Genomic DNA, 107,598 nt, shown 5'->3' with positions numbered 1-107,598 from the left:
TGACTGCTGTGACCTTAGGGAATCCCCATGTTTGATGGGGAACGAGCCAGGTGCAGTGGCTCATGCCTGGCTCATGCCTTGGGAGGCCGAGGCGGGTGGATCACCTGAGGTTGGGAGTTCGAGACCAGCCTGACCAACATGGAGAAAACCTGTCTCTAGTAAAAATCCAATTCTTTTTAAACCATCACTCTTAGCCTCACATGCAACACTTCTAGTCTCTATGGTGCTTGTGTAAATTAGAAAAGAGTGCCCTTTTCTGTGAGTATATGTGTCCCTTGCCAGGACACTTATCTTGGTGAGCCAAATGTAGACTGCGTTTCATTCTCTTCCCTTACCCCTTTGGCTAATGAATAATCTGAACAATAATGCCTGGCTGCCTTGGCAACAAGCAGGAGAGGTTTTTCTTTTGTGTTGATTATGGGTGTGTCCTCCCCAACATGGGCCATCTTTTCCTCTCTAGATTGTGAGCCACAGGCACATTCTGGGGTGAAATGTTATTAAACAGTAGTTGTTACTCTCTAAATAGATGCTAGGCACTTAAAATCCTCCAGGTTCCTATTTCTTTAAAAACTGAGCAAATAAAGGGCAGTAAGATAGTTCATTCTCATATGTTTTATGATTAGGAAGCAGAGAGTCAGGGAACCTGGTTAACAACCCAATTCTGCCCCACTTAGTACATGTGTGAGTTTAAGTAATTAACTTCAATTTCCAAATACTTCATTTGCAAAATGACCCAGTAAGAGTTATAATCATTCCTAGTTATAGAACTATAGTGAGAATGCTGAGGTAACGCAATAAGAGATCAAGGCAGAGTGAGCTAATTACCAAGCAGAACATAGAACTTAGTCATTAGCATTAGGGTTGGCATTATCATTGTGTATGTGTGTGTTTGTGTGTGTGTGTGTGTGAGACAGAGAGAGAGATAGAGAGAGAGAGATCCAGGCCCTCAGTGGATGGGTCAGAGGAAGATGCCCATCAACCATTAGGTGACACGTGTTTTCCTATGTGAGCTCCCCTTTTGTCAAATTTTGGCATTTCTGGGAGGAGCAGCCCACCTTGCCATGGTCTTGAGCCTCTGGGAATAGGAGCAGCTTGATGAGGGCTTCAGTCCAGCATAATCTAGAGGTTCTCCTTGAGGCCCTTCAGGTCAGAGGGCTCTGGACACACCTGAGCATTTTGCTGAAAAGCCTCTTGGGCAGGCTGGCTGCTAAGGCCCTGGGCAGGTCAACCTGGTTTCCTGGTCAACCCCATGTGTAGCACTAGGATTAACATGATTTCGTGACCAGGAATGCAGTTAACAAAAATAGGAACCTCTTAGTAGTGAATCTCTCTCACCAATATCCTATTCCTCAAATACTGCCCTACAGGGCATTTATTTTTATTTTTAATTAACTAATTCATCAATTTATTTATTTTATTGAGACATAATAGTTATATATATATTGGGGTGCAACAATATAAAACATATGTGCCCCAAAATGTGTCCTCCCTCCCTAAAATATGCCTTAGGCAGACTTTCCAGATTAAGTTGGACTGAGGCCCACATCAAGCTTCCTCTATTCTCAGAGGCCCAAGATCACGGACGGGTTGGGCTGCTCCTCTCCAGCAGTGCCAAAAATGGACAAAAGGGCAGCTCACTTGAGAAAACCCCTGGCACCTGCTGGCTGATGGGCATCCTCCTTTCCTCCATTCACTGAAATAACTGATATTTTGATACATTTATACAGTGTGTAATCATCAAATCAGGGTAATTGGGATGTCCATCATCTCAATAATTTATTTTTTCTTTGTGTTGAGAGCATTCCAATTCTTCTAGCTATTTTGAAATATGCAATAACTTATAGCCACCCTACTGTACTATCGAACACTAGAAATTATTCCTTCTATTTAATGACATTTTTGTGCCCATTAACAAACCCCTCTTTATCTTCCCTCCCCTCTACCCTTCCCAGCCTTTGGTAACCAACATTCCACTCTCTATGTCCATGAGGTCCACTTTGTTCTTAGTTCCCACATATGATTGAGAATGTGCAATATTTGTCTTTCTGTGCCTAGCTTATTTCACTTAACATAATGACCTCCAGTTCTATCCATGTTGTTGCAAATGACAGGATTTCATTCTTTTTTATAGTTGAATAATATTCCACTGTGTATATAAGCTACATTTTCTTTATTCATCCACTGATGGACACTTAGTTTGTTTTTATATCTTGGCTATTGTGAATGGTACTCCAATGAACATGAGAATACAGATATCGCTTTGATAACTTGATGTCAATTTTTAAAAATATATATCCAGCAGTGGATCACATAATAAATCCATTTTCAGTTTTGGGGGGAAACGTCATACTGTTTTCCATAGTGGCTGTACTAATTTACATTCCCACCAACAGTATATGAGGTTCCCCATTCTCTGCATCCTCACCAGCATTCATTATTTTTGTTTTTTTGATAGTAGCCATTCTAACCAGGATGAGATGCTATCTCACTGTGGTTTTGATTCTGCAGGGCACTTAATGGCCTTCCTGGGACTGTGGCTTAGGCGGCCAGATTATCTTCTCACCACATGGAGGAGCTAATAGAAAGTGGTCTCTGTCCTTCCTGCAGACCTCTTCGCAGCAGGCAGTTACAGGTATTTAAATGGTGGAAAACGCATCTGAGAATAGGGTCCTCTGTTTTTTTTCTCAGTTCTCCTTCTCCTGACACTATATCAGATGAAAAGATTCTAGCAAGTCAGTCAGTATAATGTTGAGAAGAAAATACTTTCTGCAACTTACCAGCACAAAACCAAACAGGAAAAGAGGAATGTGTACCTTTTGAATAAGATATACCTTAATTTTGGTTAGGTTTTATATTTCCTAACATCTGTTGAAAAGATAAATCTTATTTTAATGGTTATCATCACAACAAAACCCCAAGCATTGATGCTTTCAAATAAAAATTGAACATAGCTACCTTTAAAATTCTTTTATTTTACTACCTACCTTTGAGGGATCCATCTTAGCCTGAATAGATTAAAACTCACTCCTCCCATCATCCTGTCTCATTCAGCTCCTCTCAAACCTCAGGTCAGTTTTGTCTGGTTTGCAATTCTATGAACATCGCTTGTGATGTTTTCATTCGGTTAGAATTATGACACAAATGCAATGACTTTTACTGTTAACACAACTTTATTTTCTTTCTGGGTCTGTGTCTGTTAACTTAATAAGAAAGCATAATAGAAGAGTTAGAAAGTTTGCCTTTCTTAGGAGGAGTCTGCAGGGAAATTTGCATTCTAGAAAAATACAGGAATTTAAAAATATGCTAGAAACAAAAGTCCAGGAGCACCAAGAGGTTGACCTCATAGTTTCCTGAGAGACACAGTTGCTACATAGTGCTTGGTTCCAGCTGAGAGGCTCCTCAGGTTTGTCCTGTGTCCTCTGGTGCTTCTTAGGCAAGTGAGGGGTTTAGATTCAGGGAGGATTTCCTGGTGATCTTGTTTCCCATGTAAATAGCACTGCTATGGTATAATACGAAATATCTCCTTAGCCTTTGTCCCTGGTTCCTGTCACAGAGCTTCTAAATTCCTTGGAATTTCCAACAGTGATAGGAAGCATGTTTTCTTATTCATAACAGACCCCTTTCAACCATGCCTGAGTTTATGTTAATGAAGTCACACTACTGGGGGCCCCTAGATAGTTCATTATGGGGGCTGGTTGCCAAAAAGACCAAGGCATGATTAGAGGGTTGGAACTTTCAGCCCCATCCCTCAACCTCTGGGGAGGGAAGAAGGGCTAGAAAGTGAGTTCAGTCACCAGTGGCCAATGATTCAATCAGTCATCAAAATCTTACCTATATATTGTGAACCTCCATAAAAACCCCTCAAGCAGCAATCCCCAACCTTTTTGGCACCAGGGACTGGTTTTGTGGAAGTCAGTTTTTCCACAGACTGGGCAGGGATGGTTTCAGGATGATTCAAGCACATTACATTTATTGTGCACTTTATTTCTATTATTATTACATTGTAATATAAACGAAATAATTATACAACTCACTATAATGTAGAATCAGTGGGAGCCCTGAGCTTGTTTTCCTGCAACTAGACGGTCCCATCTGGGGGTGATGGGAGACAGTGGCAGATCAGCAGGCATTAGATTCTCATAAGGAATGTGCAACCTAGGTTCATCGGATGCAGAGTTCACAATAGGGTTCGTGCTCTTTTGAGAATCTAATGCCTCTGTTGATCTGACAGGAGGCGGAACTCAGACAGTAATGCGAGTGATGGGGAATGGCTGTTAATACAGAGGAAGCTGTGATTGCTCGCCTGCTGCTCACCTCCTGCTGTATAGCCCAGTTCCTAACAGGCCTCGGACCACTACCAGTCTGTAGCCCAGGGATTGGGGACACCTGCTTTAAAGGATGGGGTTCTGAGAGGTTTTGAGTTGGTGAACACATTGAGGTGCTGGAAGAGTAGCATCCCAAGCAAAAACATGGAAGCTCCATGCCCACCCTTCCTCCCCCCTACTCACCCCATACCTTGCCCTATGCAACTCTTCCATTTGGTTGTTCCTTAGTTGTGTTACAGGAAAGGGGTCCCAATACAGACTCAAAAAGGGGGTTCTTGGAGCTCACACAAGAAAGAAATCAGGGCAAGTCCACAGAGTAAAGTGAAAGCAAGTTTATTAAGAAAGTAAAGGAATAAAAGAAAGCCTACTCCATAGGCAGAGCAGCAGCATGGGCTTTTCAACTGTGTATACTTAAAGTTATTTCTTGATTATATGCTAAACAGGGGATGGATTATTCATGAGTATTCTGGGGAAAAGGCAAGCAATTCCCAGAATTGAGGTTTCCTCCCACTTTTAGACCATATAGGTTAACTTCTGAATGTTGCCATGGCATTTATAAACTGCCATGGCGCTGATGGGAGTGTCTTTTAGCATGCTAATGCTAAATTATAATGCTAAATTTAGCATTATAATTAGCATATAATGAGCAGTGAGGATGACCAGAGGTCATTTTCATCACCATCTTGGTTTTGGCTGGCTTCTTTACCGCATCCTGTTTCATCAGCTGGGCCTTTTTGACCTGTATCTTGTCCTGACCTCCTATGTCATCCTATGACTAAGAATGCCTAAGCTCTTGGGAGTGCAGCCCAGTAGGTCTCAGCCTTATTTCACCCAGCCCCTATTCAAGATGGAGTTTCTCTGGTTCAAATGTCTCTAATAGTTGTATCCTTTATAATTTCAACGGAAGAATAACAAACTTCATAAATTTTGAAAGGAGAGCTTTATTTCTCATAAGGGGATTGCAGCCTTCGGGCTGAAACCATCTTTGCAAAAATTGTATCAGTGAGAAAATTATGACAGGGAATGAGATCTGAGCTAACTCACCAACCCCCATCTTGCCTTTCCCATAATTATTTCTGGGCTATTGGGTTGAGCTAACTTTGGAAGACATTTAGATTATAGTTTAAATGGTAATAGGCTGTCCCCCAAACTCAACCACTTTTGTAAAGCTAATGAGAGTCCCTCAGGCTGTGGGGAGGAGCGGAGACTGAATCCTACTAGGGGGCAGACATAAAAGTTTGATAGCCGTTATTCCTGAGGTTAAACAATTCACAACTTCCCCAATTACTCCTGCAAATAACAACACTATTGTAGGACCCTAAAATTGGCCTTTTGACACATCTTTTCAGGTTTTTTGCATGTCTGATACCCATGGCTCCACCTGGACCCACCTGAATCCACCAATCCTCCTCCTGTGGCCCCATCCAGAAGCAATTCAGCATGCAGGAGGACAGCTTCAACTGCCTATGATTTTGTCTTTGCCCAACCAGTCAGCAGCAAGCCTAGCCACCTCCACACTTTGAAAACCTTCTAACATACACCGGGCATGGTGGTGCACACCTGTAATCCCAGCACTTTGGGAGGCCGAGGCGGGTGGATCACAAGGTCAGGAGTTCAAGACCAGCCTGGCCCAGATGGTGAAACCCCATGTCTACTAAAAATACAAAAATTAGCAGGGCGTGGTGGTGGGTGCCTGTAATTCCAGCTACTCGGGAGGCTGAAGCAGTAGAATTGCTTGAACCTGAGAGGCAGAGGTTGCATTGAGCCGAGATTGCACCACTGCACTCCAACTTGGGCGACACAGTCAGACTCTGTCTCAGAAAAAACAAAAACAAGAACAAAACTTCTAACTTATGAGCTTTGAAGGAGAATGACTTGAATACGAACTCCATCTCCTACATGGCATGACTAGTCTTGTGTCTGTCAATGAAAAGAGTCAAACTCTAAAATATTTGAAGAGATTTATTCTGAGCCAAATATGAGTGACCAATGGCCCATGACATTGCCCTTAGGAGATCCTGAGGACATGTGCCCAAGGTAGGGCACAGCTTGGTTTTATACATTTTAGGAAGACATGAGACATCAATCAATACATGTAAGATGTACGTTGATTTGGTTCAGAAAGGTGGCACAACTCAAAGTGGGAGCTTCCAGGTGATAGGCGGATAAGAGACAAAAGGTCGCATTCTTTTGGATCTTTGATCAGCCTTTCACTGAATACACAATTTATATATGGTGGTGGGGTAGAGGAATAGTCATTTGGTTAGCAGCAGCAAATCCATACAGTTCTGCAGCAACCTTAATTCTTGCCTCCTTAGAAGAAAGAATTCGACTGCGGGGAAAAGGCAAAGAGAGAGATTGAGGCAAGTTTCAGAGCAGGAGAGAAAGTTTATTAAAAAGTTTTAGAGCAGGAATAAGGGGAAGTGAAGTACTTGAATGCACTTTATATTCTTTTTTTTTTTTTTTTTTTTGAGACGGAGTCTCATTCTGTCACCCAGGCTAGAGTGCAGTGGCGTGATCTCAGCTCACTGCAAGCTCTGCCTCCCTGGTTCACAACATTCTCCTGCCTCAGCCTCCCCAGCAGCTGGGACTACAGGTGCACGCCGCCACACCCAGCTAATTTTTTTGTGTTTTTAGTAGAGACGGGTTTTCACCATGTTAGCCAGGATGGTCTCGATCTTCTGACCTCGTGATCTGCCCGCCTCGGCCTCCCAGTGTGCTTTATATTCTTGACCTTGAAAGAGGGCCAAGTGGGTAACTTAAGAGATTCAAGTGCATGGTTTAACCTTTGACTTGGGGATTGCAAGTTGGCATGCTTCTGGGGTCTTTCGTTACTTCCTTCACAATTTGCCCACAAGGAAATTCTGGGGTCTTTCGTTATTTCATTTAACCTTTGACTTGGGGTTTGCAAGTTGGCATGCTTCTGGGGTCTTTCGTTATTTCTCCCCTGTTTCTTCCCTTGGGTTGGGCTGTCTACATGTGCAGGGATCTGCCAGCACTTGGGAGGGGCTGGGGCTGCATGCTCAGTGTGTTTACTGAAATTGTGCACATGCTCACTTGAGGCACTGTTTCCCTACCAGTCAAGTGTTCCTAGAAGAAGTTCATATACCAGTTAAACTCTACCATTTTGCCTCTTAGTGCACATGCTTGAGCCCACTTGTCCAACTCCTGAGATCTTACTTGGAAGGTGCTGATTACCAATTTCAGGTATTTCTATTGGGAGATGGCCCTTCCCCGGCATTGGCTTCAACCAATTATCATTTTAGGGACGGTTTAACAACTGCCTGACCATCACCTGATGGTTGCCTGGTAGGAGAGGAGGCCCTCTCCTGCCCTGTTCATGTCTAACTACCTACTCTAACAATTTATGCCTTAGTCTGTCTCAGTGAATCGGCAGTTTTACATGAACGATAGGGCAGAGGAAGCAACCAGATAGGCATTTGTCTCAGGCGAGCAGAGTTATGACTTTCTGTCCTGTACTGGTGAAGACAAGCTATCAGTTTATGTTGCTAGGGTAAAATTCAACAGAACTGTTTTTAGGGTAAAGATATTGAGGCCCACAAGGAATTTCCTTGTGGACAAATTGTGAAGGAAGTATGTAGCTTTTTTTTTTTTTTTTTTTTTATCTTTGTAGTTATCTCATTTAGGAATAAAATGGGAGCAGGTTTGCCTGATGCAGTTCCCAGCCTGACTTTTCCCTTTGGCTTAGTGACTTGGGGGTCCCAAGATTTATTTTCCTTCCATGTGTCTATTAAAATTTTCTCTACCACAATGGCATGGTCTTTGTGCAGAGGGCAGGAAAAAACCCTTGGGCAGTTACAAAGCTAGCCATTCTGACAGGCTGGAAAGCATAGCCTCCAACCAGAAGCCACAGGCACTTTGTGGGAGGGAAGACTAAGACAAAAATTGTTGCTGAATGAGGTGTCCAAATACACATATTCGATAAGCTATAGGAGGAGTCATGAATATTCATGAAAGGGAAAATATGCACATGTGCAATTGAGCCTCGTGCCTTTCCATGAATCATATGTACAAAAAATGGTGGTGTTAGCGTGATCCATGGGTGGAGTTTTTGGCCTTCTTGTGTCAAAAGGTGAGGTAGAGGACATGAAAACCCGCACTGCCCTTCCTCTGTGATTGGGCCAAAACTGGACTGGAGATAGAGGTCAATTTTTAGAAAGGGTTGCCTTGTGAAACTGGCGAGCTGTCACATTGAAACTGCAAAGAAGGAGGGGGAGTCGAGCAGTGGCTTCAGATGATTGGCTAAAGGCAATAAAGGAATGTGTCCTCTATTTCTTGTTTTCCAGAGCTGGTTTCTGCTTACTCCTTAGGAAAGAATTCTGGTTAAAGATTAATAAGGAAGGGGTGTGTCTGACTTTACGTTCCATCATGGCCGGGCACTCAGTTTTTAAGGTTTCCCTGGGGTCCCCGTGGCCAAGAGGGGGTATATTATGTTCAGTTGCTTGTGGGGCTTAGGATTTTATTTTTATTTCTCAGACGTTGTCTCCAGATGGAGACACACTGAGTTTGAAAAATCAATTTTTAGTTGCTAGAGAGCCCTTGTGATGTCAGATGTCTGAATCTTTAAGGCTGATGATGTTCCAGGGTGATGCGTGTATTTTTTGAGTGGGTCAATTAAGACTCTAAGCCTGACAAAATAAAAAGGGCCTGGGAAAGCATTTCTTGTCCCTTGGACTTGGACCATGGCTCTCTGACTCTAAAGTATCTTGGTTTTGTTGCTGCAGGAAGAAAAGAAGCTGTCTCCTTTGAAATCCAGAATTCACGTATTCTAATTGCCTGTTCTGACTCTAAACTGAAACCTGTGGCTGCCTGTTGTTAGGTGGTTTCAGCCTTAGTTTGTGTTGTGCTGAACTGAAAGCAGACATAGGCTCCGTGGACAGAACTCAGATTCTGGGATCCTTGCAAATCACTGCTCTGCGGAGCCCTAATTTATAAAATCGTCATGGATACTTTTTGGGCTTTTCTGGACTATTTGGATTTTTCTCTGATTAGGCCATCTGAAATCCAGTTGCTGATTACATATTTATGATTGTAGGAGAGGAAAAAAACCATTCTGTGCATTAAAGATTTTTACTGAGACAGGGTTTCTGCTCTGTTGCCCAGGCTGGAGTGCAGTGGCATGATTACAGCTGACTGTAGCCTCAACCTCCTGGGCTCAAGCCATCTTCCTACCTCAGCCTCCTGAGTAGCTGGGACTACAGGCATGTGCCACCACACCTCGCTGATTTTTGTATTTTTTATAGAGACATGGTTTTGTCATGTTGCCCAGGCTGATCTCAAACTCCTGGGCTCAAGTGATCCGCCCACTTCAGCCTCCCAAAGTTCTGGGATTACAGGCGTGAGCCACTGCGCCTGGCTCAGCAAACATTATTTCCTCTTCCCGTCTTAGGTTCATAGGCTGGGGCCCTACTGAAACAGAAATTAAAAGAAATGAAAGAGTGTGTAAGCAAAAACTCAGTTGTATGTAAGAAAACCCAACTCCCCCTGAGAAAGAGAAAGAACTGGAGTCCTTTAAAAAATTAACTGCCTGTTTTTCTGTGGCTAGTAAGCCTTATCTCTCCTCCCTTCCCAGGCATTGTGAAGACTCTGTTTCCCTAGCTATGCAACTGCAAGGTCACTAGACAGATAAACTCAAGTCGCAAAACATGCTTTTCCTTAAAAAGTAAGAAATGATGTAATGCATGTCTCAATTGAATAACTGCCTTTGTTTCTCTCTTCTGTAGTATGCTTCCCCCTGCACAGATCTCCCCCCAACCCCCTGCAAGAAATGCTTAAAAGGTAACTTCAGGCCAGGCACGGTGGCTCACACCTATAATCCCAGCAATTTGGGAGGCTGAGGTGGGCGGATCACGAGGTCTGGAGTTCGAGACCATCCTGGGCAACATGGTGAAACCCCTTCTCTACTAAAAATACAAAAAATGAGCTGGACCTGGTGGCATGCGCCTGTAGTCCCAGCTACTCGGGAGGCTGAGGCAGGAGAATCGCTTGAACCTGGGAGGCGGAGCTTGCAGTGAGCCGAGATTGCGCCATTGCCCTCCAGCCTGGCCACAGAGCAAGACTCTGTCTTAAAAAAAAAGGTAACTTCACTCTTTGTTCAGGGCTCAGTCCTTTAGATGTTAATCCGACTGGGCCGGTGCACCTAAACAATTAATAAATATCATATCCTCCTGAACCCCATCAGTCTCTTCACACCAGAGAACTCAGTGATGAGCAAGTGAAAGAAGTGGCTAGAACTTGAGACTTATTGAGCATCTTAACAAAAGAACAATACATTTGTAGAGAAGTGGCCAGACAAAAAAGAAAGAGCTTTGAACTTTGAGGGGTGTCAAATTGTGCAAAGACAAATATTTGGGGAAACTAATGGTAGATGAGGGCTAGTTACTAAGATTTGTTTGTGTAGACTTTGTCCAGTGATAAGGTTGTTATCCCCTTTCTTGAATGGAAGTAGGGGTTGGGGATACCATCCCAAGAGACATTTATATTCTGCTTTCAGGCAGACAGAAGTAGGGCAGACAGCTCATCCTGCGTCTGCTTTTTTTCAATTCCCTTTAACTCAAAATAATTCTTATGTCAAAATGGCATGTTTTGGGGTGGCACAGTCTGAGCCCCTTCATGATACAGAGGCTAATTGCATTACTGATTTATAATCCCTGTTGAAAGCTGTAAGTTGGAGGAGGACACATCACAGGGAGTGTGACCCCTCCAACCACTCCTGACAGACTGGACTCTCCCCGTCTTGAGACTATCTCATTGCTGTTGACTTGCTCTTTTCAACTTTCCCAATTAGTTTCAATCTGTGAAAATGGTCTGACAGCCTGAATCTACATCCCTCACTTTTGTCCTAACACACACACACACCTTAGTAAGGTAGGGGGAGGACACATTTTCCCTATATCTTTTGAGGGCTTGATAATTGAATCTATGAAATAAACTGAAAACTGGCAGATTAACAGAACAAAAGGTATACAAACTTATTACGTGCATGGGGCATCATATGAAAGGAAAGTTAACGCCCCAAACCCAGTGAGATCAAGAAGCTTATATACCCTCTTTTTAAAGGAGAGGGGAGGGGAGATGTAGGCAACTTACTTAGGGGGAGTAAATTGTTTTGATGAAAAATGAATGGGCCCTCAGAAGAATATGTGACAGCCTGTGACGAAGTCTGTCTGGACACGGGGTCAACCTCCAGTGTTCTCTCCAGTGAACCAAGTTTAATCTTCCTGGTTGATAAGATTCCCTGGGAAGGGATTCATGACATCTGAGTTCCTTTTGGAGGGTCTATCTTTATGCAGATAAAGGGAGCTCAGAGAAAATCCTGTCTTGCATTTGCTATTTCTCAAGTGCCTTCATTTTGAAGTCCAAAGTGATATATTTTGGAGTGGCATTTCCTGACCTTAGAAGTTTGATTATTAAATGCAATTGACCCCAGAAAAGGATTACTAATTTCTAGGCTCACTGTATAATTTGGATGAAAGAGGTGGGAGTTTATGTTAGCCAATTTTGAAAGTTTTTGAAAATTCAGGATTTCATTCTGGACATAAGATGGAGCAGGGACTCCTTCTTAGTGGCCTGCCAGGACCCCCACGCAGGCATGGAAATAAAGGAAAATCTCAAGTTCCTTCAAGGGAAATTCCAGGCACTACCGGGCCCTGAGAAGTAAGTTTGCAAGCTGATAAGCAAGAAGGTAATAATAGCTTAAAACAACAGCCAAGGAAGTTAGAGTCAGGTGATGTTTGGTTCTCTATAGAAACCAAAAATAGGGTCTTAAGCGTGAGCTGCGGGATTCTCCTTGCATGGCAACCCGCAAACAAATGCCCTCCTTTCTCTTGTTGCAAAACCCCACTGTGGATGTTTGGCTTTACTGGGCTGGGCAAGTGGACCCCAGTTTTGTTCAGTAGCAGACAATGTGAGCATGATACCTCTTTATGCTTAAATTGCATGAAAATGTTTTTTTGGTGAAAGTCCTTTTGTCCTTTTTGTATACACTTTTTCCAGTTGAAAGATCTGCGTGAGAATGGGATATAACTGAACAAAAATATATGATTGCTGAATAGGACTCTCTGACTTTGTCGCAATGAAAAAAAATAGAAACTCAGCCCCCAGGGAGGCATAAAGGAGAGGAAGTCATTAACAATCTTTTTGTTTTTCAGAACTGTTCCTGGAAGATTTCCCTTCTGTCTGACGGAAATCTTCCCACGCTGTCTTTCCAAACTCCTACTTAATGCTTTGAATTCAGACTGCTGAGCCTCTGAGCACAACAGACAGCACTGGGGTTGGAGGTGGGGATCCACTCTGGAACTTTCCATCCAGAAAACCTCAGATGTCTTCCTCACTCCTGTGTTTGGAACTGATAGCTTGAAGGCAGTTCCTCTGAAAGCAAGGACTTCAGTGTATTTTTTGGACTGGAATGGAAACCTTACGGTGGTAGGCCCCACCGTGGAAGGCCACATGGTGGGGGTTGTAAACCTGTACTGCCTAAGGCATGTCCCGCTTGGGCTGCCGTGCATGTCCTCTGGGATTGTGCTTTGTGTCTGTGTGTACCTGACTATCATGACACTGTCTCAGCCCAGGAAGGTGATCAGGTCCACTTTACTTTCCTGGCCTGAGCTGTGATGTGCCACCAGGTTAAAAGTTTAATATAGACATGTACGGAGGAAGCTCTCTGGACTTCTAAGATAGACCTTTATAATTAATCAGATTTGTTTAAGCTGGCTAAATTCAGGATCCTTAAAAGAGGATAAATACTGAGTGTATTGGAAAAAACTGGGATCAATACTGACAGAGATCCTAGAAATAATAATTTTACTATAAAGTTGCCTTGCTAAGGACTAAGGGGATGGACCATGCAGAGTTAGCATGGCAAGTTTGAGACTGTTATCTTTAGAAAGACTTGCTTGCAAGGTTGGCCCTTGGCTAACATCAGGGAACTTGGATTTTTAAGTTTTCTAGCTATTCTATAAATGATATGGGTGGCTTACTATGCTAAGACTGTTTATGCAAATGATGGAGTTTATGCTAACACTTGCTTTCCTTCTCAAAGTCTGGAATTTTGGTACATGCTAGGCAGAGGGTGCATACATGATCAGTCCCCAGTAAAACCCTTGGGCACACAGTCTAACTGGCTTCACATGTGTTGTCACAATTTGATGCTGGAGGAATTAAGCACAACCTGATGCCTCTACCGGCCCTCTTGGAAACCTATACCTGATTTTCTTTGGACTTGGCCCCATGCACTTTTTGTCTGTGCTAATTTTGCTCTGTATACTTTTGTTATAATAAGGCTTAGCTGTGAGTATGACCATATGTTGAATCCTGCTCATCTTTCCAGTGAATCATCAAATCTAGGGGTAGTCTTGGAGACCCTGATGTCAATTTCCTAGAATTCTCTTTAGAAAAAAACAATGCAGCAGGCTATTAGAAGATAACAGCTCCCTCTGGGAGACCAAAGGAGAGAAAAGACAGGCTAAGCCTGACTGAGTGTGGCTCTTTCTCCAACCTACGCAATTTCCTATGAGGATTTCCCTTTGTAAGACTTTCTTTCCACACAATAGCTGTCCCCAGATTCCTCAGCCATCATGCGCATGGCTGGGGATGTTGCATCATTCTTGGGCATACCTAGGACACCTGTCCATCCCCTGGTGGATCTTGGTTCAGGATTTTGTTGCTGGTATGTTCCACATAAATCAGAAGAAAAGAAGGTGCAGGGTCACCAAAAACTTTTCTGTTTATTGCGTCAGACTGGAGTCAATGTCTTTCCCTTTATAATCAAGAGGGAGCTCAGGAGGGTTGTGAAATGATATTTGGCAGGAAATCAAGGGAAGTGAATATTCTAACAGGAACCACCCTGACCTTTATGCTTTATGAGATATTCATATAAAGGGACAATGGCAAAGAGAAAATCATTTTATTCATCAAACTCTAGTTGAGCAGAGCTTGTGTTGCAGGGTGAATTATGACACTGTGAACAAAGGTCATTTTGGGGAAGATCCCAGGTTGGATGTTGAACTAGAAAAAGAATATTAGTGGGACAACTGGTAAAATTTGAACAAGACTTGTAGATTAGTTGATTATATGTTGTCACTGTTAGTTTCCCGTCTTAAAGATTATTCTATGTTTATGTAAGGTGTTAACATGATGGGAAGCTGTGTAAAGGGTATATGGGAATTCTGGGCACCATTTTTACAATTTTAAGTCTAAAATCATTTCAAATAAAAAGGGATAAAAAGTCAAATTATAGGCTGACAATTATTTTCTCTTGGCATTTTGAAACTATTTCCCACTGTGTTTTGGTTGCTATTGAGAAGTCTGAGCTTAACCTAATACCAATTCCTTCACAGATATTTCTTCTGTTTTTTGTCGTTTTAAAAATCTTTCTGCCACAAAGGCACTTAAAAGATACTACTATGTTTTTAGGTGACATCTGCTTGGGTGATCTTTTATGGAATTCATGTATTTGAGGATTAGCATTTTTCATTAATTCCGAAAATTTCGGTCATTGTCTCTTCAACTATTGCCTTTCCTCCATTCCCTTTTATTTGTTCTTCTGCAACTCTGATCACATGCATTTTAACTTCCTCACTTTGTTCTCCATGTCCCTGAATAGCTCTGTTGATTTTCCATCTCATTGTTTTTCTGTGCTGCATTCTGAGTAGTTTCTTCAAATCTGTCTTCTAAATCAATAAATGCTTTTCCCTGTGTATAAATTACTTTTCAACAAATCCTTTGAGTTTCTAATTTCTATTATTTTAGTTTTTATATTTCTAAGTTTTGTTTGGTTCTTGTGCAAATATGCCTAATCAAATTTAATACACTATTGTTCCTTTATTTATTTATTATTTATTTATTTTTTGAGATGGAGTCTCGACCTGTCACCCAGGCTAGAGTGTAGTGGCATGATCTCAGCTCACTGCAACCTCTGTCTCTTGGGTTCAAGAGATTCTCCTGCCTCAGCCTCCCGAGTAGCTGAGATTACAGGCACCCATCACCACACCTGGCTAATTTTTGTATTTTTAGTGGAGATGGGTTTTCACCATGTTGGCCAGGCTGGTCTTGAACTCCTGACCTCAGGCAATCTGCTCACCTCAGCCTTCCAAAGTGCTGGGATTACAGGCATGAGGCACCGCGCCCGGCCTATTCCTTTGTTAAAACTTAATTTTTTCTTTCTTTATCTTGAAATTTACTAAATACACTAATACATTCTTTTTTTTTTTTTATTGAGACAGAGTTACTCTGTTGCCCAGGCTGGAGTGCAGTGGTGCAATCTTGGCTCACTGCAACCTCTACCTCCCAGGTTGAAGCCATTCTCCTGCCTTAGACTCCCAAGTGGCTGGGATTACAGATGCCCGCCACCATGCCTGGCTAATTTTTGTATTTTTAGTAGAAACCGGGTTCTACCATGTTGGCCAGGCTGGTCTCTAACTCCTGTCCTCAGTGATACACCTGCCTCGGCCTCCCAAAGTGTACTAAATACATTCTTTTTTATTCTCTATTCAATTACAATATCTGCAGTTTTGTTGCTCTGGCTTATCATTTATTATCTGGCAACTTTTGCACATTGTGGCTTATTTATTTGTGTGTATTCTTTGATTTTGTATTATGACCTGATATTCCTTGGAACTTTATCAAACTTGGAAATTCTTTGAGAACTATGTAAAAAGTATTTCCTTTTGAGGGGTGTTTTTATTTGCTTTTGTTAGGTGCATGGGAGCACTACCAAGCCAGAATTGCTTAAAATGAAATTTTCTACTTGAGGTTTTTTTTTTTTCTTGCCACATGGATAGTGAGAATTTCAGCCCGAAACAATCATGCTTCTCCACTTAAGATTAGAAATTATCAATGACTTTTTTTCCTCCCTGCTTTACTTAGGGCCAAAGCCAAAAACAGGCATGTGTAGCCCCATCATTTAGGTCTGCAAGGAGTTTGTTCTCCAGTTTAACCTCTGAGTGGGTCCTGGTTTTATGTGAGTTCTATGATACAATGTACCACGTGCAGGCCCCAGACTTTGTCTTCCATCTCCTTCATAATGTAATGTAGTCCATGAGAAAGTGATGTAGATCACCAACACAAATGAACACATGCTTATTCTGGTGGATTTTCACTTTCCTGTCATTTCTGGACTTCAGGGAATTCCTTACTCTCTTTTAAATGCAGCTGTGCATTTAAAAAATATGTTTTGCAGATTATATAGCATTTTTCATTGTGATACACAGGCTTTTTGTTCTGTGTATATCTGGTCTACCATAATGCTTGTAAGGAAACACATTTAATCTTCTGTGAGGTATAATTTATTATTCCCAGGTTTTATGTAGGAATATCTTAGGGTCACAGAGGTTAGGCGATTTTTCCCAACACTGTAGAGATACTAAGTGGTGGAGGTGAGGTTGAAATAGGTCTAAACCCAAAGTCAAGGCACTTTCAAAAGATTAATAAAGTTTGTCGAATGATACTTGGACTAACTCCTGCCTGAATTAAGCTAGAAATTAATATAAGTTCTTTAATTCAGTTAGGAAGATCCCAAATCAGAAACAAATCATAATAAAAATTGAGATCAGGAAGCTTCCTGAGTGTAGCTCCTCATATCACTGTCCCACACATAAGTACTGCCCCATATGGCAATCGGGAGGCCCCAGGAATGCTTGCTAGGGTCAGGCCCTGCTCCCCTAAGTTAGTTGAAAGCTCCCTCCCTACTCAGTGACTGCTCTCATACTTCTTCATTGTAGCTGTTGGCTCTCAGAACATGATGCCCAAAGTATAGCGCCTCGGTGTGCTGAGTACTTTGAACTGAAAGACATTGGAAGGGCCTCTGAAGAAAGATCTCTTTGACCTTCTCCTGCCCTCTTGTCTTTCATGCTTCTTTCTCCCCTGGAGTGAACCATGGAAACTAGAATTCCTCTTCCGCAAGACAATGATAGAAACTAGAAGCCCTTTCCCCAAAGCAAGCCATAAAACTTAGGAAGGTCACTCTCTCCCTTCTCCCTTCTCATTTGAAGACCCTTAATCCAGAGGAATCCTGCCCCATACTTGCAAAGAAGAAATGCTACACAGAGAGTCCAAGAAGAATTTGAACCCAGTCTATTAGCATTAGATCATACTCTTGTCCAAACACATCTCTACAGAGCTGCCCATTCTTCATGGAACCTAAGCACAAAAACAGTTTTCCCTGGATCTTTGGGTCTTCATTTCTGAAGGCTCTCATATCACATAAAACTTTGATTAAGTAAATTTGTTATGCTTTTCTCTTGTTAACTTGTCTTTTGTTATAGGAGTGTCAGCCATGACTCTTACAATGAGTAAGGAGAGGTATTACCTACCTCCTTTTACCCCTACATGCTCTTGGAGCTGATTATCACAGTTTGTAATTTTTCCACCTTCCATTCCTGCTTCTGTGTATTTTGGTAAATTTTTGCAGGTCAGTAGACTTCCCATGGCAGAATATTTCCTGCTTCTCACCAGCCCTTAAGCCAATCCAAGGAAAACAAAAGAACATCATAGTGCTTTGTCATATGACAAGATTACAAAAGCAGCATCCAGTGGCAGAATGCCCAACTGCTCCGGGACACAGCCAATAGCTGACTTCAGTGCTCCCCATCCCTGCTTGTCAGTGATTAGTCTAAATTGTTATCACAAGCCCAGTCTGACCAATGAGTGTGAGTGAGGGGCCATTTTGATTGTCAGCTCCTGATTCTGCAGAAAACACGAAACTGAGCTGTACCAAGATGCTGATGAGGGGCTGCAGCATGCAATTCACTTCACCAGCAGTCAATAAGGTCTGATCTCTTTTCTAACCATACCTGGAAGATGGAATGCTGGACCCAGGGTATGCATAGAAAATAGGAGTTATTAGAAAAGCAGCTTTGCTTGCTTTAACCCAGGAATTGTATTTCTGGTATGTTGTTTCCTTTTAGACAATTGCCCTAAAGCTTCTCTTGTTTAAGGAGCAGGAGGATGGGGGAGATTATTTCTGCTCTCAGCAAAAGTCTTAGAACCAGGGCCTCCTCGTTTGTAAGGAAGCAAGTAGGTCCCTGGACCTGGGCTGGGATATGATTTGTGATCAGCCAGGCAAGAGTTAAGAGTGGAAGTCTGTGCTCTCTGCCCATCTTATAATATCTTAAGGGTGATCATCTGTGGTATTCTTGAGTGGTATGTCCCATTCCATCTAGCATTTCATTAGAATTATTGTATAAAGGATGACAGGCAGAGGACACTTGACATGGGAATGCTGGACCTATTGGATGTTTATTGATTAGCTGCAGTTACCCCCCATTAGCCTTTTTTAACAAAAAGTAAAAATTTAGTTGACATGTAAAAATTGTATATATTTATGGTGTATAGCGTGTTTTAATATATGTATACATTGTGGAACGGCTAAATCAAATTATTTAACATATGCATTACCTCAGCTACTTACCTTTCTTTTTGTAGTGAGAACACAAAATCTACTCTCTCAGCAATTTTCACGTATGCAACATATCATTATTAACTATAGTCACCATGATGTACTATGTTAGCCTCTTAATATGGTATAATGCCTTGGCAAAACCCCAAATCCCTAGCAGGTCTGGATCTTTGAGTTTGGAAATGGTCCAAGGTGCATATACTATGTCTGTGAATACCAGAGGGCAACTGTCTATGGGTTCCTGGTGTAGGGTCTATATTCTAAATTCTCAGATGAACTCCTTTAGGGCCACAGTCTTTCTGCCACTTATGAACCTACAAGCAAGTTTCCAGGTGTTAAATCAGCTAGGGAATCATTTCAGAATTTATTTCAAATATTACATTAATTCCTAGGGGATAAGGAATTTAAAAGGAAAGTGTTCAAATGATCATCTTATACATTTATATACTTTTACCTTTCTGTTTACACCTTTGTGACTAGATATTACATTCATGAGTGAATTAAAAATGAACTGCAGAAGTTAATCTCAAGAGTCCATGGAGACTATTCCCCATGTGTTTAAGAGACCTTTGCTGTCCAGGTCTGACTTTAACCTGAACAAAATGGAGCTCACCATGTCAGATGCTGGCAGTTTGAAAGGGACTGCTGTAGACCTGGATGGATCTCTGCCCTTTTGACCAGCCTCACACTGGTGTCCCTCACACTCTGTCAGGGAGGCATTTGCCCAGATATTCCTGGGCTTACAGCAACCCTGTCAACAGCAGCAGCTGCTAACTGGGTATGGGGCTTAGTTGGGGCTCCTAGGCTGGAAAGACAGTCATAGTTCCTATAATGTAAGGATAGGCTGCCTTCAGGGGGAGGGTGTTCATTCTAAGGGAGGGGCTCAAATGAACATCTCAAGAATAGTATGGTATGGCTTAGCAATTACCCACTGTTCCTAGTAGGAGAAATTTTGGGAATTAATATTACTGTTATAGTCCCATACACAAACCACACAATTACCTCTATTCTAACAGAGTTGAAATGTTTGGATTTATTGTAGCATTACTATCAGGAATACACATTGATTATGGTATTGCTATCAAGAATACATATAAATACATGGCTGAAGCTATAAGTGAGATAAGAGATATTCCAGGGTTAGTCAAAAGTTCATCTTTGAGTTCCAGAAGTCTGGATGAAAATGAGATGAGACTGCAAATTTTGTTGTTAGGCAGTCACCTTTTATGACCCTTGGCAGGAAGGGCAGGAATGGTGGTTATATTGTGAACTGAATGAAAACTGAGAACTAATCAGCATCATGTGGGCCTGAAGCATTTATTGCTACCAGTGATTAGTTGTAAGACCTTCGGACTATGTAACTGTAATGAACTATAATGAACATGAGAAAACAACTTTTTTTTTTTTTTTTTTTTTTTTGAGATGGAGTCTTGCTGTGTTGCCCAGGCTGGAGTGCAGTGGCGCAATCTTGGCTCACTGCAACCTCTTCCTTCCAGGTTCACGCCATTCTCCTGCCTCAGCCTCCCAAGTAGCTAGGACTACAGGTGCCCGCCACCACGCCTGGCTAATTTTTTGTATTTTTAGTAGAGACGGGATTTCACTGTGTTAGCCAGGATGGTCTCAAACTCCAGACCTCGTGATCCGCCCACCTCAGCCTCCCAAAGTGCTGGGATTACAGGCATGAGCCACTGCACCCAGCCAAAAAACAACTCTTTAAAAATGTACCTTAGAGCAACATGCAAAGCTTCCCTGCTCAGCAATCCCAGGTTGGGGCCCCCTGTCTTCCTATCCTCCTACCCGTCACAACCACCACTGCAGGCTTCTGATGCTCTGTTTTCCTCCTCTGTCTCAGTTCAGTTGCTCTGAGTTAGAGAGGAGCTCTCTGGGACTGGAGCTGACTGCGCCCTGGCCCATTTCCTCACTACCATCCTCAAGCTCAGATGCTGACAGGAAAATACTGCCTATGCCTGAAGGGGCATCCCTTAGCAGGCGGCCCAGTTCCTTCTCATAACATTTGGCTGCTTGCAGCAGATCTCCATTCTGCTTATGAATTAATCCTTGAAGATACCAATAATTCGGTGCATTTTGTGGAAGCAGATTTTCAGATACATTCTGTGGTTGGTCTTTGATCTCTTCCTTGTCAGTTGATTTTTTGCTTATGGACAAACCCTCTAAACCATGTTGCACAGCAGTGTCTTCAGACTTCCCATTATATTTCTGAAGGTTGCAGTAGCGCTGATGGGATTGTTGCTTTTCAGCATCAGGGACTTCCTTATTGAATGGTGTCTGATAACATTCCGTCTCCAGGAACTCAGCGCAATCGGAGTATGCATTCAGAGGATTCAGTCCCTTCTCAAGAGCTTTATTCGAATAGTCCATAGCATATTGCTTTAGTGCTTCAATCATCTCTTTATTTCCACTAGCTTCAGATTCTCCTGTATTCTGCATTTGTCTTACTTTTGCCTTGTAGCAGCACCCAATCTGGTGATAGAGGTAGCCATTGTTTGGTGTGGATTCCAACACCCGTTGGAACAGTTCAATAGCTTTGTCTAGGTCACCTTTTCTTCTGTAAAATTTGGCTGCACTGCGGAGGACATCTGTTTGGCAAGGAGCCTTTTCCAAGGCTTCTTCAACAAACTGCTCTCCTTCAGCTTCTTTATTCATCTTCTGCAGTTTCAGGCCCAAGAGAACCTTGACGTATTGGTTATCAGGACTCAGCTCAATGGCCTGCTTCAAAACATCAGTAGAGAACTGTTTCTCTGGGTTATTATCCAGATGGTACATCGCAATTGCCAGTCCAGAGGAGAATTCTGGGTTGTTGGGCTTTTCTTCCAGAGCCTTCTCAAAACACACCTTCGCCCTTTCATTTCTTCCACACTTCAGTTGTGTCCACCCTTCCTCACAGTCAAGTTCAGAATACTCAATACTGTATGGATTTGAAAATTTCTTGCAGGTTTGTTTCACCTTATCTACATAAATCTGAGCATCTGAGAGTCTGCCCAAGTGATAGTAGACCCAGGCGTAGTTTCCCCAAGTGACTAGACTTCTGATTTCTGCTTGGTCAGCATGTTCTTGCTGGATTAACTCTTCAGCTTGCCGTAAGCATTCCAGGGCTGCCTCGTTGTTACCATCTAGGTGTTTTATGTAGGCCAACAAGTTGTACATTGTAGCTTTGAACTCAGTGTTTAAAAATTCAATCTGGTTACACACTCTATCTTCTAGATCCCTTGAGACACTTTCTTCCTTGAATAAGTTCCAGGTGAAATGGCATTTCAGCTGTGGAAGGATTTTCTCCAGGGAATTCTTGGTGACCTCACTGTGGAGAAAATAAACATGGTCACTGTGATGTACACTGCCAAGCACTGCACCCTGTGATCATTAATTTTATATGTCAATTGAACTGGGCCACAGGATGCCCAGATATTTGGTCCAACATTATTTCTGGGTGTGTATGTGAGGTTGTTTCTGGAAGACATGAACATGTGAATTGGTGGACTGAGTAGAGCAGATTGCTCTCCCCAGTATGGGTGGGCGTTATCTGTTCTGCTGAGGGCCTTAATAGAACAAAAAGGCAGAGGAAGGGAGAATTCTCCCTCTGCCCGACTGCTTGAGCTAGGACATTGGTCTTTTTCTGCCCTTAGACTAGACTTGGACTAGAACTTTCACCATTGGCTTACCTGGTTCTCAGACTTTTAGACTTGGACTGGGACTACACCATCAACTTTCCTTGGTCTCCAGCTTGCAGACAACAGATTATGGGACTTACCAGTCTCCATAATCAGGTGAGCCAATTCCTCATAATAAATCTCTTTATATATAGATGTTCCTTGACTTATGATGGGGTTATATCCTGATAAACCCATCATAAATTGAAAACATTGTAAATAAAAAGATGCATTTAATACATCTAACCTACCATAGCTTAGCCTAGCTTAAATGTGCTCAGAACCCTTACATTAGCCTACAGTGGGGCAAAGTCACCTAACACAAAGCCTATTTTATACTAAAGTGTTGAGTATCTCATGTAACTTATTGAATACTGTATTGTAAGTGAAAAACAAGAATGGAATTATCACTTTTGTACCATCACAAGGTTGGAAAAATTGTAAGTTGCTTCCTACATTCACTTTTCTTTAGCTACAGTCTGTGCAGACACCCACAAAGCACATCCCTTACACCGTGTAAGCAGATATGCAGGAGGTGAGGTAAGATGGGTAAGAGGAGGCAGCTTCAGTGACAGGAAATGAGATCTCTCTCATGCTGCTCAATTACCAAGTCAGGCCAGGAATGGTGACTCATGCCTGTAGTCCTAGCACTTTGGGAGGCCAAGGCAGGTGGATCACTTGAGCCCAGGATTCAAGACCAGCCTGGGCAACATGGCGAAAGCCTGCCTCTACTAAAAATACAAAAATTAGCCAGGGATGGTAGTACATGCCTGTAGTCCTCGCCATTCGGGAGGCTGAGACAGGAGGATCACTTGAGCCCAGGAGGCAAAAGTTGTAGTGAGCTGAGATCACACCATTACACTCCAGCCAGGGTGATAGAGTGGGACCCTGCCTCAAAAAAAATAAAAGTAAGAATAAAAATTAAAAAATAATAAGTCAGTTCTCATTCCTTGTACATTCTGGGTAAGGTTTGTTTAGCTATCCAATGACTCTTTATTGGGCTATCTCTTTTTGTCACTTTATTAGATATTATGGATACTAAGAAAAATAGAGATTATCCCAACTTTCTCTGCCCCCTAGGTGCTTTCAGTTTTGTCAGGAGACATGTAAAGAAATAAAAGCCCAGATATGTCTGCCAACATGTTATGTGATTTACGTATTTTTCCCTTCATCTTTTCCACCACTTACAAACAGACCCACGGAGGCTCAGCTTGAGTCTGATTGAAGTAGTCTCCCCACCACACAGGCCAGATTCCCAGACAGAATGAATTTGTTGCAACAAACAAACAAAATGGACACATTTTTGTTTTGTAGTTGGAAGATACTAAAGGAGATCACTTGCCTTATTTAGCTGGATAAATTGTAAGAGTTCTCTAAGTGTGTTCCCATTATCTACATTTGCCTGGGGCTTGGGCTGTATGTCCCTCACTCTTGAGTTTGTGCTTCTTCCTTCTTACCAGTAGAGTCACGGCACCATAAGATTGGAAAGAACCTCCAGAAATCATTAAACCAAGTGTCCTTATTTTTGGATTTCACAGACAAGCACAATTTCAGAAAAAAGTTATGAACCAAATAGGGCTGCTAATGTATCTGAAAAGATACCAACCATCTATTCTGACCAATATTTTATTTTAAAAGATAGAAAAGAAATAATTTTCCTTGCCACTGAAAAAGTAATCTCAGAATAAACAAAATTCTTTAAATTGAATGCATTTTGTTCTACAAGGAGCCATTGACTTTATTTGCAATTTACCATGGACCAGCACTGGCCCTCACACCGCTACTGCAAGTGTACTGATCTATATACTTCCTGTCTGTCTCTCCAGTAATGCTGATCTAAACCATTTTTGGCCCAATATGATTGCACATGAAATGCTTTATAGTGAGAGATGCAGAATCAACTCAAGGGCAATGGGAGTGAGGAGGGAAGTTGCCATCTACATCCGGCTAGCCTCTTTATGTGTGTGCTTTGATTTGGGGACAGTCCTTTTCCTTTTCTTGGTCCCTGTCTAGGGTTCCAGTGTCAATATCTTCCCTGTCTATTATAGGGTCCTTCCTTCCTTCCTTCCTTCCTTCCTTCCTTCTTTCCCTCCCTCCCTCTCTTCCTCCCTATTTTCCTTCTTTCCTCCCTTCCTTCCTTCCTTCCCTCCCTCCCTTCCTCCCTCCCTATTTTCCTTCTTTCCTCCCTTCCTTCCTTTTTTTGCAGAGACAGGGTCTCACTATATTGCCCAGAGTGGTCTCAAACTCCTGGTCTCAAGCAATCCTTCTGCCTCGACATACCAAAGTGTTGGGATTACAGGTGCGAGCCACCACACCTGGCCCTAGGGATTTTCAATTTGGCTTTACCTGGGGATTCTAACTACCCTGTATGAAGGACTACAAGTCAAAAGTAAAGTTAGCAATTATTTAAAAAATGAATACCAAAAGTAAGTTATAACGATGATAATTGAACAACTCTGCTTATATCTGTTATGCCACTAAATCATAATAAAGTCATGGAAACATGAGTTAACTTTGCTGATGGGTGAATTAGGAAGGTTAAAAGGAGAAAGTGTGAGTCTCAGATCAATAGAATGTATCTGCAGATTTGTAGGTACATATGGGTGCCTGAAAAAAATAGCTGAACACTCTAGTAATTAATAGAGAGTATCCAGTGGACCTGCAGGATGACAGGTGACGTTGGATGTATTGTTGGATGTATTTGCCTCAACGAAACCAGAAACCACCTTGCAAGTCTGATGACACTATCTCTCTCTCTCTTTCTTTTTTTTTTTTTGGAGGGCAGAAGGCTTTGACATATCAATGCACCAGGGATCTTACCAAACTAAATTTTAAGCACTTATAGCTAAAGATTCTCCCTCTGAGATGAAACATACTTCCACCCTGTCATGTATCAGCTTCAGAAGATATCAATTGCTCAAGAAAGTGTTGGACAAGCAGAAAAGCACACTGAACATTTCTGGACTTGTGAAAGAGCTCTGAATATGGATCTCTCAGGGATATTCCATCCCCACCAATGCTTTACCAATGCCAGAGCTGGCCAGGCTGAGACATTTAATGATAACATGGAACAATTTATTCAGGAAGATAGTCAACTACTCATGTGGCTTTATGATTATAAAACCCACTGAAAATTGGGTCCCTTGATTCTCTTGATTTTTCCTAAGCCTTACTGCCTAAAGTCTCCAATTTGATGAGGTATTTGACACTTGATCTCTCCTTGAAGTAAAATTTGGAGCAAAATATATTGGACTGGAAGGCCTGAGACCTCGATAAGAAGAAACATGAACCCCAGAGCCAGAGGTCAGGAGTTTTCATTATAATACTATTGCCCTCTTAAAACAAATACTCCAATTGCCAAGGTTTCCTCACTTAATAATTTATCTCATATGCGTTTTTGAAAGTTACTCTGAATACTTCTTATATGTATAAATAAGTTAGTTAACAGTAATTAATGCAGATATTTAAAGAAATACAAGCAGGCAGGTGGGATGATGACTACAGTCACTTGATAAAGAACAGCTAGGTGGCCGGGCGCGGTGGCTCACACCTGTAATCCCAGCATTTTGGGAGGCTGAGGCGGGTGGATCATGAGGTCAAGAGTTCGAGACTAGCCTGGCCAACATGATGAAACCTCGTCTGTACTAAAAATACAAAAATTAGCCGGGCGTGGTGGCAGGCGCCTGTAATCCCAGCTACTCGGGAAGCCGAGGCAGGAGAATTGCTTGAAACCGGAAGGCGGAGGTTGCAGTGAGCCAAGATCGGGCCACTACACTCCAGCCTGGGCGAAAGAGCAAAACTCCGTCTCAAAAAAAAAAAAAAAAAAAGAATAAAAGAAAAAGAAGAAAAAAAAGAATAGCTAGGTTCAGGTGAAATGTGGGGAGTAGAATGCCAGTCCTACCTGGATCTGCATCTAGTAGAAGACCTTAGGGAGATAGGATTCCCTCAGGTCCAGAAAGAGATTTCCCATGACCTCAGATTGCAGACATAAGATTTCGCTTACTAAAGCAGTTAAAGCTAGTGCTGCTAGTCCTTAGGAAATCCCCAGAATCAACATAGTTATAGTCTCTCACCTAACCCAGATCATGACCACCTGTCTTGCCCACAGACTCCAGGGTAGATACCACATCTCCTTCCCAGTCAAAGCTATTACTAGAGTAGAATCTTGAAATTTTCAGAAAGTGGCCTTCTTGAAGTGGTAAGAGTGGGGATTTCCCCACTCTTGTCTGCACATGTGCAGCTTGTCCCCAACATGTGCTGGTTATGCTCCAACTGACTACGTGAAGGAACTGGCAGACCTGTGCTCAGTTGGTTGGTCAGAACAGGCCCAAACCAAGGAGTCCATCACTTCAGAAAGCAAGTTAAGGAACTCTCCAGAGCTGGACTTCTCAACCTTTAATGTACATATGGACACAAACATCTGGAGATCTTTTTAAAATGCAGATCTGGATTCAGATAAGCTGGGATGTTACCTTTCTTACAACCTCCCGGGGGATCTCTGCTTCAGACCACACTGTGAGCAGCAAGGCTCTGGGAAGACTTCCCTTTTTGGCAGTGATTTCCAATCAACAGTTTCTCATACTTAAATTACCCTTTAAACAGTCAAACTTTGCTTTATTTTTATTTTATTTTTGTTTTTTTGTAGGTCTCACTTTGTTGCCAATTCTGGTCTGGAGCCCCTGGGCTCAAGCAATCCTCCTGCCTCAGCCTCCCGAAGTGCTGGGATTACAGGCTTAGCCACTGTGCCCAGAAACAAGCTTTGCTTTATTTCAACATTCTTCCCACCCCTCCCCCCTCCTGCCTCTTGGGGTTTCCTCCTTCACGTTTACACACATACAATGCAGGAAGCCTTGTATGCATTTAAGGAAGAGAGGATTTGGAGATGGACATTTCTTCTGTAAGCCATTCAGTATGCCTATGAAGTACTTGTGGTCCTCTTTAAATACATATTTGTTTCTGGACCTTATTTCTGTTTTACTCAATCAGGATTTCAGAATGCAGGACCTAGAAATTTGCATTCTATTAGAAGACTCAGGTTGATATGATTCAGGCCACTCGCAGAACACAGTTTGAGAGACTGCAAGCAACACCTTCTCCCTGTTCATTGATCACGTGGGAGGCTTAGCAGGTCACTAGACCTGCTAGAGGACAACTCAAGTAGACATATCCCCCAATTATGAAAAAGTGCATTTCAAGGTAAAAGTGACCTCAACATAAATTGGAATTTTGCAGTGCTGAATTAATTATTGACACATTTGCTGAGAAGCAAGCATGGTTTAAAAATAACCACAGTCACAACAAAACCACAAACCTCTGACTTAGGCTTTCTAAATATAAGAAACAAAAGACGAACCAGGACCTCCAGTAACTTCCCTCCAGGCCCCAGCTTTCACTGGCCCGATTTTACCTGAAAGGATCTGAGCATGGGCTCTCTAGGATCTCTCAATATGCCCCGTCCCTTCCCAGCTCCCAGCTCCCATTTCCCTGTGTCCTTTGGCTGCCTAACTCTATACATCACAAAGAGCTACAGAAATAAAAATGCATGAATTGGTAAGGCAGATTTATGCTTGAATTAGATAAATGCATATTTCATCTCTAAGCAAACACTGAAATAGCATAAGTCAGGAAGTTGTACATAAGAAATTCTGTTTCCTATCAGAGAAGCAGGGACTATTTACCTCATGATGGCTGTTTCCCTGCAGTTCTGAAAAGCTGGGGTCCCGGTTGATTTTGTTTTTAGCTTACTGATTCCAAGCAAATGCTGAAGAGGTTTCCACCCAGGGTGCTGTTAGGTCTGTGCTTTTATGAAAGGGGAAAGGAAAGTGAAACTGATGGAACCCTATCAAGATCCCTCTTGAGGGGAAACTGAAACAGAATCTGTGAGAACTGAGCTCACTCACGCCAGGAACATGTTCCAGACAGATTTGGAAAACTGTGGTTTGAAAGTTGTAAAAAGGCACTGTAAAAAGAAAATAAAATTTTAGAAGCTTCCAAATGTGTTATGTCAAGAGGCAAAGTTAAGCCCTGAAAACTGACTCACATAACGTGACTGTTTTTTTTCTCAGGTGCGTGACTGTTGCTCTTTGACCTGTGTGGTGAGGGGTTACATGTTAACCAGACTCCCTAGTCTCACTGCAATTTCTGCCTCTCGGGTTCAAGTGATTCTCCTGCCTCAGCCTCCTGAGTAGCTGGGATTATAGGCGTGCATCACCATGCCTGGATAATTTTTGTATTTTTAGTAGAGGCGGGGTTTCACCATGTTGGTCAGGCTGGTCTCGAACTCCTGACCTCATGATCTGCCCGCCTTGGCCTCCCAAAGTGCTGGGATTATAGCCGTGCACCACCGTGCCCGGCCTCAGACAACCTAGTCTTTATTAAAACGTAGACCTCATGTTATGGAAATAGAGACCCTTTTGATTGTTGCTTTTTTTTTTTGTTTTTTGAGACAGGATCTCACTCTGTCATCCAGGCTGGAGTGCAGTAGCACGATCTCAGCTTACTGCAACCTCTGCCTCCCAGGCTCAAGCGATCCTCCCATCTCAGCCTCTCCAGTCGATGAGACTATAGGCACATGCCACCACGCCTGGCTGATTTTTGTATTTTTAGTACAGACGGGGTCTCACTATGTTGCCCAGGCTGGTCTCCAACTCCTGAGCTCAAGCATCTGCCCTCCTCGGCCTCCCAAAGTGTTGGGCTTATGGGTGTGAGCCACTGCAGCCAGCCATGTTACCTCTTTACAAAAGAATATTAAGCAATTCCCTTGGACTGTAATCAATAGTAGCCAATCAAATTGTATATCTGTATGTTAGCCTCTGTATGGAAAATGTTGGCCAGGCACGGTGGCTCACGCCTGTAATCTCAGCACTTTGGGAGGCCAAGGTGGGTGCATCACTTAAGGTCAGGAGTTCAAGACCAACCTGACCAACATGGCAAAACCCCATTGCTACTAAAATACAAAAAAATTAACCAGGCATAGTGGCGTGCTCCTATAGTCCCAGCTACTTGGGAGGCTGGGTGGGAGAATCCCTTGAGCCCAGGAGTCTGAGGCTGCAGTGAGCCATGATCGGGCCACTGCACTCCAGCCTGGGTGACAGAGTGAGATTCTGTCTCAAAAACAACAACAGCAACAACAAAAACAAAAACAACAAGAGAAGCTGTCATTCTATTGAACACCTCTGTCTTTGCCTATGTAAACAGTCCTCATTTTTCTCTACACTGGAAGTACTGTTCACCATTCTTGGGTGCAGCTCTACTCCTGGGACTGCTGCCCTCAACTTTTTGCTTGAATAAACTCTTTTAACTGGATCCTGAGCCTTCTGATTATTGTATATTGACAGTACTGACTATGCAGTCCTACTCCCAGAGATTCTGGTGCAGTGAATCTGATGTGAGCTTAGAAACCTGTGTTTTCACAAGTGCCTTGGAAATTCAGTGCAGGAGTTCCTGTACCACATTTTGAGAAGTGCTGTCATAGAGGTATTTTAAAAAGCAGTTTTCCCCTTTATTTGTGGAGCTAATGTGGTGAATTAAGCAGCATTATCAGGCAATCTTGAGTGAAGGGAAGAAAACCACAGGACACCTGGATTTCAGTGACCTCTTTGCTTAGTTCTGGGATATTTCTTGAGTCATATCACTGAGCCTCATTCCCTTATCCTTAAAATGCCCTGGGATGAATTTCCTTTTCCCTTCATCCAAATGATAGAAAATTATGCCCTGGGGAGAACCACTTTCACCCTTCTCCAAGATCTGGGTTCAGTTCTTGTGGCTTTGGCCACTCTAAGGCGTGGGTAACCATCAAAGGCTGGCCCTTACTCTCCAGATAGGAAGCCCATCCCTGGCCCCCTCTCTAAAGTGAGCATAGTTGAAAGCATTAACATCTTTCACGTTTTGGCCATTGGGCATAGAGTCAGATGATCAGCAGTAGAGTTTGGTGCCTCCATTAATGACTCTGCTCTGATACCTGCTCTCTATCTGATGTCTTGGGCAAGTAATTTGCCCTTCTAAGCCCCATTTTGGTCATCTAGAAAATGAGGCTAATAATAGAAATAATAGCTCTTACTTCCTAGGGCTGTTGGAAGGGTGATATGAGGTCATGCGTAAAACGTGTTTAACACAGTGCCCACTTGTCAGGCCTCTGAGCCCAAGCTAAGCCATCAAATCCTGTGACCTGCACGTACACATCCAGATGGCCAGTTCCTGCCTTAACTGATGACATTCCACCACAAAAGAAGTGAAAATGGCCTGTTCCTGCCTTAACCGATGACATTATCTTGTGAAATTCCTTCTCCTGGCTCATCCTGGCTCAAAAGCTCCCCTACTGAGCACCTTGTGACCCCCACACCTGCCCACCAGAGAACAACCCCCCTTTGACAGTAATTTTCCTTTACCTACCCAAATCTTATAAAACGGCCCCACCCCTATCTCCCTTCCCTGACTTTCTTTTCGGACTCAGCCCGCCTGCACCCAGGTGAAATAAACAGCCTTGTTGCTCACACAAAGCCTGTTTGGTGGTCTCTTCACACGGACGTGCATGAAACCACTAACTACAGATCACAAAGAAATGTTACCACCATGATTGCTGGTACTAATATATTTGTGTTATAATTTTAAGTGAATTTGTGAGTGTGTAAAGGGAGCAACAGAGTTCCTCAGTGGATGGGGCAGAGGAGGATGCCCATCAGCTGGCACGTGCCAGTGAGTTCTCCAGGTGATTTTCCCATTTGGAAATTTTTAGCACAACTGGGGAGGAGCAGCCCAATCTCTTCCTGTTCCTATAGCCTCTGGAAATAGGAGCACCTTGATGTGAACCTGAGTCCAGCATAGTTCAGAGAGCCCCCCTCAGACCTCCTCAGGTCAGTGGCTATAGACACACCAAAAGACAGGACCCTATAAAACCTTTCCTGCAAGCTGGCTACTAAGATGCTGGGTAGTGCCTTGCTTTCTGGTCAATCCCACTCACACAGACACAATTAACATCACTCTTGACCAGGAACTTATTCTATATAAAAGGGTTAGCCTGAGGTATTTGGCAGTGAATTCCTCTTACCCATCTCATCCCCAAACATGACATTGCAGAGCATCTTCAAGTCCTTGGGGAAGAGTAAGGTAGGGAATCCAGTTTTCCTTTTCTGCCCCCCTGAATGGTCGATGGGGTCTTCCCTCCCTGGCAATCACCTCCTCACTCCTTCCCTAGAGATGCTTGGTGGGAAAGGCATCCTTTTCTCTTAGTTCTCCCTGACATGCTATCCCCTGAAGAACTCCAGGAGGTCAATATATAAATTTAAAAATCAAGTTTACTGAGATTATGCTTTATATACAATAAGGTGCACCCATTTTCAGTGTATAGTCTGATGAGTTTTGGTAAATGTTTATGCTTATGTAGCCACCATCACTACCTCCCTATAGATTATTCCTGTGATTCTAAAAAGATTCTTTTGGGAGCCTTCCTACTCAATCCCCACCATCTCCAGGCAACCACTGATCTGCTTCCCACCATTAGAGATTAGACTAGTTTTAGATAATAGATTAGGTCATTACACTTTTGAGGAGAAATTCTTTTTTGCTGCTGACCAGCATTCACTACATCAATAAAAATAAATGCTAAGCTTTGGGTTTGTTTTTATATAAGAAATGACAAAAATGCCCATTTGTAAGAATTGTGTCTTCCACTTCCCACCTTAAAGTAATGCAACATTTCAGGGCAAAATTGCCCTCTTCATGAGTGGGTTTGCAGTACTGATTGTATCTTTCACAATATCTGTTGAAAATAAATTCCTCCTTTTAAAATTACAAGAAAAAAAGCCTGTGACTTAATCTTTTCCAACAAAATGACAATAACAGAAAAGCCCAAAAGAGTAATTCCCTTAGGTCTACCCTTGAATCAGCCAAGTTTGTGGCTGAGTGAAATACACTGCTCCTGCCAAGCCTTCCTCTCATTGCAGGAAATAGCTGCACACAGGGAGGAAACATGAGCTGATGCATTCCCCACCCTGCCTCCCCGCTATGTAGTTCCGTAGGGAACCATTCCAGAAACTTAAGAAGCCTGTGTGTACACCAAAAAAAGCCACAGGGAAAAACCCCTCAAACATCTTATAAATGCTCAGACTGGTAAAGACATACTGAATCTATAAACATCAGGACAATTCAGGAACCTGCCTGCACAGTAAGAAACTCAACTTACAATTTGCACTCAAAAACAAGCATGATTATGCATTCTTATTTCACTGACCTCATGACTGCCCTCTGTGTCTCTGCTGTTCCGAAAAGCTGGTGACCAGGCTGATTTGTTCTTCAGAAGTCTTCCTGTCTGCCTCAAGTAAATACTGAAGGAACTATATAAAGGGGTGGGAGAGTAGGGCACGCATCAGCTGATGTTTTCTCCGTTTTTGAGTAATTGCTTTGAGGGGAAGGAAAAGGAAACTGGAAAGTGAAACTAATTTAAAATCGTTGGGAGGAGGAAAATGAAACCTAACGGCTTGAGACCTGCAATGGCTGAGCCAGAGTACGTTATTCAAAACTGTGACTAAAATTTGTTTGAGAGAATGTGGAAGCATTCCTAATGTAAACCAAAAAATTAAATTCTAAGGCCATGCTCACCAACCATGTGACTGGACCCCTGCTTTTGGCCAAGGGCATTCCACAGTTAACCTGAAAACTGATGTGAAGGGGAAGCTGGATATGCCTCATTACATCCTTTTTCCTTTTGGAATTACTAATAGAACACACTCTTTTTTTTTTTTTTTTTTTTTTTTGAGACAGAGTCTTACTCTGTTGCCCAGGCTGCAATGCAGTGGCATGATCGCGGCTCACTGCCACCTCTGCCTCCTGGGTTCAAGTGATTCTCTTGCCTCAGCCTCCCGAGTAGCTGGGATTACAGGCACCCACCACCATGCCCGGCTAATATTTGTATTTTTAGTAGAGACGAGGTTTCGCCATGTTGGTCAGGCTGGTCTTGAACTCCTGATAGCAGGTGATCCAACCACCTTGGCCTCCCAAAGTGCTGGGATTACAGGCATGAGCCACTGCACCCAGCCAGAACATGCTCTTTTTAAGTGTATTAAGAAACATTTACAACCTATTCTCTCTGAAGCCTGCTACTTGGAGGCTTCATCTGCATAATAAAACCTTGGTCTCCACAACCCAGACATTCCTTTCTATTGATTGTCTACTGAATTTCTATTGAATGTCGCCAAACATTCCTTTCTATTGATAATAACTCTTTCAACAAATTGTCAATCAGAAAATCTTTGAATCTGCCTATGACTTGGAAGCTGCCCCGCTTCCCTGTTTCCAATTGTCCCACCTTTCTGGACCTAGCCAATGTACATCTTACATGTATTGATTGATGCCTTATGTCTCCCTAAAATGTATAAAACCAAGTTGTGGCCTGGCACATGTTCTCAGGATCTCCTGAGGGCTGTGTCACAGGCCATAGGTCATTCATATTTGGCTTAGAATAAATCTCTTCAAATGTTTTACAGAGTTTGACTTTTTTTTGTCAACATTAGGTATCTGACCATCAGTCTAGGGTGGGGCCCAGGAAACAGCATTTTTTAAGCCAATTCTTACTTTTAAAAATTGTTTGTGGACACATAGTAGATATATATATTTATGGGGTACATGAAATATTTGATGCGAGCATACAATGAGTAATAATCACATCAGGGTAAATGACTTCAAGCATTTATTCTTTGTATTACAAACAATCCAATTATACTCTTTTAGTTATTTTGAAATGCGTAATAAACTATTGTTGACTATAGTCATCCTCTTGTTCTAACAAACACTATATCTTATTAATTCTATCTAAGTATATTTTTGTACCCATTAACCATCCCCACTTCCCCCGCTACTACTCTTCCCAGCCTCTAGTAATCATCATTCTAATCTCTATCTCCATAAGTTCAATTGTCTTAATACTTTTAGCTTCCACAAACAAGTGAGAATATGTAAAATTTGTCTTTCTGTGCCTGGCTTAATTCACTTATAATGACCTCCACTTCTATCCATGTTGTTGCAAATGACAGGATCTCATTCTTTTTATGGCTAAAGAGCACTCCATTGTGTAAATGTACCACATTTTCTTTATCCATTCTTCTGCTGATGAACACTTAGGTTGCTTCCAAATCTTGGCTATTGTGAATAGTGCTGCAATAAACATGGGAGTGCAGATATCTCTTTGATGTACTGATTTCCTTTCTTTTTGATATATTCCTGGCAGTGGGATTACTGGATCATATGGTAGTTCTATTTTTAGTTTTTTGAGGAACCTCCAAACTGTTATCCATAGTAGTTATAATAGTTTACATTCCCACCAACAGTGTACAAGAGTTTCCTTTTTTCCACATCCTTGCCAGCATTTGTTATTGCCTGTCTTTTGGATAAAAGCAGTTTTAACTAGGGTAAGATCATATCTCATTGTAGGTTTTTTTTTTAACTTATATTTTATGTTCAGGTATACACGTACAGGTTTGTTATTTAGGTAAATTGCATGTCATGAGGCTTTAGTGTACAGATTATTTAGTCACCCCACTCATAAACATAGTACATGATAGGTAGTTTTTCAGTCCTCTCTCTTCACCCATTCTTTACCCTCAAGTAGGCCCCAGTGTCTGTTGTTCCCCTCTTTGTGTCCATAATGTTCAGTTCCCACTTATAAGTGAGAACATGCAGTATTTGGTTTTCTCTTCCTGCATTAGTTTACTTAGGATAATGGCCTCCAGTTCCATTCACATTACTGCAAAGGACATGATATTCTTTTTTTTGTGGCCGCATAGTAGTCCATGGTGTATATGTACCACATTTTCCTTATCCTGTCTTCTGTTGATGGGCATTTAGGTTGAGTCCATGTCTTTGCTATTGTGAATAGTGCTATGATGAACATACTTGAACATGTGTCTTTATGGCAGAATGATTTATATTCCTTTGGGTATGTACCCAATAATAGGATTGCTGGGTTGAATGGTACTTCTATTTTAAGTTCTTTGAGAAATTACCACATTGCTTTCCATAGTGACTGAACGAATTTACATTCTCACCAGCAGTTTATAAGTGTTCCCTTTTCTCTGTAACCTCACCAGCATCTGTTATTTTTGTTGACTTTTTAATAATAGTCATTCTGACTGGTATGACATGATATCTCATTGTGGTTTTGATTTGCATTTTTCTAATGATTAGTGATATTGAGTATTTTTTCATATTCTTTTTTTAGGGTATCTGAAGGCAGAAATTTATTTTCTTTTTTATTATTATACTTTAATTTCTTGGGTACATGTGCACAATGTGCAGGTTTGTTACATAGGTATACATGTGCCATGTTGGTTCGTATGTTTATTGCGGCACTATTTGCAATAGCAAAGACTTGGAACCAACCCAATAGACTGGGTAAAGAAAATGTGGCACATATACACCATGGAATACAATGCATCCATAAAAAAGGATGAGTTGTGTCCTTTGCAGGGACATGGATGAAGCTGGAAACCATCATTTTCAGCAAAATATCACAAAGGACAGAAAACCAAACACCACATATTTTTTCATATTCTTACTGGCCGCATGCATGTCTTCTTTTAAAAAGTGTCTATTCATGTCCTTTGCCCACTTTTTAATGGAGCTGTTTGCTTTTTTGCTTGTTAATTTGCTTAAGTTTCTTATAGATTCTCAATATTAGACCTTTGGTTATGCATAGTTTGCAGATATTTTCTCCCATCTGTCAGTTGCTTGTTTACTCTGTTGATAGTTTCTTTTGCTATCAGAAGCTCTTTAGTTTAATTAGGTCCCGTTTGTCAATTTTTGGTTTTGTCGTAGTTGCTTTTGGTGTCTTCATCATGAAATCTTTGCTGGTTTCTATGTTGAGAATCATATTTCCTAGGTTATCTTCCAGGGTTTTAATATTTTTAGGTTTTACATTTCATCCATCTTGAGTTGATTTCCACATATGATGTAAGGAAGGGGTCCAATTTCAGTCTTCTATATATGGCTAGCCAGTTATCCCAGCACCCTTTGTTGAACAGGGAATCATTTCCCCATTGCTTGTTCTTGTCAGCTTTGTTGAAGATCAGATGGTTGTAGGTGTGTGCTCTTATGTTTGGGCTCTCTATTCTGTTCCATTGGTCTATGTGTCTGTTTTTGTACCAGTACCATGCATTTTGGTTACTGTAGCCTTGTAGTATAGTTCAAAGTCAGGTAACATGGGCTCTCTATTCTGTTCCATTGGTCTATGTGTCTGTTTTTGTACCAGTACCATGCTATTTTGGTTACTGTAGCCTTATAATATAGTTCAAAGTCAGGTAACATGATGCCTCCAGCTTTGTTCTTTTTGCTTAGGATTGCTTTGGGTATTTGAGCACTTTTTGTTCTATAGGAATTTTAAAATAGGTTTTTCTAATTCTATGAAGACTGTCATTGGTAGCTTGTTAGGAATAGCATTGAATTTGTAAATTGCTTTGGGTAGTATGGCTTTTAGCAATATTGATTCTTCCTCTCCATGAGCATTTCCATTTGTTTGTGTCATCTCTGATTTCTTTGAACAATGTTTTGTAATTCTCATTGTAGAGATCTTTCACCTCCTGCGTTAGCTGTATTTCTAGGTATTTTATTCTTTTTGTGGCTATTGTGAATGGGATTGCCTTCCTGATTTGGCTCTCGGCTTGGATTTTGTTAGTGTATAGGAATGCTACTCATTTTTGTATGTTGATTTTGTATCCTGGAACTTTGCTGAAGCTGTTTATTAGACCTACGAGCTTTTGGGTAGAGATGTGGGGGTTTTCTAGGTATGCAATCAAATTGTCTGCAAAGATAGATAGTTTGACTTCCTCTCTTCCTATCTAGGTGCCTTTTATTTCATTCTCTTGCCTGCTTGTTCATGCTAGCAGTACTCTGTTGAATAGGAGTGCTAAGAGTGGGCATCCCTGTATTTTTCCAGTTCTCAAGGGGAAATCTTTCAGCTTTCACCCATTCAGTATGATGTTGACCTTGGGTTTATCATAGATGGCTCTTATTATCTGGAGGTATGTTCCTTCAATATCTAGTTTGTTGAGGATTTTTAACATTAATGGATGTTGAATTTTATCAAAAGCCTTTTCTGTATCTATTGAGATGATCACGTGGTTTCAGTTTTAAGTTCTGCTTATGTGGTGAATCACATTTATTGATTTGTGTATGTTGAACCAACAGAAACAAGAATTTTATAAAGGAATGGGAAATGAGAATTTGGCTGTGGGACATAAATTGGAAGCTCTAGCAGGCATGGCTTGCCTGGCTACAAGAGGCCAGGGTAGGTGGGGTTGCCTACCTTGCCTGAATGTTTCCCAGGACAACAGGAGGCTGTGCTCTCTGGCTGAATTCAGACAGAAGTGGAACCACTGGGATGGAAGCTCTAGCAAGTGTTGCCTGCCTGGCAACCAGTGGCAGGGGTAGGTGTAGTCACCTGTCTTGCCCTCCAGGTGCTTCCTGGGAGAACAGGAGGCTATGGTCACTGGCTGAGTTCAGACAGAGAAGTAGGACCAGTAGGCTGGAAGCTGGCACCAAGCCGCATCCAGAAAGGGTTTGAGATGGGGCAATCTTACCGCTCCTAGGCACTGGGACTGCAGCCTTTATTGGGCTATAGCACCAGTGCTGGTCTTCTTGGGGGCACAAGGCTTGCAGAAGTCTCCTTGGACTAGAGAGTTGCCCTCCAAAATGTCTGGGGGGCTCTCTGCCTCAGTCTAGAAGCATAGTGGTGGGGTCGGGGGTGGGCAGGGGTTTCAGGGGCATTCTCCCATTTCCAGTCTTGCACAGGTCCCTGTCGAGAGTGTGAATCCCCTAGGGGGTTCTCACTCACTCACCCTTTCCAGTGTTGGAGAAATTCTCCTGGATCCACGCTGAGCCCAGACAGGCTGGTATCTAGCTTCACCCCTTTCTGCTCTCTGTAATCCCCTTACATCTTGAAGGATCCCGAATCCCTGACATGATTTCTCAGATGATTGGCCTGCAGGGTCAATGCTCACTAGCCCTTTTGTTTCCTTTCCGTGATAGCCTGGCACATGAGTTGCTTCTAGTTTACCATCTTAACCCCAAGCTCGAAACTGCATTTTTTTAAATTTTACTTTAAGTTCTAGGATACATGTGCACAACACGCAGGTTTGTTACATATGTATACATGTGCCATGTTGGTGTGCTGCACCCATTAACTCATCATTTACATTAGGTATATCTCCTAATGCTAACCCTCCTCCCTCCCCCTACCCCATGACAGGCCCCAGTGTGTGATGCTCCCCATCCTGTGTCCAGTTGTTCTTATTGCTCAGTTCTGACTTATGAGTGAGAACATGCAGTGTTTGGTTTTCTGTCCTTGTGATAGTTTGCTCAGAATGATGGTTTCCAGCTTCATCCATGTCCCTACAAAGGACATGAACTCATCCTTTTTTATGGCTGCATGGTATTCCATGGTGTATATGTGCCACATTTTCTTAATCAAGTCTATCATTGATGGACATTTGGGTTGGTTTCAAGTCTTTGCTATTGTGAATAGTGCTGCAATAAACATACATGTACATTTGTCTTTATAGCAGCATGATTTATAATCCTTTGGGTATATACCCAGTAATGGGATGGCTGGGTCAAATGGTATTTCTAGTTCTAGATCCTTGAGGAATCACCACACTGTCTTCCACAATGGTTGAACTAGTTTACAGTCCTACCAACAGTGTAAAAGTGTTCCTATTTCTCCACATCCTCTCTAGCACCTGTTGTTACTGACTTTTTAATGATGGCCATTCTAACGGGTGTGAGATGGCATCTCATTGTGGTTTTGATTTGCATTTCTCTGATGGCCAGTGATAATGAGCTCTTTTTCATGTGTCTGTTGACTGCATAAATGTCTTCTTTTGAGAAGTGTCCATTCATAGCCTTTGCCCACTTTTTGATGGGGTTGTTTGATTTTTTTCTTGTAAATTTGTTTAAGTTTTTTGTAGATTCTGGATATTAGTCCTTTGTCAGATGGGTAGATTGTAAAAATTTTCTCCCACTCTGTAGGTTGCCTGTTCACTCTGATGGTAGTTTCTTTTGCTGTGCAGAAGCTCTTTAGTTTAATTAGATCCCATTTGTCAATTTTGGCTTTTGTTGCCATTGTTTTAGTCATGAAGTCCTTGCCCATGCCTATGTCCTGAATGGTATTGCCTAGGTTTTCTTCTAGGGTTTTTATGTTTTTAGGTCTAACATTTAAATCTTTAATCCATCTTGAATTAATTTTTGTATGAGGTGTAAGGAAGGGATCCAGTTTCAGCTTTCTACATATGGCTAGCCAGTTTTCCCAGCACCATTTATTAAATAGGGAATCCTTTCCCCATTTCTTGTTTTTGTCAGGTTTGTCAAAGATCAGATGGTTGTAGATGTGTGGTATTATTTCTGAGGGCTCTGTTCCGTTCCATTGGTGTATATCTCTGTTTTGGTACAAGTACCATGCTGTTTTGGTTACTGTAGCCTTGTAGTATAGTTTGAAGTCAGGTAGTGTGATGGCTCCAGCTTTGTTCTTTTGGCTTAGGATTGTCTTGGCAATGCAGGCTCTATTTTGGTTCCATATGAACTTTAAAGTAGTTTCTTCCAATTCTGTGAAGAAAGTCATTGGTAGTTTGATGGGGATGGCATGAATCTATAAATTACCTTGGGCAGTATGGCCATTTTCATGATATTGATTCTTCTTATCCATGAGCATGGAATGTTCTTCCATTTGTTTGTGTCCTCTTTTATTTCATTGAGCAGTGGTTTGTAGTTCTGCTTGAAGAGGTCCTTCACATCCCTTGTAAGTTGGATTCCTGGGTATTTTATTCTCTTTGAAGCAATTGTGAATGGGAGTTCACTCATGATTTGGCTCTCTGTTTGTCTGTTATTGGTGTATAGGAATGCTTGTGATTTTTGCACATTGATTTTGTATCCTGAGACTTTGCTGAAGTTGCTTATCAGCTTAAGGAGCTTTTGGGCTGAGACTATGGGGTTTTCTAAATATACAATCATGTCATCTGCACACAGGGACAATTTGACTTCCTATTTTCCTAATTGAATACCCTTTATTTCTTTCTCCTGCCTGATTGCCCTGGCCAGAACTTCCAACACTGTTTCGAATAGGAGTGGTGAGAGAGGGCATCCCTGTCTTGTGCCAGTTTTCAAAGGGAATACTTCCAGTTTTTGCCCATTCAGTATGATATTGGCTGTGGGTTTGTCATAAATAGCTCTTATTATTTTGAGATATGTCCCATCAATACCTAGTGTATTGAGAGTTTTTAGCATGAAGGGCTATTGAATTTTGTCAAAGGCCTTTTCTGCATCTATTGAGATAATCATGTGGTTTTTGTCTTTGGTTCTGTTTTTATGCTGGATTACATTTATTAATTTGCATATGTTGAACCAGCCTTGCATCCCAGTGATGAAGCTAACTTGATCATGGTGGATAAGCTTTTTGATGTGCTGCTGGATTCAGTTTGCCAGTATTTTATTAAGGATATTTGCATTGCATCGATGTTCATCAGGGGTATTGGCCTGAAATTCTCTTTTTTTGTTGTGTCTCTGCCAGGCTTTGGTATCAGGATGATGCTGGCCTCATAAAATGAGTTAGGGAGGATTCCCTCTTTTTCTATTGATTGGAATAGTTTCAGAAGGAATGGTACCAGCTTGTCTTTGTACCTCTGGTAGAATTCAGCTGTGAATCCATCTGGTCATGGACTTTTTTTGGTTGGTAGGCCATTAATTATTGCCTCAATTTCAGACCCTGTTATTGGTCTATTCAGGAATTCAACTTCTTCCTGGTTTAGTCTTGGGAGGGTGTATGTGTCCATGAATTTATCCATTTCTTCTAGATTTTCTAGTTTATTTGCGTCGAGATGTTTATAGTATTCTCTGATGGTAGTTTGTATTTCTGTGTGATTGGTGGTGATATCCCCTTTATCATTTTTTATTGTGTCTATTTGATTCTTCTCTCTTTTCTTCTTTATTAGTCTTGCTAGTGGTCTATCAATAATGTTGATCCTTTCAAAAAATCAGTTCCTGGATTCATTGATTTTTTGAAGGGTTTTTTGTCTCTATCTCCTTCAGTTCTGCTCTGATCTTAGTTATTTCTTGCCTTCTGCTAGCTTTTGAATGTGTTTGCTCTTGCTTCTCTAGTTCTTTTAATTGTGATATTAGGTGTCAATTTTAGATCTTTCCTGCTTTCTCTTGTGGGCGTTTAGTGCTATAAATTTCCCTCTATACACTGCTTTAAATATGTCCCGGAGATTCTGGTGTGTTGTATCTTTGTTGTCATTGGTTTCAAAGAACATCTTTATTTCTGCCTTCATTTTGTTATGTACCCAGTAGTCATTCAGGAGCACGTTGTTCAGTTTCCATGTAGTTGAGCAGTTTTGAGTGAGTTTCTTAATCCTGAGTTCTAGTTTGATTGCACTGTGGTCTGAGAGACAGTTTGTTATAATTTCTGTTCTTTTACATTTGCTGAGGAGTGCTTTACTTCCAACTATGTGGTCAGTTTTGGAATAAGTGCAATGTGGTGCTGAGAAGAATGTATATTCAGTTGATTTGGGGTGGAGAGTTCTGTAGATGTCTATTAGGTCTGCTTGGTGCAGAGCTGAGTTCAACTCCTGGATATCCTTGTTAACTTTCTGTCTCATTGATCTGTCTAATGTTGACAGTGGGGTGTTAAAGTCTCCCGTTATTATTGTTTAGGAGTCTACACCTTTTGTAGGTCTCTAAGGACTTGCTTTATGAACCTGGGTGCTCCTGTTTTGGGTGCATATATATTTAGGATAGTTAGCTCTTCTTGTTGAATTGATCCCTTTACCATTATGTAATGGCCTTCTTTGTCTCTTTTGATCTTTGTTGGTTAAAGTCTGTTTTATCAGAGACTAGGATTGCAACTCTGCTTTTTTTATTTTCCATTTGCTTGGTAGATCTTCCTCTATCCCTTTATTTTTAGCCTATGTGTGTCTCTGCACATGAGATGGCTCTCCTGAATACAGCACACTGATGGTTCTTGACTCTTTAGCCAATTTGCCAGTCTGTGTCTTTTAATTGGGGCATTTAGCCCCTTTACATTTAAGGTTAATATTGTTATGTGTGAATATGATCCTGTCCTTATCATGTTAGCTGGTTATTTTGCTCGTTAGCTGATGCCGTTTCTTCCTAGCACCAATGGTCTTTACACTTTGGCATGTTTTGCAGTGGCTGGTATCGGTTGTTCCTTTCCATGTTTAGTGCTTCCTTCAGGAGCTCTTGTAAGGCAGGCCTGGTGGTGACAAAATCTCTCAGCCTTTGCTTGTCTGTAAAGGATTTTATTTCTCCTTCACTTATGAAGCTTAGTTTGGCTGGATATGAAATTCTGGGTTGAAAATTCTTTTCTTTAAGAATGTTGAATATTGGCCTCCACTCTCTTCTGGCTTGTAGAGTTTCTGCCGAGACATCTGCTGTTAGTCTGATGGGCTTCCCTTTGTGGGTAACCTGATCCTTCTCTCTGGCTGCCCTTAACATTTTTTCCTTCATTTCAACTTTGGTGAATCTGATAATTATGTGTCTTGGAATTGCTCTTCTCGAGGAATATCTTTGTGGCGTTCTCCATATTTCCTGAATTTGAATGTTAGCCTGCCTTGCTAGGTTGGGGAAGTTCTCCTGCATAATATCCTGCAGAGTGTTTTCCAACTTGGTTCCATTCTCCATGTCACTTTCAGGTACACCAGTCAGATGTATTTTGGTCTTTTCACATAGTCCCATATTTCTTGGAGGCTTTGTTCATTTCTTTTTACTCTTTTTTCTCTAAACTTCTCTTCTCACTTCATTTCATTCATTTGATCTTCAATCACTAATACCCTTTCTTCCAGTTGATGAATTGGCTACTGAAGGTTGTGCATGCGTCATATAGTTCTCATGCCATGGTTTTCAGCTCCATCACGTCATTTAAGGTCTTCTCTACACTCTTTATTCTAGTTAGCCATTCGTCTAATCTTTTTTCAAGGTTATTAGCATCTTTGCCATGGGTTCAAACATCCTCCCTTAGCTCCAAGAAATTTGTTATTACCGATCGTCTGCAGCCGTCTTCCCTCAACTCATCAAAGTCATTCTCCGTCCAGCTTTGTTCCATTGCTGGCAAGCAGCTGCATTCCTTTGGAGGAGAAGAGGCACTCTGATTTTTTAGAATTTTCAGCTTTTCTGCTCTGGTTTCTCCCCATCTTTGTGATTTTATCTACCTTTGGTCTTTGATGATGGTGACATACAGATGGGGTTTTGGTGTGGATGTCCTTTCTGTTTTTTAGTTTTCCTTCTAACAGTCAGGACCCTCAGCTGCAGGTCTGTTGGAGTTTGCTGGAAGTCCACTCCAGACCCTGTTTGCCTGGGTATCACCAGTGGAGGCTGCAGAAAGGCAAATGTTGCTGCCTGATCCTTCCTCTGGAAGCTTCATCGCAGAGGTGCACTCTGCCATATGAGGTGTCAGTCAGCCCCTACTGGGAGGTGCCTCCCAGTTAGGCTACTCAGGGAGGAGTAACAGACTAACTCCCACTTGAGGAGGCAGTCTGTCCATTCTCGGATCTCAAACTCCGTGCTGGGAGAACCACTACTCTCTTCAAAGCTGTCAGACAAGGATGTTTAAGTCTACAGAAGTTTCTGCTGCCTTTTGTTCAGCTATACCCTGCCCCAGAGGTGGAGTCTATAGAGGCAGGCAGGCCTCCTTGAGCTGTGGTGGGCTCCACCCAGTTTGAGCTTCCTAGCCACTTTGTTTACCTACTCAAGCCTCAGCAATGGTGGGCGCCCCTCCCCCAGCCTCACTGCCTCCTAGCAGTTCCATCTCAGACTGCTGTGCCAGCAATGAGCAAGGCTCCCTGGGCATGGGACCCTCTGAGCCAGGAGCGGGATATAATCTCCTGGTGTTCTGTTTGCTAAGACCATTGGAAAAGCGCAGTATTAGGGTGGGAGTGTCCCAATATTCCAAGTACCATCTGTCATGGCTTCCCTTGGCTAGGAAAGGGAATTCCCTGACTCCTTGCACTTCCCGGGTGAGGTGATGCCCCGCCCTGCTTTGGCCCACACTCTGTGGGCTGCACCCACTATCTGACAAGCCCCAGTGAGATGAACCCAGTACCTCAGTTGGAAATGCAGAAACTACCATCTTCTGCGTCACTCACACTGGGAGCTATAGACTGGAGCTGTTCCTATTTGGCCATCTTGGAACCTCCTCTGAAACTGCATTTTTAATAATGTCTCTAGGAGATTCTGATGTAGGGGTTTCTGGGAGCCGGTTATATGAAAGATTTCCAAAATGTTTTGTAAAAAAAATAGTAGTTTTGTCCAGTAAATTGTCCCCCAGAAGTAAATTTAGACCTAGAGACCTAGATTTAATTATCTCTGTTTACTTTACTAGTTCTCGAATTTTCCAGGGGCCATATCATTGAGCCAGAATTTCCTTTTTGCCTCACACTAAACATACGAAGCCAGGCCCTGGAGGGATCTGTGAGCTGTTTATCTCTCCAAGCTCTGGATAATAATTTAGTTTACCCAGCTGTAAAATGGGCAAAAGTAATACACATATTATTGTTTAATGGATGGATTATATATTTATGCTTTGAGCTCTGAAGGAGTTGACACTACCCTGAGAGGTTTTTTTTTCTTTTCATTTTTATAATACTTCCCAACCATGATGTAAATATTCATAAAAACCTAGGGAGTATAGTTGTCATGACTAACTTGATGATGAAGGAATTGTTAGCTAGAAGCGTTTCCTCCATCCTGTAGCTGCACAAAGCAGAGACTCTTGTGTAGCAAAATTAACATGACATATGGTGTTTCCAACAACAGAGTCTCATGAGATACTTCAAGTTCAGAGGTTGTTATAGTCTAAGAAAGTAACCTGCAACTTGGAGAAGTCTAATTCTGATTGGTTGTTTAACTTAACAATTTGTTATCTTGGTGATAATAATGTGACATATCTTTATAAAAGGTACATATATTTGTGATATCATAAATGGTATAAATACCATCCTTATACCCAGTTAGAAGGTGCCTTTGGCCCCATGCTTTAGAGGGTCCCATATATCACAGATACAAACATGTAAAATTTTAAAAGAACAAATAGCACCTCTGTTACTCAGAATCCAGTGCATAATTCTGGTAGAATTGGACTTGAAACCCTAAACATCCAGCCCAGGGAAAGGTTGCCTATCTTCCCTTCTTTGCTCACAATGAATGGAGATTATATCATGCATGTTTGTGCATTGTGAGGGAGCTGATTATATTAGAGACAGATTCTGCTTTGGAGTTCAGAGAGGATTGTAGCAATAAAGATCAGAGAAAAGGCAAATTCAGCAAACTGCTCAAAGACTGTCTTTCACCAGAATGCAATAGATTCTTATGTAATGAATAATTATTTTTCCAGTACAGTAGGACCTATTGTCCATTTTCTTGCTTTTCTTTTTGTTCTAATTCCTGGCTCAAAAAGTACTCATGAATTAGCAGTATTTGCAACAGTTGCACATGGTGACTGAATAACATTCTGCATCATTAAGAAATTCATACTATTCTTTTTTTTCTTTTTGACAGAGTCTCGCTCTGTAGCCAGGCTGGAGTGCAGTGGCACAATCTTGGCTCACTGCAACATTCACCTCCTGGGTTCAAGAAATTCACCTGCCTCAGCCTCCCGAATAGTTGGGACTGCAGGCACCCACCACCATACCCACCTAATTTTTGTATTTTTAGTAGAGATGGGGTTTCACCATGTTGGCCAGGATGGTCTCGATCTCTAAACCTCGTGATCCGCCCGCCTTGGCCTCCCAAAGTGTTGGGATTAGAGGCGTAAGCCACTGCGCTCGGGCATAAATTCACATTATTCTTAAACTTGTACACATGCAGATTTGAACTTACATATGGAGTCAAATTCTCTTCTGTATTTGGACTCTTTCTTTGTGCCAATTTGCCAATCAGTAAGGTTCCTGCGTATGAGTATTTAAATATAAAATCAGATGGGACCAGATTTTCATAGCACACCCAACTCAGAAAATAGAATACATAACTTATCTAACATATCTACCGAATGTGAAAGCAATGACAGTATTCAAAATGCTACTAATAAGGATACAACACAATGAAAACAAACTTAGAAGTAAAAATAGATAACAAAAGAAAAATTTTCTTTATTATATTTGGAATAAGAGTGCCCATTTTTAACAGCTATAATAAAATATAATTCACATATCATATAATCCACCCATTTAAAGTATACAATTCAATAGCTTTCATTATATTCACAGTTATACAACCAGCACCACAATCAATTATAGAACATTCTCAAGCTGTCATCTCCCATCGTCACAACCCCCTCCCCTAGCCTTAGGCAATTGCTAATCTATTTTCTGTGTCTATAAATTTGCCTTCGTTCCACATTTCATATAAACAGAATCATACAATATGTGACTTTTTAAATTGCCTTTTGTCACTTTGCATGTTTTCAAGGTTCATCTGTGTTGTATCATGTATCAGTAAGTACTTCACTTATTTTTGTTTCCATATAATATTCCATTATGTGGCTCTACCATATTTAATTTATCAATTCATCAGTTGATGGGTCCACTTTTTGGCCATCATGAATAATACAGCTATGAACATTCATGCACAAGTTTTGTGTGAACATATGTTTTCATGTTTTCCTTTTTCTTACATATGTATCTAGGAATGGAATTGCTGGGTCATATGGTAACTATGTTTAACCATTTGAAGAACTGTCCAACTATTTTCCAAAGTGGCTGCACCATTTTACATTAAACATACTTATTTTTGAGGTAATACAGATTTTCTTATCTGAGATCTCAAGAGATGAGTTACTGAAAGAGAGAGAAGGCTGTAGGAAGGAAAATGTGCTGGTATGATCTTCATTTCTGACTAAAGGATAAACTGAAAAATGGAACCAGATTGAATTGGTTGCAGTTCAGTCTATACCTCTGCTATTCAAGGTGTAGTTTACAGACTACTGGCCTTGATTTGACCTGAGAGCTTGTGAGAAATACAGAGTCTCAGGCTCCACCCAGATCTACTGAATCATAGTCTACATTTTAACAAGATCCTCAGGTGATTGTGCACATGAAAGTAGGCACTGCACATTAAAGTTTGAGAAATACTGGTCTAGTTAGAACTCTAGATATTCTACAGGTAATAACATGTAAGACAGTGCTGGACTACACACAAAAGTGTGTGCTCGTGTGATTGAAAGCTAGAGTGTATTCTAGGTATGCAAGCCATGTCCTCTGCCAGTCATTTTCTCCCTCCTCCCATGTCTCCTTCTTGGATAATTTGCACTCATTCCTGCAGAAAGTATGCACTCTAAGCCCCTGCTTTCTCTGGCATATGATCTCATTCTCTTGGTCAACTGGATTATTATTATTATTATTATTATTTTTTTTTTTGAGAGGGAGTCTTGCTGTGTCACCCAGCCTGGAGAGCAGTGGTGCAATCTCGGCTCACTGCAAGCTCCGCCTCCCAGGTTCATGCCATTCTCCTGCCTCAGCCTCCCGAGTAGCTGGGACTACAGGTGCCCGCCACCATGCCTGTCTAATTTTTTGTATTTTTTAGTAGAGATGGGGTTTCACCGTGTTAGCCAGGAGGGTCTCGATCTCCTGACCTGGTGATCCGCCCGCCTCAGTCAACTGGATTCTATTGGTAATGGATATTGACTTGAAATGAGACAAACAGATATTTCTTTGGAATTTTGATCAGAAGAAAGTGATTCTAGAAAGTCTTTATTGAATTATTATTATTATTTATTTTTTGAGACAGGGTCTCATCTCACTGTGTTGCCCAGGCTGTAGTGCAGTGGCACGATCTCAGCTCACTGAAGCCCCCACCTCCTGGGCTCAAGTGTTCCTCCTACCTCAGCATCCCAAGTAGATGGGACTACAGGTGCATGCCACCAAGCCCAGCTAAGTTTTGTATTTTTTGTAGAGATAGGGTTTCACCATGCTGTCCAGGCTGGTCTCAAACTCCTGGGCTCAAACAATCCGCTCACCTCAGCCTCCCAAAGTGTGGCGATTACAGGTGTGAGCCACCGCACCTGGCCTTTGTTGAATTATTAGGAGAAGAGATAAGTAACCTGGTAGGGATGTTTTCCACTTCATGCACAGAGACACAAAGTCATCTCTAGAAAGAGAAACTTGAAGGAAGAAGACATAAAGGGAAGATTAAAGTGAGAAAGAAGGAGAGAAAAAGGAAGAGAGAGGTGGTGGGGAGAGACAGAGAGAGAGGAGAGAAAACTGGCATTCTGGGTGTGGAGAGGATTTCCGTCATACAGATTCCACACTTGAACATTTTATTTATCTGTGATCTATATGCCAGTGCCTTTTTTGGAAATATATGCATGCACTCATCAGATTGACAAAAATTAAAGACTGGTAATATTCAGTATTGGTGAAGATGCTGAAAACAGTATTTCTCATACATTGCTAGTGGAAATAATAATTTCCTTTTTAACACCTAGACAAATCAACTCTTTTCCATAACCTAAAAGCCTTAATCATTATTTAAAATGTTTCTATTTAAATATTCTAGTAAACTCTAGTTTTCCTTAATCAACACTTAGAAGATATATTACAAAGTTTTATACGTATGTTTTAAAGCTCCACCTTATGTAGGTTTTTCACTAAATGCAAAAAACGTACAAGTAGGTTTGAGGGTTTTTTTTTTTTTTTTTGAGACAGGGTCTACCTCTGTCACCCAGGCTGGAGTGCAGTGGTACCATCTCACTGCAACTACCACCTCCCAGGTTCATGAGATTCTCCTGCCTCAACCTCCTGAGTAGCTGGGATTACAGGCACACACCGCCATGCCTGGTTAATTTTTTTTTGTATTTTTTTTGGTAGAGATGGGGTTTCACCATATTGGTCAGGCTGGTCTGGAACTCCTGACCTCAGGTGATCCACCCTCCTCGGCCTCCCAAAGTGCTGGGATTTTAGGCTTGAGCCACCACGCCCAGCCAGGTTTGAGTTTTTAAATGTAGTGCTTGATGACAAATTAGTAAGTTTAATTTAAAAATGAGAAAGGAAAATGTGTGCTCAGTGGTTTTATATCACAGTGCCTTTGCTCTGTAATATCTGTAAATCAAAAGCAGAACATAAATAGGCTCATTTACTTGGGATATCCAGGATTCTGGAAAGGTAAAGAAAGACTTTTCAAATATTTTAATTAGATTATATCTGTATAAACACACTGGGGCCAATTTCCAGGTCTCTGGAAGGGTTTCAGGAATTTCTAGGTTCAGGGCAGAATTTACTACATATTTTTACATTTTACTCAATTCAGAAATAACACAAACTATGACTCATTATGTTTCCAAAACAAGTGAGACATAAACCAAGGCTCTGGGGTCTATTTGTATCGTTTACCTGTTTGGTAGCCTCCTTTTCAACAGCAGCCTACAGAGAACCAGAGGAGAAGCAGAACTGTTTGGGATTTGTTTCCACAGGCTTCCAACAAATCCTGCCTCTGGTCTCTTCTCTAGTCTTAAGTCCTGTATGTAAAGCAGCTGAAGGGAGGCCCCATGTAGAGCTGAGAATGCCTCTCTTACAAGTGCATGCACCTAGGTACATCTAAGGATTTTAGTGGGTTTCCCTCTTTGCAGCCTCCCTAGAAGGTGTAGATAATCAGCAATGAGGTAGCTGCACTATTAATCATGGGTAAAATTTCTTACATATTAGTCTAAGTTAGTCCCTTTTCCAAAAAGGGCAATAGGGCAAATGTAGGTTGCAAACTGCAACCCTCAGATTGGCATCCAAGGTTGATTGCACGTATGGTAGGGATCCTAACACAAGGCCTATCTGTGTTGTAATCAGAATTCTAATGCTTCCAGTCTTCCAGTTGCACTGGATCCAGTTGTATTGGATATGTCAATTGACATAGGGTATGAAGGAAGGTGAAAGTGCAGCATGACTCAAGGTCAGCTGTCCCCAGGGACTGTGTCTGAGCTCTATGGAGAAAGACAAGCAGAAGTGATGAATCTTTTTCACTGAGGACTCTGAGGCAGAGAAATAAATAAGAACTACTTGGAACCAACACAGAGATAAGAGGAATTCTTCTCACTCTTTCACTGGCACTAACACACTTGAAAACATTGTTGGCAGAGATATTAGTACTCTCAAGGTGGCAATCAAATACAGAGAATGTGAAATGTATTGAAGGCAGTTTTAGGGGCAATGGTCATTGATGGATATGGGTGCTGAAGCTACATAAGTAGCAGATGTGGTCCGATAACTCTGATAAACGGGTTCATGAGCACATAGGAGACATCTACTAGGGGCTTGCCGTGTTGGATGAATATATGAAGGGAGTCAAATGTCCTGCCCGGGGAAATGTGGTTAAAAGGCTGGGAATTACAAGTCAAGCCCAATTAATGTGACTTCATTTGTTATTCCTGGATAGTGAAATTTCAGGAAACTGGAGCTATGTACATAATTTTCATTGTTTTCCAATCATTTGTTAACTTTAAGCCCTCATATTAAGTGTAATATGTTATGTTTCCCTTTTCTACCCTTCTTGCTGTTTTCCCACTAAGGGTCCTGTTCCAGCAAGGGACTGGAGGCATGACATGCAAGGACAAGATTACATACATCCATCTTTAGCACACACAGGTACCAAGGGTCCTCTCTCAAGGTCGGCATACCTGTCCATTTTAACCTTCCACTCAGAATACGTGTGGTGTTCCTTCCCAGGCACCAGATGTAGTCCTAATTTACTCAGATCAAGGTGAGCTAGATCTTCCCCTGAAACATACACTTGTCCATTTTGATCCAATGAAATGAGTTTACCTTTGCAGTTGGTGTGATTTGTGTTTTCCATTAGAGGCCTCTTGAAAAATAATAGAGATTTTGGGCCTTCTTGTCTCTTCCTATTCTTTACTTAATAGGGAAGACTCTCTAACATGCATTTGGATTGCGTCCAGGATGGGGCATAAAATGGAATCAGTGACTTTTATTTCTCATAACAGAGGTCAGAATAGAGAAAATGTGATGAAAGCACAAAATTTAACAAAGAAAAGGGGAGCAGCCCACCCACCATCAAGGTGGAGACAGAATGTCTGTGTTCGTGTAGGTCAATGGTAGCAGGTGGCAGATGGCAGCTGTTATCCGAAGCCCTGGACTCTTAAAGCTGAGGAAAAAGTTTTGTTCTGTTCAGGTGATTATGATAGTAGACCAGTCGAGGTTATTTGGATTTGGTTCACACCTGTGTAACGTTTCATTTATCAGTAGCTGAGTCTGAAAGATTTAAAGTACAGCAAAATTCCAGGTGAACCAGAACACTGCTTTATGTTTTATCATATTTAGGTTATTTATTAATGAAAATATATGACATTTTCAGGAATACAAATTTTGCACCCTGATGACCTCAAATGCATGCAACAAGATTTTTAATACAGAAAATAACACAAAAACTGTTGTTACAGTGGTTAGAATTTTTAAGTTTAAAAAACCATGAATTTTTATTGTTCTAATTGCACAATAAAATAATGTTGATATATACTTAAGCTTAAATTAATTCCAACAGGCAAACATTTTCCAACCCAGAGTGTGGCTGATGCTGGGTCAGCTGACTCTATTTTGGTTCACACCAACTTTGATGTCTGGGCTATTCAGCATCTACCTAGAAAATCTCAATCGTTCCAAGCATACCATGAATTTTGTGATTTCTCAGAAGATTTTCGGAGTTAAAAGAAGTGTTTATATCACTTAATATCCAACATTTCTAAAGGGGGGAAAACCCCACCATCTATTATCAATGACATTTCCCAAGTCCTTGCACCAGGCCCTTAGTCACCAGGTTCCCACATTTTGTTGCTTTCCTACCATCTCAAACCAGGTTCATGAAAGCATTTGAACAGAGTTCAGTCTTCATTTTACAAAAAAAAAAAATTCCTAATAGTGGCTAAAATACTGCAAATTTCTCCATTCGATTACAATCTACAAAGATAAACCAGCATTCCTTTCTCTTTCTCTCTTTTGGTTACTTTTCCCCTATCCCTACTGGTGGAACATTTATTTTTTCACACAGGTTTTAAAGAAATACATTATGTTGGTTTGTAGTGTATTGTACAGAATCCATTCTCATTCTTTACTTGCTACATTATGACTATGAGGAGGGCAGAGTAGAGGTGAACTCTCTGTATACTTGCTGAAAGTCTTCTTGTACACATTGCTTTTTGTACCCATCGCTTCTAGCTATGTATCTTCCTGTTCTCTGCTTTCGTCTCAAACTATGTTGCCACCTCAATTAATCAGGCACTTGAATTCACATTGTGTAGAATACTCAAGGTTGATGATAGACTGGGAAGGAGGAGGAAGGAGGCAGAGGTAAGCGATGGGGGATACTGAGCCCTATTTAGACTTTGGTCCCCCAGCTTTTGGATGAACTTAGCACATTACTGGCTATGCAGGACTAACCTCTATGGGATGCAAAATGACTCCAAGTATGGAACAACATTGCAAAAATGGACTTCAATATTACATGAAGGATTTGGCTGCTTTATATAAATATAGAAACAAGCCCAGTGGATTACTCCACTAAAGGTGACTAAGCAAATGTTACAGTTCAAATTGCACTCAAGAAGTCAATTGAGAAATAATTCTATCACCAAGCCCTTGGACCTACCCCCCAATCTGGTCCCTCTCCCAGAACTCCTTGGGCTTTCTCAAGACCCAGCAATTCAGGTGTTAACATAACCCTGTCCAGTGGTATGGCCAGTGTCTTAGTCCAATCTTTTGCCATACCAGTCATTACATATTTTGAATACCAACTTGGTGGAGGAATTTCAGCTCCCTTTCAGCAGTAGCCTAGTGGGCACCACATCTCTATTCTTCATTCCCCATTCCAGCTTGATGCTGAAGGGATGAGGCTTCCAGACTCCAAACCCCTCTCAGAGTCTTCATCTGCTTGTTGCATTTTTTCATTCAGCTCCTGAAGGAATGCCAAGACATGCAAAGCCTCAGAATCTGCTCCATTTTTAGAAAGTCGCATTTTGGCAATTTTTTGCAGTTTGTCTTTCATCTTTTCTTTCTCCCTTGATTTCTGGTTTATTTTTACACCCTCTATAAAGTGGTGGATGGCCTTGTCTTCACACTTCATTTGGTACAGCTGAAAGTTGCCATACCGCAGATGGAGCAGTTGTTTCGCTACAGGAGTAAGCTCTTTACTGAATTCCTTTTGGAAGTAATACTCTGCTTCTTCATACTGATCTGCTAGAGCATGGAGGCTGGCAAGAATGGAACAGACACGGAAGAGATTATCATTGGCCTCATCAGCTTTCTTCAGATGAGCCACAGCGTGCCCTATTAGTTCCAGTAACTTTCTTTTCCCATACATTCCATTCTCTCTTAGATTCATTACTTGGAGGACTTTTGCCCTATAGCAGCACCCAATTTGGCAATGCAGGTAGGCATTGTTTGGTATGTATTCTAAAGCCTTTTTAAGCAGTTCAATCGCTTTGTCTGGCTCATCTTTTCTTCGATAAAACTTGGCTGCACTGCGAAGTACATCTGTTACACCTGGGGCTTTCTCCAAGGCTTCTTCAACTAACTTCTCTCCTTCACCTTCCTCTTCACCTTCTTCACGCATCTTATGAAGCTTCAGAGCCAGGAGGACTTTAAGGTACTGGTTGTCAGGATTCAGCCGAATGGCTTGCCTCAGAGGGTCAATGGCGTTCTGAGATGGCGGCCAGTTGTCCAGACGGTAGCTTGCTATTGCCAGTCCAGAGGTGAATTCTGGGTTCTTTGGCTTCTTTTCCAGAGCCTTCTCAAAGCACACCTTCGCTCTTTCATTTTGGTTTCCTCCACACTTTAACCGTGTCCACCCTTCCTCACAGTCAAGCTCTGGACTCTCAATTCTATAGGGACTGGAAAACTTCTCACAGACATGTTTCACCTTGTCTACATAAATCTGAGCGTCTGAGAGTCGGCCCATGTGATAGTAGACCCAGGCATAGTTTCCCCAGGTGACCAGACTTCTGATTTCTGCTTGGTCAGCATGCTCTTGCTGGATTAACTCTTCAGCTTTACATAAGCATTCCAGGGCTGCCTCGTTTTGCCCTTTGAGGTGCTTTAGATAGGCCAGTAGGTTGCACATTGTGGCTTTGAATTCACGATTCTGAAACTCAGTCCGGTAAAATACTTTGTCTTCAAAATCATCCAAGGAGTTTTCTCCCTCCATCAAGTTCCAGGTGAAATGGCATTTTAGTTGCCGTAGGCTGCTCTCCAAGGAATTCTTATTGTTCTCACTGTAGGGAAAAACACAAAGATGGACTTTGAGACACAGATTTATATGTCAAGAAATGGGAGCATGGCAAATAAAATTCTCCTCCTCCTAAAGGCTGTTAACACAAATCAAAGAAACTCCCCTTCTTTTCTTTCTATAATATGTTTTTCCTTATTGTTAATTCCTGCATGTGGTAGCAGGAGTTTAGGGACTGTGGGCAGCAGAAGAATTAGGGCGAGGGCAGTGGGTTGTTCTCTGAGTCTGTGGCTAGGTTTTCATGAATAAGACAGTTTTTGTTAAATAGCTCTGCCCTCTCTGCTTTCGAGGGCCTCTGTGGAGGCTTGGTTTTATTTATGTAGTTTTAAAGAAGTAAGTCTTTTTCATTGCTGTTTCTGTTCTTCATTCTTCCCTAGCTTTACTTTTGTACTTTGAAAATTTCAGCTTTATAATTTTTTATTCTTTTAATGTTTTGCCATGGTGATTTTAATTTCTCATCCCTCTGAAATGCAGCTTCATTTTATCTTTGATATTCTTAATTCCTTAGTTCTCCTTCATTTGCCTTTAAAGAAATCTTGATCACTTTCGATTTTCTATTTCAGCTTTTAATATATCCTTCATTTATTTTGTCTATTCAAACTTTCTGAGCTTTTATCAGATTGGTTTTATTTTGTATTGGTTTATTACTTTAACATGCTACATTCTCATTTTTTTCTGTGAATTTTTCCATTTTAACCATTTGAATCTTATTTTCAACCATTCTTAATTTTTACTCATTTTATCTGCTTTTGTATTATTCTCTCATTTAATTTCAAGTATTATTTATGTTAGCAATGTCTTAAACATTTATTTTGGAATAAAATGTAACTTTTTTTCCTCCCCCCGCCCCCATACCTCTACTTCTTAAACTGGTGATTTCTGTTCTTAACACATCTCATTGAGTTGCTCTATTAATAATTTTGTACTTTATTGTTTTATTTTTTTTTTTGAAATTTTATTTTTCTCTTCTGGGTTTTGCTTTTATAATAAGGGGCAAGAAGTGCAGCTACAGGGAAGGCTCACAAGGCCACTAGCTCCTTTTCTTATAGAAAGAGCTCTTTTTTCTTTAGGGTACCCTTATGACTCTCCTGGAAAGATTTTCCATTCCCTTTAGTGTTGGTCCTCAAAATAAATAAATAAACCAAAATCAACCAAACCAAAAAACCAAACAAAACAACGACAAAAAACCCCCGAAAAAACCCAGAGAACAGACAAGTGAGCAAAAGCCTGTATTTCGAATTACTTTGGAGATAAATAGTATTCTATGCCCCAAATTATTTCTCAACACTGTCTGTGTATTGGAGTCTCTGTAATGTTGCCTTTTCTTACTTAAATTTTTTTTTCGTGGTATCTATACAGCAACCCTTGTATCAGGAGCTGTATTTCTAAATAGTATGGCTTCTTATACAACCAATAGATATCTGGAATGTCATGCAATGTGGCAGGATCACTTTTGAAACATATGTCTAGATAGAAGATTATGTGACCCCTCTTTCTAACTGCCCCTCTCTCTCCCACTTTTTATACCACTGCTTCCCACTCCCATTTTGATTGGGAATCTTCCTGTAACCTCACTAAGAATAAAAACAGATCTGTTTGGACATGAGCTTTTCAACGGGAATGCAGCTGCCAGTAGGATGCCTGATACCAAGCCAAGCACTCTCCGGGGCTCCCGCGCCTGGGGTTAGTTACATCAAGAGACTTAGACAACCTGGCTCTTTGCTAAGACCTATTTGGAGCTTTGAATGGAAGGTGGGTCCTTCCTATAAACTCCTGCCTATTTTCCATCCTATTTTTGTTTGTTTGTTTGTTTATTCTGCTTGGGATAGTTAAGTCTCCATTTGTTCCAAGAAACAGAGGTGAGCAGGAACTGATTTAAAGTTACTAGAGTGCTTCACAGGACCACGGGTAGGACCGTAGTGACCCCAGGAGGATCAGAACAGGACACTGGGGAGCTTGGAGGGCTCAGACCCTGTGTTTTCTCCATGTGCATCTCAGTCACACTCTCTACTGCATTCATTACAGAATATGGTGAGTCCTACAGAATATGACCACTCTCAGACCCCAAGCATGTGCAGCACGCATCCTAACACCTGAAGACTCACTATAGCTTCCTTGCTCCCTCTCAATTCCATTTCCAACTTCCAGTTGAGTTTGGGAGCTCATTCCGTTAACACATAAACTCCTTAGCTCCTTTCTCATTTTACAAAAGAAACAGAGAGAGTAAATAGAATTGAGGTTATCTCCACCATATAAAACATAAAGTCTGTTGTGCATTTGCAGGATAGAGATATTTAATATACACACTTAGGTAAAAGCTCTTTGAGCAGCCATTTAAAAGGCATCCAACTTCACTGCTTGATTTTGGGTTTTTATTTCCACTGGTAAGTTAGAGAAGCCGATGCCAGACACTTGCTTCCTGGGCTCTGGCTTGTGAGGACCTATTCTCCCGATTCCTATAGAAGTTCCAGTTGTATACACAACAACAACAATTTCTTCCTTTGCCTCTTATCTGGATGAAAGCCACAGTGACATTATCAACCAGGCTCAGAACTAATGCTACCACCGCAGTCTCAGAATCACTGAGGAGCCTTTTAGAAACACACATCCTCAGACTCCAACCCAGACCCACTTAATGAGAATCTCTGGGGAGTCAACCCTAGGACTCTGTCCTTAATAAGCTGTCCAGGCAATTTTTATGCATGCTCAATTTTGAGAACCACTGTCTTAGGGCACAAGGGCAATGCCCAGTGAAAGTCACAATTGATAAAGAATTAAGGAAAGCAAGGACAGATGGGTCTGTATTGTAATGGGAAAAATTCTAAGATAAGACCATGCTAAAATTCTAAGAAATAAGAAAAGGGTTCTATAGATTCTGGGTGACTACAAAAAAAGAAATCTGTAAATATCTCAAATCTTTTTTTTTTTTTTTGAAATCAGGCAGAACATTTAGACTAGCAGGAAATAATATCGTTTCAAGAAGAGAAATCAGGAACCTCACAGACAGAGGGCAAGGTGTCTCATAGGAAGTAAGCACAGGGGTTGGTAACACGGGATTCCAGAGCTCCCAGGATGAGGGTTAGGCAACCAGGTCCGGGCACCCCACCTTCAGACTGGAGAAAATATTTCCCTTCCTACTCAATGAGCTAACACTTCCTCTCCAGGGCAATCTCATGTTTTGGGGATAGAAGGGAATGTTAGAGGTGAGAACAGAACTATTTTCTCCAAGCACTCCATCTCTAATTCATACTCAGGAGGCATTTTGGGGTGAAAATATTTAAGTTTACCATCCCTTGTGCAAATCTGAGATGAAGAACTACATTAAAAGTAAAATTCACCTTTGCAGGAAGTGGGGTTTGCTATTCTGTGTATATCTTTAACAGTATCTGCTGAAAAGAACCCTTTTGTTAAATAATTGTATTACAAGTCCCCAACTTAATCCTTTCAAATAGGAAATAAGACAGGGTCAGTGCACAAGAGCAATGCCCCCAGACCCATCTTTAAGTGAAGCACCAGGCCGATGAAACATCATCCCTCTCTGCTGCCTTCTTTCTCTGATCGCAACTCAACTCCCCAGGCGTGCAGTTCTGGAGATGAATTTAGGAAGCTTGCCAGTGTGAAGGAGAAAATTGTTCAGGAGGGAACAAACCACCATTGGTAAGACAGATTTACAACCAACAGAGGTAGAGGCATAGTAAGGCTATAAACAAACACTAAAATGGAGCTGGCCCTCTTTGGGAACATAGCTTCTCAGGATTTGCATTGGACAAGATGACTCAACAGCACTACCGAATACGAAGGGAAAATATTTACCTCATGGCTGCAGTGCAATTCTCAGCTGTTCGGCAGGGCTGCGGTTCAGGCAGCTGCACTCTTCAGAAATCTTCCTCTTCTGCCACCAATAAATGCTGAAGAGACCTATATATACAAGTGGCCTCTGGTTCCTTTTTGTTTGTTTCCCTTCAGCTGACGTTACAAAAGGGAAAGTGAAACTAGAAAGTGAAATTGGCAGGACTCTTTTTCTTTTTTTCTTTTTATTATACTTTAGAGGACTCTTTTTCCTCCGGAGCTGAGTTGTGATCAGAGAAAGAAGGCAGCAGAGAGGGATGTTTCATCGGCCTGGTGCTTCACTTAAAGATGGGTCTGGGGACATTGCTCTTGTGCACTGTCCCTCTCTTATTTCATATTCGAAAAGATTAAGTTGGGGACTTGTAATACAATTATTTAACAAAAGGGTTCTTTTCAGCAGATACTGTTAAAGATATACACAGAATAGCAAACCCCACTTCCTGCTAAGGTGAATTTTACTTTTAATGTAGTTCTTCATCTCAGATTTGCACAAGGGCTGGTAAGCTTGGATATTTTCACCCCAAAATGCTCTTGAGTAAGAGCCAAGCCCAGCTGCGTAGTGAGTTAGAAGAACTTCCTCTTTGTGGAATGTACTGATGGCATCAAGGGAGCACAACTCCTAGGAGGACACATTTACAAAGCGCCCTGCCTTGTGATTACCATATTAACCCATCTTTGCTCTGCCTTATACCAATATGATCCACAGGCCACTGTAAGGAGCAGTTATTTAGCCTCGACAGGGCAGGGGATTTTAGTCTGAATCATTGCTGAATCTCCAGTCCCTGCAAAACAACCTGCACATTGCATGGTATGGCAAGCATTCCAAAAGTAGTTGTTGAATAAATGAATACATGATTAGAAGCATGGGCAGTGATGTCTGTCTATCTGGATTTGAAATCAGCCTCCACTTTTATGCTATGAAACTCTGGGGAAAATTATTGAATGTCTCTGCTTCGGTTTTGTAAATTGGGAATAACACCACTACTGGTTTATTGTGGTGTTGGGAGGATGAAATAGAGAGTACGTGAAATGTCCTTAGAATAATGCCTGGCAGTAATAAGTAAATGCTAGTTTCTATTATAATTATTAACTAAAATCGTTAACCAAAGTGATCAGAGGGGAAACTCTTTTTTTCAGGCTGGAGTGCAGTGGAAAGATCCCGGCTTACTGCAACCTACACCTCCCTGGTTCAAGTGATTCGCCTCAGCCTCTCGAGTAGCTGGGATTACAGGCACGCACCACCATGCCTGGCTAATTTTTGTATTTTTAGTAGAGATGGGGTTCCACCATGTTGGCCAGGCTGGTCTCGAACTCCTGATCTCAGGTAATCTGCCCGCCTTGGCCTGCCAAAGTTCTGGGATTACAGGCATGAGCCACCACGCCCGGCCAGGGGAAATTTCAATGTTTGCTTTTTCCAGAACTTTATCTCCTCTGACATTCAACAATCCATCACAATTACTGACCTAAGCCAAACAATTCCTAACATCTCCTTATGTTCTTGGCTTCCCCAAGCCCCACAATATTTTCCCCCTTTTTATTGATGTATAATAATTTACATATTTATGAGTTGCATGTGAGTGTTTGTTACGTGCAAAGAATGTTTAATGATCAAGTCAGGGTAATTGGGGTATGTATCACCTTCAGTGTTTATCATTTTTATGTGTTGGTATCATTTGAAGTCCTCTCTTCTAGTTACTTTAAAATATACATAATATTGTTGCTAAGTATAGTCACCCTAGTCGGCTATCAAACATTAGAACTTATTTTTTTTATTTAACGGTATGTTTGTACCCATAACCTAACTCTCATCTTCCCACCACCCCCCTTCCCAGTCTCTGGTGTCTATTATTCTATTCTCAATGTCCATGAGATAAAGTTTTTTAGCTCCCACATTTCAGTAAGAACATGCAGTATTTGTCATTCTGTGCCTGGCTTATTGCATTTAACATAATGGTCTCCAGTTCCAACTACATTGCTGCAAATTACATGATTTCATTCCTCTTTAATGGCTGAATAATATCCCATTGTGTATATATACAATATTTTCTTTATCCATTTGTTCACTGATGAGCACCTGTGTTGATTTCATATCTTTGCTATTATGAATAGTGGTGTGATGAACATGTGAGTGCAGGTATCCTTTTGATTTACTGATTTATTTTCCTTTGGATAGACACCCAGTAGTGTGATTGCTGGGTCTTATGAAAATTCTATTTTTAGTTTTTTGAGAGCTTTCCATACTGTTTTCCATAATGACTGTACTAATTTACATTCCTACCAACAGTGTATAAGAGTTCCCTTTCCCCTGCATCCTTGCCAGCATTTGTTATTTTTTTTTTTTAATAATAGCCATACTAACTGGGGTGAGATGATATCTCATTGTGATTTTTATTTGCATTTCCTTGGGGTTGAGTGATGTTGAGTATTTTTTCATATGCCTGTTGGTCACATATACCAGAGCTCCTTTATAGGTGATGAGATGCTTTTCCTTTGCTGTCTTTAAAATTTTCTTTTTGTCACTGACTTTAGATAGTTTGACTATAGTGCTCCATGGAGAAGAACGTTTTGCACTGTATCTGATTGGGGATTGCTGGGCCTCCTGTATCTGGATGTCTAAATCTCTTACTAGACTTGGGAAGTTCTCATCTATTATTTCATTACATAGGTTTTCAAACCCTTTCAGTTTCCCTTCGCCTTTGGGGATACTGATAATTCATATATTTGGTCACCTTATGGTGTCCCATAGATCATGAAGACTTTGTTCATACTTTTTAATTCTTTTTTTTTCTTTATTTTTGTCTTATTGGATTATTTCAAAAGACCTGTCTTCAAGTTCTGATGTTTTCTCTTCTGCTTGGTCTAGTCTACTGTTGAAGCTTTTTGTATATTTTGTATTTCATTCAAGGAATTCTTCAGTTCCAGAATTTCAGTTTGGTTATTTTTATGATACCTATTTCTTTGGCAAATTTCTCATTCATATCCTGAATTGTTTCTCCGATTTCTGTGTATTGTTTGAATTGTATTGGATTTGGAAATCTCTTGTATCTTGCTGAGCTTCTTTAGTATTTTTTATATATACATATATATTTTTTTATTTTTTATTTTTTTGAGATGGAGTCTCACTCTGTTGCCTAGGCTGGAGTGCAGTGGTGCGATCTCTGCTCACTGCAACCTCTGCCTCCCTGGTTCAAGTGATTCTCCTTCCTCAGCCTCTCGAGCTGGGATTACAGGCATGTACCACCATGCCTGGCTAAGTTTTGTATTTTTAGTAGAGATGGGTTTTCACTATGTTGGCCAGGCTGGTCTGGAACTCCTGACCTCAGGTGATCCACCCTCCTCGTCCTCCCTAAGTGCTGGGATTACAGGTGTGAGGCACTGTGCTTAGTATAATTTTGAATAGTTTTTCCTGGATTTCTTTTTGATTGGGATCTGTTGCTGGGGAATTGTATTCCTTTGAAGGTATCATATTTCCTTGCTTTTACATGCTTCCTGTGTCCTTTCACTGATATCTGAGCATCTAATATAATAGTCACTTCTTTCAATTTTTGAATTTGCTTTTGTAGGGGAGGACTTTTTCCTGAAGATATATCAACAATATTGGTTGAGTAAGGCACTTCAACTTTGATTCTGAGTGTGCATGGTAGTGTAGCCTCTGTACAATTTATTTGGCTGTGATCAGTGATATATATGATTTCCTTGATGGTTTAGGGTGGGGTTATTTTTGGAGGCTATCGTGACATTTTACTGGGAACAGGGTTGCCATGTGGGCCAGTCTTCAGGCCCCAGTGGTGGCAGCAGTGGGTTGAGGATGGCTGATCTTCGGCCCCAGAACAACATACACTGGCACTGGTGTTAGTGGGACCAGGTAGGCTAATTCCTGGGCCCCCAGATAGCTTTCTCAGATGCTGATAGTGGCAGCAGTGGGCCAGGTGGGTGAGTGGGTTCTCAAGTCCCTGGGCAGCTGATGTGATCTGGGCAATGGCAGTAGCCAACGGTGGGACAAACCCTTGGGTTCTGATAAGTGCACACTGATGTTGGCAGTGGCTGTGGTGCAGGGTTGCCACCTATACCACAGACACACAGCTCTCAGGCTCTTTCATTCTCTGTAATAGCAACCCCGCAGCACTGGGCAGAGAGAGGAGAGACGCTGTTCTTTAGGTGTGAGCCTAGGCACAGAGGCCATGCGTCCAGTGGGGGTGCAGTCACCACTCACAGCACCAGACAGGCGGCCATCTGGTTTCCCTGCCCCAACCTCTGGTAGTAGCATCAGTGGCTGTGCCTGCAGCAGTGTGTAGAGGACAAGAAGGGGCTCTGCTCTCTACACGTAAGCCCAAGCACACAGCCTGCTTCACTAGTGGAAGAGTATCTCACTATCCACTTGTGAGGCCGAGTACAGAGTTTGTGGTGCTGCTAAGGGTAGGGTCACTTCTCACAGCCCCAAACAGGGGGCTCTGGAAAGGACATGTTTTAGTTTCCTTTGTATCAGGGGCTGTCTTTTTGGCACATTGCACCATTCTTTCCCTGGGGAGTAGTACTCCCTGTGGGCTGGGGTGCTGCAGACACTGTATTACCTTTGGGTCTAGCCAGTGCTGTGTCACTGTAGCCCACTGGGTGGATACTGGGAAATATCACTGGGGGCTCCTGGGAAATGGAGATATGGGAGCTACGGTTCCCAGGATAGGATGTAATTCCATGACTATAGTCTCACAATGGTGCCGCTTAGGTCTTGGGGGAGCTGAGAGACCCAGCATGAGTTCCCTGTCTCATGAAATACCTTTGTGGGGTCTCCAAATCACCACCCATACTGGTGTCAGAGTTTGTATGGGTAGAGAAACTCTCTCATGTTTCAGATTGCAGCAGTTTGCAGGAGGGATGTGGACTGCTGAAGTTCTCTCATTTGCCCTTTCCCTGAAATGCCAAGGCCCTCTGTTATCCTGGCCAATCTCAGCCAAGCTGGCCACTTGATACCTTCTTCTTCTGCGCCTTGGGTGTTTCCCATGACTTCTCTGTTGAATTCTAGTGTTGTCTCCTAGATGTTCTATTCGAGGTATAATTATCTATTCATAATTTTGGTTCTTCTTTCTAGAGAGGGTGGGTGTCTGATGTCTCTAGTCAGCCATCCTGAACCAGAATCTCCACCATATTTTAAATCCCTGCTTGTTGCCCTGGTATTTGACATCCCCAAATCACAATGTACAGCCATAGTATTTTGTAATGATAGAAGAAATGTATTTTCCTTATTCATACCCTTAGTCACAAAGGGGGTAATCATGTGTATAGGCCCAAAAGAAAATAATAGTACCTCAAAGATTGAGGTCAGAAAATTACGCAAAGCACAGATAGAACACATTCTCCAGCAAAACTGAGGTTGTTAAGGTAGGTTATTCAGTCTTGGGAAAAGTTATTTACCATAATTTTTTTTCTGCCTAGGGCAGGGAGGAAAAAGAAACTATCCTTCCTAAAAAGTCTCCACCCTTTGATTAGGATGCACAGCTAAGCCTGTCCCAGTTGGAAACCCTTACTTTTGTGTCTTACGCAAGAGTTTCAAGTTCCTTTTCTGTTTACAAGTTCTTCTTCTTCTTCTTCTTCTTCTTTTTTTTTTTTTTTTTTGAGACAGTCTCGCTCTGTTGCCAAAGCTAGACTACAGTGGTGAGATCTTGGCTCTCTGCAACCTCTGCCTACCGGGCTCAAGCAGTTCTCGTGCCTCACCCTCCCAAGTAGCTGGCTACTTGGCCCAGCTACCAGGCCCAGCTGATTTTTGTATTTTTAGTAGAGATGGGGTATTGCCATGTTGGCCAGTCTGGTCATGAACTCCTGGCCTTAAGGGATCTGCCCGCCTTGGGAAGCACTCCCAAAGTGCTAGGATTACAGGCATGAGCCACAGTGCCTGGCTTCTATTTACAAGTTCTATTAGGTACTTACAGAAATGTATGTTAGGTTTTTAAGAAACGCTGAAATAGGAAAGTGGAAATGCTGTGGGTTTGGTTTGATTTATTTTTTGAACTCAGTATTCAAGAAAACTATTGGATAGGAATTTTAAAATCTTATGAATAAAGGTACTGGTTGGGGAGAAGCATAGAGAAAGGTTTTGCCATGGTCACTGTGCTTGGAAATGGTTGAGATACTGATTTACACTTCAGAAATTTGTATGGCTAGTGCCTGTATATAATGTTACCACAGCAGGTATGCATCAGCTGATTTAGTAGCTGGGTTAGTGTGAGACTATGCATGCAATGTGATTGCAAAATAGCAACTGAAAAGGAAAACCAACTTTCTCCTGGTGTTATTTCTATTTTGAGAAAATGAAACTTATTAGAAAGAGTTCTGATTACCCTCATTGCTACAAATATATATGTGTCTTTTTCCTGGAATATAGGCCCTGTTCATATTTCCTAGAACAATAGATTTCATTTATATAGAATATAGATTTGCTTCCTGTTCCTGGAATGGGTTACATCAACTACAGATGGTATAATGCAATAATTCTCATATTGCTACCTGCCACCAGCAATATCAGCATCACCTGGAAGTGCAAATTCTTAGGCCCCATTCTAGACTGATAGAATCAGAAATTCCAGTGTGGGACCCAGAAATCTAGGTGTTGATAAGCCTTCCAGATAATTATAATGGATGCTAAAGTCTGAGAACCAAATAATATATTGAATGTAAGCAAAAATACTTTTACTTCTATAAAATGAAACTCTATGCTTTTTCCTTGAGATTTTTTAAAAAATTTGACCCTCTTTTTTGTTTTGAGTCTATTTTTAACTGAAGTTTTGTCCACCTAGAAGAGCTGGTGACTGTTCAATAGTATTCGCACTTGTTAGAGGAATACTTAGGTAGCCCAGTGGGTTCTTTTGATCCCCACAGTGGGCTGTAATTTGGAAACAATGTGTTCCCACCTATACCACATTCCCTTCTGTACTCATTCACAAATACACATTTAAAATGGTCTTCCACATGAACTTCAAAAATATTGATATAGTTAATAAAATAGCTCCCCATTCTTTTTTCCTTTCCATTCCTTTCCTTTCCTTTCCTTTCCTTTCTTCCTTTTTTCTTTTTTCTTTTCAGACAGAGTCTTGCTCTGTCACCCAGGCTGGAGTGCAGTGGCACAATCAGAGCTCACTGTCGCCTTGACCTCCCTCCCAGGCTCAAGTGATCTTCCCACCTCAGTCTCCTGAGTAGCTGGGATCACAGATGAGTGCCACTACACCCAGCTAATTTTTTATTTCTTGTAGAGAGAGGGTCTCACTATGTTTCCCAGGCTGCTCTCAAACTCCTGGGATCAACTGATCTTCCTGCTTCAGCATCCCAAAGTGCTGGGATTACAGGCATAAGCCACAGCACTTGGCCAGCTCCCCATTCTTATTCTTTTTTCAAAAATTAATTAAACACCATTTCTTCTTGCTGTGGTTTGAATATGTCCTCCAAAGTTCATGTGTTGGAAACTTGATCCCCAATGTGGCAGTGTTGGGAGGTGGGACCTAATGGGAGGTATTTGGGTTATGGGGGCATTGTCCTCTTGAATAGATTAATGCCATTATTGAGGGACGGAGTTCCATATAAAAGGATGACTTCAACCTTCTCTTGCTCACCCTCACCCCCTATTTACCCTTCCATCATGGGATGACCCAGTAAGAAGGCCCTGGCCAGATGTGGCCCCTTGATCTTGGACTTTCCAGCCTCCAGAACCATGTGTCCATAAATGTCTGTTCATTATAAATTACCCAATCTCCCAATCTGCCAATCTGTGGTATTCTGTTATAGCAGAACAAAATGGACTAAGACATTTTTCAGCATTAATTTTTTAGACTGCAGTTGGGCAGTCTTTGAGTGGAAACTTGATGTGGGTAAATAACTTTATCTTTCCATAGTCCTATTCAGAAATAAGGCCGTGCTAAATAAACTTCTGCTGGGACAATTTGTACCCTTATCCCTGTTAGAACACTAGGAGTATTTGTTTCATTCATTCATTCACCATTCATTCATCAAATCAATACTTACTGAGAATCTACTATGTGCCAGGCACCATTCTAGGCTCTTAAGATACATCAGTACACAAAGATCTCTGTCTTCATGGAGCTTATATTCTATCAGGAAGAGATGGCAATAAACAACTGCTTTGGACTGAATTGAGTTCCCAACTCCTTTCCCAAAATTCATCATTGAAGCCCTAACCCTCAACGTAACTTTGTTTGGAGATAGGGCCTGTGAGGAGGTATTTAAGGTTAAATGAGGTCTTAAGGGTGGGGCCCCTAATCTGGTAACACTGACGTCTTCATACAAACAAGAAGAAAAAGAAGAGACCTCAGATCTCTCTCTCTCTCTCTCTCTCTCTCTCTCTCTCATCTCACACAGAGGAAAGGCCATGTGAAGATAGAGAAAAGGCTGCCATCTCCAGGTCAGGAAGAGAGGCCTCACCAGAAACCAACTTGGACTTCTAGCATCTAGAACTGTGAGAAAATAGATTTCTGTTGCTTAAGCCACCTAGTCTGTGATTTTTCATTATGGCAGCCAATGTAGACTAATACAATAATAAATAAATTAGACAATATGGGACAAGTACTTGGGAAAAAAAAAGAGTAAGTGGAGACCGTAAGAGGAATTACATATGGGTGGAGAAAAGGGGGCCGGGATCTGACTGCTGCTGTTAAGTAATAGAGATGGAAACTGTGTTAGTCTGTTCTCATACTCTAGAAAGATACTACCTGAGACTGGGAAAGAGGTTTAACTGAATCACAGTTCCATGGGGAGGGCTCAGGAAACTTGCAATCATGGCAGAAGGCAAAGGGGAAGCAAGGCACCTTCTTCACAAGGCGGAAGGAGGGAGTGAATGTAAGCAGAGGAAATGTCAGATGCTTATAAAACCATCAGCTCTCATGAGAACTCACTCATTATCATGAGAATAATATGGGGGAAACCACCCCCATGATCCAATCCTCCCATCAGGTCCTGCCCTTGACACATGAGGATTATGGGGATTATAATTTGAGATGAGATTTGGGTGGGGACACAAAGCCAAACCATATTAGAAACCTTTCTGTGCCTCAATTTCTTCATTTTTAAAATGAGAATTGTGCCCAGGTACAGTGGCTCATGTCTGTAATCTCAGCACTTTGAGGGGCAGAGGCAGGAGAATTGCTTGAGGCCAGGAGTTTGAAACAAGTCTGGGCAACATAGCAAGACCCTATCTCTACAATTAAAAAAAAAAAAAAATAGCCAGGCATGGTGGCATGAGCCTGTCCTCCTAGCTACCCAGGAGGATTGCTTTAGCCCAGGAGTTTGAGGCTGCAGTGAACCAAGATTGCACCATTGTACTCCAGCCTGTGTGACAGAACGTGACTAGGTCTCTAAAAAAAGAAAAAGGAATTATGTTAGTATTTACCACATAGGGTTTTGTGGAGATTGAGTGGACTACTATGTATAAAGCTCTGAGAACAGTGCTTGGCACATGGTAAATGCCCAATAAGGGTTAGTTATTACTACCTTCTACTGCCACCCATACCATTTACCATCTTTGAATACCACTTACTTCTAGGGCCAGGGGCCACTCACCTGAAAGTGGTCTGTTCTCTAATGTGGAGCTTTGACTATAGTATTATCAGGTATTGGTGGCTGCCGCTGGGTTGCTATTTCAGATCCTTTTTTTCTTTTTATTCTCTTTGTTGGCCACAGTGAGAAACTGGGATGCTACTCCAGAAGAAGAAAAATCAGTGCCTCTGTACAAAGGGATCTTTGTGCTGCCAAAAGAGTAGAAAAGTTTATCCCAGAACCAAAATATTTCAGAATTGTGGAAAATCAAGTTTTGGAAATCTACTCAAAAGAAGAAGAAATATTGCTATCACAGAATCCCTGAATTAGTATACACCTAGCTGCTGTAACAAAGACGCTCAAAAACATAAATGACACTGTAAAAGAAGTTTATTTCTTGTTCACATAACTGTCCAAGGCTGGTGTTCCTGGGCAACTTCCAGTTCTCTTCCATGCAATGATTCAAGGACACAGAGTTCTTCCATCCTGTGACTCTACCATCCCCTAGAGCCTGGAAATTGAGAGTAAAGAGGGTACACCTGATTCCTAACCATCTTTACTTGGAAATGACATACATCACATTCACTCACATTCTATTAGGAAGCACTAGTTCATGGCCCACCTGGGGAGAAGTGAAGGTTGGTTCATGTAGCTGCAGAGTAGGAAGCCCCCTTCCTGGTGACTGTAGGGGTGGGTTGCCCCTACACACCTGTGGGTGTTTCTCGTAAGGTGGAACGAGAGACTTGGGAAAGAAAAAGACACAGAGACAAAGTATAGAGAAAGAAATAAGGGGACCCGGGGAACCAGCGTTCAGCAGATGGAGGATCCCATATGGAGGATCCCGTATGGAGGATCCCGCCAGCCTCTGAGTTCCCTTAGTATTTATTGATCATTCGTGGGTGTTTCTCAAAGAGGGGGATGTGTCAGGGTCACAAGACAATTGTGGGGAGAGGGTCAGCAGACAAACACGTGAACAAAGGTCTTTGCATCATAGACAATGTAAAGGATTAAGTGCTGTGCTTTTAGATGTGCATACACATAAACATCTCAATGCTTTACAAAGCAGTATTGCTGCCCGCAGGTCCCACCTCCGGCCCTAAGGCGGTTTTTCCCTATCTCAGTAGATGGAGCATACAATCGGGTTTTATACCGAGACATTCCATTGCCCAGGGACAGGCAGGAGACAGATGCCTTCCTCTTGTCTCAACTGCAAGAGGCATTCCTTCCTCTTTTACTAATCCTCCTCAGCACAGACCCTTTACAGGTGTCGGGCTGGGGGACGGTCAGGTCTTTCCCTTCCCACGAGGCCATATTTCAGACTATCACATGGGGAGAAACCTTGGACAATACCTGGCTTTCCTAGGCAGAGGTCCCTGCGGCCTTCTGCAGTTTTTGTGTCCCTGGGTACTTGAGATTAGGGAGTGGTGATGACTCTTAAGGAGCATGCTGCATTCAAGCATTTGTTTAACGAAGCACATCTTGCACCACCCTTAATCCATTTAACTCTGAGTTGACACAGCACATGTTTCAGAGAGCACGGGGTTGGGGGTAAGGTTATAGATTAACAGAATCTCAAGGCAGAAGAATTTTTCTTAGTACAGAACAAAATGGAGTCTCCTATGTCTACTTCTTTCTACATAGACACAGTAACAATCTGATCTCTCTTGCTTTTCCCCACAGGTGACGACTTCATATTATGAAGGGGAAACACTAATTTGGAAGGATCATGAGTTGTTTCCACAACAGTATCCTGCTCTGGCCCTAAATAACCATGTATACACTTCTTCCCAAACATAGAACATAATGGGACCTTTCCCAGGGGAGCCAACCCACAGTCAAGGAATCATTGCACTCAGCTCATGGTCAGGGATTTCTGAGTAAAGCACTGTCCTGCCTAAAGGTCAGTATGTGACTCCTTGTGGTCTCATGCTTAAAAGAAAAAAAAATCAAAAGGCTAGTTAAGACTATATAACTCATGTGTATCATGGTATCATGTATTGTGGTAGGTTAACTATAATAAATACTTTAAACTGAAAAAAGACAGCATGGAAGAATCTCAGGGTGTGGCAACAAATCACAAAATAGGCACCAAAAGAGTTATATGTGGTTACCTCTGGAGACTGGGAAATAGGGTGGAATGGGGAAGGGGGTTGCTATGTCTCCTACCTTGTAGATCACGTTGACTATTTAAATGATGTGAATGTATACATTTAATTAAGCTAAAAAGGAAGGAATCTGGAAGGCAGGGAGGAATGGAAAAAATGAGGAAGAAGAGAATGGAGGGAAGGAACAAAGGAAGGAAGTAAGAGGAAGGATTGGAGAGAAGGAAGGAAAAAAGGAATGAAGGAGGAAAGGAAGGAAGGATGGAAGAAAGGAAATGAAAAAAAGAACAAAGAAAGGAGACCGAGAAGTCATCCTACATCCTACATCCATATTTTGTAATATTATTATGAAGCTCTCAATACCCATGTCATTGAAAAATTGTAATAATATCAGAAAACACTCACAATATAATGTTAAGTGAAAGGATAAGATGAAACCAACTGTAACATACACCCTTAACTTTGAAATATTTTCCAAAGAAATCTATTTTATATAGTTTCACTCTTTTCCATGTGAAGAGACCACCAAACAGGCTTTGTGTGAGCAATAAAGCTTTTTAATCACCTGGGTGCAGGCAGGCTGAGTCTGAAAAGAGAGTCAGTGAAGGGAGATAGGGCCGGGGCCGTTTTATAAGATTTGGGTAGATAGTGGAAAATTACGTCAAAGGGGGTTGTTCTCTGGCTGGCAGAGGCGGGGGTCACCAGGTGCTCAGTGCGGGAGCTTTTGAGCTAGGATGAGCCAGGAAAAGGAATTTCACAAGGTAATGTCATCAGTTAAGGCAGGGACAGGACGTTTTCACTTTTTTTGTGATTCTTCAGTTACTTCAGGCCATCTGGATTTATATGTGCAGGTCACAGGGGATATGTTGGCTTAGCTTGGGCTCAGAGGCCTGACATTCCTGTCTTCTTATATTAATAAGAAAAATAGCATAAAATAGTATTGAAGTGTTGGCAGCAAAAATTTTGGGGGTGGCATGGAGAGATAATGGGCGATGTTTCTCAGGGCTGCTTCTAGAGTGGGAGAGATTAAGCTGAAGAAAGATTTTGTGGTAAGGGGTGATACTGTGGGGTTGTTAGAAGGAGCATTTTTTGTATAGGATGATTGGTGATGGCCTGGATACGGTTTTGGATGAATTGAGAAACTAAATGGAAGACATAAGGTCCAAATAAGAGAAGGAGAAAAACAGATAATAAAGGACTAAGAATTGGGAGGACCCAGGACATCTAATTAGAGAGTGTCCAAGGGGGTCCAAGAGGGTTTAGTGTAATTACTTGCTTGGTTGGCAAGTTTTTAGGCTCTATCTTTGAGTTTTTTTTATTGCTGTCATATACCAGGCCAGATTGATTTAGGTAAAAACAGCACTCTTCATGTGAAAATATACAGAGTCCCCCCGCCCTTTTTTTTTTAGCAGTGAGTAAGTCAAGGCCTCAGCGATTTTGTAGGAAAGAGAAATGCAAAGCCAGCAATTGTTTGTTAAAGAAGGATTAGAAATGGCTAGGAGAGAGTGACTGAGATTGATAGTGTGGTGGAGATAGCTGGGGAGAGGTAGAGGGTGGCGTAAGAATGGGAACAAGAATAAGAGTAAGTGTAAAAGTAAAGAATAGGACTTCATCGGGGTGAAAGTATTAGAGTATACTTTGTCACCAAAGATCTTCTATCGGTTCAAAGAGAGACTTAAGGGTGGCAGTTTGAGGTAAAACCAGGCGCCACTGAATACCAAGAGCCTGAGAAACTGCTTGGGTGATTTGACTAATAAAGGCTGGTTCGTTATTAGACTGTATAGAGGTGGAAAGGCCAAACAGAAGAATTTTGTCTTACAGAAGGGAAGAAATGACCATGGTGGCCTTTTCAGACCCTGTGGGAAAGGCCTCTACCCATCCAGTGAAAGTGTCTACCCAGACCAAAAGGGATTTTAGTTTCCTGACTTGAAGCATGTGAGTAAAGTCAATTTGCCAGCCCTGGGAAAAGGCAAATCCCCGAGCTTAGTGTGTAAGGAAGGGAGCGGGCCTGAACATTCCCTGAGGAGCAATAGAATAGCAGATGGAACACTGAGAAGTGATTTCCTTAAGGATAGATTTCCATGATGGAAAGGAAATGAGAGGTTCTAAGAGGTGGGCTAGTGGCTTGTAACCTACATGGAAGAGGTTATGAAATGACGATAGAATAGAATGGGCCCGTGAGGCTGGAAGGAGATATTTTCCTTGGTCCAAGAACCATTTGCCTTGTGTGGGAAGAGATTGATAGGTGGAAGTTTCAGTGGGACAGTAGGTGGAAATGACCATTGAGAAGGAGAAAAACTGGCCATGAGGGACAGAAGTTGGAATGCTAGCTGCTTCTTTAGCTAGCTTATCAGCATAAGCATTGCCCTGAGCAATGGGATCTGATGCCTTTTGATAGCCCTTGCAGTGAATTACTCCAACTTCCTTTGGAAGTAAAGCAGCCTTGAGAAGAGTTTTTATTAAAGAGGAATTAATGATGGAGGACCCTTGCGTAGTGAGGAAACCTCTTTTTGCCCATGTAACAGCATGGTGGTGCAGGATATGGAAGGCATATTTAGAGTCAGTATAAATATTGATGTGTAGTACTTTTGCAAGAGTGAGGGCCCGAGTTAAGGCAATGAGTTTGGCTTGCTGAGAGATAATGGAGGGGGCAGAGCGGTAGCCTCAATGATAGGTGTGGAAGATACTATAGTATAGCCTGCCTTTGCTGGTGAGTGGCGATTAGGCCTGGTGGAACTGCCATCAATAAACCAAGTGTGATCAGGGTGAGGAACAGGAAAGAAGGAAATATGGGGAAATGGAGTGAATGTCAGGTAGATCAGAGAGATACAGTCATGGGGGTGGGGGCCAGCCTAAAACAATAAGGTCAAGTTGTTTGGACAGAAAGGCTACAGGATGCAGTCCTGGCTCTTGTGTAAGAATTTTGACTGCACAGCCCTGTACTTTCGCTGTGTGTAATGAAAAGGGTTGGGATGAGTTAGGGAGAGCTAGCATGGGGGCAGCTTCTAGGGCTGTTTTTAAGGAATGGAAAGAGGAGTGGCAAAAGGATTTAGGATCTATGGGGTCAGCTAGGTTTGCTTTTGTCAGTTTACATAATGGTTTAGTCAGGGTGGTAAAACTAGGTATCCAAAGGTGGAAATACCTAACCATGCCTAGGAAGGAAAGCAGTTGTTGTTTTGTAGAAGGAGTTGGGGTTTGGGAGATTAGTCAGACATGATCAGCAGGGAGAGTACATGTGTTTTCATGGAGAATTATGCCAAGATATGTAACAGATGAAGAAGAAATGTGGACTTGACTGAAGTAATGGGGGCTGTCCGCAAAGCCTTGCAGCAGTACAGCCCAGGTAATTTGCTGAGCCTGATGGGTGTCGGGGTCAGTCCAAGTGAAAGTGAAAACAGGCTGGGATGAAGGGTTTAAAGGAATAGCAAAGAAAGCATGTTTGAGATCCAGAACAGAATACTGGGTTGTGGAGAGGTTGTGGAGGGAGGTATTGAGGACAAAAGAGTGTACGGGTTGGGCACTACAGGGTGGATAGGCAAAACAATTTGGTTGATAAGGTGCGGATCTTGAACTAACCTGTAAGACTTGTCTGGTTTTTGGACAGGTAAAATGTGGGAATTGTAAGGAGAGTTTATAGGCTTTAAAAGGCCATGCTGTAATAGGCGAGTGATAACAAGCTTTAATCCTTTTTAAAGCATGCTGTGGGATGGGATATTGGCATTTAGTGGTGTAAGGGTGATTAGGTTTTAATGGGATGGTAAGGGGTGCATGATTGGTCACCAAGGAGGGTGTAGAGGTATCTTATACTTGTGGGTTAAGGTGGGGGGATATGAAAGGAAGACATGAAGGAGGCTTTGGGTTGGGAAGAAGGGTGGCAATGAGATGTGGCTGTAGTTCAGGAATAGTCAGGGAAGCAGATAATTTGGTTAAAATGTCTCAGCCTAATAAGGGAACTGGGCAGGTGGGGATAACTAAAAAAGAGTGCATAAAAGAATGTTGTCCAAGTTGGCATCAGAGTTGGGGAGTTTTAAGAGGTTTAGAAGCCTGGCTGTCAATGCCCACAACAGTTATGGAGACAAGGGAAACAGGACCTTGAAAAGAAGGTAATGTGGAGTGGGTAGCCTCTGTATTGATTAAGAAGGGGATGGACTTACCCTCTACTGTAATAGTTACCTAAAGCATCTGTGATGGTCCAGGGGCCTTCTGAGGTGATCAGGCAGTGTCAGTCTTCAGCCACTAAGCCCAGAAGATCTGGGAAGAAGTCAGTCAGAGAGCCTTGGGCCAGAGTTCCAGGAGCTCTGGGAGTGGCTGCCAGGTGAGCTGACAGTCTGATTTTCAGTGAGATCCCACACAGATGGGACACAGCTTAGGAGGAATCCCGGGCTGTGGGCATTCCTTGCCCCAGTGGCCAGATTTCTGGCACTTGAAGCAAGATCCTGATGGAGAAGTTCCTCTAGGAATGCTTGACTGCTGCGGCTTAGGCATTTTGAAGTTCCTGTGTGCTGGAGATGTGGCTGGGGTTTCTCTCACAGTGGAGGCAAGGAATTGCAACTCAGAAATACATTGTTACTTGGCTGACTCTATTCTATTATTGTACACCGTGAAGGCGAGGTTAATTAAATCCTATTGTGGGGTTTGAGGGCCGGAATTTAATTTTTGGAGTTTTATTTAATGTTGGGAGCAGATTGGGTAATAAAACGTATATTGAGAATAAGACGGCCTTTTGACCTTTTAGGGTCTAGGGCTGTAAAGCGTCTCAGGGTTGATGCCAAACAAGCCATGAACTGGGCTGGGTTTTATATTTGATGAAAAAGAGCCTAAATGCTAACTGATTTGGGAGAGGTTGGATAAAGAAAAAGGAGCATTAACCTTGACTATGCCTTTAGCTCCAGCCACCTTTTTAAGAGGAAATTGCTGGGCAGGTCCGGGAGGGCTAGTCGCGGAATGAAACTGGAAGCTGGACTGGGTGTGAGGAGGGGAGGTGATAGAAGGATTATAGGGTGGGGGAGCGGAGGCTAAAGGAGAATTTGAACCGGCTCGGCCTGGCTAGGAGCAGCCTGGGGAGGAGGGGAGAGGTCAGATGGGTCCGTAGAAAAGGAAGATTGGAAAGACTTAGTGACACTTGCGGTTGGGACTGAGGGGACAGGCAGGAGGGAAAGAAGGAAGATTTGGGATGAGTTGCATTGGGAACAGAGATTAGGGAGGGACGAGGGACTGATGTGTAAAAGAATGCCTGGACATCAGGCACCTCAGACCATTTGCCCATTTTTCGACAAAAATTATCTAGGTGTTGTAGGATGGAGAAATCAAAAGTGCCATTTTATGGCTCTTTGGAACCACTGTCGAGTTTGTATTGGGGTTAAGTGGCATTGCAGAAGAAAATAAGGCATTTGGGTTTTAAGTCAGGTGTGAGTTGAAGAGGTTTTAAGTTCTTGAGAACACAGGCTAAGGGAGAAGAAGGAGGAATGGAGGGTGGAAGTTTGCCTATAGTGAAGAAGGCAAGTCCAGAGAAAAGAGAGGGTAGAGACACAGAGAGAAGGGGTGGGGGGTTCTTGCCCCCCAGGAACATGGGGAAGGGGTGGGGTGTTTGTCCCCCAGGGAAGTGGAGAGAAAAGAGAGGGTAGAGACACGGAGAGAAGGAGTGGAGGGTGCTTGCCCCCCAGGAAAGTGGAGAAGGGGTAGGGGGTCCTTGCCCCCCAGGAAAGTGGAGAGAAAAGAGAGGGTAGAGACATGGAGAGAAGGGGTTGGGTGAGCAGCCCTGGGCTGCAAATGTGGGTGAGCAGCCAAAGCAGGTGTCCCCACAATTGCCTTGCCACTAAGGGAATGTGGGTGAATGACCAAGGCAGGCATCCCCACGGTGATCAGACACCAATGAAATGTGGGTGAATAATCAGGCAGGCGTCTCCGCAGTGATTAAACACCTAGGGAAGACTGTCTTCCCGAATCTGTGACCAGCACTGGAGTTTTGAGTCCACAGATAAAACACATCTCCTGTATCTCTACCAAAAAAGGAAAGGAATTGAAATTAAGAGAAGGGAAAGATTGAAGTGTGGCGCCGAGATTGAAAGGAGAAAGAGGTTGAGGGATAGTGAGAGAGATTGGAGAAGAGAGTAAAGAGAGGCCACTTACCCGATTTAAAATTGGTGAGATGTTCCTTGGGCTGGTTGGTCTGAGGAGCAGAGGTCGTAGGTGGATCTTTCTCATGGAACAAAGAGCAGGAGGACAGGGGATTGATCTCCCAAGGGAGGTTCCCCGATCTGAGTCACAGCACCAAATGTCACTCGCGTCCATGTGAAGAGACCACCAAACAGGCTTTGTGTGAGCAATAAAGCTTTTTAATCACCTGGGTGCAGGTGGGCTGAGTCCGAAAAGACAGTCAGCGAAGGGAGATGGGGTGGGCTGTTTTATAAGATTTGGGTAGATAGTGGAAAATTACAGTCAAAGGCGGATGTTCTCTGGCTGGCAGGGGTGGGGGGCACAAGGTGCTCAGTGGGGGAGCTTTTGAGCCAGGAAGAGCCAGGAGAAGGAATTTCACAAGGTAATGTCATCAGTTAAGGCAGGGACAGGCCATTTTCACTTCTTTTGTGATTCTTCAGTTACTTCAGGTCATCCGGATTTATACGTGCAGGTCACAGGGGATATGATGGCTTAGCTTGGGCTCAGAGGCCTGACATATAGTGTATATAGGTGTACACAGAAGCATAATGTTTAAATATTTTAATTTCAGTGGGCGATATAAGGGGCAGTATGATTTTTTTTCGCTTATACTTGCTGGCATTTTTCCAAAGTTTCTTTAGTGTGCCTATAGTATTCATATCCTGAGAAAAATCTTTCATGATTCTAATCTTTTTATTATTATTATTTTTTAAAGATCACTGAGAACTAAGAGCAAAACGCAAAGGGAGATCTTTTTGAGGTCTGATCAAGCCCAGCTTCACTGGAGGCTTTTAGGGGCCTCAGAGGTGTGGATGCTGGTTTAGTGCCTGACTGTGGCTCCTTAGAAAAGAACCAGCTAAATGCAGCCTGTCCTTTGCTACAGCTGCCAATGCTGAGCTCTGACACAGAGAAACCCTGCCTCTATGATGAATATAGCCTCATGCTCCTGACTTTCAAATGAAAAACAGAAACACACATGCTTGTTAAGAACGTTTCAGCCTGGTTTGCATCATTAACTGATGAAAATGTGCCTGCAAGGACAGAATGAAATAGATTTGCCCCTCCCCCTCCAGCAACCCCTCCTACGAGGGACGTTCGTCTCTGGCTCCAGGCTCTGGCCACTTCCTGGTTAGGATTGCTAAAGGCTTCCATCAGGGAATGTTGATATGAGTCTGGAAGTGCCACAAATTTTAAAATGGCTGAATTAACAAGAAACAAGTATTCTCTAAGATATGTTAAATATTTAAGCAGATGCCCAAATCCAGCACCTAAGAAAATCTACCTTGAGGTTTTCAAAGGCACACGACATAATTTCAAGGGATAAATGCAAGAAAAAATCCTTTACCTCATGGTCGCAGGCTGGGCGCTGCACTGGTGTCCTGCAGTGTTCTGGCAAAGGCTGATTTGCTGCTTAGAAATCTGCCTGAGCTGACGGCAGATTCGGAGGAAAGGAAGCACTGTGCTGTTGATGAAGGATACCTTTATGTGTACTTGCAAATATGAAATGGAAGTGTATCCTTGCAAGTACAAACAACATAACTACACTGGTTTCCTGCTGGAGGGAAAGGAGATTTCAGCAGGGAGAGCTTTAATCTTTCTGGCTGGGCACTCAACTGGAACAATGTTTAGGGGGAATAGTGTGTAAGGAAGTTCAAGGTAGATGAAAATTTACTAGAAGGAGGATTAGCAATGTAGTGGTCAGAGAACCAGAAATCTAAAAATGACCACAGGACTAGGGTGGATTCCAGAGAACTGTTATCATCACTAGCTAATATTAATAGTAACATCAGTAGCTAATGTTAAAAGAAAAACCTTAGACAAATTAAATTTAGTAGAGTTTAATTGAGCAAAGAATTATTCACCAATCAGGCAGACTTCCGAGCCAGAGTGGCCTCAGAGAGACTCCGGTGCAGCTGCCTGGTAGAAGATTTATGGACAGAAAAAGGAAAATGACCTATAAAAAACAGAAGTGAGGTACAGAAATGGAAGTGTTGGTTACAGCCCAGCATTTGCCTTATTTTAACATGGTTTGAATGGTTGGCCACCTTTGATTGGCCAAAACTGTGAGTGGCACAGGAGTAGGTTACAGTCTGTTTACACATCCAGTTAGGTTATAGTTTACTATGTACAGAGAAACTGTCAGGGTGAACTTAAAATATGCAAGGAGGCAGCTTTAAGTGAAACTTAACACTAATATTGATTGAGAATTTTTGCTCAGGGCTTTATAGGACTTACCTAATTTACTCCATTTTACACTTATGTGAAATATGGCCATTTAACAGATGAGTAAGAGAAGATTCAGAGAACTTAAGTGATATGCCCAAGGAGAGAAGTCCAGGTCTGCCCAATTCTAGAACTTCCCTTGTTCAGTGTGTTCCTTAAGTGCAGCAACTCTCTGGATCTAAACTATATAGTTTCTGATTTCAACTCTGAAATGCACTGCTTGTGTGAACTTGCATCAGTTCTTCATCTGTAAAGAGTGGTAGCACCTATTTCATAGGCTTGTTGTGAAGCTCTTAGAATAGTGCCTGGCACATAATGGATTCGATGAAAGTATCTGTTTTCTTTCTTTCTTTTTTTTATTTTTTTGAGACGGAGTTTCGCTCTTGTTACCCAGGCTGGAGTGCAATGGCGCGATCTCGGCTCACCGCAACCTCTGCCTCCTGGGTTCAAGCGATTCTCCTGCCTCAGCCTCCTGAGTAGCTGGGATTATAGGCATGCACCACCATGCCCGGCTAATTTTTTTGTATTTTTAGTAGAGACGGGGTTTCTCCATGTTGGTCAGGCTGGTCTCAAACTCCCAATCTCAGGTAATCTGCCCGCCTCAGCCTCCCAAAGTGCTGAGATTACAGGCATGAGCCACCATGCCCGGCCAAAAGTATCTGTTTTCATTTGCTGTTCAGAATGAGTTTTGGCCTCAGCTGTATTTCCTACTTCTGTCACCAACTGTTTGTGATATTAGATAAATCATAAAACAGGTCTCAGTTTTATGCTCAGAGAAATAAAAATCGTTGGTTTGGATGATCCTTCCAGGACCTTTCTCAGTATGAAATATGATGACTAACATTTCATGAATCCATATCCTGGAATCAAGTTCAAGGTGCAAACCAGTCTAGGTCTGAGGTTCTGGGAAAGTCACAGTAGTTCTGTGCCTTGGTTTCCATCTCTGTGGAATGAGAAGAGTAAAGTTGATTAACTCTTGCCTCATCAACAGCAACAATGTAGACCCTGCATGTGAATGCACATGGAACACTAAAGGGAAAACTCTAGTAGTACCATAACTGTTTATTCTGATGGAGAACCAAGAGCCAGGGTTGAATATCTCAGCCAGGAACACTAAGTAGGGATAGTATGTATAGTTCTCAGTAGCTGGCCCTATGATGTTCATGCCAGAGGACTGGATTTCATACCCCAATAGTGTGGCTTATTGCCAAATACCATCATCATACATCCTGCCTAATACTTTCCCTAAAACTGGCATTTATGACCTAAACTGGTTCCAAACTGAGATGTTTTCACAAACTATTGAGCTGAGAAAGTCAGACAAAAAGTGCAGTAGCGAAGTGTTTGTTTGGTTTCTGGAATATCAATGCTTGAGTTCAAATCTGTTCCTACCACTTACCAGTGGTTTGACCTTGGATAATTACTTGATCTATTGGAGCCTTAGTTTCCACATCTGTAAAGTATTAAGTATTGATAGCAACCTTGTGGAGTTAAAGATAAATTTTGCAGTGGGCACCTGTTAAAATGGCAAGGGAGATTTTATTTTTTTTCAAGACTATTACAATGAGAGAGACAGACTATTGCAATATGGGAGAAAGACTAAACTCAACACTGAATACAACAAGTGTGGATTTGTAGTCAACAGGCAGGATGAAGGATCGGATGGAAAATTACTAAAAGGAACTTGCTTAGATATCAAGGCCTGGGAAAGAAGTACTTAATTGTATATCAGGGTGGGGGGGCATTCTTGATAAAGTGGCTCAGCAGGATTCTTTGCTAAAACTGGTCTCTGAAGGAGAAGGATGAGAGCCATGTTGAGGCCTAGTCAAGAAAGAGGGCTCTGACTAAAAAGGAACCTGCCTAAAGTTTGGTCAAGGAGGGAATCCTTCTCAAGAGTTGCAAATACTTAACAGACAAATATTTGCCTTCTTTTTAAAATCATAAATAGCCACTGTTTTTAAAACCAAATTTATTTATTATTTCCTCTGTGGCATGACCATAGTTGGAAATATATTAATGTGCTTTTCCTTTTTGTACTTCTTTGTTTAAGACTTTTCACCTATAATATCTGAGGCAAGAGTTTCTTTAGGGTAAATTGGGATTATAATAGCTGGAATGCAAAGAGGTAAATAGAATTAATATTCAGCCATGAATTCCAAAATTGGCCATTGAAACCAACTTCAGAAATGATACCATTAAAAAACACTGGAGCAGCTTAGTCAGAAATTTCTACTCTGGAATAATAACGAGGAAGAAGGGATCAGATAAAACATCCTCACACATTCTATCTTTAGTGAAACCAGATGGTGAAGAAAACTTCAGAATTCCAACCGACACATAAATATGGGCTACGGTCAAAAGTAGCAGAAATCAGCAGAACCAACATGAGAAACTCTGACTGGAGATGAATGGGTGAAGCTGGGACCAACTTAGAATGGGGACAGTGTTTGGAGATGGCAGATCACAAAATTAGAATTGAGGGTCCCCTCCTAGGAGAGACCATCACTCTGAGTGCAAACTTCTGAAAGCAGAAATGTAATCCAGCTGTGTTTAACGCCAGGCGAGGCAGTGGGAGGCAAAGGGAGAATGTACCCAGGAGACCCCTCCCCTGCCTTCTAGTGTCTCAAGGAACCTCTTCCTGCTTCATTTCCTGTTTGCCTGAGAGCACGTTCACTTTTTACCTGACTATGGAGGGAGATTCTTCCTTTTGTTTTTTTCTTTGCTACACATTGATACCCTTAAATTTTTTGCATATGTTTTCTAATTATAAAAATAAAAATCTATATATTATAAATTAATCAGTATAAACAAAATAAAAGTCTGAAGTTAAACTTGGATCATAATATACTTTAATCACTCCCCATCCATGTTGTTTTTTAGCTGTGGTTTTCAATTCAATGATAAATCTTGGGTATCTCTCCATGTCAGTACTTATAATCTTGCTATTTTTTTTCAAGGACAACATTTAATAGGCATATTTTAATGTTTAATTAATGTATTTTTGCTGGACATTTAAGTCATTTTCAGATTATCACTATTACAAACAATGTTGAAGTGAATATCACTGTATGTCCGTCTTTGTACAATTGTGTGGGTTTTTCAATACGATGCATTCCAGAAATTAGAATTTCCAGGTCAAAGAAATTGACCAGGTGCTTCACACCATGTCTTAAATCCTGGCCCCATTTTTTGTCCAAAATGGTGTTGAGTTGCTATTTAATTCACACTTGGCTACCATTTCCCACTTCCTTACCTAAGTACAGTGTGTATAGGCCAGATTTAGGCTGGAAAATCCCTCCTTCCACTGTCAATTCTGTTACCCCTCTGGGAGCATGGGAAGGTCACTTTTTGTTTGTGGGTTTATATTTTCCTATTACTTTCTCAGGAAATGAATGAATTTTTCTATCAATTGTTCTCTATCATCCCTTGTGGTTTGGCTCGAAGCCCTGGTCTCCAATCAAGGGTCATGACAGGAACTTGGCTCCTGCCAATACATTTAGAAATCTGGAATCCTTCCATAAATGCAAACCCCTTACACTCCCATCTTTCCCTATATTCTGCCACCTGGTAGAAAGCAAATCCCTGAATGCTTCTCCAAAACTCTCTTCCAACCCTAGGACCACCCAAGGCCTCCCTCACACTCTTCATTTATCTGCTAATTCATTCTCTCTCTCCTTTTCTAGAAAATAGTCCTCTTTGGCTTAACTGGTTGGAAATTACACTCTCAGTAAGCTAAGAGGGAAGGAATAAGAGGATATACCATACTATGGGCAGGGAGGGTGGTGAAAGGCCAGGGTTCATTTCAGCTTTAAAGCACTGGAGCTCCAAATGGACACAAATCATCACATAGAAACTCATGATCAGTGCACTTTAGAATGCTTCTCATCTCCCTTTGGGGGTTATTCTATTTCTATTAATGTAGTCAAGAATGGTGGCTATTTTTCTGGGCCAGATTATTTTGGTACTAACTGGTCTTTCACAGAAGCCATTTTCTCAAGTATGTTCTACATTAGCTACAAGCAATTGTTGGTAAAAACCTGTTACCATTCTGTATGTTTCCATTATATATATGTCTCTGTGTGTGTGTGCATATGAAAGAAGACTATATATTATTTTTATCAAAATATATTTAGGCCATGTACATTCTTTTAATTATACTATATATAAAAGTAATTTTATATTATATATTTTAAAATATAAACATATGTAAATAATATTACTATAACACATATGTAAGTAATATATATTTTGTGTTCTTCCATAATTACTTTTTTTAACCTAGACTGAAGATTTTACATTTTTCACAATTCAATTATATTTTGAGACTTCTTACTTTTCCAAAGCATGAAGAACTATTTGGAGCCTGTCTTTGTAATTTTATATTTTTGGTTAATATTCCAAACTAAGATAACATTGCCAGGTCTTCCAGGTCTGAAGCAAAATAGAGCAGCATTTTAGTTGTGTGGCCCTGGGGAACTTGCTTAAACTCTCTTTCCCTCTGCTTCCTATCACAGATGTTTATTGTAAGGATTAAATCAGCTAAACCAAGAAAAGCCTCAGGGATGGTGCCTGGCAAACTGCACGCTGTTAATACATGTTAGTGGACCGTTCTCCACACCTTCCTGCTACACTAAAGCAGAGAGAATTACCTCCTGAATCATGTTTGCAGAACTTCTGGGCACAGTGACTCAACTCCCAGCTATTCTTGTCATGGATTTTTTCTCTTGGAGCCAATCCAGCCATGGAGATCACTGGTCTTGTGACTTATTTTTTCTCTTTCAGTATGAAATCATTAGAACTGAGAAAATGAAAACATTCCTGTTATTACTTCCTGAGAGAAAGAAACTTAGTAACATGCTTTGGTAGGAATTGTTCTTCTTTCTCCTGCTGTGTCCCTCTTGCTGGTCCCACCAGGGCTCTTGGTCCTGAGCCTGATTTACACCAGGAGCATAATCTGATCAAAAAGAGGGAAACTAAAGAAAAAAGGCAGGATTGTATGAGGGGTTCTCACAATGGCAGTACATAATCCCTTATACCTCGTATTAAGTAGCCCCCTGTGTTTCCAAGTTACCTTTGTAATTTAGGTAAGTGAGCACGAAACACTTAAAAAAACACAAATGAAAACAAGAGAAAGGAAAGAGTGGGGAGGGGTTTGTTTATTTTTGAAAACAACAACGACAACAACATAGAGTAAAAGTTACCAGGTAAGTTCAAATATAGTAGTACTTTGTTTTCTTGGAAGATGAATGAAAGAAGTCACCTTACTGCCTCCAATCCAGTCATATCCCTGAACCCAATCATGACCAGCAGAGGTTGTTCTAAATTGTTTCCTCCAATATAGAGATAATTGCCAATAATTTTTCAGTGGTTGTTCTCTGTATTCTCTGTATTTTTTAGGGAAGCTGAACTCAGAAAACATACTTTGTCCATCTAGCCATCCATTTATCTTTATGGATCCATCTTTATTCATTCATTAATTCACTCAGTCAATATATATTGAATTTCAACCATGTGTCAGACACTGTTCCATGCCTCTAATGTTCTGCGTATAATGCAAGTAAAACTAAAGATAGCTAACATTTATTGATCCCTACCGATGTGCCAGTAACCCTCTTAGGTGTTTTACTTAAAATATGTGTTTAACCTCTGAAACAGCTTTATGATATATATTGTGATTATCTCCTTTTTAAATACGAGAAAGCAGACTCAAAAGGATTACATAACTTGTATAAGATTGCACACTTGTAAGTAAAAATGCAGTAATGCAGAAATGCAGTAACGCTATTTCCTCTCGTATTGCAGCCACTCCACTCCCAGCGAACCTTCCTACTGCATGCAGGCTTTATTCTTCCATCACTTTCCTCCTCTGTTTCTAAATGACATTTTCACCCCCATTTCCTGGATACTTCCTTGTTTTAATACACAGTAAGTTTATGTGACTGGTTTTGGCATTCATCTAATAAAAACAGCCATTAGGTATATATTCAATAAACATTTAGTGAAGCCAACTGATGAGCTCTGGGATGAGTACTAGGGATTCAGCAGTGAATGAGACGGAGGGTCGAGACAGGGCTCTGGGGGCTAGGCTGCCTTCGTTCGACCTCAGACCTGCCACTCGCTAGCTCCTCTAGCCATTATTTAGTATTTCTGTTGCAGTTTCCTCATCTATCAAATGGGAATAATAATGGTAATTATTAATTAATTGATAATCTAATTTTCAATTAAAAATCTAATGGAGTTGTCAGGATTAAATGACTTTATACATGCAAACCACTTAGAATAACACTTTGCAGCCACTAAATATTAAATAACTGGCATATGTTATTATTATTAGATGGATCCTACCCTCAAATGCCTTACAGTTTGGTAGACAGAAAAATAAGTCTCTTCCAACGATACTGTTAAACTAATCAGAAACTTGGTTAAGGTCATTTGATCATCTAAGGCTCTACAACAGTACAGTTTTACAGCTCTTATTTTAAAATGTTCCTCTCTAATCCATAAAGATATCTCAAGATAGGGCAATGCCATTACTTGGCGTATTATAGTTAACCAATACTGTATGTGGAACATAATGTGGTGTGATGCTTTTGAATTTGTGTCTATCTGCTGTTAAAGAGCCTGGCTGCTAATTGAGTTTCTGGAAAAAGTTGAGAAATGTCTTAGCTCAGGCTGGTATAACAAAATAACAGAGGCTGTAACTACAATCACACTTGCAAGTAGAAGATCTTTGCTTCAAACCTAGCAGTCTGGCTCTAGAAATCAGGACTTGGATGAGAGTGAAGTGAGTGAGGGCCTAGGGCATAAAATTTAAGGAGATACTTACTCTGCAGGTAATGCAAGTGCTGACCACACATTTGCAAGACATGAGAGTGAGTGTCTTCTTAATGTGCATTAAGTGCCTTGCTTACCTTACCTATCTAGTCCCAGCCCTATCCAGAGCCTACCTTTTACAACTCTACCTTTTAAAGCTTAACATCCTCTACAAAATTATACTATGGAGTAGAAAGGTCATACTGTGAACTGAGCTGGCATGGTTCTCACACAAGCTATGTACTTGAGCATCAAAGATAGTATTAAAATAGATGCAATCATAACATAATCTCCATACACTGCACTTAGAAAGTTATTTATGAAGCATCTGGTATATCTGGACATACAATCATCAAGTCACCTGATAGCCCTAGAGCTGGAATGAAATTTAAGAGGATCATTTGGTAAAAGGCATATACTTTAAAAAAACTGAGGCTTAAAAAAGTAAAATAATTTTCACAAAACGACAGAGCCAGAATTGGCAGAAATGAAAGTCGATCACTGGTTTTCTAATCCCAGTTTCACTCGATATCTCTGACTGTGTATTAGTCAGGATCCAGCAACAGAAGCAGAGCCACTGGAAGGGATATACACATGTTTCTTTTGGGTATTTGATCTTATGCAATTGTGGAAGCTGGCCAAGCAGGTTCTGTAAGGCTCTTGATTTCATGTCTGGTACTGAAGCTTCAAGTACATGAGGCAGGTGGCAAAAATGGGAAGATGGATGAATGTCCAGTGGGCAGGACAAGGACAGGCTGGAACCACAATCACGAGCTGCAGTTCCACAAATACGGACTAGAACCCAAGTCAGCTCTCACTGCCTCTAACCCCTCCTGCAGGAGAAGCAGGAGCCCTTCATCATGGAGCTAACTACACACCTGGCCCAGGATTCAGAGATGCTGAAGGAGGATTCAGGGGAAGTTGGAGTAGTTGCAGGTCTGGTACACCAAGGAGTTAACCCAGGAGATGGGCCATAGTATTCTGTGGTTCACAAACACACCTGCTTGAACGTTCCAAGCATAAAAAGGCTAAATAGTTGCTTCTTTTCCACCCTCTAAATCACATGCAAAAATGTCTACTGACTCATCCTGACTGGAAACACAAGGAAATTCTGGGAAACACAGTTCAGCCTAGCTGAGTTGAGACATGATTTATTATAAAGCCCCGACAGTTTCAACTCTACTTCTTTGCCTAGCTCAGACACTGTCATGTGAGCCTTTTGGCAGTGTCTCTTAAGATAGAATGCCTTTTCATTTTAAGAAAACATTAAAGAATAAAATGCATTCTTGACTTCTCCAATGATGGCAGAAGTCATAGCACCAGAAGCCTCTTCTAATAATGCAGCAGCACCAACAAATTAATTCATTCTGCATCTTTGTGTGTTCTAGGAGGAAGAAAACTCCAATAAAGTCTGTCTCAACAGAGGTCACCTCCCACCCATAAGACACGGAAATTCCAGTTCCTGCTGGGAGTTCTGGTGGCCATCCTTATCCCTAGTCTCTTGTCATTGTTCAAGGATTAGGGAAAATACCTCTCAACCTGCTAGATTTAAGCAGCAATAAATGGGATTGTTTATAGGGTCAGTGGGCCCAGGATACTAAGGGACAGACATCAGTCAAAAGCATTTTCCAAAAAAATCCTTTATATTTTAATCAAGTCACTATAAAGACATGATGTGTCCTAGTTTCTCAGATGTTCAACCCAACAGTCTCTTTCTTTAACTTCTGGGCTGCCTTTCAGAACTGATCAGAGTAGAGATTTGAAGATCCCCTGTTGGAGTATCCAACACAAAAGACTGTCTGGACTCAGGCACCGTACACATACCCTGTCACTGCTCCTCTCCATTGAGGTAATCTGTTTTTTCTCTAATCATCTCCAAATGATTGATAATGTTGATACCCCATATAAGTTTTTCTTTATCATTTGGACATTAAAAGGTGAGTTTCCTGTGTTCTCTAAAAGAGACAATAGAAAGCAATCCTTTGCTCTACTTTAGACCTTTATTATTACTTAATTAAATTATATCTCACAGGAAATGTTAAATCATTTCAAATAAACAAAAAATCCCCCAGTGAGCTTCTGTGCTTTTGTCCAAGTGTCACTGGCACACAAACTCCAGTAGTTCCTACAGTTTTATGTGTCTCATGGATCCCAGGAATGTGACTTATGTCTATAATGCTGTTCTATAGTGGGAGTGGCAAACTTTTTCTGTTAAGAGCTAAATAGTAAATATTTTCTTCGGCTTTGTGGGCAGTATGGTCTATGTATCAACTACTCAACCGTGCTGTAATAGTAGTGTAAAAGCAGTCATAGACAATACAAATTCCAATAAAACTTTATTTACAAAAACAGGTGGCAGACTGGTTTCAGCCCATGAGCTGTAGTGTGTTAACCTTTGCTCTCTGGCCCTGTGAATTCTTCATGTTCACACAGCATCTTGAAGAAATGAGGCCCAATAAAATATCTGGTTTTATTTCAAATCCGCCTTCTTGCTGTAAATGACCTACAGCTCAGGAATATCTCAATGAATACCCACACATGCTATCTGTCTTTACATTGGCTAAATCCTTTGACTAGATTATGAGTACTGTCCTGTCAGTTGTGACTCTTCTTTCCCTAGCAGGCTCCTCACAGCTCCCCAATTCACAATATTTTTCTCAGCACAACACTTTCCAGGGTGTCAAAATGTTCTTAACCATCAGCTCTGTTTTCTCAGAGCCTTTGTTGATGCTTTACAGAAGCCTAGGTAAATTGGGTTCCAGTGCTCCTGGTCTCCTGAGCTCCTGCTACATTGACACTGTGTTTATGCCGCTTGTGTTGATCCAGATGTGATATTAACTTCCCAGTACCCCCAAAACAGTCACACATAGTGCCACAAATGCTTCCTCTGTCTCATCCAGCAACCCCTACCTCAGAGGACACTCAGCTCCTCCTCTCATCTTCCTCCTATAATGAGGGACAATATGTTCTACTCTGACTCTAGAAAACGTATCAAGTTAATTTCTTTTATAAAAAAAAAAAAGAGAAAAATAGAAAGGAATTCCTTATGCTTCCCTCCCCTCCACCAAAAGAGGAATTCTGATGTTAACTGTTTAGTCTTCATTTCTATGACAGGGAACAAGGTTGTAGCTAGTGTTTATAACTTCTTTCTTTTACCTATCTTCAGAGTGACCAGACAACCTACAGAATGGGAGAAACTTTTTGCAATCTATGCAGCTGACAAAGGTCTAATATCCAGCATCTGTAAGGAACAAATTTATAAGAAAAAAACAACTCCATTAAAAAGTGGGCAAAGGACATGAACAAACACTTCTCAAAAGAAGACATACATGCAGACAACAATCAAGTGCAAAAAGCTCAACATTACTGTTCATTAGAGAAATGCAAATTAAAACCACAGTGAAATATCATCTCACGCCAGTCATAATGGCTGTTAATAAAACGTCCAAAAATAATAGATGCTGGCGAGGTTGTAGAGAGAAAGGAACACTTTTACACTGTTGGTGGGCGTGTAAATTAGTTCAGCCATTGTGGAAGACAGTGTGGTGATTCCCCAAAGACCTAGAGGCAGAAATACCATTCAACCCAATAATCCCATTACCGGGTATGTACCCAGAGGAGTATAAATCATTCTATTATAAAGACACATGCACGTATATGTTCATTGCAGCACTATTCACAATAGAAAAGACATGGAATCAACCTAAATGCCCCTATGATAGATTAGATAAAGAAAATGTTGTACACATACACTATGGAATACTACGCAGCAATAAAAAGGAATGTGATCATGTCTTTTGCAGGGACAAGGATGGAGCTGGAGGCCATTATCCTTAGCAAACTAACACAGGAACAGAAAACCAAATACCGCATGTTCTCACTTATAAGAGGGAGCTAAATGATGAGAACACATGGACACATAGAGGGGAACAATGCACATTGGAGCTTACTGGAGGGCAGGGGGTGGGAGGAGGGAGAGGATCAGGAGAAATAACTAATGGGTACTAGGCTTAATACCTGGATGGTGAAAGAATCTGTACAATCAACCCCCATAACACACATTTACCTGTGTAACAAACCTGAACATTGTGCACATGTGCCCCTGAACTTAACAAAAGTTTTTTTTTAAAAAATTTTTTTTAAGACAGAGTCTCACTCTGTGTGCCCAGGCTGGAGTGCAGTGGTGCAATCTTGGCTCACTGCAGCCTCAGCCTACCAGGCACAAGTGATCCTCCCACTCCAGCCTCCTGAGTAGCTGAGACTACAGGTGCATGACGATGTATCTGGTTAGTTTTTGTGGGTTTTTTTTTTGTAGAGATGGGGCTTTGATATGTTGTCCAGGCTGGTCTCAAACCCTTGAGGCTCAAATGATCTGCTGGCTTTGGCCTCCCAAACTGTTGGGATTACACGCGTAAGCCACTGAGCCCAGCCTATGACTTCCTTCTTTTACCACCTGTTCCATATTACACTTGCCCTTGGCAAACACCGGTTCTTGTCATGACTCCTTATCTGGTGAGCTGTCCCATACCTTCATTATTAAAGGGTCACTACCATTAGCAGTCCTCACTGCATTGAATTGTTTTCATTTTAATATTGATTTCAGGATATGGAAATACAAAGAGGCACCCCAGAAGACCTCCTGCAAGCCACCATACTCCTTCTTACCCACACTGTGTGGTAGCAACCCCATTTTCCCTTCATAGCCAGGATAAACCACCCATCAGAACAATAATCACATTTTTTAAGCCTGCTGGTTAATTGGCATAAGGAGTACAAAGTGGCTGGGGACAGTTTTACTTTCCAGGTTAATGGAGCTACAAATCAATGTAAATCCATCACTCTGGTCATCTCTCCTTCTAGGAACAATGAACATCCAGGTGAACCGTTCAAAGCTCTTTCCACTGGGGGAATGTCCCATAACCACTGTCCTTCAGAATCATCCCTAAATGTGACAGGAGTACTGCACTGGCCATTTTTGGGTGATGCCAGTGTATCGTGCAGAACCATCTATAAAGTAGACCAAATAGTCTCTTCCTCAGTCAACTGGTCACATGGAACTCCCCATGAGAAGACAGATGAGAGAGAAGGGGCAATGTAGTATGAGTAGGGGTCACAGGAATCTTGCTCATGTGACTTGTGCCTTCAGGACCTACATAAGTCTAATTTCATTTACCACTTCCATGTGATGGAATACTGCTGTGCACACTCAACTTTAAGGTTTGATGGGTCAGATAACATCCAATTCATAGCTCAGGTCTTGGGCCATCGTTAAACATTCAGTCTCTACTAGAGCCCCAAAGTAAGCCAGCCACTGTTCATCAAAAGAATAGTTATCTGCAGGGGATGACATAGCTGTGCTCCAAGATCCTAAGGGTATCTTCTGTGATTTACCTGCTAAAGGTGCCATAGAGCCTCCCTATCTGTCACAGACACTTTGAGCACCATCAGATCTGTTGGGTCGTATAACATGAGTAGCAGAGCAGCTTGCCTTTAGCTTAGAGCTGTTGCATTCTCTTGTTCTGGGCCCTACTCAAAGCTGGCAGCCTTTACGGTTATTCAGGAAGTGGGCTAGAGAAGCAGGCCCAAATGAGGTATATGTTGACCTCCAAAGAGGTCCACTAAGATCAGTTCCTCTTTTTCAGTGGTAGAAGAAAACAGATACAGAAATGTATCCTTCATATTGGAAAGGATATATCAACATGCTCCAGAAAATGGACTTCTGGAAATTGCAATAAGGTGGCAGTCCTCTGAATTTATAAGGGGTTTATTTCCCACCCACTTGTGTCTTGCTAAGGTGTCTAGAATGCTTGCTATTTCCTGCTTACTTGGTCTAAATCAGCAAATACTCTCAGTATCACATTGGACCACATGATGTATTGTGAAATGGAGAAGTGACAAGTTTTGGCAGGTAAAAATCTTTGCAGTTCTGGAGAATTACATATCCCTAAAATAGGACAATGAAGGTGGATTTCTGGCCCTGACTGGTAGAAGCAAACTGCTTCAGCTGATCTTTACCAACACAAATAGACAATATAACATTTGTCAAATATATTGTGGCACACCACATGCTAGGGAATGTGTCAACTTTCTCCAAGAAAAAGACATTTAGAATAGTAGCTAATTTGGAGTGACCACCTGGTTAAGTTGATAATAATCCACAGCTATTCACCAAGATTCATCTGCACTTTGCACAGACATAATTGAGCAATCCTTCAAAGAGGAAGAAATTGGAGTAAAGGTCACACAACTTATGTCTGACCAGAATTCAAAGCTGTGTGTCTCCAAAGTCTAGGCCCACATACCCACAACTGAAGACCTTAGTGGCTCTGTAAACTCATCAGGTTGCTACCTACAAATCTGTACCTGCAGATTCATTACTAAAAATTAGTCTCACATTTTAGTAAAGAATAAAGTTTTAAAAAACCTCATCCTCCCCCAAATTTTAAATACAGCAAAGTATGGAGGGTCAGTTATAGGACATTAACCTTTGGTAAGGAAATTAATATTTTTGAAGCTACAATTGCATTGCTGTATTGCCAACGCATCGCTTTAAATTTCCCCAAAAGAGGAACATATAAGCTTCAGAAACTCCAGTCTCTCATGTACAAACTTTCATGTCATCTTAAAGTATTATATGGTTGACTTCAGAGAAAATTAATGATTATGTCATCAAAGTTTTATTTGTCGAATATGTTGAAGCCTTTGCACAATGTTGAAGAGAAGAATAAAATATTAATTACAGCAAAAAAAAATCCTTAAAGATATACCTACATTAGACCTAAAAGTTTTGTTTCTAGGACATGATCCTAGTGAAATTACCATGGATATTGAGCTTATCCTGGCTTAAAAAATAGAAATAAACTAAACTTCTTAAAGTATTATTATTATTTTTTTGACTCTGTCACCAGGCTGGAGTGCAGTGGTGAGATCTTGGCTCACTGCAACCTCTGCCTCCTGGGTTCAAGTGATTCTCCTGCCTCAGCCTCCCGAGTAGCTGGGACTACAGGCATGCGCCACCACGCCCAGCTAATTTTTTTTGTATTTTTTAGTAGAGACGGGGTTTCACTGTGTTGGCCATGATGGTCTCGATCTTTTGACCTCAGGTGGTCCACCTGCCTCAGCCTCCCAAAGTGCTGGGATTAGAGGTGTGAGCCACCGTGCCTGGCCCTAAGTATTTTTAAATAAAGTAAATCATTTAAAGTATTTTTATACTTTTTTTTTTTTTTTTTTTTTTGAGACAGAGTCTGTCTCTGTCGCCCAGACTGGAGTGCAGTGGTGCTATCTTGGCTCACTGCAAGCTCCGCCTCCCAGGTTCACACCATTCTCCTGCCTCAGCCTCCCGAGTAGCTGGGACTACAGGTGCCCGTCACCATGCCCGGCTAACTTTTTGTATTTTTAGTAGAGACAGGGTTTCACCGTGTTAGTCAGGATGGTCTCAATCTCCTGGCCTCGTGATCCACCCGCCTCGGCATCCCAAAGTGCTGGGAAGCATTTTAAAATAAAGTACATCATTCAAATGATTTAAAGTAAATCATTGTAACTCCAAATGACAAAATAATACATGCAACCATTAAAAATGATTTCAAAAAATACTGAATGACATATTTAGATTTCTACTATTGAGTGGGAATAAAAGTAGATAACTAAATAATATATATAGCTTGAGCCTATATTTGTGAAATTATGTATCAGAGGAAAATAAGTTTGAAAGTACATACCAAAATGGTAACTATATTGAACCTACATAGTAACTAGAATCCATTAATAATCAGCAAATAAATTGGATTTATAAAAAAATTACTGTCAGGAAAAATATTTAAAAAACACAATCAACTAACATCTATTAAGTGAAAGGCACTATTCTAAGGACTTAACACATATTATCTTATCCATACTTTGAGATGTCACTAGACAATATTAATTCTATTTTACAGAAGAGAACTCTAACTCAAGAAGAAGTTAAAAATCTTACACTAGTTTGCACAGCCAGCAAATTGTAGATTTTGCCTTGAATGTGGGCAGCCTGACCCCTGAGTCTGCACTCCTAACTACAATCCTGGACCTTCTATTTTCCTCTTCCAAAGGAGAGTGGATAAAGATCATATGAAGGATATCTCCCATGTAGTATTGAGTATTGGGGCACACATTACATGAACAGGAGGGTTCATGTAAGATAATTTAAAAATAGATAATTTGTGGGAGTAAACTTGATGTTCATAAACAAAGATATTTTAAGTTTCATACTCATAGCCACCCACAGCTTATTCCCCATTCCTTAACTCCCCTGAGTTCCACTTTCCATCATTCTCCACCCTGCCCTGTAAAGTGGGAGGTTTACAGCAGAGACTATACTTGCCAGTTCCAGTGTCCTCCGGCTACTGGTTGGGTTTTGTTGACAGGCGGCACCTGCAGGAGATTGAAAGGATGGAGAAAGTGATGGTAGAGTAATTATTTCTTTGGTTCTCTCCCTGCTGGGACTGCCTGGAGCAGGCTGTGTCAGTCTACTAAGGAATAATTTTCCTTTCAGGGAAGCTTCTGTGAGACTTTCTCCTTCCATTTTCCAGTAACAATCTCATCTCTCTGAGCCTAAGGGTGGTTAACAGCTGAACTGCTACTACCTGGGGCTACTGCACTATCTTATGCTTCCCCTGCCCAACAACTGTTAAATAGTCTGTTTGCAAATCAGCTCTCTTTGAATCATTCCATTTTGAATGCCCTTGTTAGGATCCTGACATACAAGTTGTGATTCCTGTGTTCACAAAGCTGACACTGAGTATTTTGGAAACACATCACATGAACAGGAGGGTTGAAGATAATATAAAAATAGAGAATGTGTGGGAGTAAACTTGATGGTTATAAACAAAGATATTTTATTTGACATTCATAGCCACCCACACCTTATTCCCCAGTCCTTATTTCTCTGTCCTGGATAGACTAGATCCACTTCAGGAATATTTGTAAAGCATGTTGCATGGTAATCTTGATGCACTCTGCAGTTTTACAGATGCTGCTATCTCAGAATAATTACACAAAAGCAATTCTCTCTGCAGTTCTCAGGGCAATGTACAGAGCTTCTGGCAAACACAGACATTAAGTCACAGAGCACTTTATAGACCACTCTTGCTCTGGAACAGATTTATGAGGTTACTTGGTAAACCCTCTTTAATTAGAAACTGGGAAATGGAAAATAGTCAGACATGAGTAAAACATTTTTTTATAAAGCCCCCTTATTTTCCACTCAAGATAACACAAAGTACAGACTGAGTATCCCTTATCCAAAATGCTTGGGACTAGAAGTGTTTCAGATTTTGGAATATTTGCATATACATAATATTTCAGGCACTGGATCCAAGTCTAAACATGAAATTAATATGTGTTTCATATACATCTTATACACATAGCCCGAAGGTAATTTTATATAATATTTTAGATAATTTTGTGCATAAAATAATGTTTGTGTACACTGAACCATCATCAGAAAGTAAAGGTGTCACTATCTCAGCCACACATGTGGACAGTCTGTGGTTGTTTGGCATTACCATCATTCTTGACTCTGAATTTATATGCTACCAATACACAGTCATTTTCTTACATTAATTCACACATAAGAATTTTACAGTAAAAAAAGACATATCATTAATACAGTAAGAAAGAATGTGTTTAGTGTAACTAAACAGCACCGTAGCATCACTGGAATATCTGCGTCAGCTGTTAAATGACAGCAACAACAAACAACAGCAGGCTTTCAGTCTCCACCTACGATGCTGTGTTTTGATTAAAAAGTTACTGTACAAGGTATTTTTTATGTGAGAATCTGAGGATAGAAAACATATATCATATGTAGAAAACATATATCATATGTAGAAAACATATATCACAGCTGAAGGGGGCTGGGAGGTTCTTTCTTAGGGACGCTGAATAAACTGTGTGTTGTACACATGCATTTTGATTGCAACTTGTCACATGAGGTCAGAATGGAATTTTTCATGTTGGCCCAAAAATGCTTTGAATCCCGGAGCATTTTGGATTTCGGATTTTTGGATAATGGATGCTCCACCTGTAATAATAACATAGCATCTTCTTTGGTTTTTAGTTCTCTAATGTTGAGGTCTCTCTCATTAACTAGTGAGCTATTTTACAAGTCTGAACACGGCAAAGATTGGAGAACTTGCAATTTAGGAGGAGCCAATGGAAAATGTTTGTCTATAGTCAAGCACCATGGACAACATCTTTTATGAGTTTCCAATCTTTCCCAGTGTTAGAAACTAGACTGCATATTATCAATACTCACTAGATATTAATTGACCCTATGAACAACGTTTTAAAAATGTAAAAGGAAAGTAAAATAATTCCAATTCAAGTCCCAAAGAACAAAAGCATCTTTTCTGTATCACTTGGTTTATGTAGTTGAAAGCTACTTATACACTGTTCAAAAATGATTTTCCACAAAAGGATATGTTTACTGATTCCGATGGCAGCAGCGGCCCATCTGGAGTGGCCTCTGTGAAGACGCCAGCTGCACCAGGGGAGGTGTGACCAGGACTGTGTACTCCATGGAGATGGTGGGAGCCCTGTCCCCTTCCGAGTTGGCAGGTCAGGAGCCCCACCCTCCCAGGCACAGTTACAGCTGCCCAGCTGTAGCTGCAGACCTAGGCATCCCTGCAGTTTGGGGGCCCAGGACCCCATGGCCCCCACTCCCCAACCCCCTGCACCCCACTCCTTTCCCCTCACCCCTGCAAGCTCAGAAGTGCCTGCTCCTACTGCCTGGCCTCTCCCTGCTCCTGGCACCCACTCCAGAACAAAGTTGTGGCCAAGCCTAGGTGCTGCTGTGACCTGGTTAGGTGTGGATGTGCTCAGGGTGGCACCAACATGCCAGCCCCCTGCTGCCTGGGCCTCCTCCAGACTTTGGGGGCCAATGAGCATGGGAGGGAGGCTGAAGAGGATGGTGCTGAGGGTTGCTTAGCATGGGCCTGCGGGTTCCCCTCAGCACAAACAGCCCAGGGGCCGTGGATGACATGCAGATGGCAGCAGGAAGCAGATAGGCCCCTGGGCAGAAAGGGGCAGTCCCAGTGAAGCACCACCTTGAAGCCAGGGAGGGCCTGAAGCCTGGGGGCCAACCTGTCAGTTCCAGGTGGTGTCCACAGCCCAGAGTGAGAACTTATGGTGCTTTTTCTGGGCCCACCCATGGCCACCCATGGACCAATCAGCATGCACTTCCTCCCTTATGAGCCCATAAAAACCCAGGACTCAGCCAGACTGGGACAGATGTCAGGATGACCTGCCTACGGATAGGAGCTACCCACTCTGGGTGTCCTCTCTGCTGAGGGCTGCACACTTGTCAGGACAACCTGCCTGTGAATAGAAGCTACCCACTCCAGGTTTCCTCCCTGCTGGGGGCTGCACACTTGGGATTACCTGCTTGTGGATAGGAGCTACCCACTCCAGGTCTGCTCTCCACTGAGCTGCACACTCATTGGGACAAAAGCTACCCACTGGGGGTCTCCTCTCCACTGAGAGCTGATCACTTGTTGGGACAACCTGCCTGTGGAAAGGAGCTACCCACTTTGGGTCTCCTGAGAGCTGTACTGTTGCTCAATAAAGGACTTCTTCACCTTGCTCACCCTCCAGTTGTCTGCATATTTCATTCTTCCTGGATGTGGGACAAGAACTCAGGACCCCCTGAATGGTGGGACTGAAAGAGCTGTAACACAAATAGGGCTGAAACATGCCCCCACCACCCCGCCTGCTTGCCATGTTGCCAGCAATGAGAAGGAGAGAAGGGCGCCAGAGAAGAGCAGAGGCCCTTCCAGGAGCCCAAACCTAGAGGCTCCCCAAGCCAGGGCTGTGCCACCCTCTTTGGGGCACTGTGGTTTCTGGCATCTCCAAGTTTCTGGATGCCAGCACATTCCCCTTATCCAGACTTGGGTGCCCATAGGAGAAGCTGCCTGTGGTGCATCTGATCCAGCAGTAGGCTTGCATAGAACTGGCATCTGTACTGGTGCCTGCAGCTGCCCACCCCACCAGAGCAGCTGGCTTGCTGACTCTCCACAGTGGCTGGACCCCACACTCACTTGCTCATGCACCTCTCACCACTCTACACCTGGCTTGCCCTTGGAGGCGTGGGATCTGGTTGGTTAGCATGAGCCAAGCACAGCCTGCCAGGCCAAGTGGGCAAAACAAGCCCAGCAGGCCTGAGTAAAGCTCAGGCAAAGGTGCCAACAGCCACACAGGCTTCTGGCTGGAAAAGTGACACCCTAAGGATCTTATGACAGTTCCATATGCTATCAGTACTTCTTTGAACTAAATCTATGCTTCTCAAGCAACTTTTGATTAATCATAACTTTCTGTGTAGGTTTTGTATTGCTTTTGCATGATATGTTTGGTAGGGTTAGAGGACAGGAGAGTTTTTACCATGGCAAATAGAAAGGATCACAGAGATGAAGTTGTTTTCCTGAACATAAAACCAACCAAAGATGCAAGCATGTTAAAAGTGACATTTGTAGTTTTTGGTAGCAATCCACCAAAAGGTCTCTGGTAATTTCCCACAAAATGGAGCACTTAGTAAGTAAAGTCCAATACCACTAACACAACCTTCTCTTGTTTTTATAATCTTTCTAAAGTCAGAATAAGGTCACCATCCCTGCAGCAAAACCAAACCTGTTGTCATCCAGCAGAAATTCAGGATCTATTCATGGACCAATAGGCTTGCAGTTCATTTAAGAAAGTTCACTGAGGGAGTCTTGGAGGTGGTGAAGGGCAATTAGGAGGAAGAGAAGTGAAAGTCAAAGCCAAATTGGCCCTGATAGCCTGATATCTATTTTGTATGTGAAGAGAAGTTCTAGGAAGAAAGAGGTAAGGAATTCACGAAGACTTGATGGAATCTCTAGTTGCCTCTCCCCTTTGTTCTGCCTCAGCTGCCAACAGCAACATGTTAGTATGTTTTAAAGTAACTCCAACAACTGCACATGTAATTGGGCTTGGCAGTTTTTACTGTTCCCTTCACAAAAAGTGATTGTCAACTGAGAGGAATCCTAGACAAGAGCCCACTGAGATTTCTGAGGAAATGTGAGGAAAGAGTTTGGAATTGTTTTGATGAAATTTACTGCAAATATGAAAAATACATTTAATATATAGAATTAGAATCTTGTAAAGAGTGCTTCTCAAACATTCCTCATGTGAGTCACCCTGCGATCTGATAAATTTGCACTCTGATTCAGTAGTTTGGAGGTGAGGCCGGAATTTTGGCGTTTCTTACATACTCCCAGATGATCTCAAGGTGCTGGGCCAGGGACCATTCTTTGCATAGCAAGGTTGTAAAAAGGCTGGGGTACTCTGATGATATCTGCAGAATGAAGATATAAAAATGTCAAGGTTTGCTTAGCAAAGCTGTGATTCAGACAGGAAGAAAGATACTGAGTTTCCATGACCCTTTGCTCATTGTGCTGTCATTTAGGAGCCTTAGGCTGTAGGTACAGAGAGACAAAGAAAAGAGAGACTCCAACAAGTGCTGAATGGAGAATGCAGAGGCAAAGAGAACAGCTTGTGAGCAGACTTCAGGGATGACTTGAAGCCACTGAGGGAAGACTTACTAGATACTCAATGCTGTTTAATTCATGCCTCATTGCCTGCATAGTAGCTTGCCACTGTCAGATGGTATATTCTGATTTTTTGTTTTGGAAAGTTCAGTCCATTTGTGTGTGCTAAATGAGAGAGCTAGCAATCGTATGCTTTCCCATAGGGAATACCAGGAGTTTACAAGTCCTTAGCACTAGTCAGGTAACAATAAAAATCTTGTTTTCTATTATCTCATCTTTCCCTGATTCTAGCTTGAAGAAGCCAGCAGTAAGCATTGGGTAGGTGGGTAAGGAAAGACCTGGGAAAAGGGAAAAAACAGATCACATACCCCTTCCCATGGCTGGACTTCATCTTAAGCAGGCCTGAAGTAAAAGAGGGAGAGAAACTTTTAATTGAAAAGCGAGATTGGAATTGGATTGGTTACGGCAAAAAAATCAACCGGGCTGTTCAGGGATAGGGAGGGGAGCTCAGGAATAGCACATTGCAGGGCAGCAATAGAGAGAATTTCTTAATGAATCTGAGCAAGTTCAGCCCATTCAATATAAACTAGTGTTAGATGCACAGGTCTGAACAAGGAAGAATAAGAATAAACCACAGAAGGTACAGAATGAGACTAGAGTTCCATTCTCCTCTGCACTGAGAGGGGGCTGGACTTGACCTATGCCAATGAGTTTTCCCACATTTCTAAGACATTTATTTCATCTTGTAATCAAGAGCCAGCATTCTCTCTGTTTTTCAAGAGAAGCCAGGATTATATATTTTTATGTGAGCTCTTCTGATTTTTTAAATTTTAATTTTAATTAATTAATTTATTTTTTTGAGACAGAGTCTCGCTCTGTCACCCCGGCTGGAGTGCAATGGCACGATCTGGGCTCACTGCAACCTCCTCCTCCCGGGTTCAAGCGATTCTCCTGCCTCAGCCTCCCAAGTAGCTGGGATTACAGGCGTCCGCCACCAAACCCAGCTAATTTTTGCATTTTTAGTAGAGATGGAGTTTTGCCATGTTGGCCAGTCTGGTCTTGAGCTCTTCTGATTTTTAACTGTTGACTACTAATTCAAATTTCTAGAACACCCAGAGGGTCCAGCTAGTTTGGCAAAGGATGCATATCTGAGGGCCTCTGGCTATGACTTCTGGACTAGGCATCACATCCAATTACTCACATTTATGTAGGAGGGCACTGAAAGCTTGGACTTAGTCATTTCTGTGTCCTCAGCTCCAGGCTAGTTCTTTAGTAGGTGTCCATACATGTCGTTAATAGGAATCAAAGGCAACTATGGGCTGGAAATTAAAGACCCTTAGACAATAATTTCTAGAAATTCTTCTGGTGCTAGAATGTGTCACTACTAGCTACCTTTCACCTTTTGTGATGAAACTGACTGAGAAGCCCAGCATAGGAAAAGGAAGAGGAACCCTTGCTCACCATCGCGGGTCAAAGCCTGGAGCGTCCTGGATATCTGAACTCCATCTTCAAGTGCATGCTAGTAAACCTTTTATCAGCGCTTCCAACCGATACAAAACAGAATGGGACATGTTTAAATTGCCTCCCTTTGGGAGGCAGAGCAGTCTGCCCTATATGTGCTCTGTAAAGCCTCCTTCCCTTTACTGAGCACACGGAGATGGAGGGCCTTGAACTGTTAAGCACTGTAATGTGTGTGGAGGTGGGGAAAACACAGCCAAAGACCTGTGAGACTCTGAGGCCCCATGTACCAGAATGTGTCGGCACCTCTAAGTAGGAGGCCCAAGCGTGCATAGGCCCAGGCACGGTCTTCCTGGGGAACTGCTGCCCCCTGCTGGCAATGAAGGGTGAGACAACATTCGGTTCTAATCAGCTCAGCCAATCTTCTCCACAGCTACCCAACCTCTCATCCATAAGCCAGGTGAGTTGGGCCTTCCTGTTTTGAGCCTCAGGTTCCCCAGCTTCTCGCTTCCTCCATTATGCACTGAGGGCAGGAGCCAGGTATCCTTGTTCAGCTCGGAATCTGCAACCCTTAGGAGAGTGGCCTATCACACAAAGAACTGCTGAATGAAAATGGGTTAAATTCTCGTTAGTGAAGAAGAGCTGGATCTTTGGCATTAGGCTACTTGAGTTTAAATATCATCTTCATGGCTTGAGTCTCTATATCATCTTCTGAAGAAAGGGAAAACACCTCTGTTGGGTGGTTACTGATTCAACACGATAATGAATGTAAAGTATTAGGATTGTATCTGTCATATAGCAAGGGTTCAATAAATAGTAACTATTAGTATTTTTTTAAATAGGCTTATCGAAGTATGACAGATGAAGATTAAACTGCACATATTTAAATTGTACATTTTGATGAGTTTTCACATGTGTATATACCTGTGAAACCATCACTACAGTGAAGATAACAAATATATTTATTCCCTCCAAGTTTCCCCATGCCTCTCTGTCATCCAGCCTCCTCTCCTCCCCAAAGAAAAATGTCCCCTCTCCAGGAAACCACTAATTTTCTGTGACTGTAGATTAATTTACAATTTCTATATTTTTATGAAAATGAAATGAGACGTACTGTTTTTGTTTGTCCTCTTTCTCTCAGAATAATTATTTTAAGAGTCATTCATGTTGCTGTGTGCATCAGAAGATCATTATTCTTTTATTGCAGAGTAATATTCCATTGTATAGATACACCACAATTTGTTTATCCATTTACCTGTTGATGGGCGTTTGTGTTGTTTCCAGTTTATGGCTATTACAAATAAAACTGCTATGATCATTTGTGGACAAACACTTTCATTTCTCTTGAGTAAATACTTAAGAGTAGAATAGCTGGGCCATGTGGTAGATATACTTATAATCTTTTATCTAAAGTGATTGTACCATTTTACATTCCCATCAGCGATGAAAGAGTTTCCCAGCTGCTTCACATCCTTGCCAACACTTTTTAATTTTAGCCATCCTGGTGGGTAGAATAGTGTTATCTCATTGTGGTTTTCATTTGCATTTTCCTAATGATTAATGGTGTTGAACATCTTTTCACATGTTTATTCATCATCCATATATCTTCTTTAGGGAAATGTCTGTCCAAATATTTTGCTCATTTTTGATTGGGTTTTTAGTTTTTAAGGAGCAGACCAAATCATTTTATAAAGTTAAAAAAAACTTACTGAGATACAATCTGCATACCATTCAATTCACCATTTAAAGGGAACAATGGCATTCAGTATATTTGCAGAGCTGTGCAACTATCATCGCAATTAATTTTAGAACATTTTCATCACCCTAACTTCCTCTTCTTCCCCATCCTTTAGCCATCAACCCACCATCATCCCTAGGCAACTACTAATCTACTTGCTGTCTGCAGAGATTTGCCTATTCTGGACATTTCATGCAAGTGGAAGGGTCTTTTGTGAGTGGCTTTTTAAATTTGGCATAATGTTTTCAAGATTCATCCATGTTGTAGTTTGTATCAGTGCTTCATTTTTAAATTATAGAAGAATATTCCATTGTATGAACATATCAAATTTTAGGTACTCATGTATTCATCAGTTGATGAACATACGGTTGTTTCCACTTTTTGGCTATATTGAGTGATGCTCCTATGAACATTCATGTACAAGTTTTTATGTAAACATCAGGTCTTATTTCTATTGGGTATATACTTGAAAGTGCAGTTGATGGGTCATATGATAACTCTATGTTTACCTTTTTGAGGAACTTCCAGACAGACTGTTTTCCAAAGTGGCCACACCATTTCACATTTCCAGCAGCAGTGTGCAAGGGTTCACATTTCTCTACATCCTCATCAACACTTGTTATTACCTGTATTTTTTATTATAGCTATCCTAGTGGGTATGAAGTGGTATCTCATCATGGTTATAAAACGTCTTTTTTTAGAAAAAAAAGTTATTTTACTTTGAAGGGGTCCAATTTGTTGATATTTTTTCTTTTATAGGTTGTGCTTTTTGTGTTGTATTTAAACAATCTTTGACAAAACTCAAATTCCTTAAGATTTTCTCCAATTTTTTTCCAGGAACTCCTATATTTTTAACTTTCAAATGTATGTGTATGGTCCATTTTGAGTTAATTTTTCTATGACTTAAGGGTCTAGGTTCATTGTTTTGCATATAGCTATTCAAGTGTTCTAGCACCATTGTTAAAAAGATTATTCTTTCCCCATTGAATTGTCATGCAACCTTGGTAAAAATCAATTGGGGGTCTACTTCCCAGTATTCAGTATTCTTATTCTTATTCAGTATTCTTATTTTTAAAAGGCAGCCTTAACTTAGGGCTGATCTTGCTCCAATACTGAGACAATAGTCTTATGAATCTTTTATTGAGTGCCTTGTGTGTTACAATGTTTTCCCACTCTGGCTGGTTGTAACTTAAACCATTCCAAGTTTTGTGTGAGCCTTGGGGATCTTACCGTTTGCAGGTGGTTCTTTCCACTAAACTATGGTCTAGCATAGTTTCTTCACATGCAAACTGTTAGTTAAAGACTTGAAGGAACCCATCTGCAGCTCGCCACAGCCTCTCTCTCTTCAGCTCTCTCTGCTCCAGCATTCTGCCCTGCAACTCTGCTGCCTTAAGAGAATTCCTACTGCCAGATGAGAATGCTTTTTTAATTCTCATTTTTCTCCTCTATTTAGATAAACTGCTGGATTTTGCTTGGATTTGGCCTCCCTAAACTACAGCCTGGAAAATCTGTCCAGGCAATTATCTGAGGCATTGCAGGGATCATTTCATTTGTTTTCCTTTTCTCAAGGATTGCTCTTTCTTTTGCACTATTTGTTGTCCAATGTCTGAAATTATCGTTTCATACTTTTTCCAACTTAGCTGTTTAAAGTAGGAGAGTAAACCAGGTCACTGTTACTCTATCTTTGCTGGAAGCAGAACTGCGATTAGTATTGTTTCTGTCTTTAATTCACCAGTCTGGCTTATGATATAAAGTGACCATCCCAAACACACATGTTCATATATGCACACACACACACACACACACCACTGCTACCTCCTGTTTTCTATAAAACTTTCTTTTTATAGTTGTGAAAGTTGTCAAAATCAAAATGAAGTCCTTTATATTAAAGTCCTGGCAAATGGACCCATGGAAGGCCATAAAGGGAGTGTTCTCACACATATGCCTGAAATTCAGAACTATCACAAAAGACTGCCAAAAATGCAGTCTTGCACAGAAAATACTTCTGCAAGGATGTCTATTCAGCAACTGTCAGACCTTGGACCAATGCCACCCTTGTTATTGATCCTCGTAGCCAAGGACAATTAATTCAAAACAACTTATTTATTCTTTCTCATTTTGCCTTTAAAAACTTCCCCTTGTCTTAACTTCTTTAAATATGCACATAGTATAATATGGCACACTTATTCACATTGCAAACCTGAATAAATATCATTTTCTTATGTAGAGTCTCCTTTTCTCTTTTTATTAAGTTTAACTTGGAAAAGGTATGGGTCATCCACCAGTCACTGTGGATCACAATGGCCCAAAGCAGGAAGTAGGAGAAATCTTCCCCTACCTGAGTGAAGGAACTTCGTGGTTATATTTTCATTCATTCACTCACGGATGAAAACCTGGATTTAGTTTGCCTGGGTTGCATTTTGGGCTACATCACTTTTTACTTTTGTGAAATTGTGCTAAGCCCTCTACATACAGTGTCTCACTTAATCCTCAAAACTACCTTCATACACCCATTTTACAAGTGAAGACGCTGAGGATTAGAAAGGGTAACTATATTGCCCAATGTCTGACACACAGAAATGCTGCTCAATCTGTTGCTCGTTTCTCAGTACTCACTTCACTTAAGCTGTCATTGGCACTTGCCTGGGCTGATCATTTCCTCTTTCATGAAATTTCTTTCTTCAGTTCATGTCAAGTACAACACACTCGTTTCTCCTCCAACCTCATTGTCTTCTCAGCTTTTATATCTTCTGAATCTCTACGTGTGTTCTTTGCTACTTATGCTTACTTTACAGGGGATCTCCTCCAGCCTCATGTCTTTAAATACTGTGTCTAATCTGATTAGTCACAAATCATATCTCTAGCCTGGAGCTTGAATACATCTATATATCCTAGTCCCTACTCAACATCTCCATGTGGATGTTTTTGCAATCTTCTCCTTTTTGTTCCAAATCCATTCCCTGTCCTACCTCTGCTCTGCTCTGTCTTGTGGAGGGTGGAGTGGTCTGACCTCTGCAGGCTCTTGTGTCAGCCACCTTTAGCCTGCCTAGGATCCTCAGAAGGGACTTGTGGAAGACTGAAGGAAGAAAGAAGAAAGAAGGGGAGGTCCAGCTATTTCTAGCGCCTCTCTTTCTTGGCCATGAGTAGTGTCTGACAGAGACTGTTGCTCAACTTCTGGTCTATGGTGTGACACTTCCTTCATCCAATAATGCCCCAGCTCTTTCCACTGTTGCTAATAATTTCTGTGGTGCCACCCAAACCCTGTTTGTCTTCTCAGCAATGTCATTACCTGTGTAACCATGTCCTCTGTTTGCAATGCCTAGAGTGGCTTCTATTTCCTGACATGGCCTGAGTTGACACAGGTCTCTAAAAGGCATCTCAAAACCAACACATCTAGAACAAACTCCTAATTTCCCTCTCAAGTTGTTCTTCCTGGTAGTTTGTCCATTCAAATTCATGGCAACTCCATTAGTGCCATCCTTGATGCTACTGTCCCTCTCATACCTGTATTCAATCCACCAGCAAGTCCTATTGGTTCAACTTTATAAACATACCTAGAGCTGCCTATTTTTCTCCACTTTCACTGCTATCACCATCCTGGTCCAAGTCATTATTAACTCTCACTTGGACTACTGTGGTAGCCTTCTGATATGATATGGCTGTGTCCCCACCCAAATCGTTATCTTGAATTGTAGTTCCCATAATGCCCACATGTTGTGGGAGGGACCCAGTGGGAGATAATTAAATCATGGGGGCAGTTTTCTCCATACCTTTCTCGTGGTAGTGACTAGGTCTCATGAGATCTGATGGGTTTATAAGGTGAAACCCCTTTCACTTGGTTCTCATATCCTCTCATGTCTGCTGCCATGTAAGACATGCCTTTTGCCTTCTGCCATGATTGTGAGGCCTCCCTAGCCAGGTGGAACTGTGAGTCAATTAAACCTCTTTCCTTTACAAATTACCTAGTTTTGGGTATGTCTTTATTAGCAGCATAAGAACTGACATAGTAAATTGGTACCAGTAGAGTGGGGTGCTATTTAAAGATACCCAAAAATGTGGAAGTGGCTTTGGAACTGGGTAACAGGCAGAGGTTGGAACAGTTTGGAGGGCTCAGAAGAAGAGAGGAAGACATGGGAAAGTTTGGAACTTCTTAGAGAACTGTTGAATGGCTTTGACCAAAATGCTGATAATGATATGGACAATGAAATCCAGGCTGAGGTGGTCTCAGATGGAGATGAGGAACTTGTTGTGAACTGTAGTAAAGGTGACTCTTGCTATGTTTTAGCAAAGATACTGGGGGCATTTTGTCCCTGCCCTAGAGATTTGTGAAACTTTGAACTTGAGGGAGATGCTTTAGGGTATCTGGGGGAAGAAATTTCTAAGCAGTAAAACATTGAAATGGTGACTTGGGTGCTGTTAAAAGAATTCAGTTTTAAAAGGGAAACAAAACATAAAAGTTCAGAAAATTTGCAGCCTGACAATACGATAGAAAAGAAAAACCCATTTTCTGAGCAGAAATTCAAGCTGGCTGCAGAAATTTGCATAAGTAATGAGGAGCCAAATGTTAATTACCAAGACAATGGGGAAAATGTCTGACAGGGCATGTCAGAGACCTTTGAGGCAGCCCCTCCCATCACAGGCCCAGAGGCCTAGGAGGAAAAAATACTTTTGTGGGCTGGCTCAGGTCCTCCCTGCTGTGTGCAGCCTAGGGACTTGTGTCCCAGCCTGTGTCCCAGTCACTCTAGCCATGGCAAAAAGGGGTTAAAGTACAGCTCAGGCCATGGCTTCACAGGGTACAGTCCCTAAGCCTTGGCAGTTTCCATGTGGTGTTGAGCCTGTGGGTGCACAGAAGTCAAGAATTGAGGTTTGGGAACCTCCACCTGTATTTCAGAGGATGTGTGGAAAAGCCTGAATGTCCAGGCAGAAGTTTGCTGCAGGGGTGGGGCTCTCAAGGAGAACCTGGGCTAGGTCAGTGCAGAAGGGAAATGTGGGATTGGAGGCCTCACACAGAGTCCCCAATGGGGCACTGCCTAGTGCAGCTGTGAGAAGAGGGCTACTGTCCTCCAGACCCCAGAATGGTAGATCCACCGATAGCTTGCACTGTGCACCTGGGAAAGCTACAGACACTCAACACCAGCCTGTGAAAGGAGCCAGGAGGAAGGGTCCCCCTGCAAAGCCACAGAGGCAGAGCTGCCCAAGACCATGGGAACCCACCTCCTGCATCAGTGTGACCTGGATGTGAGACATGGAGTCAAAGGAGATCATTTTGGAGCTTTAAGAAATGACTGCCTTGATGGATCTGGACTTGCATGGGGCTTTTAGCTCCTTCATTTTGGCCAGTTTCTCCCATTTGAAACAGGTGTATTTATCCAATGCCTGTACCCCCATTGTATCTAAGAAGCAACTAACTTGCTTTTGATTTTACCAGCTAATAGGTGGAAGGGACTTGCCTTGTCTCAGATGAGACTTTGGACTGTGGACTTTTGAGTTAATGCTGAAATGAGTTAAGACTTTGGGGG

The 107,598-nt window shown here is 41.7% G+C and overlaps 2 protein-coding genes and 1 long non-coding RNA gene across 4 annotated transcripts; 1 reads left to right on the top strand and 2 right to left on the bottom strand.

Annotated features, from left to right (window-relative positions):
• The first annotated feature begins 18,025 nt into the window (after positions 1-18,025).
• Positions 18,026-84,042, top strand: LOC107966788 (uncharacterized). The gene is made up of 5 exons (XR_008537454.2): positions 18,026-18,162; positions 66,882-66,978; positions 68,199-68,587; positions 69,735-69,954; positions 83,050-84,042. It is a non-coding gene; the product is annotated as an uncharacterized LOC107966788 (long non-coding RNA).
• On the bottom strand, positions 19,752-32,715 carry IFIT3 (interferon induced protein with tetratricopeptide repeats 3). Of its 2 annotated transcripts, none has more exons than XM_016962470.3 (2): positions 28,085-28,365; positions 19,752-22,057 (listed from the first exon to the last, which is right to left on the bottom strand). In XM_016962470.3, the coding sequence occupies exons 1-2, from the start codon at positions 28,087-28,089 to the stop codon at positions 20,590-20,592; spliced, it is 1,473 nt and encodes a 490-aa protein (XP_016817959.1). In that variant the 5' UTR covers positions 28,090-28,365; the 3' UTR covers positions 19,752-20,589.
• On the bottom strand, positions 51,695-58,662 carry IFIT2 (interferon induced protein with tetratricopeptide repeats 2). The gene is made up of 2 exons (XM_507902.7): positions 58,485-58,662; positions 51,695-54,657 (listed from the first exon to the last, which is right to left on the bottom strand). The coding sequence occupies exons 1-2, from the start codon at positions 58,487-58,489 to the stop codon at positions 53,244-53,246; spliced, it is 1,419 nt and encodes a 472-aa protein (XP_507902.2). The 5' UTR covers positions 58,490-58,662; the 3' UTR covers positions 51,695-53,243.
• Positions 84,043-107,598: the final 23,556 nt, after the last annotated feature.

Source organism: Pan troglodytes, chromosome 8, assembly GCF_028858775.2.
Source record: "Pan troglodytes isolate AG18354 chromosome 8, NHGRI_mPanTro3-v2.0_pri, whole genome shotgun sequence".
NCBI lineage: Eukaryota > Metazoa > Chordata > Mammalia > Primates > Hominidae > Pan > Pan troglodytes.
Note: the sequence above shows the minus strand (reverse complement) of the source record. Positions and strands in the feature narration are given on the sequence as shown.